Source organism: Lissotriton vulgaris, chromosome 3_1 (assembly GCF_964263255.1).
Source record: "Lissotriton vulgaris chromosome 3_1, aLisVul1.2, whole genome shotgun sequence".
In the NCBI taxonomy this organism is placed as follows: domain Eukaryota; kingdom Metazoa; phylum Chordata; class Amphibia; order Caudata; family Salamandridae; genus Lissotriton; species Lissotriton vulgaris.
Genome location: NC_141689.1, coordinates 1,710,799,977 through 1,710,944,155, shown reverse-complemented (window position 1 = coordinate 1,710,944,155; position 144,179 = coordinate 1,710,799,977).

Here is a 144,179-nt window from a genome sequence, read left to right as displayed (position 1 = left end):
GGCGACTGTCAGGTTTCCTGCACACAGCTCACCTCTCTTGACTATCACAATATACCTCCATGATTCATATCATTCCTTCCACACTTAAGAATGAACAAAAGTTTTGTACCCTGACCGTTGACCATATTCCATGCTGTTGGCAATAGCTAGCTGCAGCTAGTATTCACCAGTTTATTTAAAACGCTTAATTGCTTTTACAAATGTTTTACCACGCATATGCAAGGTTAGGTTTTAGGCACCACGGTAACATGCAGAAAATCCACCAGAATAAGCATCAAGAAACTGGCATAGATAACCTCAACTTGAACCTTCCGGAAGACAGCTCTAATTAAATGAATACCCTGCACCTGTTCCTTGCTATAAGCAATTAGAATGCAAAATTGGTGAACATTCTAAAACAGCTTGTAGAAGACAGCCTCATCAAATTGATCATTTGCACCAGATCCTTGCTATAAGCAATTAGAACACAAACTTTGTGATATTCTAAACCACCTTCTAGAAGACAGCATCATTTGATGAATCATCTGCACCTGTTCCTTGTCATAAGCTATTAGAATGTGACCTTTGTAAAAATTCTTAAGCACCTTCTATAAGGCAACCTCATCAAGTTAATTATCTGCATCTGATCCTTGTTACAAACAATTAAAATGTGACCTTATGAATATTCTAAAGCAGTCTTATGTAAAGACAGTCCACATTCCTCCCCTTCACTTGAACTCTCCACCTGCCACTACCCGGCTTCCAGGGCTCCATCCTGCCAGCTCCCTCTTCAACCTCACCGCAAAGAGCATCTCGCATTAGTCTCGCAAATGATTGGAAAACAAAGAACAAGTAGAAAAGAAGAGATGCCTTAACACACTTGATTTTACCATGCACTGAGCTAATTCACAACATTGTGCTGCAAACAAAAGTAACCAGTATTTTTGCTCAACTTAAACATACTGTTGGCAGAGCTCCACAAGAGAGAACCTGGGTGAAGCTAACCCGTCAAACTTTGCTTGTGAATTTGAAGCTGAAATCATACTCACTACCTGTCGCAATTTGGACATGCCCAAGTGCAGAGACCGCCCCGGGATCAATGAGCATATATACGCTAGTGTTTTGATTGTTCGTGACCCGGATGTTCTAGATTTGCAGGACTCGGGACCAGGGTCACGTTCAGGCAGTGAAAGAGGACTGATGGCTGTGGGGAAGGAGAAACCGGGTTGTGAGAGGTTGGATGCGCTGGAGGTCAGACAGACAGAGAAACAGCGGCAGATGCGGTGTCGGAAATCAAAGACCTGACAATGTGGGACCAAAGCTCGGACAGAGGAGGAGCGGAAAGTGGAAGAAATGCGAAGGCTGATGGGCATCAGCAAGAACACCTAAGGATTGGCATGCTGGATGAGGCTGCTCTGACTCCACTTTGGGGTCACGGCTTCAGGGAAGTGCACTGCCTTTGTGGGAGTAGGTGCTTTCGCTGGGACAGAACGCTATTTGAGCAACAAAATAAAGACACTGTTGTTCTGGAAACAGCATGCCGTGTGTCACTTTCACCCACCTAATTGAGAAAACGTGCATGTTGTTTTGTTCTGGGCTCTAAGTGGTTGGACCAAGTGTCTCCTGTTAACAGCTTCGATGGTGATGACGGAGCGGTTCCGTCATGAGCATCGGTTGGGCTGTGCTTATGACAGAACCACTCCGTCATGAGCACAGCCCCTGGGTGAAGCACTGGCGCTCCACCCCTGGGGCATCGATCTTGACCCCACAGAGGGGGATGGCAGCGGAAGAGTTTCTGCTGACACCCAGACCCCCCCACCCTTTCCAATGACGTCAGCACGCACATCGCTGGGAGGCCTGGAAGCCATTGGATTACAGGTGTCCGGAGGAGCAAGGTGAGTTTTCACTGCTCCGGTGGGGCAGGGTGGGGGGAATTTGGGGATGCATTGAGGCATCGGGGGAGAGGAAAGAGTATTTCCTCTCCCCTGATGTCTCAATGCAGGGCATTCCTGCTTCACGATCGCGCACAGTGTTGCGTTCGTGCAGCAGAATGCCCGACTAGACACTAGGGATGTCCTTTTTTGTTCCTATGAGGACTAATTATTACAAATACTTTTCTGCCCACCCTGGGGACAGATCAGATGTATTTTGGGCCGTTTCTAGACCCAGGGGGGGCACAAAAGCCCACTGGACCCAGGGATTATTTAAAAATCTAAATGGAAGTGACCCCTTGGGCAAGGGTCGCTTCCAGGGGGCCAATCTGTTTAGTTTGAGCACCCTTTTTTTTAGGCCTTTCTGAGAAACCCCCACTAGACACCAGGGAACTATTTTAAATTGTACTGGAAGTGACCCCTTGGGTGAGGGTCACTTCCAGGGGGCCATTTTTTTGTAATGGGAATTGTGCACCAGCCCGATTTTTTGGCCTTTCTGCCCCCCTGGGGCAGAAACCCCCACTAGACTCCAGGAAATTAGTTTAAATAAAAATGGAAGCGACCCCTTGGGCAAGGGTCGCTTTCAGGGGGCAATTTTTTTGTAATGGGAATTCTGCCCCCCCCGGGGGCAGATCGGCCCTATTTTTGGCCTTTCAGAAACCACCACTAGACACCAGGGAATTCGTTTAAAATTAAATGGAAGTGACCCCTTGGCAGAGGGTCGCTTCTTGGGGGCCTATTGTGTTTGTATGCATATTCTGCCCCCCCTGGGGGCAGATTAGCCTGGTCTCTTTGCCTTTCTGCCCCGGGGGACAGAAAACCCGACTAGACACCAGGGACTTCTTTTAAATTAAAATGGAAGCATTTTTCATGCCCTTTCTGCCCCTGGGGGGCAGAAACCCCCACTAGGCACCAGGGATTTTGTTTTGTGAGTAATGGAAGCGACAGGGTTGCTTCCTGGGGACAGATCTGCCCTTTTTTAGCCTTTTCTGCCCTACACAGGAGGGGGGAGCCAGAAACCCCTACTAGGCACTAGGGATTTATTACATTTGCAAGGGGGAAAATTTCTGTCTGTTGTTTTCTGCACCATCTGGGGCACAGATTGGCCGGGCAGACAACCTCACCCGATCCCTTGGGCAAGATCACCCTCTATTTTTCTCAGCCCTATTTGAAGGCCCATCTGGCCAATTGACAATTTGGGTATTAACATGGCGTCTTATAATGTTACTTGTTTTATTTTTTATGAATTGCAATTGTAATGCATTTATTTTTTTGTTGTAATAATGGCTAGCTACAGGATTACTGCTCAGCAGGGTGTTGGTATGCTTTTTGAGTCTTCCTCTGACCATGGTTCAGAGACTGTCTTTGCATCGGAGGCAGAGGAGGCAGGAGAAGATTCAGGCAGTGAGTTTTCTCTTGACGTGGAATCATCAGATGATGAAGCTACTATCAGTGCGGATGAAGCTACTCTTAGTGCGGATGAAGTGCCTGTGTTAGAGGAGGACATTTTTATGCCTATAGTGTGGCAAGAGCAGGCCCGGACTGGCCTTTGAGGGCACCGGGCAATCCCCCCGTGGGCCGCATGGTTGGGGGCCGGTTTTGGGCCCCTGGGGCCGTTTTTGTTACAGGGCCGTTATGCTGCAAAAACGGCCCTGTAACAAAAACGGCCGAAAACCGGCCCTGTCACAGTGCGCGGTCGCACCTCTCCCCCCTCCCCTCTCCTCCCTGAGGGGAGAGGGGGGCCGGCCGAGCACTTTGCCAGGGCCGGTTCTGGTTCCGAGTCCGGCCCTGGGCAAGAGGCACCTGGGCTGCAGCCTTGGGCTGCAAGGCTTCCCATCAGTGTAGTGTGACAAGAAGCATCTGGGCTGCAGCCTGGTGCTGCAAGGTTTCCCGTTGAAAGTGCTGACCTCGGGTGGCACCAGGCATGGTGTAGCCGGCATTGCCAGACTTTACTGGTGTTCCAGGTTGTAGAGTGAATACTGAAAATTTGATCTTTGAGCAAACTAATTTGTATGCCAAGCAGTTTTTGAGGGACAACAGTGCCAGCCTTAAGCCCCACTCTAGAGTTACCCAGTGGACTCCCACAAATCTGGAATAGATGAAGAAGTTCTTGGGTTTAACTTTTTGGATGGGCTTGCTAAGGAAGCCATCAATGTCTTTATATTGGTCTACTAGACCCTTAATGGCAACTGTATTATTTCCGGCAGTTATGAGTCGAGATAGGTATTTGTTACTGCTTTGGATGATACATTTTGTCGATAATGGTTTAGTGTTGCCACGAGATCACCCTGATTGTGATCGTCTTTTTAAGATTCGGCCTGTCATTGATCCCTTTGTTGATCTATTTTTGGAGGGAAGGGAAAGAAATTGTAGTGGATGAGTCTTTGGTGTTGTTCAAGGGCAGCTTGGTTTTTAGGCAACACATTCCTAGTAAGAGGGCCCGCTATGTAATTCCATATGCTGTGTGACAGTAGGACTGGATAAGTCTCTAATTTCAGGGTGTACACCGGTAAGAAATCTAGGATTAACCCCCCTGGTTGTCCGTCCACTTTTGGGGTGAATGTGAAAATTGTGTGGGAACTTGGTAGAGGATTTTTTAACAAAGACCACCATTTATATATAGATAACTTCTACACCGGTGTGCGGTTGTTCAGGGAATTGGCCAAAGTGGTCACTGTTGCTTGTGGCACAATCTGCTCTAACCGTAAAGGATTCCCAAAAGAACGTGTTTGTCAAAAGCTTGTGCAGGGACAGTGCAGTATGTTGTGTTGCACGGAGCTTCTAGCTGTGAAGTTTTCAGACAGGAGAGAAGTTTACATGCTGCCTGCCATCCACGATGAAAGCACTGCACATGTGACTGTTTGGGTTCAGGTTGCTGAAGCGTGCAAACCTGTGTGCATGTTAGACTATAATAGCCACATGTGTGGTGTTGAAAGAGTAGATCAGAGGTTGGAACCCTACGCTGCTCTTTGTAAGGCTTACATTTGGTATAAGAAGTTGGCTATCCATCTTTTCCACTTGGCAACCTTTAATGCTTTTGTTGTGTTCCAGGATTCTTGTCCTGAGTCAAAGATGACTTTTGGTAAGTTTCAGGAGTCTGTAATGGGCAGCCTTGTTTTACTGGAACAGGCAAGTGTTCCTAGAGTTGGAGTGGTGGAGGATGTTGCTAGATTGAAAGATCGCCACTTTCCTGATCACATTCCTCCCACACCCTCAAAAGACTTTCCCAGTAGGAGATGTAGAGTCTGTTGGCAAAGAGGTATCCAGAAGGAGACTCATATGTACTGCCCGAGTGTCCTTCTAACCCTGGGCTGTGTGTGCCTGCTAGAATGTACCACAGGCACAAGAATGTTTGGGGACATCCATGATTGGTAAAGTGAAGAGCCTGGCCTCCAATCACATCACCATCTACCCGTGCGAAGCACTCCTTCAATGGAGAACAGAGAGAAACCCTGCATGTAGCAACTTGCATATCCCAGACCGTCAATATACCCACTGCAGTTTTTGCAACTACTCTATGCCTGTAAAAAAGTCCACTAACTATGCCACGAACTGCCTACGCCTACGCATGGCCCTATTGAACTGTAGGTCATTGCCGAAACATTCCCTAGAGATCAACCTTTTGATTCAGGACCATAAACTTGATTTACTGTTCCTAACGGAGGCGTGGCTGTCCTCAAACTCTGAGCCGGATATAGTTTGTGCTCTACCCCAAGGATATCTTATCCAGCTCCAAAATAGGCCCAACGGCAAAGGGGGTGAAATCGCCATAATGTATAAAACACATCTTTCCTGCAGGATGGCCGACAGCGGCATCTTAGACTGTGAGAACTCTTATTTCACTATCCAAATTTCCTCTACAAGAACTATGTCAGGTCTTCTGGTGTATCGCCCTCCGGGCAGTCTGGGGCACTTTAGTAGCTCGCTATTGGACAGTTATCTCCTTAGCCACTACCTCGACCAACTTCCTTGTACTTGGAGATCTAAATCTTCACCTTGATGAACCCCTAGATAAAGTGGCAAGTGAATTAATACTTGACCTAAAATCCTACCACCTATGGCTCAAAAGCACATATGCTACACATACTAAAGGGCATCTTCTTGATCCCATATTCTCCAATATTCCACTCTTGGAATCTAGTCATCCGTCACCTATCCCCTGGTCCGATCACTTCCTTATCCTGTTCAACTGGCAAATCCCCACGGACATACGTCAAGTCCCGGTGATACGAAGCCAAGTAAGACCTTGGTCCAAGCTCTCACCTGAGAACTGGACAAGTGTATTGGAACAGTCTGCCCCGTCACACGACCTAGATCTGCTGGTAGCAGACAAAAACTTCACAATCTGGCTCGACAGCTCGCTTGACTGCGTCCTACCTAGGAAAAGAGTGGAGAAGAAAAGCAGATCGTTTAAATCTCCTTGGTACACGTCAGAACTTAGGGAGCAGAGAAAAGGATGCAAAAAATGAGAACGGGCATGGAGGAAAGACTGGGCTAACAACATGAAATCTGCTTATAGATCAGCCATTAGGTCCTACAAAACCTCACTCAAAGCCGCCCAGGCTGCTTTTTTCGAGGAGAAAATTCGAGCCTCCTCAAATTCTTCCAGAGAAAACTTCTGGATACTGAAGAAACTCTTGAAAGTCCCTGATCCTCCTCCCGCTCCCGATACTTCAGGGTCTAGATGTAATCTACTTGCGGAATTTTTTGACAGCAAAATCCAAAACATTTTAAAAACCCTACCCTGTAGTGACTACCCACCTGAACTCAGCAGTCCCAGCGACCCAATGCTGGGTCCACATCTGGATTCCTTTGCTCCAGTTGCTAGGGAAGAATACCAAAAAATGCTTGCATCAATAAAAAGTGGGTCATCTAGCGACCCTGCCCCAATGCACATCATGAAATTAGTGACACCAACTATTACCCCATTGGCCACTGATTTAATCAATTCTTCCTTCTCCCAAGGTATTGTTCCGCCCATCTATAGTAAAGGCCGTATTAAAGAAACCACAGCTGGATCCCTCCGAGTTGGTCAACTATCGGCCTATCTCATTACTGCCAGGGATTAGTACGATCGCAGAGAAAATAGCCAACCAGCAACTGTCCTCCTTTTTGGAAACACGTAAGCTGCTGCGCAGCTCCCAGACAGGCTTCCACCCTGGCCAGGGTACAGATACCGCCCTCATAGTATTGGTTGAAGAGGCGAGGTGGATCTTGGATTCAGGAGGATCAGCAGCAGTGATCCTCCTGGACCTAAGTGCAGCCTTCGATAGGGTCGATCAACGTATCCTCATCCAGCGCCTCGGCAGTGTGGGAGTCTCGGGCTCAGCCCTGTCGTGGCTAAAATCCTTCTTAAATAATCGAACTTTTCAAGTCTGGCAGGGTAACGCTCTCTCAAAATTGATCCCTCTCCAGTGTGATGTACCACAGGGCTCATCGTTGAGCCCAATACTTTTCAATGTATATATGTCCCCATTGGAGGATATATTGACACTCCCTTCGGGATCAAATTAGTTACCTGCGCTGATGACACACAATTGGTCATCACGCTTACACAATCAGACCACTGCTCGGAAACCCTCTGATCCTGTCTGTCAGAAATTCACGGCTGAATGAGTGAATCCCTGCTTAAATTAAATGGAGCTAAAACTGAGCTTATGCTCTTAGGACATAAGACAACATTCATAGCCTACTCCATGTGGCCTTCATGTTTGGGAGCAATCCCCACCACAAAAAGAGAAATTAAAAGTCTCGGAGTATGTCTAGACCAAGATCTGTCGCTCAGAACCCAAGCTAAGAAAACGGCTGGCATATGCTTTGGCCTACTTCGCACTGCACGAAAAGTCCTCTCTCTCCTACCTCCCCATTCCAGGAAGCTAGTTATTCAGGGCTTAATCCTCTCCAGGTTGGATTACAGCAATGCCCTGTATCTAGGTGCCCCAGAAGCCACCATAAACAAATTACAACTGATCCAAAACTCAGCAGCGAGACTGCTAACCGGATCGTCAGCCAAGCTCTCAGCCAAACCTGCCCTTAGAACTCTCCACTGGCTGCTAATATGCAAGAGAATTACATTTATATCTCTGTGCATTATGCATAAATCTTTACAGGGCAAGGCCCCCCATCTTGAGGAGTGTGGTGAGCCCCTATAAAGCCAACTGGGCACTCCGAGCTGACCATCTGTACCTTGCTAATGTACCCAGAATAAAGGAGGCACAAACAGGAGGATGTCGTTTCTCCCTCAATGCTGCGACACTGTGGAATTCCCTTCCACCTGAGTTCCGAACTGAGCCCAGTCTTCAGAAGTTTCTTAAAACGTTTCTCTTCCCTAAGGTTCCATAAAATATTGCTTTCCCTACAGTAATCTCTACTCTTTAGCGCTGGGACGCCTACGGGTAACCATGCCCTTTATAAATCCTCTTCCATTCCATTCCATTCCTGGTCTTTATTGTTTAATATTTTTTGTTCAGTTTCAAGGTTGGTATTTGTGTAGTATATTTAGTTTCAGATTTTGTGTTAGTAGATTTGTATCTATTTGCAATTTGTTGTGTTTTCCTATTTATATAAAAAAAATCCTAAATATGATGGCGGTGTGGGTGGACTGGTGCTTGGCTCGCAGTGTGTTTGGACTGGTGCTTGGCTGGTGGTGTGCGTGGACTGGTGCTTGGCTGGCGGTGTATGAGTAGTGACTAGCTGCTTGTCCCTACACACACTGCTAGCCAAACACCACTCAACGCAATCCATGAGCAGGTGTGGTTGCTGTGTCAGGAATGTGGCGTGTGAAAGTGATGGGCCCTTGAATGGTGCTGTCTGCTGGTGTGAGTTTTGTAATGTGCTGGGCACGCGGCTGGCATTGTGAATGGTTTTGTATGTGTCACACGTATGAAAGATGTATGAATGGCCCGTAAAGAGGTCGGCACCTTGTCGTGGATTTTACAGCTCACGAGCTGTGAATCAATGGCTCAGTTTCTCATCCTTTCAATTAACAGTGCATTTAATTTTTGTGAAATCTCTTTTTAATACAACTGTATATACTGAACCATCACTCACCTCGTGCCAAATCCAACCATTATGTTTGTGAATAGGTGGTTGTGCATAAAAATGTTTCTTTTTTGCTTTTGTCAAGCATGATGAACCTTGTCCTTTTCTGTGAATGTCACAATGTGTTGGTTTTGTGCCTAGTAGTGTGAATGGTTTAGTGTGTATCATGTATGTAAGGTGTGTGAATGGCCTGTAAAGCGGTTGGTGCCTAGAAGTAGCTTTACAGCTCACGATCTGCGGGTCACTGGTTCAGTTTTTTGTCCTTTCAATTATTGACAATGCATTTCATTTTTGTGCAATCTCTTAATAAAATGTTATATACCGAACCATCACTCTCCCTTGTGCCAAAATCCAACCAGTATGTGTGTGTGCTTGAGGAATAGATGGCTCTGCAGTAATTTCTTTCTGTTTTGTCTCTCCGCCAAGTTGTACATTTCTTCCAAGAATAATGTAACAACTGTAGTTTTTGTCGTGAACTAAACACCCATGGGAGTGCATGTTGATGTCTCTTTTGTGGATCCTAACATGTTATCTTACCCACAATTTCCTGAAAACCTCAAAATGTGACTGTGACATTTTCTTGCATTATTGTGCCCGGATTTTCACATCTTTTGTGTTTTGCTGTTCACCCTATGTGGGAATGGTATGCTCAGACGTGGGTCCCTTGCTCACTAGGCCACTGGAGACAAGCTATCCTGGCTGAAGATGGCTGATAGCAAAAACAACAAGTGATGGACTGAATGTGGATCAATGTCACACACTCCCCCAGTCAAAAGATCTGGGCCCAAATCCATCGTTTTTTTGCACTCCACACCACCCTGGGTTAGACAATGGCGATATGCAAATTAGCTCTGACCCTGTTGCCCCATGGGAACAGTCCAGTCCGAACTACAAAAGCCATGTCCTTCCCAGAACTGAATCAAGCATCCGAGGACCGGACCGGTTTTGAGGTAACACCTCTCATCAGCCCGGCTAGCTTGACTCCAAGTGGTGTGGAGTGCCTGGGACCCACGTCTGGGCATCCCCAGCGCACCTAGGGCGGCAATTGCAAAAACAACAAGTGATGGACTGAATGTGGATCAATGTCACACACTCCCCCAGTCAAAAGATCTGGGCCCAAATCCATCGTTTTTTTGCACTCCACACCACCCTGGGTTAGACAATGGCGATATGCAAATCAGCTCTGACCCTGTGCCCCATGGGAACAGTCCAGTCCGAACTACAAAAGCCATGTCCTTCCCAGAACGGAATAAAGCATCCGAGGACCGGACCGGTTTCGAGGTAACACCTCTAATCAACCCGGCTAGCTTGACTCCAGTGGTGTGGAGTGCCTGGGACCCACGTCTGAGCATCCCCAGCGCACTTATGGCGGCAATTGCAAACAAAACAGGTGATGGACAGAATGTGGATCAATGTCACACATTCACCCCAGTCCAAAGATCTGGGCCCAATTCCATCATTTTTTTGCACTCCACACCACCCTGGGTTAGACAATGGCGATATGCAAATCAGCTCTGACCCTGTGCCCCATGGGAACAGTCCAGTCCGAACTACAAAAGCCCTGTCCTTCCCAGAACGGAATCAAGCATCCGAAGACCGGACCGGTTTCGAGGTAAAACCTCTCATCAGCCCGGCTAGCTTGACTCCAGTGGTGTGGAGTGCCTGGGATCCGCATTCCGTGAATCCGTCCGAATCGTCGCGATCCATATGTATTTCAAGGCTGAGACTGTGAACCGTACAACTCGTACACACGTCGTATGACCCGACGAGTACGATCCGGACCGGGGAATCAGGACGCGATTCATATGGTCCACGTCAGGTAAGGGCGATTCGTATGGAAAAGCGCACGATTACATACAGCGCGTACCCCCCATGATTGCAGGGGTACGGCACGTACCCCTGCGATCATGGGGTGTACGAGCCGTACCCCCATTGTACGATCGGTGTACAATCGGTGTACGAGCCGTACCCCCATTGTACGATCGGTGTACGAGCCGTACCCCATGTACGATCGGTGTACAAGCCGTACCCCATGTACAATCGGTGAACGAGCCGTACCCCATCATACATGGGGTACGGCTCGTACACCGATCGTACAATGGAGGTACGGCTCGTACACCGATCGTACAATGGGGGTACGGCTCGTACACTCCATGATCGCAGGGGTACGGTGCGTACCCCTGCGATCATGGGGGGTACGCACCGTACCCGGGGGGCCGTTCCATACCTGTTTCGGCACGAACTCTGCTTTTACGGCTGTTTTCAGCTCCCGTAGAAAAAGGGTCGTACGGTGCGTACCCGACACGTATCGTTTTTGCTGGGTCGTAAAAACCAGCCGCGAACGGTACAGATGTCGCGTACAGCAGGTTCCGAGGGAGAATCGTACGGAGATTAGAGTCGTATGGTGTCTTGAACGACTCGTACGGAGTACGGCTCCTGGTACGAATCGTACTTCGTCATACGTACGGTGGACGTTGCAGGGTACGATTCGTACGGGAAAAACGCTCCGAACGGCTATTCAGAGCGGTTTTTCCCGAATCGGAATCGACCCCCTTATGTGGTCAAAATGTATTGTGGCATACTTGTATTGTGGCATACTTGTATAGCGCGACCTGTCACCACCAAGGGCATCCTGGCGCTTTGACCCGTACTCCAATGAAAACAGTAGCTCAGCCTATCCTGGGAAAAAGATGAGTTTTCAAAGCCTTTCTAAAAGCTAAGAGATCTTCAAGGCTTCTCAAGGATATAGGCAGAGAGTTCCAGAGTTTGGCTGACGCTACTCTGAACGAGCGGCCACCCATCCTCACTCTCTGGAATCGCGGGACTACCAGTAGCCTGGATGACGAGGAGCGTAAAGCTCTAGATGGACGATACCAGGCAAACATTCGCCGCAAAGGGATGGGGCCCAGGCCATGAATAGCCCTAAACACAATACACGCTGCTTTGTAGCGCACCCGCAGATGGACTGGCAGCCAATGAAGTTCTCGCAGTGCTGCCGTAGAAGAGCTATGGTAGGGGCGAGAAAGGGCGAGTTTGGCAGCAATATTTTGCACCCTTTGCAACTTGCCCAGAAGTGTTACCGGGGCCTCCAGAAGTAGTGCGTTACAATAGTCAAGTCGACTTAGGATGGTACAACGCACTACTTCTGGTCTGGCTTGCTCAGGGAGGAGAGGAAGGACCTTGCGCAGCATACGAATCAGCATCATACATGTAGAGGTGGTCTTGTTTACATGTAGATCCAACTGCAGATTAGGCCCAAAAGTAACGCCTAAATTGCGCGCTGATTGTGCCGCAGACACCGTCTCTGAGAAGGACGGAGGCCAGAAGTCGACTGGGAGATCTCGAGGAACTCGATCGGTGGAACAGTGTAAAACCTCTGTCTTTGTTCCGTTGAACTGTAACGAGTTCAGACGGAGCCAATCCGCTGTCGCCTGCATGCACCGGTGAAAAGTCTCCAGTGTGACTGCATCCTGTCCCTCCAGAGAGAAGACCAGCTGGGTATCATCCGCATAATTAAATGCGGAGATACCAAATTATTTAATGAGCTGGACTAGGGGGCGGAGGTAGACATTAAAGAGTATAGGGCTGATGGCTGAGCCCTGAGGTACTCCTTGTCCCACTCTCCGCTCTTCTGAACTGAAGGGGGGTAGCGAAACCCGTTGCTGACGGCAGTCCAAGTAGGAGATTAACCTGTTACAGGGGTCTGAGCGCGCACTACCCCAAATAGCCAAAAAAACGGCATAGCACGGGGGGACGGGAGGCCTATCAGCGAAGGGTTAAACCCTCTACAGAAGAGGTTTTCTTGACAGTCACAAACTGATCATTCCTTCCGCAAAGGTGCTAATTTGGTAAAGGATATTTATAGACAGAGAGTCTACTTATTGAAGGCAATGTATTTATGTTTCCTTGAGGGTGCTGACACCAAGAGAAGGATTGGGTGGGAGTGGACGGATAAAAAGACACTAAGACCTGCAAGGAGTGACTGTCTATTCTTGTTACTTTATTAGCGATTGACTGTGGTTGAGTTAGAGAACAAAAATTCAAGTAACCCAGCAAACTGAGTGGGTGCTACAGCTCTTGTCTTGTAAAAGTGGGTCGGAAGTGGGATTTTGGACCCTGGACAGGACAAGACTTAAGTAACTATGGATGATATGGATGATATGATCAGACAACTGGCCAAAGGGCAGCGTCATTTACAATTTGTGGTTGAGGGATAAGGGCCCACAATCCACACTCTAAGCATCTTGAAGGGTCTCTGTATGTGAAATGGCAGTTTGAGAAGTGAGATTTTTCTAAAATGGTGGATAAGATGCAGTTTTGAAAAAAGAACATCAATTATTGGCTGTTTGAGATCATTCCCGTCTGAAAAGTAGGTTGCATGTTTTTGTTTTTTAAAAGCATGTTTCTGATTTGGCTAAGAAAAAGTATTTGAAAGGAACATTACATAGGATAAGCTGATATTTTGAAAAGTCAAGCGCACTCTCTTTTTTTTATTAGCAACATTGTGTGCTGAACTTGTGACCTATGAGTTTAGTTGAGTGTTCTATGAACTGTTTCTATGGTAACAGACAGTGAGCAGATTGGGGGTAGGGTTCACATTTATGTCATTTGGAAAGGGTGGAAATGTGTAACAAATATAAATGTGTGTTAGCTTTTGAATTAATGTGGGAAGCAATGTGATTTGATATTTACATATGTGTGCAGAATGAGAGGGAAAGCTTGCGATTTTTATTGGTTTTGCTAAGAGCTGCACAGTGCAGAGATTCCGTATAAGAACATCTGGTGTGTGACTGACATGCTTATTAATCTACAAATCAATTTAAAATGTAACTTATTCTTTTGTGAGAGGTTGTATGTGGTGTGTTTGTTTTTAATAAGATTAATGTGTTTCTCTTGGTAAAGTCCAGGGAGTAGACTAGATTCACTTTGTGTGCAGTCATATCATCTGTTCCAGGCTATTAAATATGTTTTACTATAGTGCAAGGGATACTGTTATTTGTCTAGAATCACACTGTGAGTCAGTGTGCATTTGGGAAATTTGTGAGAGAAGCATTTGGTTGCTTGATGTGTTTGCAGACACATAATTGCTTAAAAACTTTCTTGTTGTTAAGTTTTGGTAGTATTAGAAAATAGTCATTGCTTATGTATTTGCAAAATGAGTTAGGCTTTAACACTGAAATGCAATAATGAAATATGTGGAATGTGTGCTGTCACCTTAGTTTTTGTAGATCAGTCAATGTGTTTTGATAAAGTCCAAGGGATAGTCTTGCTTGTCTAGAATCACAGTGTGAGTCTGTGTACATTTGGGACTGTTGTGAGAGAAGCATGTGGGTATTTCATGTGCTTGCATACATATTGCTGTTTAAAAACCTATCCTTTTGGTATAATTTGAAAGAAGTCATTGCATATGTATTTTCGAAATGAGTAAGGCTTCCACAGTACAGTGCATTTCTAAAATATGTGGAATGTGTGCAGTCATGTCACCTGTTCTAGGCTACTAAATATGTTTTGCTAAAGTGCAAGGGATGCTGTTATTTGTCTAGAATGACACTGTGAGTCAGTGTGCATTTGGGAAAAATGTGAGAGAAGCATTTGGTTGCTTGATGTGTTTGCAGACACTCAACCAATTATAAGTTCACCCAGTGTCTCTCCTTGTAGTACTCTAATCATTCAGTCAGTATCCATGTACTCATGCAGCGACCCAGGCCTTTAGGACATGGACTGTTTTAAACTCCTATGCACTATGCATGTAGTGGTCTAACCACCTTTTCACTTGTGTTTCAGGCCTACAATTCCCCAGTTAGAATCCATACACTCCAGCAAACGCCCTGTGAGTGTTCTTGCAATCCCACAGTGACTTTTTCAGTACCATGTACTAATCCATTCACTAAAGAAAAACTAAATCAATTAGGAATTCACCCATTGTCTCTCCTTATAGTACTATAATCCTTCAGTCAGTATGCATGTACTCATTCAGTGAGCCAGACTTTAGCACACGGAGTGCTTCAAACTCCTATGCACTATGCATGTAGTAGTTTAACCACCTTCACACATGTATTTAAGGTGTACATTTCATCAGTCAGTATCTATATAGAATGTGTTTGTATAGTAATAGAAAAGTATAATTTATCAAGTATTGATAAATATTTAATAATGTTTATTTTTTTTCAGATATTGTTGATCATCATAGAAAATGAGAGCTAAAGGACAGTTACTTGAATTAAAGTCAACAACAAGTATTGTATGACTAAAAAGTGAAATGTTCTGGTAAGACCACTAAGGGATTTATTAAAAATCTTACTAGATCCAGAAAGAATATTCAGAATGTTGAAACCCCTGAAAATGTTCCAAACACAAAAAAAGTCAAAAAATAGGAAAGGGAAAAAAACAATGTACACTCAAAGGATCCAACATATGGTAAAAGAAGAGAAAATCAGTATAAAAAGAAATACGAAAAAAAATATTTAATAATAGAATAGTACATAATTTGCTGAAAGATATGAAGAAATATAAAAAGAGAGCACTGTGTTAGAAAAAGAAGAAGCATATTGAATCTATTTTTGAAAAGGCTTTTGAAGTGAAAAGGAAAATATTTATTTTAGTTTTGAACAGAATTTGATCACTAGAAAAAACATTCCATTTTAAGAAGACCAAAAGTAAGAGGACAAGAGTAATTAATAGAACTAATTTTTGTGATGGTATTGTGGGGGAATGGAAACACAGTTTAAGTTCGGAGCCTGTCTTTAATGAAGAGAGTTCTTTTCAGACCAATGATTTGTTGCATGCAGTTGACACCAGTGGCCGAGCTTATGAGGTTAGAAATGGTTGTCCAATTGAGAAAGAGAAAATGGTTCCCATAAATGAAGAAAAAGTGATAGCTGATGAAGTTCTAGGCAGACGTCCTAAAGCCCCAGTGTACACTTGGGATTGCATTAGTATTTGCAGTGTACTACAAGAATCTATTGATATTTTACGCAATTTCTTACGAGCATATACTTAAAAAAAAGTTAAACAAAAGATTAGGATGTTGCAAGGACTAGACCCTTGCAGAGTAAGTTTGCAAGGTCATTCTCTGGCTTGTCTTTCTAGGAAAGTATGTCACCATTTTAGGATGTTGGCAGTACATCATACTCAAATGCGGAAGTTAGTCAGAAGATTGTATTATGCAAAAAGTCCAGAACTAAAGTTAAATGAGTTGAATAATGCTCTTTTGCGTGGATCACTATCAGATGTGAAGAAGATTTGTGATGAAATTGAGTTTTGTTACTTTGGTCCTGAACAATTGAGTGCAGAAACTGAGACATTAATAGAAGAAAATGTTGAAGACAATGTGGAACGTACTATTGCAAAACATTTTGAAGATCAAATTACAAAGTTTAAGGGAATTTCAGGTGAAAGGCCACATTTTTCTTGTATTTGTTGTTGGCGAACTCACAATAAAAATCAGACTAGGAGTGTTGTGTTGGTCTGTATTTAAAAAGTGAAAGAGAAAATAATGATATGTAGAAGGAATTTGCAACTTATTTGTTGGTAGAAATTTGTTTTGATTTGGGTTCTGATCAGTGTATTTGTAAATATTGTTGTAACAAATTAGATGAGAATAAAATGTCCGCTAGAGCTGTCCATAATAATTTAGAGTTGGTTGCTATTCCTCCAGAACTGATACCTATGAGTCTATTTTCATTCAACGTGTGCACCCGTTTCAGGCTATTGTTCGTATGAAGCCTAAAACAGGTAAATTGCCTCCTTCAGATTTACAAAGAGGATTAAAAGGCAGAGTTGTGTATTTACCATTATTTATAAAGAAAAATATTGAAACTATTGATTTAGAGAGTGTAGAAAGTGAACCTTTAGTTATTCTAGTTAATGGTGTGCCTACTAAGAGTAAGAAAATCTGGCAGGAGGAAGTGGATGTTAGAAAGCTGCAGAAGGCAACTGTGTATTTGATAAAAAACAATAAGTACTATAAAAATGTTTATATGAGAGAAGATTAAATACTTTTAGCAGAAGATACTGAAACGTCAAGTGGACAAATTGAAAATGTGGACATGTCAAGATGTGAAGAATTCTATGAGCATTAGAGTGTACATCCACTTTATTTAAAAGAAGTGATGGGGAACACTATTGAGTTGTTTCAAATGAAAACGGCAAAGGGAAGTCCCATGAGTGTATGGAAAGAGAGCTTGGAAGCTCGTTGCTTTCTGCAGTTGTTTCCAACCGGAAAAGGTAGACGATATGATGAACGTCCTGTGCAGATTCCTGCATCTGAATATCAGACATCAAGATTATATGCAGAAGATCCAAGATTTCAACAATGTATCCCTTATATATTTCATCTTTTGTTTGGAAGTGTCTTGTCAGGACTTTCATATGCAGTTAAGCACAATTTGAAAATAGGAGTACATCTGCAAAATGTATCAGCTAAGGATTTTATGGATAAAGTGCATCAGAGAGATGATCATTTAGAATCTCAGCTGATTAATCTGATGGCATGTCAGCTTGGCACTAATGAATATTGGTACCGTCATCATGGAGAACTTAAATGTATGTTACAGAATTTAGGAATTCCTACATGGTTTCTTACCCTAAGATGTGCTGAGAATGCTTGGGATGATTTACTTGAATGTCTTCGAGAAGCAAATTCCAATATAAAAAATATTGAATACAAGACACCTGGAAAATTGTGCTCTTTGGGTCCTGTTAATGTATGCAGATATTACTCAAATGCGGAAGTTAGTCAGAAGATTGTATTATGCAAAAAGTCCAGAACTAAAGTTAAATGAGTTGAATAATGCTCTTTTGCGTGGATCACTATCAGATGTGAAGAAGATTTGTGATGAAATTGAGTTTTGTTACTTTGGTCCTGAACAATTGAGTGCAGAAACTGAGACATTAATAGAAGAAAATGTTGAAGACAATGTGGAACATACTATTACAAAACATTTTGAAGATCAAATTACAAAGTTTAAGGGAATTTCAGGTGAAAGGCCACATTTTTCTTGTATTTGTTGTCGGGGAACTCACAATAAAAATCAGACTAGGAGTGTTGTGTTGGTCTGTATTTAAAAAGTGAAAGAGAAAATAATGATATGTAGAAGGAATTTGCAACTTATTTGTTGGTAGAAATTTGTTTTGATTTGGGTTCTGATCAGTGTATTTGTAAATATTGTTGTAACAAATTAGATGAGAATAAAATGTCCGCTAGAGCTGTCCATAATAATTTAGAGTTGGTTGCTATTCCTCCAGAGCTGATACCTATGAGTCTATTTTCATTCAACGTGTGCACCCGTTTCAGGCTATTGTTCGTATGAAGCCTAAAACAGGTAAATTGCCTCCTTCAGATTTACAAAGAGGATTAAAAGGCAGAGTTGTGTATTTACCATTATTTTTAAAGAAAAATATTGAAACTATTGATTTAGAGAGTGTAGAAAGTGAACCTTTAGTTATTCTAGTTAATGGTGTGCCTACTAAGAGTAAGAAAATCTGGCAGGAGGAAGTGGATGTTAGAAAACTGCAGAAGGCAACTGTGTATTTGATAAAAAACAATAAGTACTATAAAAATGTTTATATGAGAGAAGATTAAATACTTTTAGCAGAAGATACTGAAACGTCAAGTGGACAAATTGAAAATGTGGACATGTCAAGATGTGAAGAATTCTATGAGCATTACAGTGTACATCCACTTTATTTAAAAGAAGTGATGGGGAACACTATTGAGTTGTTTCAAATGAAAACGGCAAAGGGAAGTCCCATGAGTGTATGGAAAGAGAGCTTGGAAGCTCGTTGCTTTCTGCAGTTGTTTCCAACCGGAAAAGGTAGACAATATGATGAATGTCCTGTGCAGATTCCTGCATCTGAATATCAGACATCAAGATTATATGCAGAAGATCCAAGATTTCAACAATGTATCCCTTATATATTTCATCTTTTGTTTGGAAGTGTCTTGTCAGGACTTTCATATGCAGTTAAGCACAATTTGAAAATAGGAGTACATCTGCAAAATGTATCAGCTAAGGATTTTATGGATAAAGTGCATCAGAGAGATGATCATTTAGAATCTCAGCTGATTATTCTGATGGCATGTCAGTGTGGCACTAATGAATATTGGTACCGTCATCATGGAGAACTTAAATGTATGTTACAGAATTTAGGAATTCCTACATGGTTTCTTACCCTAAGATGTGCTGAGAATGCTTGGGATGATTTACTTGAATGTCTTCGAGAAGCAAATTCCAATATAAAAAATATTGAATACAAGACACCTGGAAAATTGTGCTCTTTGGGTCCTGTTAATGTATGCAGATATTTCAATCATAGATTTGAAGCTATGATGTTCTGTATCTGCAATAAAACAACTCCCACTGTTGGAGAAGTTGTGGATTTCTTTTGGAGGAAGCTGAGTTGCGACACTACTGATAATAGGGAATTTTACTATATCTCTTTTGCAACTGTTCAAACCGTGGCGTTCAGAATATGAATCACTTGGAGAATTCCAGAGCTTTGAAGATTCTTTCAATGCTTGTAAAGATACCATAGAATGCACTGTTTTGCAAATTATGTGAAAATATTGCATGATGAAATTGATCAAGAAGCTACAATTGCAGATGAGATTGCTAGAGACATTTCTCAAGACAGTCAAGATTAGGGGTGAGCGGAAGTCACGTAATGGACTTTTGCGGGGAGGTACAGTAAGTGAACCCATTTCCGTGCCTCTCCGCAAATTTCCATTACGCGGCACCCGCCCCAGCCGCCCGCCTCCCGCCTTGCTCTTGCCGCCTCCCGCCCGCAATATTAAAAAGATTAAAGCCAGGAATGCACATGCGCAGGCTCCCGCGCATGCGCAGTTTCAAGAAGAAGGCGCGATAGACCCAGAAGAGATGTCCCCGCTATAAGGTAAGGGTCTTTAATCTTATTTAAGGCTTTAATCTTTTTAATATTGCGGGCAGGCGGCAGACGGGCGGCCAACTTCCGTTCCGCCCCCGAGTTTGCAGAAATTTGACCCCTTTTCCGCCTTCTTTGCGGAAGGCGGAAAGAGCAAATTACTGCGCATTCCGTGGGCGGATCAGAAATGTCTGCCCACCCCTAGTCAATATCCACTAGGACAACCAATTGTTGTAATGAAGCAGCAATCTCCATGAATGAGGTGGAAACAACAATGCATCAAGCTCAAGAGGATGCAACAGACTTAGCAAACTTGGAAGAACAAATAAATGTTCAACAGAAATTAATATATCAGCAAGTGAGACAACATACTGACCATGGATTTCTTCATGAAAAGAAAGAATGCACATGCACATCATTTCAACCTATATGAATGTATGTGAGTGGACAAGCTGGAACAGGAAAAAAATTCTTAATTAAAGTCAGCACCCGTTATCTACAGAAACAACTGAGTCACATTTGTCTAGTGTTGTAACTGCTCCAACTGGGCTGGCAGCACACAACATTAAAGAAAATACATTACATATTTTACTGATGCTACCTGTGGAGCATGAAAACAAATTAGAATATCACAAACTATCTGGAGAAGCTTGTGAAGTTTCAAGAGTGCTGAATAAAATTAAACTTCTGATTATTCATGAGGTATGTATGGCCTCAAACTTAAAGCTTGCTTTTGTGCATTTAAGAATGCAGTAAATTTTTAAAACAGAGTATGACATGTTATCTGTAGGAAACATGTCATAGTTTTCTGAAATCTGTTGCAACTTATTCCCGTAAAAGGACAACCAGTATTTAAAACACTTGTGCATTAAGACACCAGAGAGTCTCTGGGTAGAGTTGGAAATGGTATCATTTGGTCATATTTTGAATACAAAGAACTCATTACAAATATGCGACAGGCAAATGATGTTCATTATGGAACTATTCTTCAAGATATAGGAATTGGAGTACTGACAGACCATGGCAAACAAGCTTTGCAGAGTCAGTAACTTTCCAATTTCTTTCCAAATAAAAATATAGTTCCTGAGAAAATATACATGAAAATTGCAGAAAACAAATCTGTAATCTTCTTGCCAACACTGCGTGAGTATTCTATATTCAACTAACAACTTTTGAAGCTGGAAAATGAAAAAATAATAAAAATGGAAGCCATTGATTAAATAGAGCATGAAGGAATCACTATTATTTTGATAGAAAAATTGAAGACAAAATTGGATTCTTTAGGAAAATCGATATCTAAAACTGCTGGTTTTGAAAAGAATCTGTACGCATGTAGAAACTGTTGGGTAATTTAAAGGGATCATTTCGATGTAGAAAAAGGTTTAGTTAATGGAGCAATGGGCAAAGTTGGGGAGTTTGTTAATTATTCCAATAAAGATGGTATTACATTTTTAAAATTTTTATTTGATCAGATTGAAGAAGTGAAACAAATTGGTTGTTGTTCAGTGCGTTTTTTGCTTATTAAAGATTTATATGTCCGTAGAAAACAGTTTCCAGTTTCTCTGGCATATGCAGTGACTATTCATAAATCTCAAGGTTTAAGTGTAGACATTGCATTGGTGAACATTGGAAGTACTGTGTTGAAAGAGGGTATGGCATATGTTGCTTTGTCACAAGTCAGAACTTTATCTGGTTTGTTTTTGATTGATTTTGATGACACAAAGGTTACTGCAGATGCAAACTGTGTAAAGAGTATAATACGTTAAGACGAATGTATGCTCCCAATTTAGGTCAATATCCTGTATTTGAAAAGCGTATAGTAGGTCGAAAAAGAAGGTATGAGAATATCTGTAGTGAAGGTATAGAGAAGGAAAAAAAAACAAGATAATGTTGTCATTGCAAGCAAAAAGAAAGAGGACACTGTTGAAGAGATTGTTGAATATCAATTTGAAAATAGTTCAGGTGTTACCTGGTATGCTAATGTAGTGGTCAATGCTGTTTTTTTTCTCGAAGGTTTGCAACAGCAAATTATGGAGAATCTGGAAAAAATATTTTGTTCCTCGTTGCATTCCATTCATGAAAAATTGAGAACTGATACAAGTAAAATACAAGGCGTTTGTGATGTTCGTAATCTTTTGGATATATGTTCTGGTTCAACACAATTTATGCAGAGTATCCAACAAGATGCTCAGGAATTTCTAATGTATATGCTTACCGTATTGGAAAATGAAGGCGTAGAAATTGAAAATCTTTTTGACATTTGTTATAAATGGGAACATCATTGTGAAAATTGTATGTATACATGTAGCACTAACATAGACACTGAAAGATTTCTATATTTGAAATTACCGGACTGTAAATCAGAGTCTTTCAATAAACTAGTTAAAGCAGCAAATCAAAACATTGAGTATAGCCAATGCAAATCAGAAATGTTATCAACATTATTTATACAAAGATATGGACAGTATATAATTTTAATGATGCAACGTTGTACAACTGATGAGAGAAAATTGGACACTTTAATAAAACATTTTGTAGCCACTCAACTATCAATATCAGGAAGGCTTTTTGTGCAGTAGCAATAATTTTCCATGATGGTCCTTCCACAACATCTGGTCAATACACTGCCTATCTAAAATGGGAAAAAGGCTGGACACTTTGTAATGATGCTCAGTTGGTTTTCAAACTACGTTTGCCTAGCGAATTACCAAATTCCTATCTAATATTTTGAAAGCCAAAGTTTTAGGAAGATAATTCAGCCTCTGAGGAATTTATTATTATGATTTAATAGGATTACTATTAGACCATTTAAATAAAAAGGATTGCAATAATACCATTTTGCCTCAAGGAAAGGTATATGTTTGAATTAAGGACTTTTTCTTGCACATTGTGTCGGCATATAGTTTTAAGCGACAACATTTACAGTGTTTATAAATTTAAGTTATAACATTTTCTTAGCAGTAAGCATTGTATATATGTGTGATTTGTATCATATTATATGGTATTTTATTGAAGATTGATTCTTGTTTTTTTTTTAAACAATCGTATTGATTGTTTTTTTTTGCCCGCTGTTATGTGATGAGTGCGATTGAAATCACTGTTTCTAGTGAAATTCAATATATTTAGAAAACAGCAAAAAAGGCAAAGAAAATAGTTTGTAAAATGTTAAAATTATGCTGTGCTGTTAAAAATATATTATAACTATATTAAAATCATGTTGTGCTGTTATAAATATATCATAACTATTTTTTCTTTTCTTTCACATATCCTAATTCTAAAATATGCAATTTACCACAATTTAGATTATAAAAAACAACGGAATAAAATGTGTAGCGTTGTTATGTGTATTACTGTTGAGGTAATTTTAAGTAAGTATTAAAATGCACAATGGCCTGTGTTTGCACACAGTTGAAAAAAGGGGAGATGGATGGAGTAGATATGTGCCAGAGAATTCCATTGCAGACAGGTATCAAATAGGACACAGCTTCAGAGCACCTGTCTGCAACACACATGGTATGGTATTCAATAGGGAAATATGGTGGACTAGTAGGGGCCAGGGAATTTCAGGACTAAAGGAGATAACATTCCTTAACTTAAAACACATCACTGAGTGTGTTTGCACATGTCACATCAGGCCCCATCCCTTTCCTTCAGTAATCTATAAACATGTCCTATAAGTTTGCTTAAACGTAAGTACTTATAAATGTTCTCTGTTTGCAGTACTGACATTTTTCTACTTATTACTCATATATTAAGAATTGGCCTAGCCATTAACCCTAGTACAAATTAATGTCCTAATATATTATGCATGTACATCATATTTATACCATAAGACACTGTTTCATATTTACAAAGAGAGGAAAAGGCAGTCTGTGTACCTTTTCTTCTCCATGTAAATGCAACCTTATTATTCATCCTGTCCCTGCTAAGGTGATGGGCAATTTGGCCCCTCTACTGATCAGCCCACTCCTTTCTATTTGGAACTCTTCGTTATGCACTGGCCAATTCCCGACTGCATGGAAACAGGCAATGCTCGTCCCAAATTTGAAGAAAGCAGATGCTGATACCACGCAATTGTGTAATTATCAACCAATTTCTCTCCTTCCTAAGCCGGCTAAAATCCTGGAAAAGGCTGTCCAGAAACAATTGGCGGACTATCTAGAAGCCAACCAATTGTTACATGACTCGCAGTCTGGATTTAGAACTGGTTTTAGTACCGAGACTGCTCTCTTAGAGGTGTCAGAGACGATTCGTGAGTGTGTGGATAGGGGCGAGGAGGCCATGTTGGTCCTCCTCGACCTATCCGCCGCTTTCGACACAGTTTCTCACGAGATACTGTTGGATCGGCTAGGCCAGACTGGAATTGGAGGCTCTGTATTGACTTGGATTAGATCCTTCCTCAAAGGTCGGACCCAGAAGGTCTTTCTTTGACCTTTTGAATCAGAGGGTAAACCTCTACTTTGCGGAGTGCCTCAGGGCTCTGCTTTGAGCCCTTTGTTTTTCAATGTTTATCTCGCATCTTTGGCGAAGGTGGTGGAATCTTGAGGGGTCAGAGTGATCTCATATGCTGATGATACTCAGCCTGTGTTTTCATTTAGAGATCACTCTGACATCAATTTTACCAATTTTCGCCACTGTCTCAGCAATATCTGCTCCTTTATAACCTCTAATCATCTTAGACTTAATACCGATAAGACGGAGGTTTTATTTTTTAATCAGAAAACTGCGCTGCCTGCCATTCAGTGGTGGCCGACTGTACTTAATCCTCCTCCTGTCCCAGTCCAGACAGCACGAAATCTGGGCTTTCAATTTGATAACGCACTATCTTGCAAATCACAAATTAACAAGGTCACAGCAGCTTGCTTTGGCAAACTGCGCATGATCAGGAAGATCTATCCGTACCTCCCACTTGAGTCTCGCAGAACTATCATTCATGCCCTGATTACATCGCACCTAGATTACGCCAACAGTCTTTATGCTGGCGCCCCCTTGTACCAAATTGAACGCCTACAAATAGTACAAAATGCGGCGGCTAGATTGATTGGCAATATTCCCTTCCCCCACTCGGTCGCATCATATCGGAGGAAGCTGTATTGGCTTCCCATTGCCCGTCGCATTCAGTTTAAGGCTCTGACTTTTGCTTTTCGTGCCCTCAATGGGTGGGCCCGGGATATCTGATAAAAAGAGGCTCAAACTGTCCCAGTCTGTTAGATCTCTGAGGTCGAATAACCTGCGCCTCCTGGTTGTTCCCCGTTTTCGTCGTTCTAGAAGTGGCGGCAGAGCGTTCAGCGTAATAACCGCTAAACTCTGGAACAGCCTCCCACTGGATCTTAGGTTTATCTCCTCTGAAACACTGTTCCGGAGCAAACTGAAAACCTGGTTGTTCACTATCTCTTAAGTAGTATTCTGTTTTCCAGCTTGTAGTCTACTGCGCCGGGACACCCCCGTTGGGGGTAGCCGTGCGCTTTATAAGCTTCATAATAAAATAAATACCACTTTGCGTTGAAAGGGCGTTCTATGGGTGTTGCTGTGCATGTTTGCACAGAACACTCATAGAACAAGACACATCTCCAGATTTATCATAAATCATAAATCTGGACCTGTGTTTGAATGCTGCAGCATCCTCCAATTGGTGTAGCACGGCACAACAAGGAGAATTATTTTCATTTCTCCTCATTTTTTCTCTTTGAATGTATGCTATAATGTACAGTATACATTCAAGGAGAAAAGTGCTGTCACAAATTGTTTTTGTGCAGGAAGGTTTCTCTTTTTGCAGAAAAACAAACTCCACACAACACAGATATCCCTGCACCATGGTGCAAGGATGCCTGCGTCACCACATGGCTGCAGTTTAAGCAGCAGTGCAGAGGGAAGCACAGACTTGCAACATATTTATGTACATATGTTACATCCCTGTGCTTCGGAAGTACCACAGCACGCTGTAGCTAAAAACTTTACAGTGTCATGCTGCAGCAATTCCTTATAGTTCTGCACTTATACATTCACCATGCACCACAAATGCATTCTTTCAGTCAATTATCCACTAGACATACATTCATGTAAACTTTCACACACTAGCATACAAAAGTAGCTCTTTTTTTAACCAGAGTATTAAGTTCTGTAGTTATATATATATATATATATGTTTTTTGTGATTTTTTATTTTTTGGGGGTTTTTTTAACAGGAAGAAAAAGTCAACAGGACGAACAAAGCCAAAAACTTTGAGGAAAAAAAAAACTAGCATTGATGGTTATTGATGGCTTGACAAACAAGGTCCACTGATTGCTCCCCGCAACAAATTAAACAATTGCATTTCACGCAATGCATTTTCACTTTCCCAAATTGGGAACATATGTCTGGTGCCGATTTTGATGGTGATGCCCCGGAGGTACTAGATATTGCCCATGGTGGAGGACCATTTTGACGCAGTCTTCTGCATTCGTCTTGTGCATAGTTTACAGGGTGCAGGGATTGCAGGTGTTTCCGCATGCTAGCAGTGCCACAGGACTATTTGTTGTTTGGATCTCCTCTGGAGAGACTGCCTGGCAAATCTTGCACGTCACCTTGGTGGCATTTACTTTTTTTTGCCCCTCCGGGAAAGTAAAAAATTTCCATAGAATGGATGTATATCTTTCAGGAGGGGGAGGTTCTGGTAGAAATTCTTCAGCCCCAGAATGATCAGACCCAGAAGATTCTACCACTGGTGTAGTAATTTTCTGCCTCCAAGAACCAAATTGAGGTCTTCAATGAACAAAATGTGATGTTCTTCTCAGGACAGGTCTAAGAAGAATGATTAAAATGGGTGGAGTTCTTCAATAGTTAGAATAGGAAGTGTTATGAACCAATCAAATCTCTTTTTTTCTGGTCACATGAGGTCCGCCTCCGCCGTAGGGTGTGCGCACGCAACTCGCACCCAGTGCGACTTCGCGAAATTGCATTTAAAAGTAAGGTAGCTTTATTAAAAGTAAAAAAAAAATATTTTTTTGATTAGCTCAGATAATGTCTTGCCTTAATATTTATATTAAATATATATATATATATATGTTTTGGGCCATTAAAATTGTTTTGCGGGAGTCGTGCACACACTGCGTCCAACACGCATATGACATCACTCTCAACTGTACAACCGTCGCGTAGCGTAATACGTACATGTAGCATATGCGCCACAAGTGGCGTACCAGTCGCATAGCAATCGTGTCGGAAAATTTGTACGTGTCGCACACCCTACGCAGATCCTACACAACAATCCTAAAATGGGTTCCGCGCAGTGATATATAAAGATGCACTTTGGGTGCGCGACTACGAAAAAAACTTTTACAAAAACCAATAAAGAACATATTATAAAAAATTTCAAAAGATTATAAAATATTCAACAAAAATAGATATATTTTTATTTTTTAAAAATATATATTTTTATTAAATATGTGTAATGTAATTTAAAAAATAAGGTATCTAAAAATAAATAGATTAAAAAAATGTAGTAAAAGAATATGAAAAAAAATATAACAATAAATACATCAGCCATCAGTATTGTCACTGACCATGTCATGAATGATGGAATATGTGACATCATCAGCAGTGGATTGCGGGTGCGCGAGTTATAGTTAGTACAACTAACTATAACAGAGGAATTTCAATGGATTTGTACGAGTGAAATGTCCAGCTAACTATAACACCCCTAAAACCTATGGTTTTTTCAGTGAATTTCAAAGGTTTTTTTAAATGCTAATCCCTAACTATAACATGTCTGAAACCTATGCTTTTTTCATCTCGCTAGTGGATAGTAGAGTATTCTGTGGTGATGCTGGTTAGGCATCCCCATGCAATACTCTAACAAAATCCCAAAGATGGTCCTTGGATTCACAATAATAAATCCTTAGCTCAGTTCCAGTAGAGTGGTAAAGAGCAGTCAGGATTTATTTGAGGAACATGTGTTAAGCATTTCAGAGTATCAACATGGATGATAAGTAATTGACACGATTCCAAAGAAATCTGACACCAATTTCTAAAACTAAAGCAGATTTTTATATAAACTGAGGCACCAAAACAAAGTAAATCAGATAAGCATAACCAGAGGTATGGATTTTAGAAGCAAAATTAAATCAGTAAAAAAGAATACTGCAAAACGTTATAATTGTCATCAAGGATTAAAAGCATTAATGACAATCTGTCACTTGCAGGATGAACTGCATGGAGTTTAAGGAGGGTAAAGTTGATACGAGTCTGAGGATCAAGTCACAATAGTCAGTTTTTTTTTACCTGGATAAAAAATGCCTGGGTGCAGAGTTGTCCTGACTGTACTTGGTGCTGAAGCAGGAGCCGTGGGAGGGCTGGTTTCGCCACTTACATAGTGCTGATTGGGAACAGTGTGCAAAAAGTCAGCAACAAAGTCACTGCTGATGTTGGATGAAGAGTTTACCAGATCCTTGGGGTGCTGCGTCGAGCAAAGGGGGGGATTGCAGGAATGGTGACCAACAAGTCTCAGCAGTGATAAGCACAGCCATATTTCAAAGTTCCAAGGTCTGGAAGAACACAATAGCTGCCTGAATCCTTTGTGGAGGTCAGGACTACATTTCCCACAATGCACTAGACCATTCACTTAAGGCTGATCTCTCAGAGGGTGTTGTGATTCTTTGGTTCTGTTACTTTTTTTTTACCTGTGATTGCAGGAGACTGGGGCCACCAGCCCAGGGGTTTATGTTGATGCCTTTGGCTCTCAAATGAGCCCATCTGTCTTCGGGTACTGAGCTTTGGTCCAGGACATGCTGTGATCATGCAGTTCCTTGAAGGTTGTCACAGGTGCAGAGTATCACACCTTTGGTATGTGCAGCTCCTATTGTCACAGACACAGGTCCCTTCTTTTGCCCTTCTTGCAAGTGAGATTATAACTCATGTTTTGGGTTCAGGCATAGCCCTTATTACTAGATTTTGGGGATTTAGGAATGTGGTGCAAGGGGCCAATGGGTTGCTATCCCCGGCGGCTAATCTGCCCTGAAGTGACCACATTCGGGGGTGTAGGTGAGCATTTCTGCCCGGAACCCTCTATTCCACCATAATAAAAAATGGCAGAAGCCTTCATCAGCTGTACAGACCAGTCAGCTCACCCAAGTGTAGCAAGCCATCTGGGCCGTGTAGCCTTTAAAACTCGCCACCTTCATGTGACAATTGATTAGCCACCCTGTGAAAGAGGGGGGTGTGATCTTCTTTCCGTCACTGCCTTTTCTCTAAGGTAGCCACCTGGGTGCATGCCACATCAAGTCACAGCGAATGAGCAATGTTGTTTCATACCAAACACAACATATTTGGGCAGTACCAAAGTGGAGTTGCCATCCTCAAGTTTGCTTGGGGGCCAGCCATGTTATCCCATGGACTGTCTATCAATAATAATTGCCTTTAATGGTAAAAGCCACTACAGGGACATTTAAGCTTGAACTCTCATGCCCACACCTTTAATAAGATGCACTCTGCCTTCAGGCTTATAGGGCCTTCCTTAGGGGTGACTGGCATTTGTTAAAAATAGTGCATGGACTTTGCCACACATGATGAGAGCAAAGTGATGTTTGAGTAGTTTGCACTGCTCCTTCAGTCTGCAATTACAGGTCTGCTGTCAGTAGTTTACTTGGTGCACGCAGGGTAGGAAAAACAGTGCTACAGACCCTGTGATCCCTTTAAAATCCACGCTCTGTGTACCACTGATACCATATACTAGAGACTCATAAGGGGTTTAAAGTCCCTGTCAATTGGGGTTACCAATTCAGACATATCAGGTTCAGGGAGAGAGAGCAGTGGCCCTGAGGCCTGGGTCGCAGGCTCCAGTGCCATTTCAGAGTCATAACCATCAGCTTTGGAAACAAAATGTGAGAGGGTGACCATACAAAAGGACACTTTCCTACAGATAATCACATATCAATTATATATTGGCATGAAGGGGTAAACTATTAAAATGGGATATCTTTTGGAAGGAGGGTAAGCAGCTAGAGGGAGAGTATGAGAGCACCACATTTTCGTAAATTTTGGAAGCATAAAATATGAGGCAAGAGTATTGTGTAGAGGATACATATGTAGCAAAGTTTGTTCAGTTGGGAAACTTCGGAAAGTACTCATGATAAGAGGAGAATCAGATATGATTTTACATTGTCTCTAAACTAATAATCACAACAGGTTTATTCTGCTGGCATACAGTCTGCTAGGGCATCATTAAAGCGACCTTAGCCGACCTCATACGATTCCAGCTTCAAATTCAGAAAAAAACACAGAGGTTCATCATTTTAAGAAAATGTGTCTACAGCCTGTGAAGAACATTTATTTGCCCACCACTGAAGAAAATTGAATCTGTCCTGTGCAAGGGATCAAATCTGAAATGGTCTTAAAGAAAAATGCAAAAAAAGAAAATAAACCATGGCTGCCAATTTCTGTGGAATAATGTGCTTAATTTATATCCTAGCATTTGAGTAGCTGCTAAATCCCGAAGCTACAGCGGTTGCCAGCATTTGCACTCTGGTTCATTACTGCATAATGAAACTGCTCAACTTTACAACAGGTTAGTTTATTGATTTTTGGGGCAAGAGGTCTGAAAGAGTTTTTTTTCCGATGCTATAATGTTCATGCTTTTTAATAGAAATCTGCTGTTGCAACTGGTGAATTTAATATGCTGATATTATGACCATCGTCTTGAAGACGGACGCTTGTACAATACCAGGAGAGGTGCATAGATACATCATACAAAGTAACTCTTATGAAATTCAATTGGTACATATAAAACAGTTTTAATCAAGACGCAATTGACATATTTTGAATGTTATTATTTGCTACACCGTTTTTAATAAAGAGAATTTTGAAGCAGTCTTTGTATTCCTAGAGGTGTGATTTGCTGGTTATTTTATGTGTTTTGGTGGCTGCTGTGCAGCCTAATTATTGTGTAATGTAATTTGCCTCATTTGCTTCTCTATTTAGAAGTTGTGATGTGCAGGAAATAAATATGACAAATATCGAAATGATTTTCAGAAATATAAAGCATATAATTTGACATCTGCTGATTCATTTTAACTACTGCTGTGTTCCTTAGCAAATACTCCATTTTGAGAGTTCAAAAAAAGTTGTGAAACCCTATTTTTGCAAAATTTGTTGCCATATTTACCAGTGAAAGTTTCTGTGTCAGAAATGCACGTTGTCAGCCTTGTATCAGAAACTGGCGAAGGGCTAGCAGTTGATCGTAAAGGAGGAAAAAACCTAAGGGGGCATATTATCAAGACCTGCGATAAAATTATAAAATTATCGCTGCTTTAGCGCCAGGAAGCTGCTGCTAAATTGGCGATAATGGGCTTGATAATTTGCCCTTGTAAATTCCCATAGCAGCCCAGGTTAACACCAGAACCTGAGCTGCTATGGGAATTCACAAGGACATATGATCAAGCCCATTATCGCCGTTTTACCGGCAGTTTCCTGGCGCTAAAGTGGCGATAATTTTATTGCAGGTCTTGATAATATGCCCCAAAGTTTCCCTAAATATTTTTATAGTGTATAAAGAGATTTTTTTTATAACAAATGTCATTCCTCAAGTTAATAATATAATTTCTACCATGGCAGTGAAACTTTAGAGAGAGTTGATTAACACATACTCACACGATTATTACTGTGAGGCAAAGGGCAAATTAATGTTTATTACCACCGTTAAGTAAATTTGCTTTGGAAATACATGCATGTTTTACTGCCACATACATTACTTTACACATGGGAAAAACTTTATTAAAACTCATAGGAACACTTCACTGTGATTTTATCTTAGAATGCAACTGTAACCCCTTGCATCCTGACATTTGTGCAATCCTTTTCCTTAACAAAAGTACAGAAAATAAATGCCATCATGTAAATCATAATTGCAGAGGAGCAGAATATAATAGCTATTTATATCTATGTATATGTACTGGTTCTTGTTGAGCACATTTATCACCTTAGGGTCTCATAGCGCTTTGCTGAGACTCAGGAACAGACAAGAAAGATGGCTAGAAAAGAGGAACGTTTTAAATAGACAGGTCCTAAGGGACCTATGAAACTTGTTATGCTCTATCTCGATTCACAGGTGCAATGGCAAGGAGTTCCTGAGAGTAGGGGCTAGTTTTGAAAATGATCTGCTGCCATACTTAACTGTTCGAACCTTCTGGATTGTTAATAGATGTTTATTAGCAGAGCGGAGAGTCCTTTTTGGCTGATACTTTTTTAGTTTATTTGCCAATTATTGGGGATACAGTCCATTTAGAGTTTTATGAACAGGACAGCAGATTTTGAAGTTTATCCGCTTCTTGATTGGCAGCCAATGGAGTGTCCTTAGGCTAGGTGAAGAAGGAGATCAAGCGGGAAGGTTTAAAGCCAATCTAGCTGCTGTATTCTGCAGAACCTGGAGCTTATTTAGGAGTGCTTCATTTACGGATGCCAATAGAGCATTCCCATAATCCAGGCGACTGATAATTAGACCCTGAATCAAAGGCAGACGGGAAGGCAGTGGCACCCATTTAAAGATTTTATGGAGGGCATGCATTAGCCTATAACAGGTACGTGTTACTTGATTGACATGGTCACACATGATAATGAGATTGTTGATCATTACTCCAAGGTTACGGGGTGTTACATTCGGAAGGGGACAGGTACCTAAGGTAGGAGGCCACTAATCATTTGTCCACAATGTCTGTGCATTGCCAAAGAGAACAACTTCCATTTTATTTGCGTTTAGTTGGTGGTTGTTGGTTAACATCCAGTTGTTTATATCCAGCATGCATTGCCCAAATCTATGTTTAGTATTGGCAACATCTGGTCCAAGAGTAATTAACAACTGAGTATCATCGGCATACATTAGTGTGTTGCAGCTGTGATCCTTGATAACTTTAGCCAGGGGGGATACATATAAATTAAGGAGCGTAGGGCTCAAAATAGATCCCTGGGGGATGCCCCTGTTGATGGGTTGACTCTTGGAAGTGAAAGCACTAATTTGAACTCTAGAAGTTCGGTCACTCAGGTAACACCTGAACCGAGCCAGTGCGGGGCCTCTGACACCCGCCTCTCTCAGGAGCTCCACGAGGATGGAATGGGAGATGGAAAAAAAAAACGAGACATAAAGCAATCTATAACAGCGAAGGTATTAGGTTCGGGTGATGGGTGGGTCAAACATTTAATAAGTGTCCAACTTAGTCTAAATAATTTGCCAAGAAATTCTCTAAAAGGTTTTAGCCCGTACTAACTATTGTTTGGAACTAGAAGCATGTTCAGGACCTCGATAGTCAGGTATCAATGGTAAAAGATAAGAATAAAGACTTTGACATCAACGATTGTTTGGCTGTTTTACAGGACTTGAATGAAATAAGAAAATCCTTAAGCAACATAAAAATAAAGCAACAGCCAACTACCACTGAAGAGGCTCCACCAGCCCCAGCAAGACCTGTCTGGATTCCAAAGGTTGGGGATCTAGTCAGAGAGAAAATAGCGGTAAAGAAGGAATTTGGGCCTTCTTACAGAAAAGCAGTACCTGTCTTAGCAATCAACGGAACAAGATCAGTAGTACTACCGCCCCTTGCTGGTAAAAAAGGAGAACAGAGTTGTATCAATCGACCTGGTAAAACCACAACCATGTGGCCTATAATCAACAGTAGGCCCAGTGGACTCCCGAGAAACAACAGAATACCCAGATTTGCAACAATCAAAGAGGTTCAAACTGAAAGACTAATCACATTTGATAAACCTACAGTGCACAGCGAGGGACTATGCAATAATGCCATGGAACTCGTGCCTCTTGAAACACAGATTGAAACAGTTCGTCATGAAACACCAGTCTACAATGATGTGGCATCAGAATGTGCTACCGAAAGACAAATTGAGAAAACAATTCCAACAATTGACAGAACTGCCTCTGGCTACTTCATCAACTTTGATACCTTTTCTGAAGATCAAAACGACCCTGAAGTGACGCCAGAAACAAAGACTTTTAAAGAAAAAGCAACTGAACTCTTTCATCAAATCCAAGAAGTATATCTGGATGCACCATTGAATGAGCATTGGATTATCTCAGGGGTACTTATACTCCTACTATGCGTAATTTTAGTTTTAATTTTAGGAAAGTTTATTACAGTTCAATGGACACAGCAAGTCAGAACATCAACTTAGTCCTGAAACCACACAGATCATCTCACGTAAAGAAAAGAGGACTATCATCAGTAAATGTCACAGCCATTCCAATACCCGGCGGGGTAGTTTGGGACAAAACTGACTATGAAGTATATGGCCCGGTCGAGATCTTGAAATATCCTCACCAGTTCAAGGTTTCCTTAAGTGACTTTGTAAAACTTAGTACGTTTTCTGATGATTGGGATTTTGAAAGTATAAATAATATGATGTCTGATTTAGTGTTGTCAGCAAGATTTACAAAACATGATTATTTACAAGGTTCGTCTAATTATGAACAAATGTACTGCTTCTCACATTATGGAGACCATTACTTACATAAATCTGCACAACCTAGAAATGTTTTTAAATATAACCAATGGGAACATTGTGTTACTCCACCTAAAAGTAGTTCTAAAACATTCTATGAGAAATTCCAGTACTTCTCAGGGTTTAACACAAGTGATGCAGAAACGTTTTATTATAAACTATTGGATAAAACAGGGACGAAAACCATGTTGACAAATACTAAATTGATATATTCAGAAGCAATTTATGAAAAAATTATGGCACTTGGTTTTGTTTTTTTTCGAAGAATAACATTGAAACAAAAACCAACTGGGGTACAAAAGATTGGCAGGTACAAGGCCTAGAAGCATTATTTCGAGCCTGCATGATCCCAGAACAAATAATGTTCTTAAATGACACAATTCACCAAACAACCTGTCTTGGCCTAGCTAAGATTAAAGAACTTAACAAACCGTCTATTCCGAAACCAATACCTGATAATGCAACAACAGATATTCAAATAGACGTATCTAAAATTTTACATCTAAACAGAACACTTCCTGATTGGAAAAAGTGGTTAATCTGGCCTACTGGCACGAATAACTGTCAAGATAGATTCCTGAATAAAACACAGGGGTTAACAATGACCAGACCAGACCCTAGATACTCCCAGAGACAACATCCAGGGATAGTAACAACATACAGTGTAGGGAAGCTGTGCCTTGAATGGCTAGAAACATCCACACTGGCAGAAATTAAGCAACACTTATCTTTACTTAAAGATGGTGCTGATTTGCGCGATTTCATTTTGGGACCACGCAAACAGCGTCAAAAACGTTTCATAGCGACCAGTATATATGCGGCTTACAACGAGGCTTGGAAAGTAACTTAAATTGAAACAGCTGAAAAATTACGACAAAAATCGATCGTATCAATTTGGAAAAATCACTTTCTGTTGTGGACAATGGGTTAATGACTCTGTCCTCCAGAATATATTCACTGGACAGTATTGTATCATCTGCCATAGATATAATAGACAAAGACTTGCTAATGTTACAGCATGGCCAGTCACAATTGCGTTCTATTGTACAGTTAGGCTGGACGCTGCAAAATCTTCGTTCACGCTATGTGCCATGGCGTTTAATCAACACAACGTCATTGTTTTCCATTTTTAACCTTACTGATAAACAAATCAGCTTGGCACAGAAAGGAGCAGACTATACAATCCTGAGCATCGAAAAACTTGATAGATTACCATTGACAATGTCAGAAAGTCCTGTCATTGAATGGATAATACACGGGATTATCACAATTCCGATAACAACTTTCCGATTTAAAATTTGCCTTTAATATATACTGACTGGCCAGTATGAACGAATGGGTAAAGGGTACATTAAGTCAGCATGGAAATTACCATATACACACACATGCTATAGTGACAGCAACAAAAATGTATTTCTTAGTGGTGAAAACTGCAAACATTCACTAAGCGGTATACTTTTGTGCAAGGGTATTAATTTACACGGGGCCTGTGAAGGAAATTCAAACAACCTTTCATGCCACCAACATGTCACACCTGCAACGCAGATAGAGCCTTTCTTTAAGCAGCTCTCTAACGGGAGTTACATTCTAATAACGGATCACAGCTGTTGTGGCCTTTTGCTAGGGAAAGCATATCTCATAAGCGTAACTTCCATGGTCACTTGCTGTATGCAAGCATTGTTTCCAAACGGCCCTGGAGACTCCGAGACTCCCATTTGGCCTCGTTTGAATGTCTCTTCTATGCAAATTGATACTTTAAGCAGAATGAAGTCTGTGCTTTTACAGACAACAGTGCCCATCACGTCATCAAAAGAGACATATGATCTCCAAGTTGCAAGGACGGCTTCGGAGTTACATGACCTTTTATCAACAAATTGCCCCGTGCATTTCACAGAAATGCTTAGCCAAATTCTAAACATGTCAGATGTCGTAGGTATCTCAGGCGTATTTAAGACGATTTTTACGGGACTATTAACACCATTCAAAGCAATTCTGGGCATCATTCCCAATTTTGTCCATTCAGTCTTTGGCGGCATACCCCTGATTTTGGGACTTGTAGCAGGCATTTTATTTTTGACCCTCCTGCTCCGATATGGCAAGCCAAAACACAGACATGACTCCGGCATGGATGGAAGAAACAATCCTAGCAGTACGGTACCGGGACCGCATAACTAGAGTCCTTGGATTGGCCAGGCTGAGAGATCTGAACATGACCTGGTTTCTTTCATTTAGACCTATATGGCAGACCTGCATCTTACCTGTGCTTCGATGTATGCTATGCGGAGATGAATGCGTGTTTGACACCTGTCTTGCACGTCCATCAGCAGTACCAATGGATATCGATACTTTGCTAAGTCCTGTACCGGCTCACGCATTGTGTTGTCCCCAGCGGCTACCAATCCTGATGACGGCATTCGTTGAGACTCCTGTGCTACGACTAGGTAGTGACAGTGGAGCAAGAAATAAAAGCAACATCACCCAGGTACGACCTTCTGTGAGCATTGCTGATCCAGACTTTGATGATAGCAATCATTCTCACACCTGCCAAGTTACAGCATTTTCGAACTTGGTGAACTGTCACCTGATTTTGTAGACCAATTCTTTGAGAGCCTGTCTGATATGATGTTCTCCCCTGAACAGAAACAATAATTTTTGGAAAGCATTCCGACACACAGCGTTCGCATGAACTCTGAATTCGGCCTTCAGTTTTGATCAACAAAAAATCTGAAAAGCGTTGGAACTCTATTTCCCCGTTCACCATGAAAAGTTTTTTTTTGGGATTGAACATTTTTTCAAAATATTTACCTTTTCTCTGGCACGAAAACCTTTGCTTAAAGTAGAACTATTCATATAGAACAGAACTTCTATTTTTAGTAAATCTAGAGACAAAATAACTTTACCTCAGCCTCTAGCACATTTTACAGCAAATGCATTTATATGTGATGAAATTATCTCGCCCTTCTTTTCTGTATAAAGAGATATTTTGTGTGTAATTTTTTTCGCAAAATCGTTCAACTGATTACATGTGCTATACTTTTTGAATGATTTCTATGCTTAATAACGTACAGTAACTATACTTTCATGTATTTCAAATACGCCATTTCAAATGCAATATGTATTTTGGGGTGGGTAATGTTACAAGCGCATCTTATTGCTTTAGTTTTTAGTAATTTGATGGACATAAATTCGTGGAGTGGGTGTCGTGTTCTATCTAGGACCCCGATCAATATTGTGACCTTATGCCCCTATACGGCTATAAACCATTCATACCCCTATAATGGCATAAATGATCAGAGCCATATTTCAGCCATATTTCAGAAACTCACCTCTGCAGCTCATTACAGTACATGACACAGCAGAAGCCACTATCTTAGATTCCTAGATTACACTCCGAGTTCTTCAACAAGATAAAACCCCCAGCAAACTGGGAAAGCCCCGCTTGCTATGTTTTGATTAGTAATAGAACTCTAATGAGCACTGTAAGAACGACCGGTTCTTGTGACATCTTTATTGACGTCTTATGTCCAAAAACTTACGTCAAACAAGGCACCTTTCAGGTATAAATATTACCAACGTTGCCTTAAGCAAGAGCGATGGTGTGGTGAATACAGGAGCCGAACAGCTGTCCCTTGCAGAGCCCAGCAGATGCTAGAAGCCAACGGACGCTGCCCCTCCTCCTCCTTGACGCGCTGAGAGAGACGCTGTCTTTTCTCCTGCCGAGAAAATCCAGCTCTGGCGTTTCCAGCCTACCCTTGCGGGTAAACTGGGATATCGAGTCCTGGAAGGAGATACAAGACCTCCGACATTCTATTCCAGAGGTATGGTGTTGACTAAACCCTTAGAGAGAATTCTTGAAGCAAATCCTTGGCAAAACCAACTTAACTTAAACTGCTACTTACTCCCTCCCAAGTATTAGGCTTAGGTCAGGTACACTGGGGTAGGCGTAGTTAGAAGCACCAGTTGAGGACGTTAGCTAAATGTATATATGAATGTATATATTTTACTCATTTTAACTATTGTATGGCTAAGAAACCATATCAATGCTTTTACAGTATTATTTCGCAATACTCCTTTTACTGTACGCACTTTTTATAATAACAAGTATTTCAATTGTGGCAATTCATTTCTCTTGCATGAGAAGAAAGACTGTTCAATAAATAATACCTTTTATTGAAAACGCCCGTCTCTCTATTCTCTGCATAATGGTGAAAGTAATCTGCACAACTGACTGAGTGAAATAGCTGTCTATTGTTTCACACGACTCTAGAGATTGACTCTTATTCTAAGGAGCAAAGTTGTCATGTTTATGCGGTTGTTGGAAAACTGAATCCCTTCTTGTCTGTGCCTGGGAAGCTGATCACTTCCTATTCAGTCAAGAAAGTTTCCAGTGACCTCTGAGCTAGTTGGTACAAACCCAATTGAGTCTAACATAGTCAGTAGAGACCTGGAAGACCGCACTTCTATGTCTACACTGCTGTTTATGTTATTCCAATGGGCAGGGCCTATAGGGAAAATAGGAACTACACTACACTCCGGGACTGTAGATGGCTCCTATCAATATTTGTTTTAAATAAAATATTGTAATAGCCTATAGAGCCATGCACTACGTCAGTAAAACGGAATTGGCAGTTTTTCCCTTACCAGGGCTTATAAAACTTATTTTATAATGTCTCTGCTTATAGTTACCAGGCACCCTACCCGTCAGGCACCGAGGGTGACCTTAGGGGTGACTTATATGTAAGAATAAGGTAGATTAATACTTTGAAAGAACCTTTAAATCCAAAGTCAAATTTGCATATATTTTAAAATTCAAATCAGCCTGCAAGGTAGGGCTCGCTTTTAAAATGACAGCAGGCACCACTGTAGCGCACACTCCAATGCAGTGAATCTACTGGGTCTCTAACCCTCCTTGCCCTAATATATACAAGTGACATATAGGTAGTTTGAATCCCCCTTGCCTTATTATATACTAGTGACATTTAGGGATCTCTCATTGCCAATTGTAATTGTACCAAATTGCCATGTCATTTTTGCACAGAGCAGAGGCCCAGGGTCTGGTTCGCAAAGCCCAGGGCACAATCAGAATCAGAAAACTAGCATCTAGTGGTCAAAATGGGGTCAAAAAGTAGGGGACACTGCAAAATATGTCCTGAAATCTCACAGCTCCTGTTTTACATCTATTACCATTTTTAGAGTGCTACTTACCAAAATGTATGTGTTATAGAGACAATGTATATTAGAAGTATGTGAATCAATCAGTAGAAAATGTTACATAAGAGACCGAGGGCTAAAACGTTGGCGTCACATATCAGGTATTCTGGTCAGCATTATATGTTAAGATTTGATAGTCTGGAGAACTAGCAACCCAAGATTTGAAAATAACTGTGGCTGTGTGAGTATAAAGTAGTAAGAGTTTAACACTGCTGACAAAACCTTTCCTAGTACCTTTAGAATCACGCAATATTGTCAAATTAGGGAGCAGAAGGTGATACATTTATGGCTTGAATTTTGCATCAGAAATATTGTAATTTATGGACTACAAGTAAATGAAAGAAAATATCTTTGAAACAAAAACAGTACTATGCCTCTTCTCCTTTTATAGATTAAGAAAAGTTAACTCACCTAACTCACTCGTAATTTCTAATTCATCCATCTGAAGGCATATAGATGAACTCAGCAGACCCATAGAGGTTTGAGAGTCTAAAGAGCACATTATTAAAAGACACTATAAATTAAAATTGTTTATCAGCCAGCCTGTATATTCAGCATCAAGGCAGATGTTTATGTTCCTCTCATGTGTTCAAGCAAAGCCAAATGCGCCAAAACCCACCTCCAACGTGCTCAAAACACCCTTCACATAGTCAATGAAAACTAGGCTGTGCTTAGACCCACCAAAAAAGTGAAAATCAGGTTCAGACACGTGACCAAAAAAACTACCCTCCAGCATAGTTCTATACATGAAAACACTATGCAACATGGAATGTAGCTACAAGGCCTTAACCCAGATAACACTACATTCACTATACTGCCTCTCATCACAAAAAACATGCAAAGTCGAGCCTCAACAGAGGCCTGAAAAATACCTAAAAGTGCTTGTTTTGCACAGTCCTTTACAAAACTCTTCATATGAAATAAACACAACATATCAGTCATAAGTATGTGTTTCTCATGTCTACAACTGTACAAATAGAGTGAACAAGCAGTAACAGACTGCAATTTCACTCCAAAATTATACATAGTGCAAACAGCAACAGTAGGGCTTAATTGAGTTGAGGCATGGTTAGGCACATTAAACCACACCAAATTCAAGTAAAAAGCACACCTGCAAATAGATCAATTAAATGCCTCTGAATTCTAATTCAGTTTAAGATGTGAAGCACAGTAGCAACTAGGAAAGATGGTAGTATACACAGTAATCATTCAATGATAAAAAAACTGGTGAACTCCTCAATGTAATGGTGAAGCTGCTCATTTTTTACACTGTCCTCTTTTTCACAGTAACATTTCTGCTGTGATTTTTTGTGCATATTCGCATGAGTGACAATATTTGATTAGTTTCTCTGGAACTACTTCTATTTACACATCTGACAGCAAGTACAAGGCCTTTATGCACACAAGTACAAATGCTGTTCTATCTTCATATCCATTACATTGCTAATCTGTACGTACATTGCAAGGATGCTTTTTATTATAAATAATCAGCATCTCATGGGATTTTCAAAGGAGGCACTTCAGCTGATAACGAGGGACACTTTATGTTGTGCCTTCACCACGCAGTGGTCTGACATCTCTGCAAGCGATGTCCAGTTCATGACCAAGAAGGAGCCCTACATTCTCTCACACCAGGTAATAGGGTTGGATCGTTCCTTGGGGGGATTCTTGGCTTCAGACCTACACACTCTAGGTACACACAAAGTAGGGTTTACATAGTAGGAGTGCGCCTGATTATGCTAGAGCGCGCAGTTTCCCCCGGTCACCCGAGTTACCAATTCTTTTACACGCACTGGGCCCTTGGCGTGAAAAAACTTTTTTTCATCATACTAATTTTGTTTGGGTGAACTGGGTGAGGATTTCTCCTCCTGCACGCTGCTAAGAGTAATCAAGTTTGGATTTACCTCTGCTTACCATGTACCCGACTTACCACCGGCCCAATTCTTCGACGGACCTGGAGCTATTAGGGAAAATAGTAGACAGGCCTAACATCAAATAAACTTTATAATCAGCAAAATACTTTCCACAATTCTGTAAAATGACCACAGACACCTGATGAAGTTTTAAAACTTTATATCAGAATTTCAAAAAGAAGAAGCCAAGATAATAAGCGATACACAGAATAGTATATCAAACATTAAAATCAACACCAATAGGTAACTTTGCATCAAAAATAAGACCATTAGGATATATGGGAAACTAAAGGTAGAAGTTTTTAGAACAAAACCTAGTCACTGCAAACTTTATACTAGAACATAGGAATGGGATGAGACCTAGAACATGTACTTAACCTAAGTGATTAAGCTATTCTTGCTAATTTCACTGCAATCCACTAAAGGAAAGGGAAAAACGGGAACATGCTATGGTTCTGTAAAATCAATGAATTTCTAAAGGAAGGGGGGGGGAGAAGGAACCAACTAAAATTCAGGCACATATAATTGCAATGGCAATAAAGCAATAACACAGGTAAGAATGCTTTAACAGATCAGACGTGAGAGAGAGAGAGAGAGATACGCAAACCCACAATCAATAATTACCTAGTTCAGATTGAAGACCAACCCTGGCCACGGGTCAGTTGGGAAGACGGGGACAGGGACCCTCAGAAAAGGTATGCCAGAATGCGAGCAGGTACAGCTCACGGACAGTAAGGACAGGATACCCCTCAGGTTCAGGTCAAGGACTGGGCCTCCCAGGGTACGACCAACACCTACAGCTTCGGACAGCAACGCCTGCGTTGCCCCCTCCTGCAAGTAATCCGCCAGAAACCCCGATTGGATTTTTCGGATTCCCCAGCAAAGTGCTTCGCCAGCACTTAGGAATTTCCACCCCTTAGGGGATTGTGGAAAGTATGGACAAAGTGCTCCGCAGCACTTTCAGAATGAGCACCTATTGAGATCGTAGGGTCAGTGACAGGTCTGCTACTCGGACAAGTCGGACAATTTTCCTAAGCTAAACTAGGGCAATTATACTGTTTCGGGGGCCCTTAGACCACCTACTAATGTTGCAAGTGACAGTTTCCCATATTGTGATTGGTCAGGAGAGGTGGTGCGGTCATTACCACCTCCTAGAATTCAACGTTCCCATCATAATTATTCAATTTTGCACACCCGCCCCCCTGGTTTACGTTCCCAGGCATAGGAATACAGAAGACAATGCAAGAGTCCATCACATGGCAACAGTGTATGAAAATTCAAGGTGCAATCTGCTTCTTCGGGATGGGTTCCCAGGCGCATCGGGCTCCAGGAGCCAGCTGGCTAGTTTTAGCTTCTGCGCAGTTAGGACTCTCCCTGGTCAGCTGACAGGGTTCAGAGGAGCCTCAGCATGGCGTTGCTCATGTTTGCCCCAGCCCACAAAGACGCGGTACATGAAAAGTAAGCGAAAACAAATTAAAATCATACATAAAAATGAGCGCACTGTATACCATGATAAAATCTAACCAACCCTTACTTAATAATGACTATAGCATTATGGATTAGTGCGAAAAGACAGATAGGCTAAAGCAGCTGCAGTAAGCAGAGAGCGTGGTGAGAGACAAGCGGCCATTTTTAGCATCAATGCGCATGAGCACAGAATCCCTCCAGAATGCGAGTGCGTCACATCACATGGGTATGACCGACGCATGCGCAGACTGAATTACAGCGAAGCAGCCATTTTCAGTGCAAGCTTCGTTTTAGTACGGAAAAGACAAACAAGCAAGCATCCGGGGGACACCCGCGTGTTGGGAAAATGCTTTATAAATGACGAATAATGAGGTTAATATTATTATGCAGTTTAGACAAGGGTTTTGCATACGAGCAAGGCGCTTTACGGGCAAATCCTTGCTCCATCAATCCCCTCTTTGATGATATTTACTATCATCACTACATGAAGGAAACAGATGCCAACTTTTTTTCATTCATCCACATCACTCATCTGAATTTCAACAAATTTGTCGTTGAGTTTTCTCGCAGCTTCTCTATGAGAGTGGTCATTTTTCGCCTTTTTGTAAATTGCACTCTTCAACTCTTCTAATTCTAAATCATCAATATTTCTTTTCACCCCCCTCGGATTTACTGTATATTTCTTTTTGCACTTTTGACATTTGCAGCAGATAAAAATGATCAATACAATCACACCTATTATAACTATTGGCATCAGTATTTTCCACAAAATATTCCTACCTAAGTTAGTAAACCAACTACCTATAGAGGAGAGACCTCCAGTCAGTCTCGTCCAGGCACTGTCAACCTCCAATGGTTTGAGTTCCCTTTCCAAATTAGTTATGTTCTTCACATATTGTTTTAATTCGATACTTTTATCAGGAATGTAGGTGCAACAATGTTGCGCTTTCAGCATTCTACAGACTCCGCCCTCTTTTGCTAATAGGGTGTCAAGGGCAAGACGGTTTTGTAAAACCATTGATCTGATCGCAACCATTTCAGTATTGACCAGCAGGAAACCAGCAGCAGTGTCCGTTGATAACCGGTCCACTACTGTAGACAATTTGCAGATTCTATGGGTGTTCAGAACTACCCCCATTCCAGGTATCAGTGCACTAAAAATATCACCTACAATTTCACCTACACTTTCGCGTCTACTACGCACTAAGCCATTAGTTTCATCATCGCTTCCAGCTGCATTATTCACATGGTATATTTTCGGGAAAACAATGCCAAAGTAGCAGCTTCCATACCAGTGATCCGGCAATTTGAAATAAGCCTTGTTCCCACATATATAATATATTCCGGGAAACACAGGTTCTGACCCATTTTTGAAACCCCAACCTCCAATTACCTTATAATTATGTTCACACTCGCTGGAACCGATGAATACATTGTTATAGTACTCTGTCTTTTCCCTATGGATACAAAGTTTCCCCTTTCTTTCAAAATCCAGCAACAAGGCAGGACTGGCTTCGCCTTCTGAGGTGTTATCCATGTGCTCAGCCCACCTAGGGATTCTATCCTTCTCGTCATTTGCCTTCTTCTGAAACTTTTCTCTCCTTCTGTCTGCCATCTTTATAAACATCTTTTCCTGCTCTTGCAGTGAACAGGTCAGATTGTCTTCTCTTGCTTGATCTAAGTCTATGTTACCTATAGTCAGGAAATATTCTCCCATATAGCGGGTCACGTCACTTGTAGTATGTACACGGTTCAAGTGTCCTCTAACAGGAAGTTCGGAAAATACTACGTCATCATTTGAATAATAGTACTGCAAGGTGCTTCTATAGAACAAACTAGCTAATATACTACAGGAGATTCCGTAGGTCAAAGGTAGATGGTGGTATGTCACGCCTTCAGCCACTGAGGTTGGTAGCTTCATGCAGACATAACAGTCCTCTATTTCCATAGCTTCTACATAATGCACTAACAAGTTAGCAAAAACATTTAAATGCGTCCTGTTTTTCATTTTGTGAAAATGTAGTCCATCCTCATCTGGTGCTTCTAAATTAGGTCGTGTGTGTGTCAGTCCTATTCTTTTGTCGCGTCTTTCTAGTCTTCGTGGTGTTTCTGCAGTCTGTACAACCCCTACATCTACTGCTTCGGGTTCAGTAGGGGACAAGTTTGGATCTCTACTTATCATAAAGGGTAGAAAAACGGTTAGTCCTATCCACATTACTATTAGCATAGCTACACTACACAAGCATATCTTACAACAGGTTTTGAGACACCCACACCGGGATCTCCCAGAGACACTCGGATCAGACATTTTTAGCTTACAGGTGGCTTTTGCTACCCCTCTTCGTTTCTTTGCACCAAAGGCTCACTTCGGGGGCTCTCTCACGGAGGGTCTTCGTCTGAACTCCGATCAGCAATGGACTCGTTGTCACTGTTGCCACTGTGGTGTGGCTCGTCAATTTCTTCCAACACAAAGTACGTCCACTCAGGGCTCCGATACAGTCGGTTCTGTTTCTTTATTCTGTCGCTCTTTCTCAGCGATTTGCCTTGGGCTGCACTTCTTTCACTTTGAGCCCTTTTTCGGTCTTTATCGTTTTCTTCGACTGTCTTTAGTCTGAGCCTTAGTCTCTTGACGTATCGGGGTGCACTTCTTCCTCCGTGCCTCCCAGTGGTTGAGGAGACTTCACCTTCCCCGTGCACTCTTTTCACTTTTTGTTGTGGCACTTCTGTTTCCCTGCCTGTCTGACTAGTTCCAGGTCTTTCGTCTATTTCTTCTGCCTGGTCGCTAATCTGTCCCTGCTCAGATTCAAATCGCACTTTCTTTTTATTTCTGGTTACTGTTGTTTCCGTTGTCTGAGCACTTTGATCTAGTTCTATCTGTTCCTGTTCATGCTCTTCGATCTCTTCACTTTCTTCTGCATGAACGTCAGCTCTAATTTCTAACTGTCCCTTTCTCGGCTCCGGAGTTTCAGGAGGAGTCTCGAGGTCTTGATCTGACCCTACTTGGCCTATTTCCTGATCAGGTTCGTTGTGGCTTTCGTTGACCTGACCTTCTTCTTCTATTTCTGACTCACCTGGACTATCCCACTCACTGTCTAAATAGGAATATTTCCGGGTTCGGATTGGATCATGAACTGGTTCGTCGGCGGGATACCATTCAACGTCTCGACTTGTGCTCGGCAGTTCGATGTCAGCTAGCTCCGGACTCTCTTCCTCGGAAGCCTCTTCAGCTGCGCTGCCTTCAGCTCCAGTCGCGTTTTCTCCAGATACCCGCTTTGTGTGGCTGGCGTGGATCCACTTCGGTACACCAGCACACTTCACAGCAGTGGTAGTGACGAGGATCACTTGTCGTGGCTTTCCCCACCTTGGCTTCAGGCAACTGCTCCGGGTGTGTTTCTTTAACACCACCCAGTCTCCTGGTTGCAGATTGTGTGCTGGAGTCTTTGGCCACTCGTCTTCTGTCTCTCCAATCTGCTGAGAGAGAGAACGCACTTGGTCACCCAGCTGCTTGCAGTATTCTAGCACCATATCATCAGAAATGCTTAGCAGTTTGTTTCCGGGTACCCATGCCTGGCGCATCACTCTTCCCATCAACACTTCATGGGGACTTAGGCCAGTCTTTCGATTCGGGATACTTCTCAAACTCATCAGCACCAGGGGTAAAGCCTCTATCCAGTTCATTTTTGTGGAATCACACATTTTTCCCAATCTGGACTTCAGTGTGCCATTTATTTGTTCCACTACCCCAGAAGCCTCTGGACGGTAGGCGCAGTGCAATCTTTGCTTCATTTTGAATGCTTTACTGAGTTCCAATAGGACATCGTTGGCAAAATGCCCACCTTGGTCCGTTTCGATCGTCTCTGGGATCCCATACCTAGGTATCAACTCCCTGAGCAATAGTTTGGCTGTGGTGAGAGCGTCATTTTTCTTAGCTGGATATGCTTCCACCCACCTGGAGAATAGACAAACTATGACTAAAACATATCTATATCCTTTGCATCTGGGCATGGTTATGAAGTCTGCCTGCATTCTAACGAAGGGCCCTACTGCCTTCCCAATAGTGCTCTGCTTCACTACGGTCTTCTTTCCTGCATTGAATTGCTGACACACTAGGCACCTCTGGCAAAGCCTTTCCGCCTGGTTCTTGAACTTTGAATTACAGAACACCTGTTCAAACACCCGACACATCGCGTCTCTTCCCATATGTGTTGACTCATGTATCATTCTGACCATGGGGTCGATCAAACTATCAGGCAGTACAGGCATCCCAGTCGGATTTACCACCACACCGTCTTCTCTCAACTCGCATCCATTTGCAGCCCACCTGCCCTTTTCTTGCCTGTCTGTGGCTTGTTGCAACTCTTTTAATTCGTCCCACGTTGACACATTCTCAAACAACATAAGTTGGCAGCTGGTTCCATCCCACAGGGCAATTTGTAGGGACAGGTGGTGTCGGGCACAAAACTGTGCAATTTGGTCAGCGTACCTATTACCGGCAGTCACATCATCATTTCCAGATCTGTGAGCCGCACACTTGACCACAGCCAATTCTTTGGGTAATTGGATAGCTTCCAGTAAGTCATGCACCACCTTCCCATTTCGGATAGGTGTGCCTGAGGAAGTCATGAATTCTCTTTGCAACCACAATTGGCCGAAGTCATGAACAACCCCGAAACAGTACTGACTGTCTGTGTCAACAGTAATTCTTTTGTTTTTTCCCCTCTTACATGCTCGAGTTAACGCGATGAGCTCCACCACTTGTGCAGATTTCACCTCGCGCATGTAAGATGCCTCGATGGTTCCTGTCAGTGTAACCACAGCATAGGCAGCACTTAGACTTCCACTCTCATGTCTCAAACACGAGCCATCCACGAACATTGTTTTATCCCCGTCAAGTAGCGCTATTTCACGGATGTCTGGGCGGGGTTTTGTGCTATATTCAGTTAGATCGATGCAATTATGTTCCCCGTCCTCATCAGATTCTACATCCAGAGGGATAGGTAACAGTGTCGCAGGGTTTAGGACATTGCACCGAGAAATAGTTACATTTTCAGCACCAATCAAAATTCTCTCATACCTAGTCAGCCGACTAGGTGTGAGGTACTGGGTCTTAGTTCTAGTCAGTAGGATGACAACAGAATGGGGAACATAGACAGTGACGGGATGTCCCATGACAATGTTCTCACTCTGTTCCAGACTGACGCAAGTAGCAGCAACGGCTTTTAAGCAGCCAGGCAGTCCAGCAGCCACTGGATCTAGGGTGGCCGAAAAGTAGGCTACCGGTCTTCTGACTAATCCGTGCTCCTGGGTCAGGACCGAAAGAGCACAATTCTCTCTCGTGTCACAGAACAGCTCAAAGGGCTTAGTGTACTCAGGCATACCCAATGCAGGTGCGGTACATAGACAGTTTCTCAGAGTTACCCAAGCATTCATGCTTTCACTGTCCCAGTGGACGGGGTCTTCCACTCCTTTCTTTGTCATATTTATCAGGGGTCTGGCTAGAGCCGCAAATCCTACAATCCATTGCCTGCAGTAACCTACAACTCCCAAGAACATTCTCACCTCTTTCTGCGTTCTGGGCAGTTCCATTGCTTTAATTATTTTGATCCTTTCGGTAGTGACCTTCCTGATTCCTTTTTCTATCTGGTGCCCCAGATATTTTACTGAGTTTTTACAGAATTGTAATTTGTCAGGCGACACTTTATGTCCTCCTTTTCCTAGATGATTCAGCAAGGCAATTGTGTCAGTGACACAATCAGTCTGGGTTTTAGATGCCACTAACAGGTCATCTATGTACTGTACCAAAACAGACTCTCTTGGCAGCACTAGGGATTCAAGGCACTTTTTCAGTATCTGGTTGAAAATCGATGGACTTTCAGTGTACCCCTGGGGGACACGATTCCAGACATAGATATGACTGTCAAATTCAAAACTGAAAAGGAATTTGCTTTCTGGATGCAATGGGATGGAAAAGAATGCGTGGCACAGATCGATGACAGTGAACCATTCTGCGTTCCAGGGAATCTGGTATAGTATCACTGCAGGGTTGGGTACAATAGGACAGCAAGGCACAACAATTTGGTTTACCTTGCGCAAATCTTGCACCACCCGGTACTTCCCACTAGGCTTTTTGATCCCAATGATAGGCGAATTACAGGGGCTGCTCAACACTTCTTCTATTATTTCTGCTTCTAGCAGCCTCGTAATTTCAGTCGCTACTCCTGCCTTTACTTCTGCACTCATTTTGTACTGTCTGGTTTTGGGGTATACAGCATTTGTTTTTATTGCTATTTTAACTGGGTCCACATTTGCCATCAGGCCTACATCTTTTCCTGTGAAATCCCACACTTCTGGTACTACTCTTAGCTGGAGTTCCTCAGGTAAATCCTCAATTGTCAAAGGCTTGATATCAGCATCTTGTCTGACTAACATCAGTTTGTACAGGCCATCTTCATCGGGGGTCTGAATTTCGACGCCATTTGGTGTGCAGAAAATGGTACAACGCATCTTGCACAACAAATCACGTCCTAGCAGGTTTACAGGACTGGAATCACAAACCACAAATCGGTGCATTTCTTTGAAATTTCCTATAGAAATTTCCATTGGTTCAGTTACAGGGGTACTTATTATCTGATTTGAGACTCCCACTACTTGGATTGCTTCTCCCGAGAGGGGTAGGTTAGGAACATCCACTGTTCTTACAGTAGATCGGGTAGCACCAGTGTCCAACAGAAAGGTGACGTCTTTTCCTTCAACCTTTCCTTCAATGTATGGTCCAGTCTGGTCTACCGGTAAGGAGGCGCCAAGTACGCACTCCTCATCCTCCCCTCTCAGGCCCCGTCAATCTTGATCTTCACAAAGGAAGGTATCATTTAGCAAGTACTGTGGAATGACTGCATTTCTTTCACTCTCAACCTCCCATACTTCCGCCCTCTCATTCTGCTGACCCTGACTCTTAAAATTCTGTCTAGGAGCGCGAGGTACTGGAGGTAATTTTACCTGTTGCTGGGTTTTTCTTGTCCCCTCTTTCGGCACCTGTGGATTTAAACCATTTACAGGGGCATTACCGGCCTGCAGGTGTGGACACTGGTCTCTCCAATGCCCCATCTGGCCGCACCCATGGCACGGAAACTTTTTCATGGCCTCTTCACGACTCATTTTAGGTCTGGGCTTTCCTCCCCCCCCAGAATTGGTATTCGGAACATTATTATCAGAAGTCATTTTACTTAACTGTTTTTCTTGCTGTTCAGCTAATTTCACCTGTGCCCACATCACTTTCTCCTTGAGGGCTTTCTTTTTATTTTCGATTTCATCTTCGCAGTATTTTGCATATTTCAGGACATCATCTATGGGTTTTCCCTGCCAACTGATTTTGTTATCTCGAATCCATTGTGATATTTCAGGCCTCAAACCTAGCACAAATCTGTAACTGAAATGGGTCATGTCTTTCATGTCTACATTATCAATACCACTGTAAGTTTTGAATACCTGCAGTAACCTTTCGTAAAATGAATGCACCGTCTCATCACGTTCTTGGGTGGTTCTATCTATTCTGGTCCAATCTGTTTCTTTTGCTGGCACCTTTTTCTTAAGGTACTGTATGACCTGGTCATATTTCCTCATTACATCCGGTGAAGGGGCTCCCGTTTTCTCATCTCTGGGATATTCATCATTAGGCCAATCAATTTCTATCTTACATTCGGTCCACAAATCTACAGGGACCACAATGTCGAAAAACCCATCCAGGTCTTTCAGCAGACATTTCTGAACTTTTATGAAACGTTCTACCTGTCTGTACCAGTCAACTGGTTTCTCACGTAATTTCGGGAAGTCGTTTGTAAATGACACAATGTCTTGTCTGGACCAAGGGACATGGACATATTTTCCTCCCGGGACCTCTCTCATGGGGCACAATTTTTCTGTTGGGGTTACTTCCTTTAATACGAATTCTGAAGATACTGACCCAGCCCTGCTGCCTTCCTTTTTCTTTGCCCACCGGGTTCTCCATTTCCCCACTTCGCCCCATTTCTGCAGGATTTTCAACAATTCTCTTACTTGGATCTGTTTTCCCATCACATTCAGGCTTTCTAAATCCTTGTCTGAGAAGTCCACTCTGTAGGGTTTCTGAAGAATTTTGGAGCGACTAACATCAACTCCCATTTCTGTGGCGGCATCCATTATCTTTTCATGGAGCACCCTAGCACTCCGGGTAAGATTTTTACTGATGAATAGTAACTCTTCTTCATTATACGAGCTTAGGCGCTCAACTCCCACGTTCCCAGCCATCATTTCTTCTATTTCTATTCTTAATTTATATATTTCCAATGCTTTAGGTTGGGGAGTGGTCTCCTTCTCTATCTCCTTTGTCCATCTGTCTAATTCTTCAGGGGAAACTAAAGAGGCATTCCTAATTCCAGTTGCACTTTCAATCACCACTTCCTTTTGTCTGGGCTGACTTCTTGTCCCTACTACACTGGCCCTTGACTCCCTTATGGGCAGATCCATCAAACTTCCAGATTCACACTCACTTTCCTGATCCTCATCTATGAATACTTCTTTCCTCGGGGTCTGGAAGCTAGGAGTAGGCAGTATTGGGGTGATAACAGGGGGAAGGGGACTAGTCAGGTCATTTTTATACATTGGGATGGCAGGACCAATAGTTACCGGAATGGTCAAGGAATCAGGATGGGGATGCATCTGGGCAATGGTTCTGACTAATTCCTCTCGCTGTTTAGTCAGGGCTTCTCTCTCTTTTTCCTGCAACCCCCTTTCAGCAGAGTTGCCATGCAATACCTGAGGTACTAAGGACGGATAAATACTCGGGGCAGTCGGGGCAACCAATCGAGGGGGACTTTCCCCGAATGGCTGATAATTCGGGACTGTGGACTTAGGTCTGCAAAACTCATCCCTTCCACTATGTTTACTGCTTGTAGCTGTCCCGTCTGTATCACTTTCCCTCCTACTTCGGGGGTAATTTGTAAAGGGATTTTGAGAATGCACCGGTTCTGATTCTGCTACATAGGGAGGTGGATTCTTCATTAACAAGTCTTCCAGGTGTTCATCTTCTATGTCCCCCATAGGTGCTAGGTGATGGGTCTTTTCTTTACTTTTTCCTCTTTTCTCCTCTAATACCCCCATCATGGGGAACAGCCCTTCAGTTAACATAGACTGCCTCCACTGTTTCATTTTCTGCTCTTTTGTTGGCGTTGGAAGTCTGGGATACCACTTACTCACTCCCTTATCCATTCGGGGTTTATCTCGCTCTGCAGCCTCAATCTCCCATTCCTCCAAAGCTTCGTACTGGGTTAACCTAGGTCTGGGGTGTAATTCGTTCATGCGGGTCCTTAAGTTAAACAGGATCCGACCATTAAATGTACCTTCAACAGGGAATGCTAGGACTCCGTCATCTACAGTATACTTTGCCCAATTTTCTAGCCAGACACAAGTGTGATACCCTTTATCAAACAACATGAAAGAGGCAGGGGTATTTGGCGGGGGAATGAGTACGCCTTCCCTTGTTCTAATGGGCTTGTCAGTTTTGAAAAAATTCTTTACTTTATCGGAAAATGACAGTTTTCTCTTTATTCCATACATCATGTGTGGTCTACCTCGTACAATCTGCTCCTTATGAAATCCTAGGTACTTGGGATTTGGTATGAAGTCTGGATACCACATACAACTCTCCAGACTCGCTTCTAGCTCGGCTGGATTAATTTTGTTTACCTTTGTGCTTCCAATGCTAGCGCGACTTTTATTTCGCACCACCCAATCAGGTCAGAGAATACAACTACGGTTAACCAATGGGTGCGCGGCCTTTTCGCAAGACAGAGTCTCACGCTTCGGCACTCACCCCTCCTTTACAAATTCAGCTCCACTATCCACCCGCTGTTTTGACCAATACCAGCGCGGCACGGAGTGACGTCAGAGCAGCTCTCCGACTGACTCCCTCCTTCACAAGGTAACGGAAACTTTTTACTCTCTCTAAAGTGCGAGTGCAAGTTTTAGTCAACAACACACAACGTTTGCCACTATGTCTGAGTGTTCTAAAGAGAGAAAAGACTTTTCTTTCGCTACTAGTAAACCACTTCTGTCTACTTTTCATTCACTCTGGATAGACTTCTTTGCCTGTCCCTTCACACTAGTAACATAGAACCCGTTATTCTTCTGACTCATCCACCTTAGTCGGGGATATGTACTGAGCCAGGATTTCACCAGCGAACTATTTTACTTACCAGACAAGCCTCGGAGACCCTACTACTCCTTCCGTATGCGACCCTTACTAGGTGATATCGCAATGAAAGTTTTATAACGGACTCGTAGCTATCATTCACTCCAGAAACAAAGGTCCTAATTAGTGCTTCCAGTTATCCTTAACCCTGCACTAATACCTCAAATTTAGTGACTTCAACAGCTAACCGGATTCTATTCACCGTTAGCTAAAATACTTCCCCGGGGATTCAGACTACACTGAACACTTACAAACAATTCTGGGTTAATTCAACATTCAGTATTTATAGCAGCAATGCAAAATCATGAACATTTACATATAAAAACACATTTCATAATTTTTTTTGTAAAAATACAGTAGCAATCAGCAGCACGTTTTTATATTCAAGGTTTGTTTATGACTATCCTGTCTACCTAATCTAACTAGTCCAAACCATCCTCTGGCTGCCAGAAATTACTGCTAGAGCGCGCAGTTTCCCCCGGTCACCCGAGTTACCAATTCTTTTACACGCACTGGGCCCTTGGCGTGAAAAAACTTTTTTTCATCATACTAATTTTGTTTGGGTGAACTGGGTGAGGATTTCTCCTCCTGCACGCTGCTAAGAGTAATCAAGTTTGGATTTACCTCTGCTTACCATGTACCCGACTTACCACCGGCCCAATTCTTCGACGGACCTGGAGCTATTAGGGAAAATAGTAGACAGGCCTAACATCAAATAAACTTTATAATCAGCAAAATACTTTCCACAATTCTGTAAAATGACCACAGACACCTGATGAAGTTTTAAAACTTTATATCAGAATTTCAAAAAGAAGAAGCCAAGATAATAAGCGATACACAGAATAGTATATCAAACATTAAAATCAACACCAATAGGTAACTTTGCATCAAAAATAAGACCATTAGGATATATGGGAAACTAAAGGTAGAAGTTTTTAGAACAAAACCTAGTCACTGCAAACTTTATACTAGAACATAGGAATGGGATGAGACCTAGAACATGTACTTAACCTAAGTGATTAAGCTATTCTTGCTAATTTCACTGCAATCCACTAAAGGAAAGGGAAAAACAGGAACATGCTATGGTTCTGTAAAATCAATGAATTTCTAAAGGAAGGGGGGGGAGAAGGAACCAACTAAAATTCAGGCACATATAATTGCAATGGCAATAAAGCAATAACACAGGTAAGAATGCTTTAACAGATCAGACGTGAGAGAGAGAGAGAGAGATACGCAAACCCACAATCAATAATTACCTAGTTCAGATTGAAGACCAACCCTGGCCACGGGTCAGTTGGGAAGACGGGGACAGGGACCCTCAGAAAAGGTATGCCAGAATGCGAGCAGGTACAGCTCACGGACAGTAAGGACAGGATACCCCTCAGGTTCAGGTCAAGGACTGGGCCTCCCAGGGTACGACCAACACCTACAGCTTCGGACAGCAACGCCTGCGTTGCCCCCTCCTGCAAGTAATCCGCCAGAAACCCCGATTGGATTTTTCGGATTCCCCAGCAAAGTGCTTCGCCAGCACTTAGGAATTTCCACCCCTTAGGGGATTGTGGAAAGTATGGACAAAGTGCTCCGCAGCACTTTCAGAATGAGCACCTATTGAGATCGTAGGGTCAGTGACAGGTCTGCTACTCGGACAAGTCGGACAATTTTCCTAAGCTAAACTAGGGCAATTATACTGTTTCGGGGGCCCTTAGACCACCTACTAATGTTGCAAGTGACAGTTTCCCATATTGTGATTGGTCAGGAGAGGTGGTGCGGTCATTACCACCTCCTAGAATTCAACGTTCCCATCATAATTATTCAATTTTGCACACCCGCCCCCCTGGTTTACGTTCCCAGGCATAGGAATACAGAAGACAATGCAAGAGTCCATCACATGGCAACAGTGTATGAAAATTCAAGGTGCAATCTGCTTCTTCGGGATGGGTTCCCAGGCGCATCGGGCTCCAGGAGCCAGCTGGCTAGTTTTAGCTTCTGCGCAGTTAGGACTCTCCCTGGTCAGCTGACAGGGTTCAGAGGAGCCTCAGCATGGCGTTGCTCATGTTTGCCCCAGCCCACAAAGACGCGGTACATGAAAAGTAAGCGAAAACAAATTAAAATCATACATAAAAATGAGCGCACTGTATACCATGATAAAATCTAACCAACCCTTACTTAATAATGACTATAGCATTATGGATTAGTGCGAAAAGACAGATAGGCTAAAGCAGCTGCAGTAAGCAGAGAGCGTGGTGAGAGACAAGCGGCCATTTTTAGCATCAATGCGCATGAGCACAGAATCCCTCCAGAATGCGAGTGCGTCACATCACATGGGTATGACCGACGCATGCGCAGACTGAATTACAGCGAAGCAGCCATTTTCAGTGCAAGCTTCGTTTTAGTACGGAAAAGACAAACAAGCAAGCATCCGGGGGACACCCGCGTGTTGGGAAAATGCTTTATAAATGACGAATAATGAGGTTAATATTATTATGCAGTTTAGACAAGGGTTTTGCATACGAGCAAGGCGCTTTACGGGCAAATCCTTGCTCCATCAATTACTATCTCGTACTATATGACTGCATAGATACATTGATTTAGCACCATGGTTGAACTATATCTACTGTTTTTTGGTGCTTGTAATCACTTTCATCTGCTTCTGTCTACTGATTATTGCAGCACATGTGTTTTATACAGGAATAACATTGGTTTAATAAATATATTGAAAATGGCCCAGTGTGTATTCTTTGTTTATTTCTCGAGAACACGTAAGCAAGAGTGAATGTGCGGAAAGGGTCTGATCTGTTACCACGATCCCTGAGTGGTCAGGTTTGTCATGGTCATTTGTTGCCTGAAGATATTCACTCCCTGTTTGGGTTAGGGGGGCTTATGTTGGCACTGTGAGCTAGGTGGTCACTAGGCCAACATATCCTGCGGGGGTGCTCAGAATCAGTCTAGGCACCTCACCCAAAGTTTATGTTGTCCAACAAACTTGCAGATCCAATGGATTAATGAGAACTACACGAAAACATCACTTTGGAAGCAGTATTTATTTAATAATTTAAGGATGTGATTAGGGATGTTCTCCATCTTTTTTTATAAAATGTAATAGTTATCAAACACTATTCACATATTTCATACCATTTATTATATTCTCTCATCCATTTTGCTGCAGGTCCACAAGTTCTTCAAGACACTATACCTGCAAATCAAAATAAAGCAATAAAGAATTCCATCATTGTTGTAAAGGAACTATTGCATGCATAATAGACAAATATTTAGATAAAAGTTTAGATTAACAATATGTCTTGGTAAGAGAAATCGAACATTTATAACAAATGTAGTGTATAAATGAAAACTAAGAAATTAAGTTGATGGTGAGAAACAAATGAAAACAAAATTAGAAACATATTGAAATAAATAGATTTGAGACATCTAAGAATGTATCTAAAGGTGTAATTAGGAAGACATTCAGAGAGCTTCACAATGATGAAATCAATGGAACACACAAAGAGAAGAATTGCTGGATGTAAACAGAACCTTGTTGAACATCTTGTAAAATGTGATTTGCTTTGAAGAGGAAGCTGTTCATTCTCATTATAAACAGAAGAAAGTCTTTAGGTAGGCTAGTTGCTCATTATGATGAAAATGCAGACCAATGCCAAATATAAACAAGTCCAGATTTTGTGCGATGACCAGGGAAGACTGAAAACATATTTCCAGCAGAGAATGGGACTGAAGAAAGTTACAATCCCAAACGAGAAACTAGTGCCATGAAAAAAAGAAGAAATATTTATAGATCAGGTTTTTGAAGACATCAGCTCCTGTCTATATTGGATATTCAAAACAATTTGGCCAACATGTGTTTTATGTCTAAGAAATTAATTGGAAGTTGTTGCTTCTTTAGGACCACGTCATGATTAAGTTCATCTTGACTAAGTCTGATTAATTTTGGGGGGAGGACCTGTGTATCATAATTTCAAAACACCTATTGTAAACTTCAAAACTCCTTAATCAAGTCTTTCCAAAGAATACAATATCTCAGTATATATTAAACATTACAATTGAGCTGAAAAGAAGCATGATAACTTATAACAATCCAGCTTCAGCTCCACAGCTATAGAAACATTTGAAAAAAATCATTTGAATTCTTTTCAATTGAAACCTTTTGACCTCAACAGCCAGACCATCTAAATTAAAATATACAGTGTCAAAGGGTAAGCACTGTTTCCTTGAGGCACCCTCAGGATCAAATATAGTCATTTTCCTAATTATTTACATGTTTATTCATTAAGATACAGTACAATGTGTGCAGCAGTACTTTCCAACATGTCTTAAAGCTTAAAGTATGATGCACAACCTAGTGAGGCGAGTGTACTATGAGAAAATCTCACTCTTCTTCAAGGAGAAGTTAATAGTGCACTTTTATCTTTGAAATGATTCCTGATGTAACAAAAATGCCATGCAATATTCAAATGAAACAATTTGGACTAGAGAGAGAGTGGATACTGTAGTTAAAATACAGGTGTTCAATGAAACAATAATTTCAAAGAATGAATTAGAATGTTTTAGAAAAGAAATAGCTGAACCCACAACTACCTCTTCAGAAATTCCTAAAAAGGTATGTGATTTTTACTGTGTATGAACTATGAGGCACAGACTAAAAAGGTAGACATCAACCTAAAAACTGAAGGCAGAGATCTGTACTTAATAGATAAGAAACATTTTGATGTATTTCAAAATAAAGTTATCTGCAAATTCTCTCTTATGAAATCGAATGATAATAACATTCCTGTTTGAGGTATTTTTAACTATTTAGAGATCGCCCTAATTGCTGATGAACTCCAGCAGGTGAATGTGTATGATAATATTGTCATCCAATTTGTTTGTCCTTTACATGCTATACTTCTTCCTCAGCCAAAAAGTTCAAAGTTACCTCTGAGTGAGTTATTGAAAGACCTGAAAGGAAAAGATATTTATTCTCCTCTAGATTGAAAGGAGAATATTCAAACTCTTGTAGTAGATTAAAAAAGTGAAGAACCACTATTGGTTTAAGTGGATGGTCTTCCAACAAATCACGTCAGGTTGGATAAGATAAAACAAATCCCTACAATAATTTAAAGCAGAGAATAACTATTATAAGAAAATGTTCTGTAAACATTGGGTTGTTGGTTGAAGTGGAGGTGAACACTTTTTCAGCAACAGCCACAATCCCTGTCAGGGTCAACCACAAAAGTCACTACATTAACCAGTCCTTAATTGTGGATGCTTGGCACAAAAAGAAGTCAGGCCTAACCTAGAGTCAATGGTTACATTATTTATGCAGCACACAAACAGTAATACATTGAAAGTACACAACAAACATCCCACACCAGTTTAGAAAAAATAAGTCATTTTGAATAAATTATCGGACACCAAAACATCAAACATCCAGTCAGTAGAATTGGAGTTATGAATTGTTTTACTTTAAGGAAAAAACTAGTGCCTAAAAAATCAAAATATCAACAGCGGATTTCTAGCCACAGGAGACTTGGTCAAAGTCAAAAAACAATGTCAAAAAAACTATGGCTGACTGCAATGGAGCATGTGTCGAATACAGGAAGCAGGTTGGACCCGATCTGCACTTAATTTTGGACCGAATTTTTGAAGAACATTTTCTGAGATGGTATTTTGTAGTAGTGAAGATTTCTATGTTCACACAAAAATATCTTTTTTGGAAGTTGAAAACCTTCAGTGGAAAAAGATGTAGGCTGTATCTGACAAGAGCTCCATGAGGCTGACCGATGAGGGACCAATCAGCAGGATTTCCTGCTGCAGAGAAGCATGTAGTGGGAGCAAAATGCGAAGTCAGACTGACCGGCGATGAATATGGGCAGATCGATGAGCAGGTTGATCCTTGTCTTCCTTCAGTTCTCAGAGCAGTTTTTAGTCTGTGTACCTTTAAAACTTCAACCAACCATCCAGGACTGGAGGGGCACCATTTGGGGGTTCCAGACGCACTCAGGGTGGATCCAGGTATGTCCCTGAGTCTCTGATCAGGAGGACAGCAGATTAGCTATGAGAGTCATTTTATTTCATTTTCATCTTTATTTCGATACAATAGCATCATAAAAGATACACAAACATAACACGTTCCCATTTTTAACAATAATAAAAAAGAAAACACTCCTATCATAATGGAACAACTTGGTAGAATATAATCTTACAATAAAAACACGGAGGGGCGATAACATCCCAATCGTTAAAATACATAAATATTTAAAATATTTAAAAAGGCACGTTAAAATAGTTAAAACAAATTGAGAAATAATCAATTTCCAAGCCGTTTAGCAATTCATAATTATACAATCAACTGCCTCCTAACATCTAATAAACCTAGTCAGGTTACCTTCCAGTTCATTCATTGTATAAAATGGGGGAACCGGAATATGCTCTAAAACTTTTCTCCTGCCTTTGTCCTAATAAAATACACTGCTAACAAGAATCTAGTTATAGCAGAAACATACACTTGCCTTGTATCAGTTTTTAATATCCTTTCTGCCTGTCTATATGATCTTACACCTAGTTTCTACACATTGGTCTAATTCATGTTCCCCTAGTGTTCACATATGCCAGGCAAACAAATAGAACATGTGCAATGTCTTCCCTTACTCCCCCTATGCACAAGGTGCATAATTCATTTCTGTCTTTTGACCATCCTACCATACTAGATTTTAACATTAATACACCGTATCTATATTTCAGGTAGAGTGTTTTTGCCAATGGGGGATTTACCTCATTTAAAAGAGGTTCAAAGCTTGGACTAGCTTTGAACAAGAGAAATTCACAAGTCAATGATCCGCTTACTCTATCATTCGGTCTATTTGAGTCCACGTAGCCCCAAAAGGTAGATTTTAAAATCTTCCTAGAGCTTGAGGTCAAAGCAGATGGGTTGCTCCAAAAATGTGATAGACCGATCTTCTTCAACCATGCGTTGACGTGATTAAACCATGTAATACGGTTGTGGGTGTCCAGGTCTTTTATTTCAATTAGAGCTGCCCTATAATCCAACAATTCTGGTGTTATCCATAATCTGACCCAAAGCATCAAGGGCCTAATATTCCCATGATAATCAGTGCACCTGACGTTAAGGTCATCATCAAAGGTGTTAACGGGGTGCGAATGGGTATCTTTAGCAATGCCCTGAAAAACTTGTTTTCATTCACCTCAAACACCCTATTACATGATGAGCCCCACAATTCTGCCCCATAGGTGGCAGCAGGTTGCGCTTTAAAACGAAATACCTCATGCGCAGGGAAAACCGCTTTATTCTGCCTATTACCATGCTTTTTAAAAATTGGTAATGTATTTTGTGTTAGCAAGAGCTTGCTCTTTTCAATTTAGGTTTTCCACATCATTTTTGAGTCAAATGAGACACCCAAGTATGTAAAATTCTGGACATACTCTATTCTTTGTCCGTTTAGGATCATATTTTATTTAAAAGACCTATGGGGGTTTATTGCCATATACTTGGTCTTGTTGGTGTTAATCTCAAGGCTTTTATTTCTGCAGTAAACTTGGAAATTGCTTAGTAAATTCTGCAGACCCTTTGGTGTTTGTGATACAAGAATAGTATTGTCCGCAAATAGCAGAACCGGTATATGCTCACCCCCCAATTTAGGTGCATTATTGCTACAATCTTTTAGAAAGCAGGGACTGTCATTTACGAAAAGGGAAAACAAAGTAGGAGCTAAAACACATCCTTGACAGACTCCCCTGTTTATGGGTATCGGGCTAGTCTGTTCGCCATCGGGTCCCCACCTCACTTTTGCATAAGTATTTTTATGTAATCTGATTAATTGCTCAAGGAGGTTGGCCGGTAGTCCCAATTTTTTTATTGAATCCCACAGCAAGTGTCTTGGAATAAGATCGAAAACTGCTCTTAAGTCAATAAATGCCACATATAAGTGTCCCTTCCTTATGTTAACATACTTCCAACACATACAAGAGAATCTGAACACCTGGTCTATAGTACTAGTTTTACACAGAAAACCTGCCTGGAATTTGGTTAAAATTTCCTCATCGTCAATCCAATGGGTAATACGATTTAAAATGTGCCTTGCATAGATTTTTTGTAATAGATCTATTAAACTTATCGGGCGATAATTTGCTGGATTATTTCTTTCGCCCTTCTAAAAAATACAAATGATTTCTGCACCCCTCCAAGTATCTGGTACATCCGCACCGGCAGCTACTGAATTACATAAATAGTTGATGTAGGGACCCCAGACGCTTATATCATGTTTGTATAGATCACCCGGAATCTTATCAAGTCCAGGGGCCTTAGCAGCTTTAACTGACTTAATAGCCATAATAGTTTCTTCTAGGCTAAAATGTAAGTTAAATTCCGGTGGACCTACAGGAATTGTGTCCATTTCATAGCTCCCTAAATCAGGAGCGGAGTACAATCTGGTAAAATGGTCTATCCAATTTGCTTCATCCAAATAGATTTCCCTGGAACCCTTTTCTTTTCTATTTCCTTTAGCAACAATGTTCCAGAAAGTCCTATGGTCCCCAAGTTTCTCAGCTTCTAGTATCCCTGACCATAGCTCTTCATCTCAAGTAGATTTGGCTAAATCTAATCACTTCTTGTATTTCGACCTGGCTTCCCTGACTGTCAATCCGTCTTTGTGCTTAATTGCATGTATCAAATCCGTTTTAGCACAACGACAGTCTTTACTATACCATGGTTTTCCCATCGATTTTTTGGGGCCACCTTCTTTCCCTTTTTTAGCTTCCCGGGATACTATTGGGACAATTGCCTCAAAATTACTTTTATGTAGCTCTAAAAATGTGCCACTGTCCTCCTGGTTAGCAATATAAGGACCAAATGCATCCACCAGAGAGTTATAAATGTGTGACAACTTCTCGCCATGCGCCAACGTGTAAGCCCATTTAACCGCAGGGCGATTATTGCTCACTATAACATTATCAATTTGGTATTGCGGCATACTTTTGTTATCTAATGAACTAGGCATCGTCCCACCATCTAAAACAAGTACCAACGGTCGGTGGTCACTCTCCTCCCTTGGTTTAATTGAAAAATCGAGAGCATATTGCCATAAGTCATGTGAGAGTATTATGTAGTCTATTTTACTTGGAGTAGACCCTCTGCAAAAGGTCGAATGTTTTCCCACATCAGAAGGTAGACGACCATGATATGCCCTTAGGCCGTGTGTTACTGTTAATCTCAATATTTGCCGGGCTAGAGCAGCACATGGAACCCGAGTGGCACTTGTTAACACAGGGATTTTGTTAGCCAAATCCTCTTCTTCTAAAATGTTAGCAAGGCCATTAATCGGTTCGTAGTTACAATTAAAATCTCCACAAACTGTTTTCCCTGCACCCAAATCTACCTGATTTAAGTTAGAATCCAACTGCTCAATAATTTTTTACTCCTTAGACCCTGCCCCAGGTCGATTATAAACACTGTAAAGGTATATAACCCTGCTGTCCTTTGTCACAATTTTAATACCTAGGATATCTGGTGAGTCAATAACTAATTATGTTACACTAATATTGAGACTAACCCTTACCCAAATCACTAGGCCATCAGAGGTTCTTCCTCTTATTGACGGTACTGCAGGTATGTAAAAACGTTTGCAATTGTAACCCATCCTATGTGTGCTTTTAATTAACCAAGTTTCCTGTAATGCACAGATGTCCCCCGCATTGAAGAAGCTGTTCCACTCAGGGTCCCTAGTGTTCATTTTCAATCCCGCAATGTTCCACAAGATGATTTCCAAATCTTCTCGTTCTTAAATAAATGGGCACTAGTAGAGTCTTCATTATTAATTTGCTCAATGCCATTAACAAACACGGAATCTTGGCCGGTTCCGCAACTAATAACATCCCCTACTTTCGCCACAAATCCGATCCCACACAATTCTTTTTTTGCGTTTACACTATCCCCAGCATTATTTTTGAGTACACCTGGTCCTTCCAGTCAATCTACCTCTTCAAGCTGGATTAGTTCGTGGAATCTGTTGGTAGTATCTGGGATCATCATTTATTTACTGGGTAATTTACTTCCTTTAGTAAGGGTTTGTGAAAGTGTCCTAAAAGTAAGGCATGTATTTTTGTTTTCCAAGATGAAGTTTCTTCGTGAGCCCTTAAAAGAAAATGAACCACATGAGGATGTCTAAAATTGACAATAATACATTCTCCCTCTATATCTTTCTGTGAGCTTCCCACCCACCCTACCCTACGTACCATCAGAATTTCATTAGCTTTATTTGGATTACATTTTTTTATTTTTTGTTAGTCAATCTACTGCTTTGTTCCTTAAATTTTGCCAGGTCTCTTTTTGGTCCCTCCTTAGTACCAGCACACCGGTTAGAACAATGACGTATGGGCAAGAGGCCGGAGGTAGGTTTAGGGTGTATAAATTAGGGATCGGGTCTGTCTCTTTTGGACTATATAGTAACTCCCTGTTGGTGTTAAGTTCTGGGACGCATGGAGTTGTAACGTAGTTAACAGGAGCCCCCTTTCTATTTTCACTTACACCTGCATGATCTTCTATTTGTAATCTGGCTATGGATCTTTTACCTTCCAATTGTTTGTGAACCCCGCTATCTATTAAGTGGGATTTCAGTTCAACAATTAGTTTTTCCCCTTCTGCAAGTATTCTATTACCGTCTGATATGTTCTTGCTTAGGAGGTGAACTGTGTCATTCAGTCGTACTATCTCTGTATCCATGGCCCTTAACTTATCATCCACACAAACATTTATTTGGGTCTGGATTGAGGCCAGGGTGGTTTGCAAAATATCAGCCACAGTTTGTTCCATATCAACTATCACCTCATGGTCCCTTTTAAAACAATTTCGTTTGATACTCTCGGTTTGTACCCCAACTGTTCTTGTGTTAACAACTTTATTCCTTGAATCCAATGAATGCCCAGTATGCAAACTACCATTCGTTCCCGCCTTTCCTTTTTTAGTCTGATTTTTCTTCCCCCTCTGTGCCTTTTCACTCTTTTCCTCACATAGTGGGTCCACTGCCCCTGCCGTTTTTTGCGCTCTTAATTTTGATGCGATCCCTGGGCTCGGTAACACATTGTCCCCAGACTGGCCCAACCTGTCTGTATTTAATTGTTATCATGTGTAGTCGAATTTCCCTCTTCTTCCTGTCTTACCACAGTTAATTTTAAGTTTTGTGTAGTCACTGGTGAATGACCTCCGTCTTGCTTGGGCCTTGGACGGCCGGAGACGGCCCCACCCTTGTCCCGGGCTTCTTCCGGCGCCCGCCCACGCATGTCCCGTTAAGCGGGTTCCGCCAGGTCTTTTATCAGGCTGTTGGCGCAATTCAAATCAGGTGAGGGCAGCCCGAAAGCTCCTGGGAGTTGTAGTCCTTAGGGAGCGGTAACCAGTTCAGCAGCACACCAGGTGAAGCGGGACCTGCGCAGCGTGTTCCGCAAGGTCTTTAATTAGGCTGTTGGTGCAATTCAAATCAGGTGAGGGCGGCACTAAAGCTCCTGGGCGTTGTAGTCCTTAGGGAGCAGCAACCAGTTCAGCAGCACACAAGGCGAAGAGGGATCCACGCAGCAAGTTCCGCGAGGTCTTTTATCAGGCTGTTGGCGCAATTCAAATCAGGTGAGGGCAGTGCTAAAGCTCCTGGACGTTGTAGTCCTTAGGGAGCGGCAATCAGTTCAGCAGCACACCAGGCAAAGCGGGACCCGCGTAGCGTATTCCGCGAGGTCTTTTATCAGGCTGTTGGCGCAGTTCAAATCAGGTGAGGGTGGCCCTAAAGCTCCTTGGCATTGTAGTCCTTAGGGAGCCGCAACCAGTTCAGCAGCACACCAGGCGAAGCAGGACCCGCACAGCGGGTTCCGCGAGGTCTTTTATCAGGCTGTTGGCGCAATTCAAATCAGGTGAGGGCAGCCGTAAAGCTCCTGGGCGTTGTAGTCCTTAGGGAGCGGCAACCAGTTCAGCAGCACACCTGGTGAAACGGGACCTGTGCAGCAGGTTCCGCGAGGTTTTTTATAGGCTGTTGGCGCAATTCAAATCAGGTGAGGGCTGCGCTAAAGCTCCTGGGCATTGTAGTCCTTAGGGAGGGCAACCAGTTCAGCAGCACACCAGGCGAAGCGGGACCCGTGCAGCGGGTTCTGCCAGGTCTTTTATCAGGCTGTTGGCGCAATTCAAATCAGGTGAGGGCAGCGCTAAAGCTCCTGGGCGTTGTAGTCCTTAGGGAGCGGCAACCAGTTCAGCAGCACACCAGGCCCTTGGAGTCACTTTGGTAGTCCTGGGTTCAAGTGATGAAGCAGGGCTCAAGCGGAACAGCAGCCCTCTAAGAGTTCAAAACAGATTCCAGGCAGCAAAGCAGTCCATCCAGGTGTGCCAAAATAGTCTTGTGAAGTACACAGCAGGCCACAGCAGAAGGAAGTCCTGCAAGAGTTATTTCACTGGTCCAGAAAGGGATCTGAAGAGTGGGTCTGAGGGTCCTATTTAAATACTTGGTAACTTATTTGATGAAGGAGAAGTTTCTAGAAGTTTTCCTTCAAGCGCTTAGAATTTCCTGACTCCCCTGTCCTGCCTCCAAGATGGTTGTGGGGACAATCCACTGGTCATTTGTGTGAAGACAGAGCACAGCATTTTCAGTTGCAATTGGGGCTGTGACTAGTTATGCCCAAAAATCCTGAATTAGTTTGCCCATTCAGGCACAGTAAAGGACAGAAAATTAGCAACTTTCTAAAAGTTGAATTTTCAAAATTGTAATTTAGAATCTATTGTTACTATTGAAAAGGATTTTTAACTACAATTTTTTAAATTCCAAACATGAAATGCTTATTTGTTCCCAATCTTAATAAATGTAATATGTCAACCCTACACTGTCCCATGGGACAGGTAGGCCTCAAAGTAGTAAAAAACTGATTTGGGAGTTTTTCACATCCAGAACATGTAAAATGTAAATGTACATGTCCAACCTTTTAACTACAATGCATCCTGGCATATTGGCTACTTAGGGTTTATCTTAGGGGGGCCTAAATGCAATAAAAAGGTGAGTTTAAGGCTTGGAGGGGGGTTATATTGTTAAGTCCAATTAGCAGTTCAAAACCGCATTCAGGTTACAATGGCAGATGGGACATGTTTTGAGAGGCTATTTTAGTGGATGGAACCATATGTGCTGCAGGCTCTCAAGTATTTAATTTACTGGCCCTGGATACATGGTATCCCACTTTACTAGGGACTTAACAGTAAATGAAATATTTAAATTAGATGTAAGGCAATTATATTCCTATGACTTTGGCAGAACCCTTTTGTTTTCCTAGGAGAGAAGTAAGAGCCCACCAGGAGCCGTGCACACCCACCCCACCCCTGAAATGTTTACTGCTAAATGCAAGGTCATTGGTTAAACATGGCCTGGAGTGCAGTCTACTGCTGGAGGATCATCAAATAAGGATGGCGTTCATTACGGAGACATGGACAGATAACACCTCAGGTCCTGACATTATGAAGGTCCTGCCAGCCAATTTATTTTGCTATACGCTGGACCGTCCTTTGGGAAGGGGGAGGGCTGGCTGTTATTTACCATCATAGCCTTAAGCTCTCTTTTTCCATTGCCTCTACTGACACATGTGAAGCACTGTCCATTAGTGCACGACTTTCTCCCCATAACACCTTTAAAGGCATTCTAATCTATTGGCCCCCAAGGCCCAGAGGCTTGTTTCTGGATTCATTGGGCACTTTGCTGAGACAGGGTTATGCGCGAACACCTTTACGATCATGGGATATTTTAATTTTCACCCCGAGAATGCCCATGACACAGATACTGAAAGACTGATTGGTCTTTTGGGGGACGGTAGACTCGACCAAAGGGTAGTGGGTCGCACGAACTCAGCCGGGCACACGTTAGACGGCATTTTCTCTAACAATGCCAGTTTGGACTTGCTGGAAGTGTTACCTCTCTCATGGGCCGATAATGCAGCCATTCTCTTTTCTCTCCACCAAGGATCCTGGAATCCAGCTGCAGTTAAACCAAGGGAAAAGATTGCTGTCAGGGTCTGGAAAAATATAAATGTGGAGGAAATTGGGAATTTCTTGACATTAAATGCTCCTAGCTTTTCTGCAAATGTTGATAGGGGAGAGGAATTGTATACAAGGTGGATTGAGAGCACCTGTGATAAGTTTGCGCAGACAAAACGTTTACACCCAAGCAGAGCGCAGCCATCGGCATCTTGGTATTCCGACCTTCTGCAAAAACACACAACAGAGTGTAAGAGGCTTGAGAAAGTCTGGAGAAGGGGTTATTGTCCTACCAATAAAGAAAAGTACAAAGAAAGTCTTATTCTTCATAAGCAATTGATTGTGCATGCGAAAAAGGCCTTTTTTGATGAGCAAATTGAGAGGGCAAATTCCTCTTCTAGAGAAATTTCTAGGACCATCACCAGACTGACGATCCCAACAAAGCCCAGCACTCATAGTAGTCTGGTTTTGTGTGAGTCCCTAGCCGCGTCCTTTAGGAATAAGGTTGAAGGTATTTTCTCCTCCTTTTCGAAAACCAAGGAGAGGCGGTGGTAGTAACAATCAGTACTGATCTAAAATCTAGGAAGCCGCAGGACATTATTAGATCGGTTTAATCCTTTACAATACACGGAGGTCTTAAACCTACTGCGTACGGTTCGGTCTGAATCTCCCAATGGTCCATGGCTACCTGCAGTTCTCAAAATCTGCCCTGAGGTCATTGCTTCCGCTCTCACACCCGTGTTCAACATGTTCATGGATATGGGTGAGTTCCCCAGAAAGTGGAAATCTGCTTCGATACTCCCCCTTATAAAAAAAACAGTTTGGATGCAAAGGATCCCAATAGTAACAGACCAATATCTTGTCTTCCATTTCCGGCTAAGATACTAAAGAAGGCCATTAATCAACAACTTAGCACATTCTTTCAGAAGACCAATGCCCTAGACCTTACGCAATTTGGGTTTCGTGCAGGTCACAGTACGGAACTAGCCCTTATCAAGGCCACGGAAGAGGTCAGAGCGGCTGTGGACCAGGGAGGGGCTGATGTGCTGCTGTGCTGATTCTGTTGGATCTGTTGGCAGCCTTCTACACGGTCCACCATGGAGTCTCCTTAAGTCCTTCTTGACTGACAGAATACAGACAGTAAACCTGGGGGTGGATAAATGAAAGCCTTTTGCCCTTCCCTGTGGGGTGCCGCAAGGGTCCTCCCTGAGCCCTACGCTCTTTAATATTTATGTCAGCCCTCTGGCGGCCTTGATAAGATCCTGTGGCCTGCAACTTACATTGTACGCAGACGATACAAATTGTGTTATCGTTACAACAAGGGTCTCAGGTGGATATGGCAGCGAGATGCCACGACTGTCTAATGAACGTGGCAGAATGGATGGCATCCAACTGTCTCAAATTAAATGCCAGGAAGACTGAGGTTATTATGTTAAGAAACAATCCTAACATTTGGACTCCTGATATGTGGCCGGAGGCATTAGGAAGTCCACCTATCCCTACTGGGAAGGCCAGAAATCTGGGTGTGATTGTTGACCAGAATTTTGACTTCGGAGACCAGGTTAGCGGAGTAGTGTTGTCTTGCTTTCATATCCTCAGGATATTAAGGAAAATAAAATGCTTCCTTCCAGCTGAGGGATTCAGGACGGCTGTCACTGCCCTCACACTGTCGCGCTTGGACTACTGTAATAGCCTGTACCTGAATTTGAGAAAGAAGCATGAATACAGATTTCAGTTGGTTCAAAACGTGGTAGCAAGACTTTTGCTAGGGATCCCCAGATATGTTTCAGTACGTGAGGGTCTTAGGCAACTACACTGGTTGCCGGTATCAAGATCTGTGCACAGTCTTTAAAGCGCTGAAGGGCATTGGCCCAGAGTTTTTGGGCAGTGGTATAAAATGGTATGTGCCGGGCAGAGCGCTTCGATCAGCGGAAGGCAGATTGGTTGCGGTCCCACGAGTAAAAAAGGCCAGATGGGGAGGAAACAGCTTCTCCTTCTGTGCTGCAAAAGCCTGGAACATCCTGCCGGGGCATCTCAGAAATGCCTCAGAGCTACTTTCATTTTGAAAGGGGCTTAAGACCTGGTTATTTATGGAATAGTTCCCCGTCTATGTCTAGAGTCAGTAGGCAGCGCCAGGACGCCTTTGGGCATAAGTGCGCTCTATAAGCTCATAAATAAATTAAATAAATAAATGATGTCTTAGCGAGTGAGAAAAACCACGTTAGCACTGGTTAGCAGTGGTAAAGTACACAGTCATAAGGTCAACAAAAACAAATTAAAAAAAATAAGAGGAGTGAAGGGAAACGGTTTATGGGTGACACTGCACAGAGGGCCAAGTCTATTGTGACCCACTCCAGCCAAAAGCCTTGAGAGGCTAATCAGTAGATGGTTGGGCATCCCTACTTAGGCAATAGAACACGGACAATGGCAGTCTACGGCAGAGGCCCTTGTCGGTTTTAGGCCCCTCTGAATTTGGTTGGATCCCTCTGTCTACACTCACTTGAAACACTGAACTGACCCATGGGGAACCCATGTCCTGACACCTGTGCAGCACCTAAACCTAACTTGCTCTAATGGAGGCAGATTGTACCTTATGGCTAACAAAGTGATGTGGCCCATTCCACCCCTTGGATCAGACCTCTGTACCTAACACAAGTTACAATCCTCAAATGAGCATGGGGGGAGGGAGCACGCTGCCTCTCATCCCAGCACAGTTCACCCCATTGCATCTTGTTAAATACAGTACGCTTACTTTCAAAGTTGCTGTAGTCTTTCACCAAAGTTGGTGCAGGTTTTGCAGTTATCTCTAGACACATGTTTCTGGGTTTAGCCAATCATCAGTAGATAGCAAAAAGTAGTAAGAAGTAGAGAAAAGTAATCAGGGGTTGCTGAAAGGGTGCCCACATATTCACAGGTCACACTACCTCTCCACAGGCACACAGGTGCATCCCAGGAGAGCTTGTCAGCTCGTTGGTTCAAGGGAGCCTTTTGAACACAGGGGGGGAGGGAGCACACTGCCTCTCATCCCAGCACAGTTCACCCCATTGCATCCTGGCAAATGCAGTATGCTTACTTTAAAAGTTGCTGTAGTCCTTCACCAAAGTTGGTGCAGGTAGTGCAGTTATATCTAGACACGTGTTTCTGAGTTCAGCCCATCATCAGTAGAGAGCAAAAAGTAGTAAGGAGCAGAGAAAAGTCATCAGGGCTTGCTCAAATGAGGACAGTAACCCACAGAGGTCACTCACAGCCAGCAGTGTCAAGATCCAGACCCCATACAATCCAGGCATCTCTGAGGTTTCTCAGAGTGGGGGGGGCAACAGCACTATGTATTAGGAACCCTTTGTATAATCTCCCTGCCACCAGTCGAGGGGGGGTAAGTTGAGACTGGTCATTCGACCCAGTGAGAACACAATAATTCTGATCTTTTAGTGTACCTTGGGTAGTTGCCACTCCAGTGGCAGCTGCCTCAGAACGGGGGTGGAGGGCGGAGGGTAATGGATAAAAAAAATTAAATAAACTTCCCTTCCCTGCAGCCACCACCACCACATGCCTCCCCTCCATCCTCTTTCTCTGCGGTGGCAGCACCAGAAGCAGACTCTCCCAGCAATTATGATGCTAAATGAGCAGCATCATGATTGGTCTGAGTGGCCTATTTGGCTGCTCAGGCAGCGCCTAGGAGCCTGGGCATGTTCTCCATTGCTCTGTGCAACACAGCCATGTGGAAAACATGTTAAGTGTGCATGACTGTTTGGCCGGCCAAATAGGGCTGGCCAAATAGTCATGCGTTCTTAGGATGTACAAACCACTCCTCACTCTGCTCTGGCGAGCTCAGCCTTGCCCCACCCTGACCTTACTCCAGTCTCGCACAGAAAAATGAAATGATAATCATTTCTTGTTATTATCATTTTATTTTTATTTTTGCTCTGCTCAAATAGCAGTGGGACGACACTTCTCTGCCTTAGCACAGGAGCCACCACTGTGGTACTCCTATCTCTCCTGACTCGGCTGACAATTCATTTCCCAGAATGGAGTCAATGAACATCTGGTTCATACCAATAATAAAAGGGACATGGGGTTAAAATGGTTCTGCACCTCTGCCTGAGTTACCCTACACATCTGGGCGGTTTACTACCACTCTAGGGAAGCCAGCCTTTCCAAAACCATGGTGTGGCTGGCAGTGACAGGGATGCCATTCACTTTAACCTGGTGGAAGGGGCAACATTCTCGCTCAAAGATCTCAAAGAACCCCTCCCAATACCTAAACCATGAAAAGGTGCTTGGCTAAACTCAACTCTGTGATGTGGAGGAATATCTTAACAGATACAGCTATATCTGATACTCAGACTCCGGCAACAGTGGAGGAAGCATACTCCAGATGGGAAACCTGGATTACTCAATCATTGGATAAAGTAGCCCCTAAGGTTACCTCCAAACCAAAAGCTAGACCCAGGACAGATGGATGGTTCAATCCCTAACTGTTGTCGTTAAAGGGAAATTGCAGAAAAATCTAAAGGGACTGAAGAAAAAATTATGTAATATGAATTAGAATTCAAAACCATGTATAAATCAGCCATCAGAAATTACCAAAACAGTATCAAAATAACTCAGGCAACGTTCTTTGAGAAGAAAATTAGTCTGGCCCAGAACTCCTCAGGGGAACTGTTTGCGATAGTCAAGGCTTTGACTACTTCAGACCTGGACACACTTCCATCAAATACATCAGAAGAGAGGATGTAATGAATTAACCATCCACTTTCATCAAAAGAAACAGATATATACAGCTCCTTTGAGTAAATGGGGACCTAACTTAACAGTGGGAAAAGGGTCAGGAAAAAGCTCTACCACTAAACACCATCACCAATCTGCCGCCAATGGAAGCAGAAGATGTAGAAGCTCTGATGGACAAGGTGAAGTCTGGCTCCCCTCTAGATCCAGCCCCACCGCATGTTCCAAAAAACAGGTATACCTGTCATAAATCCTTCCCTAACTAAGGTCATGAACCAGTCTCTGGAGATGGGAATTGTCCCAGCCTCATGGAAACATGCCATTGTAAAACCTCTGCTAAAAAAGGCTAACACATATCCATTGCAACTGGGTAATTACCGCTCAATCTCCCTGTTGCCTTTTGTGAAAAAACTACTGGAAAAGCATGTTAATAGATCACTGTTGGAATTCCTAGAAACTAATCAATGCCACTACCCTACCCAGATGGGTTTCCCGTCACGGCAGAGAACGGAGTCTGCTCTGTTGGCTGTTTAAGCTATGTCTTTAAGGTCCATTCAACTAACTGTGTGTCTCTCAGTGCTAGGAAGGCCCAGGTTAGCCATGCGCTCTATAAAACCCAAATAATAATAATAATATATACCCTCTGAGCCCGCTTCCCATCCAAGAGAGATTAGGGCATGACCCTGGGGACTATTGACCCCTAAGGCCATATTGGCCACCCCATATATGTCCAACGAGTAGGTGCTGTCTTAGGACAGACAGGGTTCGCTGTGTGTGTCTTAACTGGGAGCAAAGAAAGCATTGAAGTTGGGAATGAGGTGCCTTGTGACACCACCCAACAGAACTTTCTCCCTGGTTTTCAGAACGGGCCTAGGGATCTTTTCCCCACAGTACTCTGGGACTTGTCTAGTCTCCCTTGACCCCTCACTCTACTGGGGAGAACCTAAGCCACCTTTCTTATGGTCAATCCCAGGTACCTTCTTAGACTCTGTGGCGCTATTCAAAAGGTATGCCTCCTTAGCAATGGTCCCTGGGGTCAGTGAGATTACTATCCACTAGGTGCTGGTGCAGCTCTGTTAGCTAAGTATTGAGCATGTGATCTCTCAAAATCAAGTTGTTCAGCCTAACATTATCTTCAGCTTTGCTGCTTCTCATCCAGCCATTCAGTGCCTTGCTAGAGTAATTCAAGAAATCCATAAAAGACTTGTTTGGGAGTTTGGGGCTGTCCCTGAACCATTGACTGCATTTTTCAGAGGCCATCCCAAATTTAGCAACAAGTATGGCTAACATGAGGGCAAACTTTGTCCGGTCAGTTTCTTCAAGTGTGAAACGTTTGTCCCTCCCCAATGCAGGCATGATTTTTCATAAGCTACCCCCCAGTAATACCCTGGAGTCTTGTGTACGCTTAGAGTTACCTCATATTCAGAAAACCACTTGTCCATGTCATCTCCCACCAGATAATTTGGCAACAGGCCTTGTGGTATTTGGATCCTCACTTCACAAGTGGACACTGCTGGTGTGCTCCCACCAATGTTGCTGGAATCCGGGGTCTGTCTGGGTTTCCGTTCCAACCCCTTCAGATCCAATTCAAGTGTCAGCAAATGTTTCCTATCTGTCAAGGCCCTCTTTGCCACAGCATTGTCTCAGGCCAAGGCTGTTTCTGCCTCAGGACTCATTTCCTCTGCTTTCAGCTTCAACTTGGCCAGCTGAAGTTTGAGCTCCCTCTCTACTTTCATGTCCTCTAGCTCCTCTGAGAGCATCCCCTGGGTACCCACTGATCTCTGCCCCAGTACTGGGCATCCTGGTTATCTACTGTGATGGCGTTGGGCTCTCCTTGTAGCTTAGGACCCTGGTATGGGTCCTCCTTCTCTTCATCATCCTCCAAGTGTGCTCCCCCTCCTTATCTTCCCCTCTGGGGTGCACTTCTACCTCTATACCTCCTCAAAGGCTCTGCAGGATACATGGAGATCCAGCTTTGTAGAGTTCCTGTCTGCCCTTGGCCTCGTCTCTTTGCAGAGTTTCAGCAGCTCATCCCTGGTGAGAGTGTCAAGGCTGATCAGATCCATCTCCATGGAAGAAAAAGAAGGTAGGTCACTTAAAAAATTATAAAAAGTAGAAAAGTGTCAAAAGACAACTAAGAAGAATCTAAAAAGAGAACTCTGCTGTCAAATTATGTATGTGGGCTCTTTGAGTTACATGAACCAGTTTAAGGTGCAGAACTAATACAAGTACTGGACCCCACAACAGAACACCAATGTGAGAAATTGGGTTCTCGGTTGAAAGGGAAGTGACTCCTGTTCAAGCATTAGTGACAATATCTGTCAGGATGAACCTCACAAGTCACTAAATAAAGCTGTGCTTAACTTTTTGTTGCTTGGCACAAAAAGCTGTCAGGCTAAACTTAGCAGCAGTATGTAAAGTATTTATATAGCACACAAACACTAATAATGTGAAAACAGAATGCAAGAAAAATCCCTCACAAATTTAGAAAACTAGAGAAAGTTCTAATAAATTATTTGACATCAAAATGACAAAATGTAATCCAATGACAAACATTTAATTCTTAAAACCAAAGTTATGAATTTAAAAAATGTAAGATAAAAACTAACACCTACAAGCTTAAAGCGCCAATTGCAGACTTGTGGTTGTGCAAGATAAGGTCAAAATAAAAGATTATGGCAGAATGCAATGGAGCATAGTTTGCTTATGAGAAATTGATTACACTTGGTCGGCACTTACCTTCGGACTTAGAAGACATTGTGAAGAAAATGTTCTGAGTTAGTAAAGTTCAGCAGAGAAAAGCTGCAGGAGGTGACCAAGAAGAGAGCATTGAACTAAACAAAGAAGTGATTTATATTTTCTGGAAGATGAAAATGTTTAGCTGGGCGAAGCTGGAGGCTGTGTTCGCCGAGAGGTCCATAAGGTCCAATACCCCTTCACCGAAGGACTGCTTAACAGGATTTGCTGCTGCAGAGAAGAACATTGGAGATACAATGAATTCGATTCAACAAGTGATGCACCATGGGCTGATCAACAAGCTGGGCGGTTCCCGGTCTTCCTTTGATTGTCAGTGGAGTTTTTATCTCAAATACATTAAAGTCCAAAGTTTTTGATTTTGGCTATCTTGGCTCCTTAAACGCCCAGGATTGGAGGTGCACCACTTGTGGAGCATACAGAAGGCAGTCCTCTGAGGGTCTAGCAGGCAGAGAAAAAGGGGGTCCCATTATGGATTTTCCCCATGGAACTGCCATTGGGATATTGATAATGCCTACAGCCTGGACCGCTGAACAGATTACACCAAATTTGGCAGAAAGCTAGCTTTTAGTCCAAAACCATATCCTTTAGTAATATGGAGTAAATCCATTCATTTTTTTAAGTTATTAACGAAAGAAGATATCTAGTGTCACAAATCCTTCATGAATTGTACAGATCTCATGGTGAGATCTGACTGGCTGCCAACACTTGAAACTAGGAAGTGTTGTCAGCCATCTTGGTACGTGGAACTTAGCCAGAGTCCACAAAAAAGTAACCATGAAGCAGGCAGGATAACACATACAAACACATACAGAAATTGCTCCCACTCACCAGAAAAGAGCAAGGGGGTGCCCTGTATGGGCTCTAGGGCACCCACTATTTACTGGCCACGTCTTGGGGGATGAGGTCCATGGGGAGGGGGACTGCATGCCCCCTTCCATTCAGACAACGGCCAGAACCTGGGAGATGGGGTCCCCGGGGACAGAAATCAGACATGAAATGGGGGCTGCCTGCCCCCTTCTACATTCACAATAAGACTGGGTCCCTGGGGCCAAAATATGACACAGGGAGGGGGGCCAAATGCCCCTTTCATATAAGGCTATGCCTTACGAGGTGGGGTCCAATGACCAGAAACCAACCTGGGAAGGGGGGATGCATGCCCCCTCCCCATTTACAATATGGCCGGTACCCAGGAGATGGAGTCCTTGGGGTCAAATTATGGCCCTGGATCAGGGACTACGGACCCCCTCCCTAAAATAAATGTGAGGACCTCGTACAATGGGGTCCCCCAAGCTGAAATCGTCACAGGGAGAAGGGCTGTGTGCCCTCCTCACAGCGTGGCTGCCTTTGGGGGATTGGCCACAGGGACAGGCCACAGGCCTGGTGGGGCTGGCTCAATGCAGGTAGTTGGCCTTTGGCAAACCCCTGCTACATTAAAAAAATAGAAATGTACTGAAATAAACAAAGGTTACAGGGACATTATCGTTAGGTACAGACTTTACACACACACAACCATAGAATTCAGCAGTTATAGTTAGAGGTATCTCAAGAAAATCTAACTCATGTAATAACAGTGCTGCAACATTTGTAGTAAAATTATTGATGAGAAACTATGCTTTTGTTTAAGAATAAAACCTTCTGAATTCAATTAAAAAAACAAAAGTTAAAATAACGTTATCGTATGATGAATGCTGTCAATGACAACAGTAATGTTTTAAACTAAACAAAGACACAGAAATTCACCACTTATAGTTTGTAAAGCTAACTGTACCTTCCACACCACCTCTACCATGCATTGCTCATGACCTCACATATGACATCACTCATGACATCTTCAATGACATCATTTATGACATCACTGATCGCATCTCAAATTACATACATTTTTTTTTCTCTTTTTTTTTTATTTTTTATTTATTTTTTTTTAACCGTTTTTATTGATATTTTCTCCCAACTGAACAGTGCAGTCATCTCCAACACATAGTGTATCATGCATTTCCCCCATCTCCGCCGCCCCTTCCCTGCCGCTATCCATAGGAAGGCATGTAATTCACATACAAAAATAGGCTCCAAATAGGTTTTCCACAACATCATCAGTGTTACCATTAGTAGAAAGTCTCTTTGCCCTCCGAGTTGGACCTCTCGTAATGAACCCTCACAGTCCAGCATCTAGTCCGTGGTAGTTTCGCCATTTTACCCACACTTTTCTGAACTTCTTGGGACACCCCCTTGCCTTATATGTAACCCTCTCAGCCGCCATGTACATGTTCAGGCCACCCCTCCATTCCTCCAGACGTGGTAGATCCGGCGCCCCCCAGTATTTTGCAATGTCCCTCTTTGCCACAACTAATGCAAGTACTAGGAAGGACAACTGAGGATGCGGGAGGTCCACATCGATTGACATGCCCAGTAAGGCCAGCTTGGGGTCGATCTGTAATGGGGTCTCCAGTACTGCAGACAGTTCCGTAAAAACATCCGACCAATACCCCTGTATCCTAGGGCACGACCACAGGACATGAAAGAAGTCCCCCCTGGGGTCTTGACATCGCAGGCATTTGGCATCATCTATCTTCCCCATCCTCTGAAGTCTTACCCTGTCGAAGTAGGTTCTGTGTAGCACATTAAATTGGATAAGGCGGAGGCGGGATTTAACTGCCACCTCTCTAGGGTGTGTTAAGACCAATTCCCAGTCAATGTCTTCCATGCCTCCCACGTCCGCCTCCCATTGCTGTCTTAGTCTGGCCAGGTCTCCCAGCATGTTGTTTGTGAAGGTCTTATAGGTCAGAGATACCGCCTTCTGCTGAATATGTTCCTGTAGAAGCCTGCCCTCAAGCGGGGCAAATTCTGCCAGACCTGTGGTGTCAATATTCTGGGCCTTCCATGCGTGTTGTAGTCTAGTGTATTTGTACCTCTGTGTGGGGTGTAAGCCGAATTCCGTGGTCAGTGCCGTGAATGGTTTCAATTGCCCTTTGGCCAGGATGTCTCCCAGCGTGGAAATCCCTATGTCATCCCATCTATTGTAACCCGTCAGTTTGTGGAGCTCCGTCAGCCACGTGCAGTGCCAGATTGGTGTTTGTTTCGTTGGCTTCCCGTCCCACCCCATTCGTTTCGTGGATGCGCTCCAGGCCTGGATGGTGATTGTAGTTGCCGGTAGTAGACGTTTCCTACCATGTCCCCCATACAAATAAGAAAGGATGTGTCTGGGTGCCAATTTGTGGCGCTCTAGTGCGTATGAAGGGTGGTCTGCCTGCGCATGTAACCATTCATTTATCGGGGCCAGATGTTCTGCCCAATAATATGCTTCCAGATTCGGGAGCGAGATTCCCCCACTATACTGGTGCCTCTGTAGGGTGGTCAGAACCACCCTGGGTTGTTTGCCCAGCCATAGGAAGGCACGAAGGTCGGCATGTATCTTAGGGAAGACTTTTGGGGGGGGGGGTAGTACTCGTTCTGGAGGGCATATAGGTACTTGGGGAGGACGACCATCTTGTACATGGCCGCTCGGCCCAGGAGGGTGAGCGGGAGCTGTCTCCAGCGGTCCATGTCCGCGACGGAGTTAACCATGATACGCTCAATGTTGCGGGTATATGAGATATGTCTGTCCAAGGTGAGGTAGACCCCCAGATATTGAAATCCCCCAGTCGTAGTGAGCAGCCGTCTTGGGAGGTCCCACCAGTCCTCTCTCCCTGCGGGGTCATATAGGACAGACTTATGCCAGTTTATTCTGTATCCGGCATATTCACCATATAGTTCCAGTTCATGGAACAGCTGCGGGATCGACGTCTCCGGCGAGGTTACATATAGGAGGACGTCGTCTGCATAGAGCGAGATCTTTTCCTCGGTAACATCCCCGTCGGTCCGCTGAAATCCCCTGATGGTCGGGTTCTGTCGAATTTTAGCCGCCAAGACCTCTATTGTTAGAGCAAATAAGAGTGGGGAGAGGGGGCACCCCTGCCTGGTCCCTCGTCGTATTTTAAATTCCAGAGAGAGGACCCCGTTCACTCTCACCCTGACCCTTGGTTCAGTGTACAGCAGCTGCACCCATTTCTGGAAGTTTGGCCCGAAGCCAAATTTCTGTAAGACCCCCTCCAAAAAAGGCCAGTGCACCGCATCAAAGGCTTTTTCCGCATCTAGCGATAGGAACCAGTGCGGGTCCTCCCTGGCCCAAACCTCCTGTAACCAATTGTGAGTGCGCCTAAGATTCAGTCTGGTCGCCCTGTCTGGTATAAACCCAGTCTGATCAAGGTGGATCAGCTGCGATATCACCCGTCTCACTCTCATGGCTAGTAGTTTCGTTTCTGAATTTAATAATGAAATTGGACGGTAGGACTCACAGAGCTCCCTCGGTTTGCCATCCTTGTGGATAGGGACAATAGTAGCCATACAGATAACAGAGAGGGAAGGTAGAGTACAAAGATAGGATTCCTACTCCACGGGCACTGATAAATAAACAAGAAGAATCCCACTTCCAGCGTGCACCACAAGGATGGGGAACACTCAGTGTTGTGTAAAATACCCCTCACACACCAACAGGCCCCTTGGTGTCATGCTTCATCATCGGGGTCTTCGCATCCCGCTAAGGGGATGCGACACGCTACGACCTGCAACTACGCGGGAGCGTTGACAAGGTTGACTATGTGTGGTGTGTGTTGAGTGCAAATGAAGGGATTAATGTGAGTGAAGGGTGTGGTGAAAGGTTAAAAAGTACCTGGCTAGTGGGTGATGCGAAAAAACTTTATTCCGTACCCCTAGCTGGTGCTATTAAAAAGGTGTGCAAAAAACGAGGTTGGTTGTCTTAATTAGGGACAGAACCTCTGGTGTGCGTCGACATGTTTCGGTACAGGTGTACCTTCTTCAGGACGGGGCACAACTCCCAACCCAACTCACGTTTTTCTATATAAAAAATGTTATCTTAATTATCTAGAAAGTGATAACAATCTTAGGAAGGCTACAATGTGCCTACAGCGGTTCTTTCGGATCATGCAATTGCATGCCCTGAAAAAAAGGAAAAATCCATTAGGTTTGGTTACCATATAGGATTGGCTCAGACAGGTGCAGTCACCTGGAGCCCCAAACAGTTGAATAAACCTGTAAAAAAGAGACACACAAGACACACAACATGTAAGACACACTTAAGGCTTTTGTTTATATTCATTCTTTTTGGACATACTCATGGTCATTGTAGTCTATTGCCTCATGAGCAAATCCTGGACATCAAGGTAGGTAGGTGGATCCACAATCTATGAGGGTAAAGAAGTGGTTTCAGTGTTGTTGTTCCTTTTACTCACTGTTTAACTCCACACTACATCTGGATAACTGGGAGTTGCGTTTGTTGCAATATACTCACGAAATCCGCCTAAATTGGCCTTCTTCTACCACCCTGTGCTGCTCCGCTGTGAATGCATAGGCAAGCGGCTTGGCGGTATATAATGAGGATTTAGGTGTTGTCTCATTCGTTAATTGGCGGAAATGGAAGGTGACCTTATAAGGCACATCCGTGTCGCCGCCTATCGTATACATGTGTACTGACCACATGTTACATGTATCCCTTTCTCATACGTTAATTACCGGGTTTCAGGTTGTCCATATAAGGACTTTCCGCTCCCCAGCCACTCATGAGCTCGGGCCCCGATTCCTGTTGCCACTGGTCCTTTCCGCGCATGCTCGGATCGTGTGTTTCTGTAAAAAAGGGAACGCGCATGCGCACAAGCATTTTTTCTGCGCCTTGGTTAACTAGTTTTTTGGCGCATGCGCGGTCGTATCAATGTATGGCACTGATCACTAATGCTGTATAGTACCTCGAGCTATTAGAGGTTTTGCCCTGAAGAACTGTTTTATTGTTTAGTCGCTACTCAGAGTATGCCAAAGGGGTGAATTAATAATCCGTTTTTCTTATGGACAGAGGCATGAATGGAAATGTTAAATACATTCTCCTCATCCATTTGTGTACGTGTTTCTTCTATAAGAAGTTCCATTCATTTCACTTAAATCGCCGTTTTGGGAAAAAAACCATCAGGATGTTATCAGTTTTATGGCCTCTTTCTTTGCTGCAACATACAAAGGGGGATTTGAGACCTGTGACATGGGTTCCCAAGCGGAACACCCATCGTTGTTCTTTCTGGAACAGGCAGGTTTCAGAGGGTAGACGTTCGATAACTGTCCAGCGTAAATCATTAATGCAGTGCTGGCGTTCCAAAAAATGTGATGCCATCTTAGTCGTCATTTTTTTGCAGCGTATGTTGCTTTTGTGTTCCACTTTGACGGGTCGGGTGGTCATACCTATATATTCCAGACCACATGGGCATGTTATCATGTAGACCACGTTTTTTGTGTTACAATTGGAAAATTGGCGTTGTTCCCATGATGTGCATGAGGAGCAAACAAAAGACCTATCTGTGTGACAACATATACTTCCATATCAAACCAGGTATCGAAAGTCATTAACAAACACTGGGGAATATTGAACTGTGGAGACTTAGATTTTGAGAAACCAATGCATGCACATCGGAGGGGCAAAAACATTAAGGACATTGTGGTACACACTAGACCACGAGAAAACCCCACTGGCAGACAGAATGTGACGGGGGTCCAAGGACACTTCCCCTGTGGGGACTGCAGCTGCTGTCACCAAACTCAGAAAAGCAAATCCCTAACCTTTAGAAATGGCACATCATGGGAACAACGCCAATTTTCCAATTGTAACACAAAAAACGTGGTCTACATGATAACATGCCTGTGTGGTCTGGAATATATAGGTATGACCACCCGACCCGTCAAAGTGAGGATAGGGGAACACAAAAGCAACATACGCTGCAAAAAAACGACGACTAAGATGGCATCACATTTTTTGGAACGCCAGCACTGCATTAATGATTTACGCTGGACAGTTATCGAACGTCTACCCTCTGAAACAGGCCTGTTCCAGAAAGAACAACGATGGGTGTTCCGCTTGGGAACCCATGTCACAGGTCTCAATGACGATATCCCATGGAGCCAAATCACCTGACCACAATTGGGATACTAGAACGTCATTAAAATCCCCCTTTGTATGTTGCAGCAAAGAAAGAGGCCATAAAACTGATAACATCCTGATGGTTTTTTTCCCAAAACGGCAATTTAAGTGAAATGAATGGAACTTCTTATAGAAGAAACACGTACACAAATGGATGAGGAGAATGTATTTAACATTTCCATTCATGCCTCTGTCTGTAAGAAAAACGGATTATTAATTCACCCCTTTGGCATACTCTGAGTAGCGACTAAACAATAAAACAGTTCTTCAGGGCAAAACCTCTAATAGCTCGAGGTACTATACAGCATTAGTGATCAGTGCCATACATAGATATGACCGCGCATGCGCCAAAAAACAAGTTAACCAAGGCGCAGAAAAACCGCTTGTGCGCATGCGCGTTCCCTTTTTCAGAGAAACACACGATCCGAGCATGCGCGGAAAGGACCAGTGGCAACAGGAATCGGGGCCCGAGCTCATGAGTGGCTGGGGAGCGGAAAGTCCTTATATGGACAACCTGAAACCCGGTAATTAACGTATGAGAAAGGGATACATGTAACATGTGGTCAGTACACATGTATACGATAGGCGGCGACACGGATGTGCCTTATAAGGTCACCTTCCATTTCCGCCAATTAACGAATGAGACAACACCTAAATCCTCATTATATACCGCCAAGCCGCTTGCCTATGCATTCACAGCGGAGCAGCACAGGGTGGTAGAAGGAGGCCAATTTAGGCGGATTTCGTGAGTATATTGCAACAAACGCAACTCCCAGTTATCCAGATGTAGTGTGGAGTTAAACAGTGAGTAAAAGGAACAACAACACTGAAACCACTTCTTTACCCTCATAGATTGTGGATCCACCTACCTACCTTGATGTCCAGGATTTGCTCATGAGGCAATAGACTACAATGACCATGAGTATGTCCAAAAAGAATGAATATAAAACAAAAGCCTTAAGTGTGTCTTACATGTTGTGTGTCTTGTGTGTCTCTTTTTTACAGGTTTATTCAACTGTTTGGGGCTCCAGGTGACTGCACCTGTCTGAGCCAATCCTATATGGTAACCAAACCTAATGGATTTTTCCTTTTTTTCAGGGCATGCAATTGCATGATCGGAAAGAACCGCTGTAGGCACATTGTAGCCTTCCTAAGATTGTTATCACTTTCTAGATAATTAAGATAACATTTTTTATATAGAAAAACGTGAGTAGGGTTGGGAAGTTGTGCCCCGTCCTGAAGAAGGTACACCTGTACCGAAACATGTCGACGCACACCAGAGGTTCTGTCCCTAATTAAGACAACCAACCTCGTTTTTTGCACACCTTTTTAATAGCACCAGCTAGGGGTACGGAATAAAGTTTTTTCGCATCACCCACAAGCCAGGTACTTTTTAACATTTCACCACACCCTTCACTCACATTAATCCCTTCATTTGCACTCAACACACACCACACATAGTCAACCTTGTCAACGCTCCCGCGTAGTCGCAGGTCGTAGCGTGCCGCATCCCCTTAGCAGGATGCGAAGACCCCGATGATGAAGCATGACACCAAGGGGCCTGTTGGTGTGTGAGGGGTATTTTGCACAACACTGAGTGTTCCCCATCCTTGTGGTGCACACTGGAAGTGGGATTCTTCTTGTTTATTTATTCAATATTAGCCATAGTCAGATCTGGGGGAAGCCTTCCGTCTCGGAGGGCATCCTCGAATAATCCCTTCAAGTGTTTCACTAGTAGATCAGCCGTTCTTTTAAAGAATTCGGCTGGCAAGCCATTGGGGCCCGGTGCTTTCCCCGGTCTAAGTTTGGCCAGTGCATCAGATATGTCGTCGAGTGCAATTTCGGAGTCCATCGCTTTTGCGTCCTCAATGGACAAGGTCGGGAGGTCAGTTTTCAAATGACATAATTGATGACATCACTGATGACACAATCCAATGAGCGTGCTAGTTTGAATAAAATCTATTCTCCCACAATGCAGTGAAATTTAGGTCTTTATTCACAAAGGTAACTTATACTTCTGAGTATACTTATTACTTTTGACAATTCCCAAAGGGCCTGATTTACAAATGTAACTTACACTGTGATTCACAATTTTGAGTATGTTTATTATGTTTTGCTTGTTTACAAAATTTGAACATGAAAAATAAGTCATCCACCATACATGACTACATCATCCCATAGAATAAATAGAGGTAGTGAATTACTGTGGAGTCTCCCTACAATGTAGGATAGTAAAAAGTTTTAAAAAATATATCTCGAAAAACATTTTTTTATATTCAGTATTGAAATTCATGTATATCATGTATATATGCAATTTAAACATAGAACAAAACGAAATGGCGCAGCACTGTTACCCTAGTTTTGCAATAAATCTTACATTATTGGGTAAAGCATTAAATTACATTTTAATTTCTTTCTTAAGTTTGAGTTAAAAAAATTCCTAAGGATAACTGTTACAAGTGATGTACATAATGAATTAACAATGATTTAATTATATTCAAGTGACAATTGTTACATTATTTTTGGAATCCACAATAGTGTATTAAAATATGTTACCATTAAATGTGTGCACTATTTCTATACATTTTTGTAACATTAACTTATTTATATTTTTTACTATTTTAAATAATTTAATTGAATGTAACCTTATTTCCTATTGTGTTTTATTTTAGTTATCTACCTCTTCTATTTTTGACAGGACAGTGTTGCAGTATCAGTGGTTGGCCATGCGTAGGTGCACTCTGATTTTGTGAATAAGGCCCATTGTTAGCATGCACCACATTTACCTTAAGGCATCTTGGAGAAAGGTGTGCTGGTCTGTCAACCACTGGGCCTCATTCCTGTCCTCTAGCGGAAGATGTTGCTTCTGACCTCATGTAATTTAAGGGACAAGCACACGTGGCAAGATGCTGTAATCTCATGCATAAACTGTGCTATTCTTTATACTTTATAAAGTGAAGTATTTGTCCTTTGCTATGAGGCGGTTTAGGGGAGCTTCGTCACGTTACTGGATTAATTGGTTGTATTTTTATTTATTGCTCATTTAAGGATCTTGGCATGGTGCAATGTATTATTTTAATAAATTAAATACTGCTATGACTGCTCCACTTTGATCAATTTTTGGGTGGGAGTCTGTTACCTCATGGTCAGTTGTTGTCTAGCTTTGATTGCATTGGATTTATTAATCTTGTAAAAACGATTTTCCCCTTCTATTTCTGTCATTGTCCATCACTAATGTAATTCATCAAGTCACGTTCCTTGCTGTAACAAAATAGTTATTTTACGAATTCAATTAATACAGCTGTTGGAGTTAAAACATCATAAGTAAAATCATCAAGAAACAATATAATTAAAGTCATTAAGAAAACAACTGTTTTGTAGTGATTGATGATACTTCAGTATAATCATGTTCTATTATTACATTTTGCTAGATGTATGGCATGGAACTCACAGCAGTTTGTGCTGTGTGACAGACAACTGGATTTTTTGGATTGCCTATGGGAATATAAAATGTTTTGCTAATTTAATTGAGGAAAGAAGTACACATATTTTTCATGTAATACATAGTAATCTTGAATGCTTTAAATGTTGTGCTGAAAATGTTAAATGGTAATAATAATGTGCATCATTCAAACTCAGTTAACATATTTCACACCATTTTTGAAGAAATGTTGACTTAGAAGGTCGTTTGGTATCTGCTGTTATAATGAATTTGAAACATTTTATATAAAAATAATGATATAATTAATAATATGATTAAGACTTTTCTGGCAATACCACTCTGACGAATGCCAAAACCATAAGGTGCAGTATTTTCTTGGTGTCCTACTACTGCAGCGTTACAATATGTGCACTAGGGAATGTCAGACTGCCATTTAATTCAGTGTTTCCACACCAAATTTCGCGTTTAGTTCCCACACTCATGGTTGAGTCAAGTAATACTTCATGCTGTGATAACACATATGTCGGAATAATATTATGGGTGAAAACTCCGTTCCCATCTATATAAGTAATTTGATGCTACCTACAAGTGGGCCTTATTGAAACAATAAGGGCCAAATATCAGTCAGGTGGGGTGGTACATTGGTAGGGCATATCACCTTTCCCGATTCGAAGGTGACCAAGTGCATTCTCACACTCGGTTAACTTGATTTCTTTGTATGCTCAGAATTGTCTTCTTCTGAAAGCAGTCGGAGTAATTGCTGTGCAGAAGCAGGTTTGAATCACTAGAAAACGTGTGAGACAGAAGCCAATAATTCTGCTATCCCATGATAGCCAATATTCTGGACTAAAAACTTTTAATTTCACAACGAGGTGGTGAAAATACTGTCAGGAAAAGGTATTCTCCAACCCCCTGCATCATGTAACGGGTATTTATGCCCTTTCTCTAGAATTATAAAACATTTTCAGAAGTCGATTTCTACGCTGCAAGGCAAATTTGAATTCGAGCAAAATTAAAAATATGTCCTTGTCTTTTACATCCTATACTTGGAGTGTTCCTTGGGTGAAAGTATTTATGCATAAGGTATTTCTAGAGGGTGGACCTATTCAAAAGACAGCAGAGCGCTTTACAGTGTCAAGGATAGAGCAGACATGTAGAGTGTACGTGCCACTGGAGCTCCAAAGAAGTGACAAGGGCAAGCTCATCTGTGATCATTCATGCCTGGACCGTCCCATTCCCACAAACCCTGGCCTGATTGACCCTCCCCAGTGATAACTCGCAGCCCTCCTTTGATCGCATGATCCAGGGCTAATCTCCTTCTGCTGCTGCCCTGTTACACCACACACCAACATTGGAGGCTTCACCTTCTCCCGCTGCTCGGTTCACCTGCAGCAGCCTAGCCACACACCCAACACAGGCACCAGCAATGCCATCAACACCTCCTCCTAACACCACACGCTACAGCCAACCCGCACCCCAATACTAACTAGCATGCAGGCTTCTCAACATACGATCTCTCAGCAAACATGTGACTGATATCTGGGGATTGCCGAGCAGCGATGCACTGAAACTCCTCTTCCTGACGTAACCTGGATCAACTCCACATCAGCACCCAACATCGATATGCCAATCCCAACTGGGTACAAGTTTACATGACATGACCACCTTCGCAAGCCAGAAGGAGGATTTGCAGCCATCTACAAAGCCTCACAATATCCACCAACAGTTACCCTGCGTTCATGGAATTTCTGCACTTCAAGCTGTAAATCCCGGAAAATTTCACTCTGAATGGAACCCTCTCCTACTGACCACCCGGACCATGAGCTATCTTCACCAGCCTCTTCACAGACTTCCTCACCTATCTATTCATTGATTCCAAAGCCCTCATACTCCTCAGCAAACTCAACTTCCACTTAGAAGACAGCACTGGCCCCTGCTAAAGCTTGAACAATAATGGACTAACCCAGCTCCTTACAGAACCAATACACATCACAGGAAACACACTGGACCCCATCTTCAAACCCAGCGACAGCATGAAGTACAAGTTGACTTCTTCGCTCACATGGACTGACTACTCCATCATCCACTTCCAAATCAATACACCATGAGTAAACCCACCTACCAACATCGGCCTACCCAGCCCCAGCTGGGGCAAAATCTCTGAACCAGAGTGGCTCAACACCCTCAGCACGGATCAACCTAACCCCACATGCAACCTCAACAAGAACATAACCAACTTCAACAACTGGACCAAGAACTGTGTGGACATCGTTGCACCCATCAACACCAACTAGTGAAGAAGAACCAACAAACAGGCTACTGATACTCAGAGGCCCTTCTAGACGCCAAATGACACTGCGAGCAGCTACAAAGAAAAAATTAATTACCAGCCACTAAACCAATGATAGAATCGCCTACAAAGGTTGCACTCAGACGTACCACCAGCTACTAAGGAACACTAAGACAAGAGTGCTTGCTGAATGCATTGGAGGGAACTCTAACAGATGCAATGAGATCTTCTCGATTGTCAAGGACTTTGCCACTTCCTGGCCTCTGCCAAGTACATCACCTCCTAAGAACTCTGTGATGACCTGCCAAAATCAGCAAAACTGCTAACATCTACAGCAACTTCACTCACCAACCAGACCCCAGTGATTTCATCGCAAAGCTGCTAACCACAAACCAAGATGGCCACCTGACTGAATTGAAAACTATCACCAGCAAAGATACAGTGACCATCAGGCAGACCAACCACTCAAGAGCCTCAATCGACCCATCCCCCACCACGTCCACAACCTTGGAGTATTATCCTTCAGCATTGCCCTCCCCCACAAGATCAACACCTCCGTCACATCTGCCATATTCCTGGAAAACTGGAAGCATGCAGCAGTCAATATCCTTCTCAAGAAGTTGTCAGGTGACCTAAGCTAAGGGAGCAACTTATATCCTACTTCCTTGCTCTGCTACATAGCCGAAGTGATAGAGAAGGCGATCATCAAGCAACCCACAACCCACCTAGAAAACATCTCCAACTACACAACACTCAATCTGGATTTAGAAATAATCACAGCACCAAAACAGCACTCATTGTAGCCACCAACAACATCTGGACTATCCTGGACTGAAGGGAAACAGTGACCTTTCTGCGGCATTTGACAGGGTCTGCCAAAAATACAGTCATCAGAAGACTCTAAAAGGTTGGCACCCAAGTGCCAGCACTCAACTGGATCAGCTCCTTTCTCATGTGAAGAATCCAAAAAATCAGACTGCCACCCTTCACATCGTATATCAATAGCTTGATTTGAAGAGTTTCCCAGGAACGGTCTCACAGCCCTACGCTGTGCAACATCTACAAGACTCTATTCACCAATATCATTCAATCTCAAGGCATCACGCTCATAGTTTACACTGATGACACCCAACTCATCCTCTCCCTGATGGGCAAGACAACCACCACCAGAATATTCTTCACCAATTTCATGACCACTGTAGTAGAATGTGTGAGAACCAATTATTTCACTCTCAACTCCAACAGGATGGAAGTACTGGTCTTTGGAAATAGAAGCTCCCTGTGGTACACCACCTGATGGCTGACAGAGCTAAAATGAACTCATACAAACACTAAATATGTCATAAATCTGGGCTCATCATAGATGACAAGTTCAACATGATCAGTATGAAATAATAGGGTAGTCGAGTATAGTGTAGAACCCTGGGTTAAGTACTTTAAGAGAACAGTGGTTCTGCCACTCTTTAACTTAGAATAAAAAGTATTTATCCAATTATATGTCTCTCTACAATAATGAGAGCAATCAATAAATAAATGGAAGAATTCATTCCATTCCACCCTGTCATATGTTGTGTCAAGGCTACTCCCTCTCATGCGCAGATTGGTGACCTGACTCAGATATCTGTCCTCTGGTCACCCGAAAATATAATTAATCATGTAAAAAAAATCCTCCGGCATCTGGCGCACAGCGTTCCATGAAAGCATCCTTTAAGGAAGCAGGAGGTGACTTCTAGGGGCCTTCCGTCTCCACAATTGCACCTCACAGCGGTATCCAAGGCTAAATATACACCTTTGGATATTTCTGGGGTATTACTATACTCCTCCTGACAAGATAACCGGGAGGCTCTCGTTTCTCGTTGCAGCTCACTTCCAAGGTGAATAGTTCATGGAACCCCGGTGCAACAAACATCGGAGGAATTCTTTTACATGATTAATCATTTTTTCGGAGGACCAGAGGACAGATATCTGTGTCAGGTCACCAATCTGCGCAGAAGTAGGAGTAGTTGTGAGGTAACATATGACAGGGTGGTACCCCTACAAAGGCCACACACAGATCATTTAGTTAGTCCCGAAGATGACCCCACCCAGATGAATACAATATTGCATAATATCTATGGGGTCAAAACGTTGACGCTTTTTAGCAGGTGTTCAAGATCACCCCGATTAACAGAGAAATAATAAGATTAAATACCGACTGGGTTGATACATTTTGATTTCAAGAATTTCACACTGTGTCTATATATAATTTCTCTTGGTAGTATATGTTCTTGTATCTTATGTATAATGTATAGTGATATGTAAGTATATATATTGTTTGGGTTCACTTTAAGTCACAACCATAATGTCATTGTAGAAGAGTCATTCTGTGTGTGTGGATATATTTGTATCTAATTGTTTGCACTAATCTTTCTAAAACATTTAATATAAAGAGACATATCATAAAAGAGAATACATGAGTTTTTTTCCGTTTTTGGTTTGGATACAAGTTAATGTAATATAAGTTAAGATCCATTCTTTCATTTATTCATTGATTGTTCTCATCTTTGTAGAGAGACATATAATTGGATAAATACTCTTTGTTCCAAGTTGAAGAGTGGCAGAACCACTGTTCTCTTAAAGATCAACATGACGGCACTAGTCAATGTGGTGAGTGCTCCCTGATTCCAAATCTTACTAATGCTAGGTAGAACTTCAAATTTATGCCACAGAAAACCAGACGCACCATCATACAAGCACTATCCACAAGCAGACTCGACCATGGCAACACACTTTTTTAAGCCGCCTTCTCCAGGCAGCTCCTACACAGACCTCGGACCATCCAGAATGCTGCCCCAAGCCTCATGCTCAACCTACCACAAAACACCCACATCTCATCCCATCCCAGGGAGTTCCACTGGCTCGCCATGTATAAAAAACCCATTTCAAACTTCTCAGATATAGACACTTTGGACCCAATTAGAATGCCGTGTGGATTGCCACCTCCATGCGGGCGGTGGCGTTCCGCCCGACATCCTTCCCTGCCTGCCACCCATTTCCCCCGCCATATTATTATGGCGGGGGACCGTGGTGGATGGAAAGACCGTCTGCCTATTTGCCGCCTGGTCAACGAGTTGACCGGACGGAAAAGGGTTTCATATGGTGGCGGTGTCTGTTAGGCACCCCCATCCCTATTAGGATGTGGGTGGGAACATGCTTTTCCGTGGTGGCAACGGGAATGTATTGTGGGGGGCCCGTTGCGGGCCCCCAGGGACTTGGGGGGTGCACATGGGGGGTACCTATGATACCCCCCACTTCACTGTACAACGTGACAGGCACCGCACAGTGCCTGTCACATTGTGAATTGAAGTGAGCAATGTGCATTTTTAGCATTGCGGCGGGCGGTGCTTTCAGCACCGCCTGCCGAAATGTTAAAAATGCGGGATTCCCCAGCCAATGTGGTGGGCGCATCCTAATGGCCCAATTCAAAAGAAACTTGAAGCACACCCTTTCGTTTATCTCGAAATATTAGTTACTCATATCAACCAGTTTGGCGTGCATACAATCTTTCACGCCAAACAGGATGAGATGAGTAACTAATAATTTGAGATAAAAGAAAGGGTGTGCTTCAAGTTTCTTTTGAATTGAAACATTATAAACCGTTCCTACCCTGTTAGCACCCCATCGACAAAGCAAGTGGAATATGAAGAGCGTTGGGTGTCACGTCTCAGACCCTCCGAATCAACATCAATGGAAAATATGGGTTGAAACACACTGTTTTGGACATTCTTCGAATGACTGTTATATTTATTTAGCATTGTTTATTTATATGGTGTTTCACATAAATTGTGTTTCGTTGGTTTTTTGCGAACTGTCACCAGGGCAATGTGGGATATTGAGTATTTTGGTTGTGTGGTAAATGAGGGCGGTACATCATCACTACTAAAACTCTTGAGGGGTGGAGTATGGGATTCATGCATCAATAATTGAATACAGGTGGGGTAGGTGGAGTTCAAGTTTGATAGGAACACGCAGGCAGACTGCGTAGAGCATGGGGTTTGAGTTCAGGGGCAAGTAAATCATTCATGAAGCTGCAAGTGACCGTCAGGTAAATAAGGGAGGATTGAATCATTCTACCATGAGTGAGAGGGAATATTAGGGAAGTAGTTAGTGGGGGGGTTGAGCGCCTGGCATACAGGCAGTACAACTAACAAGGGTGGAAGTTTAGTTTATCTGTTTTGGGGGGTTTTGAGGTTTTCTGTACATGAAGCACAGGGTGTGGGTCTGATTGTTACGGGGAAGAGCGAGGGCACGAGGGAGTTGTGTGGGCAGTCATTTGTGGATATAAACTCTGTGGAATATGCATGTTGTTTAGATTTAAAAGAGGTTTCAAAAAAAAATTTACAATAAGTTTCACCTTTATAGTATGTAAATTACGGTGGTTTGATGTATATTTTTTAATTATTGTAGATACCCCTGAAGAAGGTCTTTGAGAGACCGAAATGCATTGGGTGATTTTAATATTATGGAGCAATGAAGTTTGTTTATGTGCCCATGAATAGGCCCAGATGGGCAATTCCTGAGCAAGTGAAGATGCGTGAAATTATGTAACTTTGTGTCTTTGACGTGATGCATTAAGACAAAATAAAACTGCCAATAAACTGGATGAATTTGGACAAGCAATCGAGTATGTGAAAATGTTTATCACAAATGTGGATCAGGCTGTCCTACCCTATTGTGTGTTTGATCTTTTGCCCTAAGTGGCAAGTGAATGACCTGAAGTGGGACTTGTTCTCACTGTGCCACTGGATCCAAGGTATACCCAACTAAGGAGTCCTAATCAGGGCAAAACCTGGCTTGAATTGCTCGAGTCCCAGAGTTCCTGCAGGTAGCTTAAAACATCACCATTCTGGGCCGCTTAATGCTTGTCATTTGTGTAGGCTCTGTTCCTAAGCACTGGGAGGCCTTCAGGTAGCCATGCGCTCTACAAATGCCAATTCATTCATTCATTCATCCAGTCATTCATTTATAGAGAGCCTAGCCTGGCATTTTGGGATGGACTGTTCCTATTGGAGCAGGGTCAAGACTGATTTGCATTTGGCTGCGTCCAAACTGAAACGGCATGGTGAGCAAAAGAATGATTGGTTGAGAAACCACCCCAGAGATTGGTTAGAAAAATTACAGGCATTCCTTCAATCATCTTTTTTAAGTGACATGGGTATGCTTAAACATGGATCCCGTGCTCACTGTTCCACTTGAAGCAAGCTACACCCAACTCTTGAGCCCTAACCAGTGCACAGCTGGTCTTGGGTTGTTTGTATTACTGTTCAGGGAGGGTCTGGTCTGGCAGTTTGGGAACAACTGTCCCTATTGGAGCAAGGTAACAAGTGATTGCATATGCTTGGGTCCAAACTTAAATGGTGTGATGAGCAAAAAAAATATGTTTTGGTATACTACCAGAGTGACTGCCAGTGTTTAGACAAATGTACAAGAATTCCTCCCAACACCTTTTGTAAGTTTGATGTGCACCCTAAATGGCAAGGATGTGCTCAGACATGGACCTGAGCTCCCTGTGCTATTGTAAGCATGCAATACTTGACTTGTGAGCCCAAATCGGAGTGAAACTGGTAGTGCTTAATATGTAAAACCTAAGTGCCAGGGCCCTCATCAGGAGGCCACTGCAGCCTACACCACCCATTGCCCCTGACATTGCTGCCAATGACAGTACCAAACCAACTATTATCTATCACACTCCTACAAGTGAGACAATTCAGACTATTCGAGGCCCCCAAATCTATAATATTAGCATGGGCAGCAGGTAATAGTCATGTTTAACATATATTGATATAGTAAACAACTGTTGTTGTTCTCACTAAAATCAGACAATTTGGCAGACTGCCATAAGCGCCAGTGCTGCTTATTAAGTGCAGGTAGCCATTGGAGCACATTCAGTTGAAGTGCTCTTGAATGTTAAATTAATGAACGGAGATTGATTGGGTCAATTATTTTGATCAATAGGTCTAGGACCACTGTTTATTTATATCGTATTAGATGCAGGTGATGAGCACGGAAACCACTGGCTCAAATTAAGCTCTGGAGACAGGGCTTGGGTTGTTTGTGTTCTAGTTCATAAATTATCTGGGTGGCCTGGCAGTGCAGGCTTGCATATTTCTGGGGCAGAGTCAAGACAGACTTGCATAAGGGTGGGTTAAAATTGAAATGGCATTGTGAGCAAAAGATGAGTGGTGATGCTACCTGAGTGATTGCTAGAGTTAGACAAATTGCAAGCATTCCTCCAATCACCTTCTGTGTGTTTTTGAGTAAACCAACCTATGTGCTAGACAACCATAATTGGCTGGGGCCTGAGGGTTAGTCCTTAAAAGTGATTTGCGTTACACAGATGACTTGAATCTAGCATCCCTTTGCAGAGGTTTTACAATTGCTCTCCCATGAGAGGTTTAGCTACTATCAATGGATAGTCACATTTCTGCTTGCTGATTATCAGAATGTCCATCCAAATAAACTATCATTCTCTCAATACTCCCTTTCCAAATGGCATTTGAAACTCCTGCTTAATCGTTTGCAGTCTGTGTACCTACTTACTAGGAACACTGCAAGGCTGGATCATTTCTGTCTGGTATGATTGACAGTTAAAATGAACTAAATAACACCAACAAGCTTGACAGGCACTGTGAACTTGAGCAATGTGGGGGGCTGTCACATAAATGCACACAGTTTCCAAAGTGTTGCGTGTTGCTGTCATTGTTTTTAGCACAGTATGTACAAGGAAGGGAAAGCTAGTAGAACAGGCAACATTAACCCCTTAAGTGCTGCTGTCGGCCCTTGGACGTCGCAAGCACTACCTTCGTAGTGCTGCGCACGTTCAACGGCCGACGCGGCCCCGCCCGTTTTAGAGGAAGTGCAGCACTGCTGCAAAATGGCGGCCACGGCCAAACAAGTTAATCGACTCCTGGTGACTCTAATATGTTTTCATAGTATGCATGTGTTTTAGACAATGTCCCTGTTGTCATTTGGGGCCCGATGTAGGTAAATCTCATTTACCGACTCTAAAATACCGAATTTTACTGATTCGGTATTCTAGATTCGGTAAATGAGATGTAGGAAATAATTCGGTAATTTTTACCGAATCGGTATGATTCGGTAATTACCGAATTGGTATTTACCGATTCGGTAATTGCCATTGATTCCTATGGGTCTTGAGGCCCATAGGAATCAATGTCAATTACCAAATCTGTAAATACCGATTCGGTAAAATTACTGAATTGTTAAGGGGGACAGGGTGTCACTTTGATACCCTGTAGCACCCCTGATTCTGGCTTGTGTACATTGTGGCACACATACCGTTACCAACCGGTATTTGGCCACCTACATCTGGCCCTTGGTCTTTATTTGAGGAGCTAAACACAATAGGCCTCATTCTTAATGGAACAAATCATAAACCGACGCTTGCCATTTGATTTTATTGTAGCAAAAATAAGGAGTAAACATAAATGAATGAATTCGAGCTATGTCCCCTTCCATTTCCCCTGCACTTTTTTTGTTGTTTTTGTTCTCATGTCATCACCGATTGGCACCAATCAACTTGCCGTTCGTGAGTGCTCGGAATCGGATCTTAATCACTCAGATGTGCTGGGTTATATCTACGCTCAACAGCTCTGCTAGTTTCTATGAATTTAGAGGGTGTAATCATTAGACAGAAAGGTCATCCAATCTTTAGCAAGTCCTAGAACCTACTTCTATCCAGCTCCTTAACACAACCCACAAATCTCTTCCCTCCCTGCCATGAAGGGGCCACTGCCGGATTCCAAACTTTACAGATTTCTCTCCTTGCTAGTAGTGTAAAAAAAAGATCAAATGGTGGCAGTTTTCCTGCAGATCATGTATGTCTTTTACCAACTGAGATTTCCCAAACATAATGAAATCAGTGCTTACCTCTATGTTCACTCCCATAAGGTCAGGGATAGTCTTATCCACTGTGCTGACCAAAATTCTTCTAACTTTTGGCAAGTGGCAAACATATGTACATCATCTGCCTCTCAGCTGCAACACTGTTTACACTTTAGGTCAACACTTACCCTTATGTTTTCCAGCTTTTTGGGGGGTCCAGTAGTTGCTATGCGTGGTGAAAACATTTTATTTTTTAATTCAGCAGGTTTAACCACCAAATAAAGTATAGCACAAGATACATGCCATAACTCTGCCAGCTTTGCTTACGGCAAGTATCCATCCCATGCGCTATATGGTGTTTTCATCTCGGCCAACTCTGCTGCCCTGTAGATATTGATACCAGTGTGCCACTTCTCTTTTCTTTGCCGCTATATCTTGAAGTTCTAGCTCCATTTGTCGAGAATCTACATCCAACCAGTTTTGGCCCTTAAGCCATGCAGTAACCTGATAAATCTTAAAGCTAGCATAGCCCCATTTGTCTTATTGTACCAGAAGCTCCATGTTAGCTTTTGTCCATCATCCACTAACTGTCCTCACCACCTAACATCTCACTTTTTCAAAGGTTTTGCCAAACTATCAGTTAAAACATTCTGGAGTACCTGGAGATTCCCATATAGGGGACAACCTGCTATAGTAAGGTATACCCAGAATTGATCTCATCTCATACCAAGTTCTAGCCGCTGTCTGGATACATTTCAGTCTGACCTTTTTGAAAAATGTTGGAGCCCCATATTTGTAAGAGAATCCTTCCTCAGGTAGGTCTGCCAACATGGTTTTGAGCATAACTCCTATTAGGGACTCATAAGGACGTTGAAGAAGCATTCTATTGTTTTTAAGTTGGAACGCCCAACAGTGAAGCTGCAGGTCTGGGAGACTCAAACCTCCCAATCCCGCTTTCCTTCTCAACTTTTTCCATGGGAGACATATTCCTCTGCTAGCCCAGATAAAGTATGTTATCTTCCCTTGCAATCTCAGGAGTGTTTTTTTTTTCAAAGTGTAAGAGGTTGTTATCAAAAAGAAAGGTACGTTTGGGCAGGATAGACCTTTTCACCAGATTCATCTGGCCATAAATCGGGAGTGGAAGGTTCTGCCATCTTGTTATTAACCTATCTATCTCTTTTTCTACTCTCTCAAGATTAAAGGTGTTGATCTTCCCAAGGTCTCTAGTTATTTTTATCCCCAAGTATCTCAATTCCTCAATGCAGTTTATCCTTCCACCATCTTGGTTCCAGATCATTATCTCAGTTTTTTCTTTGTTTGTTGAATATCCTGTCAGTGCAACGAATTCCCACACCTCCACAATGAGGTGTGGAAGCGCAGATAACACATCCCAGGTGTAAGTCATTAAGCCATCAGCACATAGGGAAGTCTTCCTTGTGTATGCTCCAATTTTGAAAGATTTAATCCCTCCATTCAATCTCAAACTTTGAGCGAAAGGTTCTATATAAAGATCAAATAAAATGGGGGAGAGAGGGCATCCTTGTCTTGTCCCTCTCACTATTGTTACTGGAGAAGACAGGCTATCATACATCAAGAATTTTGCTGTTGGAGCACTGTAGATTATAAACATTGTATCTATCATGTTTTTACTTAGACCAACATGTTCTACTGTAGTCTTAAAATACCTCCAATTAACACAGTTGAATGCTTTTGCTGCATCCAACGTAACAATCGTAAGGGGAGCCTCCACCGCTGTAGCTGGGTCTGTAGAGCCTATCAAGGGGTGGTGAAGCTCTTCCATGTTCCTCCCTGGAAGAAAATCCTTTTGATCTTGATGTATCAGCTGACCCACCCCCTTATTCAGATGGGCAACAAGGACGCTTTTGAAGATCTTATAACCACAATTAAGTAAGGAGATTGGGCGAAATGATTGACAATATACCGGGTTCTTGCCTTGCTTTAGGATTAGGGAAATAACTGCCTCATTCCATGATAAGGGAATTGACCCACCTCCTATCAAAAGAGAGTTAAACAGCTTAACTCAAATGGGAATGATCCCTTCTCGTAACACAAAGTACAATTTGCACACATCGTGAGGGAATCGGATGGCTGTTTGAACTCAGAGGGCTACATACTCTGCCCGCAATCAATGGACGTTATTACTGGGTGTCATCTATCTACCCAGATAGGAGCCAACTAGGAGGGATATTCCCTGCATATACACAATGGTGACAACGCCGGACACTTATACGTTTAGCAAAGAATTTGGTTGTTTTGTCACCATTGAATCCTATTTCACGGACGTCTGGAAAACCTCTTGTTTTAATGCTGTGTCGACACATTGTGAAGGATACGGATTACGACAACTGTGCTACCAATACATGACCTCATCATTGCTGTTGCTTTTTATATGTGTTATTAACCTCCGTCAAAAGACACAAATTCTGACTAAGCCCTGAAGAAGTCCCATGAGGGATGAAATGCATTGGCGGCAGGCAATTCTGTAATGTTTTAAAGGAATAAAGTGCCTTCGAATAAAAAAAAAAAATTGACTACAATCAAGTATTGTGATTGTTTATCTTGCTCATCTGGGAAGCTGTTTATTGATATATTGTGTTTTTTTGCTGAGATCTGATGTACAAGGACAGCTATACATACTATAGACTTTTTTGCTCGGGTACGGGGTCCATTTATTTTTTCCGTAACACAGAGTACAAATCACTGGGGATCCCATCTGGGTCTGCAGCTTTCCCTTTTTTTTGCTTATTCTGTATATCAGTATGTAGATCTCACTGCTGTTAATTTCTTGTCCTAGATATAGTGTTTGGGTTCCTGTAAGTTTGGGGAGGTGTTTTTCTAGGAGCCAATCTTGTATTTCTTGCTTTGTAACCTCTAAATCTTCTAAATATAGCTCCTGAAAAAAAGTTGGTAAATGCGGCTCTGATTTTGTTGCTCTTCTCCAACATCAACCCTAACTTCCACTCTATGATCTTCCCTACATAATTTTGGTTCCTATCCAGCCTTAATTTCCCAGCCAAAAGTTTCACACAACATTCCCCTTGTAAAATGTCTCTAGCTCTACTAACCTCCCATTGCTGTATCACTTTCTCTTCCATTTGTGTTCTAAACTTCAATTGCAGGTCTTCCAGCTTATCTGCCACCTCCTTTCATTCTCCTTCCTGTCCCATATTGCCTTTTAATAAACTCTCCGCATTACATATCTCCTCCTCTAGACTGGTGAGGTATTTTTTCTCTTCTCTTACCCAATTGACTGTCAGTTTTTTAATATTTTCCCTTAACCAGGCCTTATATGCATCCCAAACCGAATGCAGAGGGGTATACTCCAAATTCCAGGAAAGAAATTGCTCTCTATTACGGCGTATTTGTGCCATTATCTCGGTCTGCAGCATTATCCTTCCATTACCCTCCACCTCCCAATGCTATAGGTGTCCCTCCTTTCGATTCTTAGAAGTAATGCTGCATGGTCTCACAGATGTATAGGCAGTTGGTCTATCCCCACTACCTGCTCTACTTCTTTCCTATCCATTAACAGGTAGTTTATTCTAGAAAAGTACACATTCTTCTTACTATGGAAGGTATCATTTCTACAATTTCTGTTCACACTACAGAAAACATCACGGACGTTAAAGTTCCCCACTCTATCTTGTAGGTATGTCCTCATCCTGAAGGAGAAGATATGGGTCCTGACTGAGGATCTATCAAGATCATTATTCAATTAAACAATAAAATCCCCACCAAGAATAGTGGGGGATTGAAAGTCTACGATGTTAGAAAAGAGCTGAGTCAGAGGAGTTACACCATCTTTATTTGGACCATAGTAGCTGGCTAATGTTTATGTTGTAGGATATATTTTAATTTTGGTGATTATCCAATGACCAACCTCATCTGCTCTGTACCTAGATAGCTCAATCCCTGCCTTTGCTTTTAGTAGTGTAGCTTTTCCTTTGGTTCAGTGCATTTGGTCTGTAGAGACCCAATTTCCTATCCATCTCTGTTTTGAGAAGAATTCCTTATATTCTTGTCTCAGGAGATATATCTCCTGATGCATAATAATTTGGGCATTAAATATTGTACTATTACTCTCTGCCCTATTTGTACCAGTAGCCCTTTCACATTCCAACATAGAATCATCAATCCTTTCTTATTCATACTCCTTCATCTTCCTCTTTCGGGACCCCATTAATTTGACCTTCTTATTTGGTGAATTCTGTTTAGCTTTTACTTCTTTGACCTGAGGACAAGATATTTATTGTCCCCCCTGCTCCCCACCACTAGTGCACCCTCCCGTGGAAACCCTCCCAGAAAATGTATTAGGCATCACTACTGCCTAATGAGCTCATGTCGGGGAGTGCCTATATTGCCTTCCCTGCTCTGTTTGTCACCTATCTGTTGCTCGGAGTCCCTATCATTGCCTCCACAATAAATGTATCCACCTCAACAGGGTCCTCCAAGTTATGCATCTTGTTCTGCCACATCACCTTTAAAAATGCAGGTAATCTCATTGGTGCAGATGCTCCCAGTTTTTCAAGGGCTCATCCATTCTGTTTCCCAATTCCCACCGTTTGCCTGGCGGACTTGGAATGCATACTCAGAATGGTGGAGGTGCCTAGCAGGCACCATCTGCCATATTAGGAAGCTTTATCTCAGCCAGCGGTGGATGGCGGTTCAATCGCCATTCGCAGGCTGGCAAAGATTGACTACAGGGGCCCGTTGGGGCCCCCCATTTATTGGGGGGGTGTGGGTGCACTGGTACCCCCTTCATTTCCTTGTACCATGTGACAGGCACCGCATGGTGCCTGCATCGTAGTGCAGCAAAATGCAAGCCCATCATGTTTACCATTGCAGCGGGTGCTGAAATGGTAAACATGCCCCATGCGACGGCCACAGTGGAGGTCACATTGTAATTCCATGGTCGGGCATAGGCACATGGTGTCGAGAAACGTTTTTCTCTAATGGGCTGGGTTCCTGGGTTACATCATTCATCTGGAAGAATTGAGAATCTTTTGAGTTACTTTTAGGTTATTTTTGACAGGTACCATGGGTGGTTACCTGATTTGTTTGGGCATTGCTAATTTTAACAAACAATTGGTTGTTGGAAGGTCTTGTGCTGTGCCCTAGTTGGCAATGGTATTCACCTTTGTTCAAATAGGGACCCTTACTTCTACGTCAAGATAAGGGGATTACACTCCTTAATAACCCCTGATCATCCCATTGGTAGCTTGGCACGAGCAGACAGACTTATCTCAGAGGCAGTTTGTTAAGCATTTGTGAATATACACAGTAATACAGTGAAAACACTACAGATGGACACAACAAAGGTTTTATAAAAATAAGTATTCTTTATATAGCCTTAACACAAGACCACAAACAAAACAAATCTACAATACTACACTTAAGATTGCTGTCAAGATGATAAAAGTTACTTAGTTCAAGTTGATGATAAATGCGACAAAGTTCTCAACGAAGTTCCTGGATGCGTAACGCAAAGTAAACAAAAGGCTCACAAAAGGGGAGATGCGTTGGTTCTGTGATCCTGCGGAGATGATGCATTGTTCCTCAATGTTTGCGCAGAGTAGGGGATGTGTCGTAATCCTTACCGGTGCGGAGGTGATGCATAGATTCTCGGCCTGCGGGCAGGTTGCGGTGCGCAAGATGGCGCCTTAATGCAATGCGATAATCCAGTTACGATGCAATAAGTTGGCTCCCTTGATGTGACGATGCGATGATGTTGCGATGATGATGCGTAGTCGCTCTTTCAGCCTTGCGACGACTCTGTACTTTGGAGCCGCGACAGGCCATGCGACACCCATCTCCTGGGATGCGATGGCGACTCTCTTGATGACGTCACGCTTCTCCAGTGATGCAACAGCAGGCAGCTTCGATGAACACATGCTTGCAGGGAGATGCGGTAAAGGTTCGCTTCTCCGGCAATGCGACGATGTCAGCTGCGGTGGTGACACGCTTCCTCTCGATGCGTCGCGCTTCCAATCTTGTATGAAGGTCTGAAGATTGCTCCAAGCAAAGTCTCTAGTTCAAATTAAGTTGGTAACTAACAATATATATATATATATATATATATATATATATATATATATCCAAAACACAGGAACCCCCAATGAAGAACCACCATAGGAAACTTAGTTTGCTCACAATTGTAATGACAGCTTGCAGACAGGAAACTTTCAAAGAGCACTCATTAGTATTCTTACGCCATACGCGTTTCAGGAATAAAATCCCTTCCTCAGTGGCGTGTGTAAAGGTAAGATGAAAGCGCATGTGCGTGCGCACAGTTCAATTCATAGCACCTGGCTCAGAAGGGCGTCACCACCCCCATTGCCTTCTGGATGTTGTAGTGCGCACATCGTGACCCCCAGTGGGTGCGCTGTCACAGTCCATTAAAACAGTGTTCATCCTTGCAGAAATAGAGATTCTCGATGAGGCACCTGTCCCGCTTTTCAACTGTCACTGCTGAGCCTCGAGATGGCATCACCCTGCATATGTGCCAGCCCGAATTTCCTCCCGATTCAAACATCAGCGGATGGTGTTGTCACGGACCCCCACACAGGGATGGGCAGTTCTTTCCGGCCGGGTTAAGCCGTAATACATCCAAAACACAGGAACCCCCAATGAAGAACCACCCCAATTGTGAGCAAACTAAGTTTCCTGTGGTGGTTCTTCATTGGGGGTTCCTGTGTTTTGGATGTATTACGGCTTAACCCGGCCGGAAAGAACTGCCCATCCCTGTGTGGGGGTCCGTGACAACACCATCCGGTGATGTTTGAATCGGGAGGAAATTCGGGCTGGCACATATGCAGGGTGATGCCATCTCGAGGCTCAGCAGTGACAGTTGAAAAGCGGGACAGGTGCCTCATCGAGAATCTCTATTTCTGCAAGGATGAACACTGTTTTAATGGACTGTGACAGCGCACCCACTGGGGGTCACGATGTGCGCACTACAACATCCAGAAGGCAATGGGGGTGGTGACGCCCTTCTGAGCCAGGTGCTATGAATTGAACTGTGCGCACGCACATGCGCTTTCATCTTACCTTTACACACGCCACTGAGGAAGGGATTTTATTCCTGAAACGCGTATGGCGTAAGAATACTAATGAGTGCTCTTTGAAAGTTTCCTGTCTGCAAGCTGTCATTACAATTGTGAGCAAACTAAGTTTCCTGTGGTGGTTCTTCATTGGGGGTTCCTGTGTTTTGGATATATATATATATATATATATATATATATATATATATATATATATATATATATATATATATATATATATATATATATATATATTCTCACTTACATTCCAAGCCTTTAGATAAGAAAATTGGTACTTGGTTTTAGTCACCAAGTAAAACTATAAAAAATGGATTTGAATTAGTTCTGTAGTCTCAAAAACGAATGAAGGAATAATAGGCTCAAAATGTGCAAAGAACTCCCACTATAAACACCAGGATTCCCACTGGAAAATGCGGCCAGCAATGGAAACTATGTAACCAACAGTAAGTCTTTATCTGGTGTCTTCAAGCTCCGGAAGCTTCAAAAAATAATAAGGCAAATACCTGGTAAGTGTCGGTAACTCTATAGGCAAGGAAACCTGGAGTGGGAATAGTAATTTTTACCCGTTCGCTATCCAACGTTTTCCCTACTGTTGCAATATGTGGAGTATATTAATTTATATGTAGATGTTTTAGTATTTTTAAACGTATATGTATTAGTTATCATTTTTTTAATATGTTTTAATGTTTATATCTATAATTATTTTAATTCTATGTATTTTTTATTGATTTTTACAATAATATTAAAACATTTTAAAAACGATATTTTTAACTTCAATATTTTTGATGATATGTTTTTTAAAAATATTTTTGTACTTACCTTTATGTAAATAGGACTTCATTATTTTTGATGTAGATATTTCTGTGTCGATATGTTTGTAGGTCGATTTTCTGTCTGTCGATATTCTGTCAGACATTCAAAAGTCTGCTCCAACTCGTATTGTGCTATCCACGCTCAAACTAACACAATATCGATCTCATAAAAATATATAAAGAAAAGAGCCTTTTTCTAGACATGACCCAGTCACCGCAATACCATTCCCAACATGATCCAGAAGCTGCCACATGGCGGCGGCCATTCTGATAGGTTAGCAGCCCATGCACCACTAACATGAGGCAATTGAACCTGAGCAGACCAGTCTTTAAAAACAGATGGCCAAGCCACTTACTCTCACCCACGAAGCCATGCGTAGGCAGAGTATGCTGAGTGAGGGAGTAGCTTTGAAGCAGTAAGTACGGCATAGCCGCTCCCATGGTAACTGGAAAACTGGTTGACCCCTGAATACTGAACCTAACCTGGTTTTTACATTTCGATTCTGTAGTACGTTGGTCCATACATACATGAAAAGATGTAGCCGAGGCAGATGTAGATGAGTTATGAAGTAGGTTTATTCAGCCATAGTAAGGATAACAGGAAGTATAACTCTGGAACAAGCAGCCCCACCAGGAGCAGCCTCCTAGCTACTCAGCCCATACTCCAACTGCCAACCCTCATACCAGTCACACAAGCATTTCATCCATGTCAATCACACTCACATTCTAACCTGGAACACTCACACTGGCTGAGTAGCTAGAAGCAGAGAAGTGCAGTAACATAAATACTAAACCCAGAATACTACACATCCTCTCCCTCTCGAATTGGAAAACAAAAGAGAACGTGTTTGTGTGTACGGTGTTGCCAAGGTGACGAGTGTTGGATTTGAGTCTTTGAGAAGCCCGACAGCAGCGAAGAGCGGACAGCGTTGCTTTCGTTGTTGTGGTAGCAGCGTTGCCAAACAAAGGAAAAATTCTCGAAATGGCCGTCCGCTAGGTAGGATTGCGCTGTTACAGTACCTGCCGCTCCGGATTCTCCGCTCATCATGACTTCGGTTGTGTTGATCTGTTTTTATAGACTTTGACACTATACTTTACTCCCAGTTTCTTTGCTGAGTTCTCTCCAATATCATTCGTTATTTTGTCTACATCTCACATGCTGCAAAGTTCTTGGGAAGTACGTTAGCAAAGTTTTTCTTCAGGATTGTCATCGAAACATTAACATTTTCAAAGGCCAGTCTTTCATCCCAGTGACAGGCACACCTATGTCTGTGGTTAATCTACAAGCATGTTTTTAACTTTCACATTAACCTACAAGCATGTTTTTCTCACAGTTTATTCTTAAAGAAATGTGTGTGTAATTTGTCTGACATGCTTTTACGCTTGTGTCACATTTCTTATGTGGTGTTAAGGGTTCTCTCACACTCATTTATGTGTTTAGTTTGACTCATGAGTTCTCTTACTCATGTCTGTGCAAAAGCTTTGCTTAAGGGTTCTCTCACCCTCATTTCTGTGTTTAGTTTCGTTCATGAGTTCTCCTACTCATGTCTGCGCAAAGGTTTGTTTAAGGGTTCTCTCACCCTCATTTGTGCATCATTGTATCCCTGTTTTTGGGACGGGTTTGGGTTGTAGTCCCATTTCCCCTCATGTTTTTTTTACTATTAGTTAACCCTCATGTCTGGGTTATAGGGTCAAAGTCTTTCTAAGGACTTTATACCTTTTCTGCCTGTGTTGGACACTTTGTAGTACATAATTTGCGTGCATGGTCTCGTGTCCAGTGTGTAAGACGCCCTGTGCATCACATTTTCTTTTGTGTGTAGTCATTATTTGGCTCACTTTGTCTTGTGTGTAAGCTGATTGTGCTTCACTTTTTCTATGTGTTTGTTCGACACATTGTGCTGCACCATCTCGTGCTGCGTGTGTGCTTGGGTTTCTGTCCCTTGTTACACCTTCTTTTATTTGGTTATGGGTAACCCCATCCTCGTCGCCAAAAATAATGTAGTATGTTGGTCCATACATACATGTAATGATGTAGCCGAGGCAGATGTAGATGAGTTATGAAGTAGGTTTATTCAGCCATAGTAAGGATAACAGGAAGTATAACTCTGGAACAAGCAGCCCCACCAGGAGCAGCCTCCTAGCTACTCAGCCCATACTCCAACTGCCAACCCTCATACCAGTCACACAAGCATTCCATCCATGTCAATCACACTCACATTCTAATCTGGAACACTTACACTGGCTGAGTAGCTAGAAGCGGAGAAGTGCAGTAACATAAATACTAAACCCAAAATACTACAGATTCCCTTTTCTCTCAGAGTGTGATTACAAGCGTCCCTGTGTTCCCGTGCAGGGCTCATGGGGCAAAGTTAAACTAATTATTAGTACGACCTTTCAGCTAAGCACAACAAATAGATATCTGAATGAAACGGCTAGAGGAATTAGCACCTGAATATGACTGCATTATGGAGAATGTGTTTTCTGTTATGTGGTATGTATTTTATTGTTCCTATAATTTCCTTACACAGGATAAGGACACTTTTTGACACTGTCACACCGATAGAAAAATATATCACAATTTTTCCACCAGATGTTGATGTGGTTTACAATGCTTAACGTGCCGGTAAGTTAACCCATGTTTTGTATACCAAATAGGTAGTATTGAAACAACATACACATTGGGCATTGTATAATACATATTAATAATCCTTGAATAGGCACTAAGGAATACATCAGCCATTATTCAGGAGTGGTATTAAGGGATCAACTCATTTGGTCCTGATGAAAAGCTGCAGGGGAAGGCTTGAAACATGTAGAGCTGCACCAAACACATACATCATATTGTGCACCTCCCACCACCCATTTTTAACCCTACCAGCCACAAGTTTCAATAAAATGTAGGTTCCTAGTGGCCTGGTATTTTTTAAGAATTTTGTTCACTATCTCACTGACCCTTCCACTCCTATTTTAGGTAATATAGCCCACACTTTCCCAAAAGTGTTCTCAGGTCTCCGTAGGTCATAGTACGCCCCATCCGCAGTGGAGCGGGAAGAACCCGATGATGAAGCACGCCACCAAGGGGTCTTTTGGTGGGTGAGGGTTATCTTAATAAAAATAAATCTTTTCCCTCAGGGAATATCAACGCATCTGAAATTATATCTTTTTACTCTCTAGTTGATTTCTTCTGATTTATTTGCATCCATCTGTAGCCAGAAATCTGCATAGTCAAATGGAGCGACATTTCAACAGTGCTAGCAAAGGTGCCTCTCCCACACAATTTACAATTACACTGAACCCAACGCTAGTTTTCCACAGACACTACACAGCGCACTCTTACAAAACACCTGGGATCAGCACATGACCGGAGTGGGTGCCCAGACATCAGCCAGGTCATGCTATGTAAGTACACTCATAACACCATGCAATATGCGCAGACAGGCTTAATCTATCTCAAGCGGTAGCCCACAAATGTGCAAGATGCCTCCTCCAATTGTACCTATGGAGGATTAGGGGCAAGATACAACCCCTCAGTAGAACTCCATTGAGTAATAGTAAACAGAACTTGATACAAGACCAATCCCACAGCACTATACATTTACACTGAGGCTCATGAGATTCAAGCAGAGCTATACAGGATGAACAGGCGGTACATCATAGGGGAGGATACTTTTTAGCCACCAAGACTTTCCCGGAAAGATATTCTTAGAGGTAGCAAAGTCACAGCACCACCCACCAACACATCAACTTCTGCTTTCGTCTGCAGTTCCATAGTGGCGCTAAGTGTAGCTGGTGCAGTCTTCATCAATAAGAAATGGAAACCAGCCATGGAGTTCCTTTATATGGCCATCCGTCCCGATGATACAAAGCGAATGAGTCACTATGGGGAGGGTTAAATTCCAGCATAGATAAACCCTGTCAGGAAATATGGCACACCAAGACAGCTAGATATATGTAGTTAGAGAAGAAGGGGCAGCCCCTAATTGTACTGTATTCCTAGGCAAAGTAATGATTGCACTTGGCATGTATGAGAGATGCGGCGTCAATACTGCAAATACCGGACGTGCACTAGGTAACCTCCACACCTATGGATCTGTACTGACAGTGTGAGGAATTTGCATATGCTCAGCTCATCCCCGGATGGCGTAGCCTTTGCTCTCTCATCACCATACACACCCTAACCCAGGTCATCCCTGGAGAAGAGCTGCCAGAATTGTACCAAGATCTGCTACAGAAGAAAACTACTCTATTTCATCAAGGGTGCAACGGTGCCAAAAGGACACCCTGTTGCACCCCTAAAATTGTAATGTGAACACATGTTGCGCACACACATGCCCCAAGGGCATGTGTGTGTGTGACCAGGAACTTTGAAAAATGCACTTTAGTGCATTTTTCAAAGTTTTTGCAAATTGATGGTAATTTGCAACCCCCACTTGCTAAATCGCTACGTGTGATTTCATCATGCATTGCATTCAGGGAATCGCAATTTGCATTCCCTAATGTCTAATTATTTATTTCTCTGTGAGTCAGTAGGAAAGCCAGTGAGTTAGTTGGTCCTGGGATTATGGGTACTAAGGTGGTATGATGACTCAGTTCCTGTACACCAAGGTCCTATAGTCATGTGCCTAGTTCGTTTTTGGGCAGAATCCCTGCAACAAACTCATGCCCTATAGCTTCTCGTGTAATGTGTTTGTCAATATTTTTTTAACAAAAATCAATTTTTGACTCCTTATTTCTCATATTCTATAAGATGAAGATGATAATAGCAGTCTTAAATATGGTAGGTTTATAAATACATTTGCAGAAATTATTATAAATACTAACCAGGAGTATGTGTGCAGTTTAAATAATGAAGGGCATGAATTTATTGAAGAATACAATGATAGAATGATTAAAATTGTGAGAGAGTGTAGAGGTGAGAAGAAGATAGTAGAGCAAATCAAGGTGGATGAAGAATTTATACTGTCAAATTTGTGTCCAAGAATGAGAATGCAACATGAAAGAATGGGTGAATTTTGTTTGATACATCGTGAACCAGCAGGAATTGGGTCAATTGAATATGTGGGTGAAAGTTAATGCAAAAAGAGTCAAGGTACAAATGGTGATTTTCTGATTGATGAAGAACTGATTCTTAAGGGGATTTATTATGTGTGTTGTAAAACTGCAAATTTCAATCGGCAGCAAACTGGGTTGGATCTTGTTACCTGACTTTAGTGTTTCCTAGAGTTTGATGAATGATGCTGTTGGTTTAACAAAAGTGAAACATGGGTTTGGGCAGATAGTGTTAGAAATAGAAGAGGCCAGTAATCCATCTATAGGTGAGGCAAAGAATCATGTGAAAATGTGATGCTTGTGGACAAGCTTGCTTTCCCATGGCTGAAGTCCTGCACCTTCATACCTTATGACACTAGGGTTATTATTGGATATGTACAATCACTAACATCTCTTGTGGAGTTTAGGATTTTATAAGGGCAAACAGTAGGTTCTTTAGTTAGTGAGATAGAGAAGGGGTTAAGCAAATTGGTGAATTGTGTGGTAGTCTGGTAGGGGAGGTGTTTGGACTAATCATACCCTTGTTATAATTGTAATAAAGTGCGCAATAGTCCAGCTTCTCTTGTTAAAATGGGTGTCTGTTTCAAAATTGCCTGTATCAAGGTAATTCTAAGTTGTTAAATTAAAAAGGAGAACTCAAGGTGGAGGATGTCAAAAATCATGTTTACAACTAGTTAAAATTGTTGTAAGAATTGACTCAAAAGATACAGAAAGTAATACAGACTGTGTTATAATTGTTGATTAGCCTTATTTTATTAATTGTGTTGTGTTGATTATAAAAGAATCAGAGGGGGGATTTGCAGGAAAATCTTGTGAGTTTATATCTTTGTGCATTATTAATAACAGGGGAGAGGATGTTGCCTAACGGCTAGAGCAGTCGACCTCGAAGCTGTGGAACCGGGCTTGAGTCTTGACAGGGACTCTCAACATCCTGTGATGCCCTGTCGTGTCGTTCCTACTTAGCCATAGGATCTGTACATTTGTTGGATAACATAACCTAAGGGCTTTGCATCTAGACTGATACCAGACACCCTTAGGATATGTTAGGTTAGAGATCAGGTAGCTTATAGTGCCACAGTAAGCTCCCCTAACTTTACCAGGGAGCAAATGGTTTCTGGCACCCACTGAACATGACAACCCTGACCCCTCAGGGATCATGGAAGCAGTACAGAACCTTTCGCTCAGTCACTCATGATCACTTATTCTCAGAGAGGTATACAGAGAATACACAGTGGACACCCTTCACAGGAAGTCAGACCGCTGCATGGTGAGGTGTCAGCATGCAAGGACCCTCAGTGTCAGCTGAAGTGCCTCCTCTCCTAATCTATTGGTATGCTCATCTCTTATAATAGAAAGCAGCCTTGCGATGTGCGCCCAGATTAGTGATGTTATGGATATGTAGATAGCCCTGTCACTCCGGACAATGCAAGAAATAAGCTGCTATGCTACATGGGGCTAACCTGGGATTATAACACCCTGTACCTAACAAAATGAATGTGTCTGTCTGTAACACAACTGGTGCTCATGTAAAGTGCTCTGACACCTTCGGGTTGAGTTTGTGCTATATAACCCTCCCCCCAGAAAAAACATGCTTTCTTACACTTGATTACACACATATATACCAATATGATACTATTGCTTTTCAAACAAATGCTCTCTGTTGTGTAGAGATGCTTTTTTCTGCTACGTGTTAACAAAGTTCTGCAGCACACAGGAAAGCTGACATATACTAGTTTATTCTGCAGCACACAGGAAAGCTGACATATACTAGTTTATGACACTGTTATTGCTATGCTGTTCTTGATGAACTTTCTCCAGTTCATTCACAACCCAAAATATTATCAAGTTTCTTCAGTTGGAGAACTGTGCACCTTTCATTCATATTACACGTTACTGTTGATGTATCTAGTTTTGACAATAGCATAGACAGTGCTGAATATGTATTGTGCAGTGGGATAGTGCATAGGCGTTAAGTCTGTATAACGTTTACTTTTCATGTGCTCTGTTTCGCTGATGATATTAAACATTTGCTCACAGCACAGTGATTCTTCAGGTTCCCTAATTTTATATGTGAAAATAATGCATAAACCTTTCAGTTTTGAGGATGAGTCTGAAGACATTCCTATTCTACTAGGGACGCTGTCTGTTCCTCTCCTGATTTTCCTGCTCACTTGGAAGTTAGAATAATGTTGTCCTTCCTTTGAGAGCCTTCATGGCATTGTCTCTGTATGCCTACGTTTGATTTTTTTGTCATAAAATCCTTTAACTTTATATTGACCTAGAACTCAGTTAGTGAGTGGGCCCTTTCACTTAATAATTTGTATTCCCTAATTGATCATTTGTTCATGCATTTGCATTTGCCTTAATACATGGACATATTGCTTCATATAATTGGGGTAGAACACTCTCTCTGATCCAGTGAAATGTGGGCATTCTTATTGAGGTAAATTTTGGGGTGTGTAAAATGTTAGGGTAACCCACTGCCCACAACTCGAAGGAGTAAGGAAGGTGTAGCAGAAAAAAATAGATGAATTCTGCACTAGTATGTATCGGGGAAGGCAGACACATTACTTACCACACCACGGTAAGAAGAAGGGGGAAACATATGGTTAGTCTGCTGCTTGGCATATTTTGAGTGGCAGGCTTGAGCTATAAACATTACACAATGTGCCTCTGACAACATTCCTACACCCTTAGAGCATCCACTATTTACTGGTTTATTTATTTTTCACTCAGCACGTTTTCACCAAAATCGAATACATTATAAGGATTCTAAAGGTGCTTACTAGACTTTTGCAGACAGGTAATTAACCCTACTGCACTTATCTTAATGTACTGACATGATTGCATCTGAACTTCGTGACAGAAGCATTGCTTAACTTGAGCCAGTAATTGCAGATGTTGCCCACAATCACTTATTTTTGAGAATCATCATCTTCTTTTTTTCTTCAGCAGATTTTTACTCAGAGCAAGAGATTGGAAAACAAAAGAGGGTAAGTAGGAGGAAGAGAATGACAGAAAAATAGGACAAAAGGAGAACGTAGGGATGAACAAGAAAGTCCAAGAGTTGAATAAAGTAGCATTGAGTAACTGGTGTTGGATTAGGCATGCTAAAGAATCAACACTACACAGCATTTAAATAAATTACAGGCCCTACCTACATAATTCAGCGGCCAGAGTCCTGCTCAACTCGCCAAAACATCAGTCTGTTACTTCGGCCATTAAGGAACTACAATGACGGACGGTTAGAAATTGCATCAAAAGTAAAACTCTCTGTCTCACTTACAAGGCCTTACATGGTACAAGTCCAGAATTTTTGAGTAACTCGATTTCATGGTACACTCCTAACAGGAACCTTAGGTCCCTGGATACCTTTTCAGCTACACCATCTAGTTTTAAGAAAGCTAGATGGGGTGGTAGTAGCTTCCATGTAAGAGCCACCAGACTTGGGAATACCCTTCCACTCCACATTAGATCTGCACTCTCGCTAGTGGGAGTACCTGCTGGGCGGTGACATGGGGAGGGGCATGGTGAGGGGTAGTAAACTATGGATTATGGAGGTTGACATGTAGGTAAACATAAATATTTTAAACAAATTTTGTTGCGCGCACTTCATCGCATCTGGGGATGCAGTGCACGCAACAAAATTTGTTTTATTTACTTATATGTTTACTTACCTGTAAACCTCCGTAATCCATAGTTTACTACCCCCCACCCTGCCCCTTCCCACGTCTCCTCCCGGCAGGTACTCCTACTACCAACCGCGGTTGAGTTTAGCATAGTTTTTTTGACTGGAAGGGTACCTCTACAGTACAAAATAATAGGCCTAAACCAATTATTAACAATTCCCAAACTAGATGTGTGTCTTGTACCATACACCACGCTTTTTCAAAGTGGGAAGGATTCGGAGAAATAAAAGCACATCTTCTCTTTAACAACTGCTTCAAAGCGGTGTTAGTTTATGGCACGAATGGAAACGGCCTGGACTACCCATTTAACACTCCTCTTATGCTTATTAACAATGGGGAAAGAATTGCACTGGTTTGCATCACATTTGTGACTCAAACACAGAGAAAAATATTTGTAAATCTGGGCCTTATTCTGTAAAACATTAAGCACTGGACAAAAGCTAGGACTCAAGAGAAAATATTACTCAGTAGAGAGTTTAGCATGACTCTTACTTAGTTGGGCTAGTGCATGCAATAAGTGAGCATTTTGTGCCTCCAGGAGCATGGAAGTCAGACAATTTTTCACATGTTTGATTTTCCCCTGACATCAAAGTAGTTGTCAGCAATACCTTATAAATTAAGTGCTGTAGCGGCGAATGAGAGAAGAAGGTAAAGATTGTCTGACTGGAAATAAAAAATTAGGTACATATTAGAATTGCTTCTTGTTTCCGTAATTTGCACAACAGCCAGGCACCAACAAACACCGCTAAGTAAGGGGTACAACTTAAGGGGTAGAGCATTGCTTGGGTTGTTATTTGTGGTTTCAAGAACTAAAGGACGAGCGTGCTTTGACTTTTCAAAACCCTTTCAGTTGATACCTGAAAAAAAGTGATTTAAGGTTTGAAATGTAGTTTAAAAAGGCCTATTAGCATTTGCCAAGCAGCCTACAGGAAAATTGCTTTTTTCCCAAAACAACATATCTGTGTGAAAACTGAAAAGAGTGAAATCAGCTCCAATCGAGGGGATTCTGCGAAGGTTTTCCTTTTACTATATGAAAACAATACCCTATTTCAAAAAGCTGTTAACCTTTCTTGCATTTTATGGTATTTTAATATTTGTGCCGCTTCAACTCAGCTAGACTGCATCCATTCTGAAGAATGCATTATTTTCACATCATCTTTCGACTTTATCATGACATGTATTGCAAAACCCCTCAAGTACCTTCTCCTGCAGATTCAATTCTTAGAAGAAGCTGAACTTTTGCTTTGGGGTTACCCTGCTATGTTTATTTTACATGAAACGTGTCGAAAAAGCAACATCAAATATCCAGTCTAAGAACACTCCTTTCGAGGTTATATTTTCTCTGATATGTTGAAATCATTCAAAAACGTACATTTAGAAACAATGCTCTGTATAGTGTTGAATTCATACTTTTATCCATATTGTGCCATACATTTACAGCTTTAAAATGTAACTTTATTGTTATTCTTATACGTTATTAACGTGGTTTACGTAATTGCATGTTCTTGTATGATGACAATGAACATGTGATGTACCTATACTGATATTAAAATTATATTCGAAGATTGGAATACTGTTCTACCAAAATACTTTGCTGGCGAGGTATAGCTAAAAATATTCATGTCGCATTACAGAAACTTACAGCCTGATTCATCATGCTGTATTGCGCTCGCAAAGGGCCAGAATCTGAGAATCTGGCCCTTTGCGAGTGCGAATTTTGCATTTGGGATTCATCATCATCGATTTCGCTATTTTGCGAGGAATTACATTTAAGGAATCTCTATTTGAGATTCCTTAAATGCAATTCATCATCCATTTTAAACTTGCGAATTCGCAATTTCGGCCCGCTATTTACCGCAAGGTCAAACCTTGTGGTAAATAGCGAAAACTTTTAAAAGCATTTTTCTAAGTTGCATGTTGCACACACACATGTCCTTTGGACATGTGTGTGTGCAACACCTGTTTAAATTTGCATTTAAGGGGAGCTACAGGGTGTCCTTTGGACACCCCTGGCACCCTTTAAATTGCTATCTTATTTGCGATTAGCTAATTGCTAATCGCAAATAAGGAATACTCCCCATTCATTCCTATGGGCCTTTTGGCCCATAGGAATGAATGGGGAGTTATTCCTTATTTGCAATTAGCAATTTGCTAATCGCAAATAAGGAATATGTAGGAATCTCATTTTTTTTCCGATTCCTACATGAATCCCGTTTTGCGAGCCTGTAATAGCGATTCCTTATGAATCGCTATTAAAGACTCGCAAAACGGGTCTTTCATGAATCAGGCTGTTAGTTATTTCAAATTGATTATTGCTTTGCCTATGGACTGATTTACAACATCAAAGGAGCAGCAACATACACAGCCGAGATGGTACCTGTATTGTGGTTTGTGCAAGCCCAAACAAATATACACACCAGTCTACATTCAAGTATGTCGACAATCCTACGTAACTGGCCCCTATGTGCAAGCATCAACCCACCTAAGCACACACACACATATACATTAAGTAATAAACATTTTACAGAGGGCGTTATCTAAGATATATATATATATATATATATATATATATATATATATATATATATATATATATATATATATATATATATATATATATATATATATATATATACCGCCAGTACCTATTTTTCCTAGGAAAAACATTTTTTGACTTGGCCATAATTTGGAGCGTAAACTACAGTTGCATTTGTAATGTTAATTCCCATAGGAACCTTTAGCCACCTCTACAGCCCGAGCGGCTCAACGGACTTACAGCAAATTTAGGAGGGAGGTAGATGTCGGTTCAAGGTAGCACCTTATGATTATTTGTTGTAACTCCGTTCAGTAGTTTTTGAGAAATTAAAGTATAAAATTATAGTGATATCTCTGGCCGCAGATATTTTGTGGTGGTTTCGCGATGAATCGCGGACGCATGTACCAACGGGAATGCTTTGATTCGCTGGACACAACCTGAATAGAAGGTTGCGGCCATTATTTTATCTATCAGGAACAGTTCCCTAGGTTGAAAATCTGTGAGAAATCCCTCATAAGGGGTCACTCTGATCCCATGGTTGAGAAAGCGAGGTGTTAGTGACATAAGTTATGCGTCCAAAATGGATATTTTTTAATCCCTTGTGATATTTTTAATCACGCTGCCACCGCCAGCGCAGCCTTCCATGTTCCATTGCACAGACGTCCGGCTATCAAACTCGTCCTGAATATTGGTGAAAATATAAAAAAAATATATCAATGAATCATCAATATGCATTTTGTAGAGATATTGAGATTCTGATAAATGTTTTTATAGAATTTTTTATATAGTGACTTATCTACTGTGATGGTTAGAATTAATTATATAGCTATAATCTTTGTATGTGGTGGTGGCTTCTCAATTCCCACTTTTGCTTTCTGCTTTCACGACGATACCACAGGGATCACGATTACCAACGTCATCTCGATCTCCGGAGTCACCTCCAAAAGGTAAAATAGGTTTTACAGATGGTTTGTATAGAAACTCTCCATAAAAACATGACTTCAGAGAATACTTTAAGAAACCATTACTGTGTACAATACTGTAATATTTGTGGCTATATGTGTTTTACTCTTTATGGAAAATGTGCGATCATCGCGGTTGTCCATGCGATGTCCCGAATAAACGCGAAAACAGCACATAGGTCTGAACGATGGTGTTTAAAGAAACTTAGTAGAAAAATATGAATTTCAACATGCTCAATCTCTGTTAAAGAGAGTTCAGCCTGCATATCATTTACCTGATTTACCTCAGGTGAGGTAGGCTACAATGCTGGATATCCTGCCAGCCAATGGCCTGGTCAATACTCTGTGTCTGATTAATTAACTCCTCATAGAACCAAGCACATTTTTCCAGGATATTCAGCGGGTGGTGACCATTTTACTATCCCTACCCTTGATGCTGGTATTGTGCACTTTGATTATCAGTCTAATATCTGATGGGCCAGGACTCGCCCTACCCTTTACCCATATTCGTATTGTAGCTTTCTGTGTCTTGTATACCTAGCGGAAACCTGATCTTTTAACCCACAGCCAAAAAGATTCTCTTTCTCCACTAACTGGAGAAAAAACAGCTGCTCATCGAGCCAGTTCTTGTGACATTTTGAAAGCATGTAGCCTTTCAAGTTATAAGGTAGCCTGGCAGAGTGTGAGCCTCCTCAAAGGTGTCTGTATTTTGCTTAACCTTCAAAAGAAGAGAGTTTCCCCAGGTAAACCAGAAAGGACTGGGTTTTTCAAAGTGTTTTTTGCTTATTCGCTGAGTTATACCCCTGACATATGTATCCCATATTATTTGGGGGTAAGCTGGGTCCTGATTGACCTGTAGGAACTCCCTAAGTAAACCTGATAAATAAGTTATATAGGTATAATTTGCATGTAGGTGCTGGGGAATTAAACTTAGTGTGATTACCCAATCTCCAGTTAACCCAAATGAAAACATAATAGGATTATGATCTGAGACAATCCTGGGGCAAACCCTCATCTCCATGCTATCCAGCAGAGACCTCCCAGTAATTACCCAATTGATCCTGGAGTAGTGCCTGTGAGGGCAAGAGTAGAAAGCATTACCATGATCGTCCACGCATAAAATGTGCCATGAATCACATAGCTCATGCAACTAATAAGATTCCTAAGTCAAGCCTGAGTTCTGGGTTTATGCAGGATAGCAGTACGATCGGTAGTATCTATATTATAATTAAATATACAATTAAAATCCCCCATTCCAATCAGTTCCCCAATCTAATAACTCCAATGACAACACATCTAATATTTCTGGGTCATCAATGTTAGGGCCATAGACCACACACAGAACTAATTTCATTGAGTTTGGTAATAATTGAGCAAGAACGTATCTCCCCCGAGAATCAGCAGCGGTTCTCAGAGGTTGGCCACATAAGTTCTTATCCGACAATGGTGCCACCCCACATACTGAAATTGATTGTGATGCGTAGACAACTATATCATATCGTAGTTCCTTATATAGGGACATAGCCTTATATGCTAAGTGGATCTCAGTCAGGGCTACCAATTGGGGTTTATAAAAACGAATCTCCTCCAGAACCAGTTGTCAATTACTGCACATGTTAATTCCAGATGCATTCTAGCATATACATTTAATTTGAGCCATGAAAACGAATGGATTTCAGTAGCTCTACCATGCCCTTGTAATCTTTGTAGCTCTAAATCATTTTTCTTCCACCTTAAAGACTACCCACAGTTATAATTCTCCTCCCACACCCCCATCCCCCTCACCCAGCTCACCATCCTCCCTTGTGCTCTGAAGAAGGATTTAACCCCTACCATCTGGCTGTCAGCTAGAGACAGCCCTATGGAGTACCGCCTTTGAGCACCCCTAAGCCCTGATCATGACGATGTGATTTACATAGTAATGTCCCAGTTAAGAGCACTAATCCCCCTTTGGGGAGCAAAAATCTGCTTTGTAATGTGCGCTCGCTAGTGAAGCATGCTATACAGGTATGGGACATGATTTCCACAGAGAAACCGGATTTATGTTTCCTAACCGAGACGTGGCTTAAGCTTCATTCAGTTCCTGCCATCACATTAGGGATCCCTATGGGATATAAGATAATTAAAATGGATCGCCCTATCAAATTAGGAGGGGGAGTAGCAATTGTATATAAGGAGGAGTTAAACATCACCATTCTGGAGGAAATTAGTACCCCGCGGATGGAATTATTGATTTTTAAACTTACCTCCGCATCTAGGGAAATTAGAAGGGGTGCAGTACTGTATCGACCCCCAGGTTCTAGTGGAAATTTTTCCATTCTCCTCATGGAGGCTCTTGCGCCATTTATAGAAGATAAGCAGAACTTCCTATTAGTAGGAGACTTTAATATGCATAGCGACTCAGAGAAATGCTTAGAAGCTAAAACCCTCTTAATGGATATGGAACATTTAGGTCTTAAAAAGATTAATCAGGGACTCACACATGAGGCTGTCCATACTCTGGACTTAGTATTTCCCCCCCGAACTACGTGTATGCCCCCCACCAAGGTCGAATGGACTGACCATTTTATTTTAACATTTTATACTGACGCGATGGATAAGCCACGCATACAGCTGCCCCTGCCCACTAAAAGAAGACCCTGGCACATACTAGCAACGGATAATTTTCGTGAAGCCTATCAAGCCCCCTTGATCAATGATCATAGAGGAACCATGAACTATGAGCTCGATCGGTTTGAAAAGGCAGTTAGCGAAGCAATTAACCACACTATTCCACTGAAAATTTATAAACCCCGCCAGGCAGTCACACAAAAAATTTGGTATTCTGAGGATCTGAGACTGATGAAACAAAAAACCAGAAAGTTAGAAAAAGTTTGGAGACAGTCTCGGAGACTGGAGGATAAACAACACCATATAACCGCCCTCAGGTCTTATCACAAGGCCATAAGGGCAGCTCGGAAAAACCACATTGCGATGCAGCTCACCAAGGCAGGAAAAGATTCAAAAGTCTTATTTAAGATCTTGCAAACTTTTACTAAGCCTGGGGCATGTGAAACCGTTGAGGTTGCATCTCAAGACCTATGCGACAGGATCTCTCAATTCTTTATGAGGAAGATAGATGTTATCTATGCAAAAATACTGACCTCAAAGAATACTCAGGCGGCCGATCCCAATAGTCTTTTCCATAATAATACACAACACAAGCCACATGCCAGGTACCTAAAGAACTTTCCCCCTATCTCCTTAGAGGAAGTCACTGCAGTAATGACTGAGATTAAGAGTGGCAGCCCCGAGGACCTCATCCCTGCACGCATCATGCCCATGTTGGCGGAGGTTCTGGGCCCAGAAATACAGCACTTAATCAACTTGTCATTAAGTACAGGAGAGGTCCCGAGGGACTGGAAAAGGGCACTTGTGAGACCGCTGAGGAAAAATACCACCATTCCTTGGACGGAACTCACTAACCTGAGACCTATTTCTCTCCTTCCCTTTATGGGTAAAGTGATCGAGAAATTTGTTAATAGACACCTGTCCAATTATGTTGAGGAGACAGATGGACTGGATCCATCCCAGTCAGGTTTCAAGCCGCGACACAGCACCGAGACCACCTTGTTGTCAGTCGCGGACGATCTATACATGTTCCAGGATAAAGGTAACTCTGTTATCCTGGTTCTGTTGGATCTGTCCGCGGCGTTTCACACCGTGCCACAGGACATCTTGACCACCAGGCTTATTAACATCGGCCTGGAAGGTGAGGCCCTAGCGTGGCTGAGGAGTTTCCTGACAGACCGCACCCAAACTGTCACCTATCGGTCAGAGGAGTTGGAGATCTCGAAGGGGGTGCCACAGGGCTCTTGCCTGAGCCCTACCTTGTTTAATATCTACGTGGCCCCCCTAGCGAACATTATGAGGTCCCATGGGTTTATCCCTGTGTCGTATGCAGATGACACCCAACTCCTCTTCCCTTTTACACACTTCACCGATGAGGTCAGGAACTCCTTCTCCCAGGGGATGAAGGCAGTGGCCCACTGGATGGCATCTAACTTCCTGCAATGTAATGTTGCTAAAACGGAAGTGATGCTGTTCGGTGAGGCCAAACTCCTGTGGTCCCCTGACTGGTGGCCACAGGATTTGGGACCAGTCCCTGAGCCTAAACAGGTGGTAAAAAATCTCGATGTGCGTATGGACCAGGAGTTGTCCCTTAAGCAACACAGTAATCAAGTGGTGAGCTCCTGTTTCCATGTCATCGGAATGTTAAGGAAAGTGTTTCCCTTGCTCCCTGACTCTACCAGAAGGACGTTAGTGCAGGCCTTGGTGTTGAGTCGTTTGGACTACTGTAATGGGCTGCTTCTATCAACTAATGAGGGAGTAATTGCCAGATTGCAGTTAGTCCAAAATACTGCGGCCCGCCTTGTGCTAAACCGGCCCCCTCGCACTCCCTCTAAACCCCTCTTGAATACCCTGCATTGGCTTCCTGTCAAGCAAAGGGTGAAGTATAAGACTTGCTGCATAATACACAAGTGTCTTCAGAAGAAAGGCCCTGGGTATTTGATGAATACATTTCTCCCCTATAAACCTTTACGTCCTTTAAGATCCAGTGAACAAGCTCTGTTGCAGGTCCCAAGAGCAAAAAAGACCAGACAGTGTGGCAGAGCCCTCTCAATTGTGGGTCCAACGCTGTGGAACAGCCTCCCAGTTTCTTTAAGACTCTGTAAGGAATTTCTTCCGTTTAGGAAACAATTAAAAACCTTTCTATTTCAAAATTATTAGATAGGACTTGTACTCACTGTATATGTGTAGGAAGGATGCCAAAGGCGCGGAGATACTTCTTCGGGAGGTGATCCTAGCGCGTTATAAACCCGCAAATAAAAATAAATAAATAAATAAATCAGCCACCCAACCATCACATGCCAATGAGAAAAAAGACCACCAGTAACGAAAAAAAAGTAAAACTATCTCACCCTATCTCACCCTGATAGTATATAATATTCAACTCCAAGATATTAGTGTCCAGTTCATGAAGCAATCTTGAAAAAATTATAGACCATCCCATAACACAGAGAAGATGTGTGAGAAAGATATCAGGGTGTAAAAATGAGTAGATAGTGAAAGAAGTTGCTTGTACTACATTAGGAGTCCAGCGCTAAATTAGTGTTGCTGTCCTGCTCCCAGGCGAGCTAGGGCCTGCTTAACTCTTCCACAGAGTAACACATCTGAGTTTGCCTGTCTTTTATAATTTTGAGACAAGCTGGTTCCTGAAGGAAGACTTGGGTACCCACAGCCTTGAGCGGATCTATAAATTGGCGCACCTTCCATCTTTGGTCCATTGTAGATCTGCAAAGATTAGACCAACCCACAATTGACATTACCTTAATTAACCCTGGTTGAAGTTCCGTGAAGTGAAAAAAAAATGGCATTCACAGTGATTTTCATTGGTGGATTCTTGTCCGCACTGTGCAATCATCGCGAACGGCAACATGCACAGTGCATGCGTGCGCTGCTTTCCTTTCTGCTGCTCAAGTAGATTTTTACTCGAGTGGCAGCTTTCTCAACGCAAACGGGCAGTTTCTCAATGTGAGCGGTCGCAAAGATGCGCAACCACTTACAATGAGAAACCTGACCACCCTCACATTGAGTAATTTCTCTGGGAGGTTTATTTCCCACATTCGCCAACTTGATGGTAATGAATTCGAACGGGAAAAAATCTTGCTGTGAGGTGGATTTTCCTTGCTCGTGCTCGCCAACATGATGTGGACAAAAAAGGAGTTTTTTGGGAACTCCGTGAGCTGTGCGTAACACGGAGTGCGAAAAAATCTGAAAACTCTGTAAGCAGAGCAGAGTTCACCACCCAGGCCTAGCCTTAATCCAAACTGGAGATGCTGGACGTTCTTCAAGAGAGATTGCCTGTCTCACATGAAAATTCCAGACATATATTAAAATTGGACATGGCTGTGCCATATTAACATTAGAGGAGCTGAGCGGAAGGCAGTGAGCATGCTGGATATGAAAGTCCCAGTCCCACTACACAAAGTCAGGAAATGCCTACCAGAACAGTTGTACCATATATTGCCGGGGGTCAGGGTCATCCTTTTCCTTTGGGATTCCAAATATCCTTATGTTGTTTCTCCTGGCAATTTTCCATGTCTTTGATTTTTGTTTGGAGATGTTCGACCTGAGAATCATGCCTTGACTGTCGCTGATGTAGCCTCCTCGGAGTGAGTGACTCTCTCCTGCGGCTCAGAAATTTAATTGTGAGAGTAGTGATGTGCCCCAAGACCTCATCCAAGGATTGTTGTACCTTTTCATTATCAGCTCTAGCCTGAGCATAATGCAGCTGAGCCTCTAAACCCTGGGTCTGAATGGCCTGTAAAATTACCCGTAGTGAGGGTTCCTATGTATCATCCTATTTGGAGGGTGGTGAGTGGTCAGGAGTAATGTCCAAGGGTATGCCAGCCTCGCAGCCAGGATTTGTAGTTGAGCATTCGCAGAGTGAATGTCATATGGTAGGCAATTTATCAGCCCCTGGTCCTGGGAGTACTGATGAAAAGTGGGGGAAAATATGTGTTTTTACCTCCCCTTTCGATGTAACCCTCTTTCTGAGTACGCTGCTCCTGCACCATGAATACCGCCCTTACTTGGCTGCTGCTGTCTGGAGGATTTTGAGGGTTTTTACAATTGATGCTCCTGGGCCTGGTCCTGGTCAGCACACTTCTTATTATTATTAAAGTTGTCCTGATTCTGCTGATCATAGTGCCCCCCTGAAGCGGTGTGGGAGTATTCAGTGGGGCCCAATCTACATTGGAGTATGAGATATCAATTGAGCTGGGGATAGTTTTATAATCATCACTGCAACCCACCCTTGAGGGACTATTAGCACTGTTGCAGCACTGTGCCACTGCCCTTTCATCATGAGTTTAGGAATCCACCTCACAGCCTTTGCCCTTTATGGCCTCAATAACAGCAGAAGACCGCCACCCTGGGTCCCTAGAGCATAAAAAATAGTACTCCCATTTATGGAACCAATCTTTTTATTATTAGCATGGGAAGAGTCCAAGGAAAAGAACACAGCTTCATGCCTACATCCAAAGCTTACCTCTTACAAAAAATACACAGCTGTATGCCAACAACCCTGAGACTGGCAGTGTCTTAGCAGGTGGATCAGATCATAACACGGATAGACTTTATAATACGAAAATAAAAATAAGGAAAGAAGACTAACAAGAGAAACCCCCTTCCTCCCACCCCCTATCCGCACCAGTCTAACCACCCTACCCTCCCCAGGTCGCCACAAATAGAAAGTTTACTAGATTGCTTCTTGCAATGACAGCTATACCCCTGCAGGTGGAGCGCTTTGCGGCACCAGGCTAAGAATTTGTAAGTATTTGCGGCATATAATCTTTCATAGCTCCTTAGATAGTCACTGCAGGAAAGGGGCCCATAAATCAGCATATGTCTCTCCCTTGTGGTCCGCCACCAACGACATGCATTCCATGGCTAGCACAGTCCAGAGTCTACGAAGCCAAGCAGTGATTTCAGGACTCGTCGAAATCCCCCAGTGTACTAAAATTGCTTGAAGTGCTGCTAACAATGCCAGCACCATTAGCCTGGCCCTCAAGGAACGAAGGGGGAAAGTTAGGGGCTTTGAGAGCCCTAGTATAGTGTAGGCTGGGAATCTAGGTATAGAAGTGTCAAAAACCTTGTCAATATTATCTAATATCTCATTCCCGTACCTCTGCAGTTTGGCACAGTGCCATAGTAGATGGACTAAGGAACATGTCATCCCACATCCCCTCCAGCATAAGGCAGATTTGCTCGTATCCCATTTTTGTATGCGTGCTTGCGTATAGTGCTAGTACGAGGAGACCTTATAAGCAGACCACGCACCTGCTGTGTTGTGTGCTGTGTGGTGTGCACAATATTTGATATTATCCAATTCTTTATCTGAGAGTGTTCTCTCCCACTCCGCTTCCCATCGGGATTGGGCTTTAGTGTGTCGCCTTGTATGGCTGGAATTGAGCATGGTATACAATTCAGAGATAAGGCGCCTGTCATCTTTCTTGCAAACCAACCATTTTTCGAATGTCGTGAGTGGTCGGGATGCCCCACTATGGTAGAGATGTAACCCAGTGTCGCAGCTGACAATATGCATACTCATCAACCGCTAGGAGATCATAGTCGCATTTCAGCTATTCAAATGAGATCATCCCCTCTGTATCAAATAGATATCCTAGTCTTTAGCAGCACTCCTCTCTCCATCGTTGGAACACTGCTGAATCGCGGCCCCGTGGGAAATCCAAATTGTCCACTATTGGGGTCATCAGAAAAGGAAAAGTGGTCCAGCCATTTTTGCTAGTTACCGTGTCCCACACCTTCATCATGGGGGACGTGACAGGGGAGGAGTATAGACCCAGGCCATGTGCTTACAGGGTATCCATATCTTGTGCCAGATATTTACCCTGGTGACCATCTGGTCCATGAAGTTCCAGTGCTTAGCAGACACAGGTCTGTTCCATTCTATGATGTACCAGAGGGATGACGCCAGATAGATCAAGGGTAGCTCTACTCCTCCAACTTTTTTCGGGAGTGCCATTTTGGGTAACTATATGCGAGGCTTATTTCCCTCCCAGACAAACTTATTGATCAGTGTCTGCAGTTGGTTTATATTTTTGGTGGTGGGGCCATTGGTATTGTTTGGAATAAATAAAGAATGCGGGGGAGCACTGTCATTTTGACAGCCGTAGTTCTTCCCAACCAGGCCAGCCATAGCTGCGTCCAGATATCCAGCCCTTTAGCCATATGTTCAAGCAGGGATGTGTACTTTAAGACCACAGTTTGGGCTATGGTCGGGGAGAGTCGAAGGCCCAGATACAACACTTCTTGCTGTGTCCATTGGAATGTGCGATTTAGCCAAATTGACTTTGAACCCTGCTGCATCCCAAATTTGTGTAATTCAAGGAGTAGGGCAAGTAGGGGGTTAGCAAGTGAAAGGATCACATCGTCAGTATATGAACTGACCTTATGAGTATCTTTTCTAAACCTCAGGGGCCTCATTTATGAAAAGTGACGCATCGCTGCGTGAAAACAGCGATGCGTCACTTTTCAGTGCGCACTCCTTGCGACACCAATGATGCGTCATATTTAATGTATGACGCATCATGTCGCAAGGACTTACAGATACGTCAGTATTTCTGACGCATCTGTAAGCGCAAAAGTGACGCATTGCTGGAGTGTGTCACAAAAGTGACGCATCTCCAGCAATGCGTCCTTTCACATGGGGAGAGCCCCATGAGAAAGGGCTTGCGTCAGTCTTACGCCTGCTGTGAGGCAGGCGCAAGATTTTGACGCAACCGCATCCTAAAAGTGACGCAGTGAAATCTCATAGATTTCACTGCGTCACTATTACGAGGCTTTTTGCGGGGGAACGCCCCCTCTGCATACATTATACCTGACGCAGGTATAGTGTGGCGCAGGGGTTTAAAAAGTGACGCATCTACCTAGATGCGTCACTTTTTAAATATGGCGCAACAAGGCGCATGTTTTACGCCGCAGATGCGTCACAAAAAGTGACGCATCCGCAGCGCAAAACTGACGCAAGGCCTCATAAATGAGGCCCCAGGTCTTCAATTTGAGGGTTGTCCCTCAAGCATTGAGCGAAAGGCTACAAATACAGAGTGAATAAAAGGGGGGACAGAGGGCATCCATGCCTTGTCCCCCCGGAGATCGGAAATGCTGTTGACTTTGTACCATTTACCTGTACAAACGCCCTCAGGCCCCTGTAGATGCAGTTAATCCATGTGATGCAAATCTCTCCAAATCCAAAGTATCGTAGAGTTTCAAACAAATAGGCCCAACTCACTCTTTCAAAGGCCTTCTCGGCGTCGATTAATAAAAATAGTGCCTGCCTGTGTGATCTTTGCACACTAGCCATAAGGTGGATAAGGCGATTTGTATTTTCTCCCCCATGCCTAGTAGGGATAAAACCTGCCTGGTCGTGATCGATTAGGTTTGCCATTAGGGTGTTAAGGCGCACTGCTAAAATATTGGTGAAAATGCTTCCATAAATGTTCAGGAAAGAGTTGGACCTACAGGAACCGCAGTACAACAGATCTTTGGAGGGTTTTAGAATAATGAAGATGGCCGCCTCTGACATGGAATCTGTCACTGCCCCAGACTCTAGCAGTGAGGTAAACAATTTTGTTAAGAAAGGAGCCAACTCCTGACAGAAGGACTTGTACAACATGGCTGAGAAGTCATCCAGATTGCAGAGATTATCTCTCCTATATGTATGTGGTGGTCAAACTGATCCACCGTAGCTTTTGGCAGAAGGGAAATGGTACAATTTTCTTAGTAAGAGAGAGGGTCTAACACCGGTGGGTCCTGGCCTGCGTAAAGGGAATGGTAAAAAGCTCTAAAAGCGTCTACTATCTGTGTGTCTGCACTGACCTTTTCCCCCGCGGTTGCCCTGATCGCCTGAATCATGGATGCCTGCATTTTAGCTAGTATCCGTTGTCCCAGGAGCTTGCCACATTTGTCACTGCTAAGGTAGAAATGATGGCGCAACCTGAGAAGCGTATGCTCCGCCCTATCAAGGTCTAATCATTGCAGCAGTAACCTTTTCTTTTTCAATTCTCTCCATACCCTCGGTACCCCTGTTCGTTTGTGAATGGATTACAAATCTGACCCCACCTATTCCAACTCTTGTCATTTTTCTTTTTGTGCCTTATACCCTGCTGCCGAGGTTGCTATGAATTCTATCCTCAAGACTAACTTTAAGGCTTCCCAAACTGCCAACAAGGACGCAGTCCCCACATCATTGAGCTGCAGATATTCTTCCTTCTTTCTTTTGTTCACTGCCACCGTCTCTGATGAGTGTAGGAGGGCATATTTCAAGCTCCAGCCTGGGCGATGTCTGGCCTAGTTGCGCGTGTTTGGTAAGCACAATTACCGCCTGGTCAGATAGGGACTGTGGTCCGATAGAGGCATCTTTGAGCCAACGGGCCAGTCTGTTGGAAGCAAGAAAGTGGTCTATCCATGCCTGCGTTTTGTGAGCTGCAGAGTAGTAAGTATAATCTTTGACTCCGGGATTTTGCGCATGCCAAACATCCTGCATCCCGGGAACCAAAATGGCGAGCGCTGTGGCTTTTTCAACTGCTGTGCCTTCCACGGGTCCTGGTCGCCTTCCAGGAGAGCTGCCCTCAGCCAGGTAGTATGCAGGACGGATCCCTCGATTCTTTGATCTCGGCACCGCTGTGAGTGCCTGGCTGTCCGCTAAATCAGGTCTCGATGTGCCACCAAGGCCTACCAGCAGCGTGGCCGACTCGATCACTGGTTCTGGCACCCCACTGGCCGGGTTAGCGGGTCGATATTGCCGCATTTTAAAGTGCACTCTGGGTGCCCTTCTGATTCTGCCTAATTCCGAAGTATCCTAATGTGTGCTTTGAGACCGAGTATAGGCCGCAATACAAAGCATCGAAGTGGCGAAGCCGTGGGACACGAATGCACGTCCTATCCAGTCACCATCTTGGCAACACCCCCAGTACTTACATTTAGTAGATCCAATACTTCAGTTTGAAAGGGCCCAGCAGACAATGCTGTGTGTCCTACATCTGTCAGGAGATTATAGCTTTCGCCTTTCAACTGGCCTTCAACACCAAGAGGGGCTGCCACCATTATTATAACTGCCAATGAAGGTCCCTTACCAGAGGTTGCTGGCTCTTTGGCCAAAATCTCTATAAGCACCTTCATAACCCCAGACCGAATTAATTTTAATATGGGACATCCAACGTGCATATTTTCCAGCCCAGGTAATGTAGTGTCTGGCTCCCCCTTGCCCTTTTGAGGCGCCATTGAGGTAACAAGCTTATATCCTTTAGAATGAGCAGTTAGAGTTACGATCAGCCGGGTAAAGAAGAAGGCTATAATGCGGCTGAAAACGTGGCGCCACAGAGCATCAACATCCGGATTAAAGAAACAGCCGTCAGCGGGGGTTGTTATTAGTGAGTGAGTGTGAATAGAGCCGGAGAATCTTTCACTTGGCAGTGGTGATTGAGGCGCGATGGATGGAGGCGATCACGGAGCAACGGGTTGGAGCGGCTCTCCACAGCGGGATCAACCCGCCATTTTCCTTGCCCCGCAACATACCATAATCCTTTTGTCATTATATCAGCATATGCTTTTTATTGGTACGTTTTCTAATGCCATATCCATTTTCATCTCCCTGCCTAGCTTCTCCCACACTTCCAGTCTCAGATTTGTGATTGCCTGAAAATATGCAGTAATGGTTGTCACTCTGTCTTAAGCTAGACTCATCTACATTAAATGACATGCTTTCCTACCTCCTCTGCACTCTCTTCACTGTCTCTACTGCAGCTGTAGCAGGCCTGGAACCACTGTGCCACCTCTGTCCCACACAGGGACTCTCTCTCCAATTGCGCCTAAACGGTGCAGCTGCCCACTAATTGCTGGGCAGCTGGTGACAAAACTGCGACAGGGCCCTCACTGACCCTTAGGGGCAAACTGCGCCCACTGCTGGAGCCACACAGGCTCTGGGCATATCACATGCCCCAAATGTTGGAATCCCCCCTCTGGGGACTTGTGAACAAAAGGAATGCCCTGTCGGAGCACTCAGGCTCCTAAAACACTCATGGGCCTTCTGGACCCCCACTGGGGCCTTTTAACAAAAATAAGGCATGTTGGAGCCTTTGCGGCTCGAGAAGAAATATGCCTCGTCGTTGGAGTCCCTCGGGACTCGGCGCACAAATACAAGAGGCCCTGGAGCCTCGGAGCGGCCCGCTGTCAACTGGGGCCGCTCTGAGCAAAGCAACACTGCACCCGCACTCACAAGTGACAGCGGCGCTCCTCTCGTGCTGCTCCGCTCTGGGTCCTTTCAGCGCTGCGGCGGGGGCAGGCATGGCACTGTGCCTCGCGCCCCTCCTCTCTTTGTCTGCAACACGGAGTCCCCCGAGGCCCGGCTCCACTTGCCAGGTGACTTCTTCTCACGGCACGCCAACCTTCAGCGTGGGCTCTATCACGCAGACTGGGGCTCTCACTCACTCACTGGAGCCCCGGTGATGACGCGTCTCTTCTTCCGGTGGGCAGCCAATGGCAGCGCGGCCCACCGAGACGAGCCCCCTACAGCGGCCCAATCACCTCGCGGCTCAGCGGACGAGCCTCCCGCAGCCCGCCAATGAGAGCGCGGCGCCTTCGGTTCTGCGGCCGCAGCTCCGGCGGAGTTCCTCTGGCGACTTCAAGCCCCGGGCAGCGGCGGTGAATTGGAGGCAAATGCCGGGTGGGCACCGGCTTGGACAATAAAAGCGCTCCCCAAGCGCTATAACAAGAATAAAGCGCTCTTCAGCGCTAAGGCATAAATTACAGCACCTCCAAGCGCTGAGGGACCCAGCAGCAAGGCCCTCCTAGGAGCAGAGGGCAGGAGGGTCAAAAAGGAAGTCCTTCAACCCCCCCCCAAGCAAAGCAGAGGGGTCCATAAAACAAAGTCCATCCAGCATCCAGGGCAAGGCAAAGTCCCCCCCATCAGCCCAGGCATGGCAGAGGGGTCCCCCAGAAGTCCTCTAGGCATCCAGGGGCTGGGCAGGGCTCAGGGAGCCAAGCCTTCCCCTGAGCCCAAGCAGCAGCACGCCCCTGGCAGGATTCAAGTTGAAAACAAGAACATTTTTAGAGTGTCACAGCACCCTTTTTATATCGAAAATCCTTTGTCTAAAGGGTGCAGGCAGTGTGAGAACCAGCTAGAACTGGTTATGGGGAATTCCTTTCACTGGCCAGGCTAGGAACATCAGACGCACCCCAGGGGGTGGAGCCAGCATTGTGTGGGGAAAACCCAGCCTCATTCAGGACCCTCAAACCAGACGGTCAATCCACAAGCAGGCCCAGGCTCACTCCTCCCCTCACATCAGCATGCTAAACACTCCATTCACCACCGGGGCAGACCCTCCCAGACTCTTGGAGCCAGGCTCACCAACCAGCCTCAGCCAATCACACGCCAGACACAAATTACACAAATATGCCAACTTCTAAAAGTGGCACTTCTCCACTAGACACAATCATGCCGCATATACCATTGCGCCGCATTCAATCTCACAAGTTCGCACATACCAAACTCGCCCCTGCACTCCCCACGCACCAGGAATTACCATGGGCATACATATTCCCCATTCATTCCTATGGGAGGGCAGGTCACTCACCACACATACACAGAGAGCTCACACACTTTACACTGTACCACAGTGAAAAAGTGCACAGAGGCCTAAAATCACCACCACCAGGTTCCAGAAACAGGCTAGGAAAAATCAAAAAGTCTCGGGGTGAACCTGCCAAAAGTGCCGGGTCCAACAGGGACCCTCGCCAAGACGTTTTAATTTACTTTACACCTCACACTGCACCCTCAGTAAAATACCAGCTCCACTGTAATCAGGCATCGCACCACACCCGGGACACATTAGGTGTCACTGGGTGGGTCCGATGATGAAGCATGCCACCAACCAGGTTGGTGGGTGAGGGCTTCATGAACTCACCAACGAGGTGCCCATGACAAATCTAATCAGAGTCCTAACAATATTGGTCATATTTAAGCTAGTCTCTTTTGATAACACACATGAGGAGTTAGCTGTCATGGCTTGACGCCTTACTCCACGACTTCTGAAGCGCAAGGCTGCACCAAATTTACAAGAATATGGTGCAGCCTTGCAATTCCCCAAGCTCTGGCGCTAAGTTTAGCAGCTTAGTGCCAATGCAGGCACCCTTGCAACATAGTGCAAGCATGTCTGCGTGCAGGGGAAGATTGTTTATGTGTAGGAAGGTGTCCCTTCCTGCACATTAACAATCTTTAAATGCCGTTTTGTCACTTCTATGTGTGCTTCTAAATATAGCACACAAAGAAGTTACAAATCGTTATTTTTTTTAAAAAGATTGTTCATGTGCAGGAAGAGACACCTTCCTACACATACACTTTTTCCATGTGTGCTGCACAAGGCAGCACCTATGGAGAAAGCAAAAACAAGGAGAAATACAACATTTCTCTACGTTTCACCAAGTTAAGACCCTGGTCTTAATCTTGGCGTTGCTTCCTATTTACGCTGCCCTTCTAAATAGGGGGCAGAATAAAAATCAAAGGGTGTTGCAGTGGAACGCCCACCGCAACATCCACTGCCCACCCCTTTCACGCTAAGCATAGTGTGAAAGGAGGCCTTATTTACAAGGCAGCGTTAAGCCACATTAAGTGGCCTAATGCTGCTTTGTAAATAAGAAGAAGCCTGTATAGCCACAGAAACTTGTACATAAACCCCAATATTTCTGTCAGACGATATTTTGACATGATATTCTGGTACTCGCCGTATTACGGCCACTGTATCATTTTCTAAACATGGCATATCTGGGCAACTTTCACTCGAGGTTTCGACAGAAATGTCATTTTTTAAAGAACTTTGAAGAAGCGTTCTGCCATGATTTAGAGTTTAAAATGTGAACTCTGGGATGACTTAAACCAATGTCACGCACTTTTAAACCTGTGGCAATGTAAGTGACATATTACATTTCAAGCGGCTTAAGTACATACAACTTTCGATAATATGACCGATTAATTGGAATAACACGCTGTAGTGTGCACTGCCTGGAGGCAACCGCGTAACAAGGTTGTTTCAAAAGTATGGATTGTAAATGAAAAAAAGCTGAAGTGAGGGTTACTCGGTGGAGAGCTGGGAAAATGACCTACTTTGCTTAAGTTTTTTTTCCCTTTCATAATATTTCTTGTTACTACTGAAACTCTGCACTGGATCTTTAATTTCCTGAACCCTCGGCCACCGTCTGTCGTAATTTCCTACAGATATTCAAAACGAAATATCAACATTATTGAAATTATACACAGTATATTAAAAAGACGCTCCTCGGCGAATATCACTTGCTGATTTATCTTTCACTGACTGCGCCGCCGTTCATATATCCAGGTTATTCGCATGTTATTAGTGCCCCAACATTGGCAAAGTTAGTGACAGTATGTGTGTAAAGACCTTAAGATTATTTGTCTCCCACTGTGTGCAAACGCACGTCACTTCTCTGCGATAATCTTCGCATTCAAGCCCTTTCGGGTGTTATACCAACGTATTTTGTTAGAAATGTCGTTTGACAAATGTTGATTATAAAACATCTTTTACAATATTTATCCCTTAGGAGCTAATAATATAACATATATAACCTATCTAAAATATTTGTACTCGATATTTAGGACACAGTGTGCATAACTAACTATCTTTCTGACACAGGGGCCCTGATTTGCTAAAGCTTTGCATCGGGTTTGAGTTATTTTTGCAATGCAAACCCAAAGCGAAATTTGACGGTGTGTTTTACGATACTGTGCAAATCTGGATTTAGGTAGGATCGTCGCCCTAACTTACGCAGAATGTCTTTGCCTCAAGGGGGTGTCCGATGGGTTGTACATGGCCATTTCCATGCAAGCACCCACGGATTTTGAAATTTACTCCTTTCTTCAGACATTGGTAGATGGGAATCTGCATTAAAATCCTCCTCGAGGCAGGCATGCCGCATAAGAAGGAGAAATGTTTTCATTGCACCTCGTTTTTCCAACTTTACCTGTGTGCTGCATTGCACAGCACGGAAGGAAAGTGAGAAAAACCTTCAAGCACAGTTTTGTACTAGAAGGAATCCATTCTAGTACAATTCTATGCATCAGCGTATGCACCAATGGCGGCCTGCATAGGTAAGCGTGTTGGGGTGGGGCAGGACGCGACAGGGGGGAAGCCGACAGAAGGAATAGGTATCATTAATTTAATTGATTATACCTATTCTGTTGACTTACCCACCCTCCCATCCCTGCCCCGCTCCCGGCACCCTGCCCCACCGCGCTTACCTCTCTGTCGGCCACCACTGGAATGCGTACAGCCTAGTGCTATGGTGCAAGGGTGTAGGGGTTAGCACATGGCTGCCAAAAGTGCACCAGAGCTGAGGGTGAGAAAAAATACACCATTCAGTAGAGGTGGTACATTTATTTCTCTCTTTTTGATGCAAGGAACAACAGCAACTATTTGGCAGAGTTGCCTGGCGTCAAAAATAGTAAATCTGGGCCTATGTTCTGAAATACTAATTGCTTTCTGTGAATAAATGAGAGGATTGTAGCAGGACCCATCCATCTTAAGTTTGTTTTATAAGAACAGTTATAATAGTTGTGTTATATGACGTACAGAACAGTCTAGAAAATATTCCTATTTTTCTAACTGGCAAGATACAAGTTGTTAATTACATGTGGTGCTGATTTTGGAGGCTCCATTATGCTCACCAATGTAGTCCTTCTGCAAGCATTCCATTGGCACTAGGAAAGCCTGTAAGATAGGTGGCACTGCTTGAATAGCAATATAGAACGATTAAGTTGGATGCCGTGAGTACCTAGTAGCCCTAGGTTTCCGATGACACTGCACTGTGCACCTACTGTCCTGTTCATAGTTATTCCCCTGTAGTACCGAATTCCACCAAAATACAGTCTGCGGAACACATTGCCTGGTTAAACATTCTGCAAATGTTTGTTAGCAGCACTAATGAATGAAGAAAAATTCACTTTGTGGAAATTGTTTTCACATATGCATTCGGTTACACTGGCTCTTGCCCCTGAGTAACTAATAGGACGGATATAGCATGGGCATAGCTATCAGTGGTGTGCATGAGGTGGCCGAACGGAAAATGGAGGAATCCTCTGCAGAATTTCATGAGGCACCCCTGCATATCCAATATCTCACAGATATTCACTGGCTATAGGCTGAAAGAGGACCCCCCGAACATAGAGACTGAATTACACACCTCTGCAGAAGGTGCATTTGGCACAGGTGCCCAGAGGGAACTGCTGGTTCCAGTGGGCTTGGTACTGGCCTGTAGTTTTAGATCAAAGCTCCAGTGTTTTTTCCTTCGGCCTGGCTCTGTTGAACCGTCCAAAGGGTGAGACAGTAAGTCCCTAGTCAAGGAGAGCAGAGGCGTGCCAGGATTAATAGGCGGTGTACTTATCTCTTGCTAGGAGAAAAGAGCTTTATTATGAAAGAAGAGTGGAGAGGGGGTAGAAGACAAAGAAGTGAGATGACAATACAGGTAAAGAAAATGGATGATAGCAAGATAGGAGCAAGGTGAGACAAGAACAAAGAGGTCATCAGATAAAATTAGATAAAGGCAGCTGAGAAGCCGATAGAAAAAAGAAGATGAAGATATAAATAACAGAGAGAAAAAGGTGGTAAATGATAGAGAGAATGAGAAAAAGAAAATGGACCAAATGAATACATAGGGGAAACAATCTGTACAATACAACCATTACATCGCACTACATTTACAACGCAGTCATTACATTGCAACATCCTTTAAAACGCATGTCACTACAACGCATCCATTACATTGCATGTCACTACAACGCATGACACTACATCGCAAGTCACTACAATGCAGGCATTACATCGCCTGGCATAACAACGCATACCATTAAAACGCATAGTACCCCTACACTAGCCAACACTTACCCTACTGTTTTTTTTTTTGTTTGTTTTTTTAAAATATATTTTTATTGCAGGAATTAGTGAAAATTACATATCAGACCAGCAAAATAATCGCAATCAGAAACAATTGAATATTATCCACATTCCCCTGGCCAACGACAAGAGTACACAGCCATTCAGCCCACAACCCGAGGGCCGGGCAGCGAACACCAAAGGGGATCTGGTATAAGGTCGAAGCTGGTCTGGATGATCTAAAGGTCTTCATCTGCTTTTCTAAATCATCCTACAAAAAGTAAAAGAAACCCTCCCCAACAATCTAGTGGTTCTACAGGTACCCCCCCCAACCCCCGCCATCAGTGTGTGTGGTAGTGCATGTATGAAGGCCTATGTGAAGTACCCCGGAGTAGCTAATAGACATCTGAAATAAAGTTATCTATCGGGACTCGGGACGTGTCGCATCCTCACTCTCGGAATCGCTGGAAGCACAATCGTCTCTGAGGGCTTGCACTAACATCTCCCATTCCAGTGCCGATTCTAGCGCTCTCTCGTTTTGCTGTCGCCTAGCCAATTGGTAGCACAGCGTACTCTCACCCACCGCCCATTTCAACAGTTCGCCGTGCCACCTAACCTCTGTTGGACCAGACCGTGCCTTCCAATTCCTGGTTACCTCACGCTTAGCGAGGAGAAGCCCCAGATCAATAAACCTGCTTGAGATTTTATTCTTGGGGGTATGCGGGAACCAGTGTAGGAGTCCCACCGCCGCGTCGACCGACAAGGACCTCCCCGTCACCCTATTCAGGGTGTCTCCCACTCTAAGCCAATAGGAGGACAGCGCCGGGCAAGACCACAGCATATGGAGGAGATCCGCCGCAGACGCCCGGCATCTGGGGCACTCTGCTGAGTCCGCGGCAAAGTACTGTTGGATCTTCGCCGGGGTCAAATAGGCCCTGTGGAGCACGTAGAAGTGGACCAGTTGGAAGCGGGCATGGCGCGTGCCCTTCCAGGCCCGCCTCATGAGTTGTGACCAGGTCGTTTCCGGTATCTCCTTCCCTATGTCTGCCTCCCATCGGGTTCGTAAAGTGGTGAGGGGGGGGCAACCCCTTGCCAATCAATCTGCTATACAGGCATGTGACCGTCTTGACCGTCCCCGCGGACATCATGACGTATTGGCACACCAGGGATGTAGGCGGTTCCACCAGTCTGCTTTTCCAGTGCGTTTGTATCGCCCGGACCAGAGCCGCGTGCAAAAGGAAATCACCCCGAGGAACGTCAAAGCGGTCTATGATCTCTTGGAAGGGCAATAACGCCCCGTCCTCGTAAAGGTCTCCCACCAGCTGCAGTCCTGCGTCCTCCCAGAGCCCCAGGCGCGACCAGTCTCCCCCGTGAGGGAGGGCCGTCAACATACCCAGTGGTATCTCAGGTGCATAGGGCAACCACAGCTGTCCCCGGGCGGGGCTCGATTCCAGCACAAACGAATGGTCTTTTCCTCGAGCGTCAGGTCCTGCAGGGCCAGACGTTGTCGGAGTGTGATGAAGGAGATAACGTGCCTAGGCATCCCCGTACCTCTCCCAGTCTCCGGGCCGCGAAATTCTCTCGCGACCTCCTGGGTGAAGGTCTGGAGTTGCGCCGCCAAATAGTATTTTTCGAAATCCGGCACAGCCAGGCCATCCTCAGTTTTTGGCCTCATCAGGGTCTTGAGAGCCACTCTCCGGCGGCCCGAACCCCAGAGGAATCCCACCACCATGGATCGCAATAAGCGAAAGGTGGCCGGTGGGATCCAAATCGGTAATGCCCGAAAGTAGTAGAGCAGCCGGGGGAGTGCCACCATTTTCAACAGGGCGATCCGCCCTGCCACCGAGAGCGGCAAGGTAGCCCAGAAGTCCATGCTACCGCGCAACGCGCGAGTGCAACGGGCTATGTTCCCATCCAGGAGGTCAATTGGGTCGTGGTATATGTAAACCCCCAGGTACTTGAAACAGTCAGGTTCCCATCTAATCCCCCCATTGACGTCTGGACTGGGCGTTCCCCTGCGAACCGGGAACAGACAAGTTTTGGCCCAGTTGACCCGAAGGCCCGAGACCTCCCCGAAAGCTGTTAGCGCCGACGCGGCCCCCCTCAAGGCAGCAACCGGGTTCTCAAGGAAGAGCAACAGGTCATCGGCATATAGCGAGACATGGTGCGAGCCAGAATGCGTCCGCAAACCGTTGTAATAAACCCCGGACCGGAGCAGCAGCGCCAGGGGCTCCACCGCTAGCGCGAAGAGCAGCGGGGACAGTGAGCACCCCTGTCTCGTGCCTCTCTCCACCGGATATTGCGAGGAGATCAGTGGACCCGCTCTCACCCTGGCCGACGCCGAGGCATACAATACGGTGGTCCACCTGACAAAGCCCTCACCCAGGCCGAATCGCAGCAAGACACTGCGCAGGTAGTCCCACTCCAGGCTATCAAAGGCCTTTTCCAAGTCTACTGAAAGAACCACCGGGCACGGGGCGTCTGCATGCGAATCCCCCAGTAAGCGAAACAGCCTGCGAATGTTCATGGTTGTGTTCCGCTTGGGAATGAAACCAGCCTGGTCCTCGTGCACCAATGAGCGCATGTGCCCTAACAGCCTCGAAGCCAATATGCTGCTCAGGATCTTATAATCGACCGTCAGCATCGATAGAGGTCGATAGGACGCCGGGTCAGCCGATTCTCTCCCATGTTTAAGGAGGGGAACCACTAAAGCCTCACACATCGAGCCGGGGAGGCGACCCAACCGCTTCGCCTCTCTGTATACTACTAGTAGCCGAGGCGCCAGGAGGTCAACGTAAGCGGAGTAAAATTCAATTGGGAGGCCGTCCAGGCCCGGGGTCTTGTTCCTCGCCATCCCTTTAATGGCACTGCGAATTTCACTCAGTTCAATGTCGGAGCCCAGAGCCTTCGCCACGTCCGGCTCCAGCGCCGGTAGCTCTAGGGGTTGCAGGTATTCCTCAATCAGGTTGGGGTCCCTGGTAGAGCCACTGCGGTACAATTGTTTATAGTAGCGCAGGTAGCAGCCCAAAATCTCCGGCTGAGTGTGTACTTCTGCACCCTCCGCCGTGCGCATGGACGTCATCAAAGATGTCTGGCGCGTAGGATTGGCCAGCCACGCCAACAACGCGCTCGACCTATCCCCCTCCGCGAGCGACCTAGTAGTGTAGGCCTTATAGTCAAAGCAGCGCAGCCGTTCGACCGCCACCGCCACCGACTCCCTCGCCGCCGCTGTGCGCTCCTGGAGCTCCGGATGACCGGGGCGGCGGAGTTCCATCTCGCGGAGCTTCCGATCAGCCGTAGCCAGGTCATCAAGGATGACTCGCCGCATGCCCACTTTTTTAGAAATGCAGTAGCCTCTGACCACCACCTTAAAGGCGTCCCACTCCAACGCTCTTGATCCCGCAGTACCCCTGTTGGACGCGAAGTACTCCGAGATCCTGTCCCCCAAGTCCGCCTTGAAAACTATATCCTCTAGGATCTCCGGGCGAATTTTCCAGGTGGGCACAGCCGGGACCCCGGGAAACCAACGAAGGTCCATCAGGAGGGGGTTGTGGTCCGATATGGTCCAGGCTAAATACTCAGAGCGGACCGCAGCAGAAACCACCTCCGCCGATCCCAGAAACCCATCCAGCCGCACGTGCAACTCATGCAAGCTAGAGAAAAAGGAGTAGTCCCTAGTATCCGGGTGCTGTGCCCTCCAAACATCCGTGAGCCCCCAGTGTGACTGCCACTCCTTCCGCCCCTTCGCCACCCGACGGACCGGGGAGTCCGGGATGGGGGGGTGCGAGCGGTCGGTCTCTACGTCCACTACCGAGTTGAAGTCGCCCCCAAGGAGGAGGGTTCCCGAGAGGAAATGGGCCAACGAACCCGATAACCTGGAGAGGAAGGCAAGCTGGTCCACATTAGGCGCATAAATGCAGCAAATGTTCAAGTCCCTGCCCCCCAGAGTGCTCGAGAGAGCTACATAGCGACCCTCCGGGTCCACCAGTGACTTAGTAACCTGAAAGGGAACCCCAGCCCTGATCCAAACCAGTGCCCCTCTTGCGTGTGCTGAGTACGAGGTATAGAAGACCTGCCCCCTCCACCTACGCTGGAGCGCCGCCCCTTCCGTCTTGTTAAGATGAGTCTCCTGGAGCAGCGCTATCTGTACCCCTCTACGCACTAGATAAGCGTGAACCTTGTGTCGTCTAGACATAGTGTGAAGCCCTCGTACATTCCAAGTGATGCATTTCACATTAGCAATATCAACCATTGTCCCATATTGTCCGTTCCGGGTCTCCCCACCCAGGCCCTAACCACAAACTAGCGACAGTCAATGCAACACTGATGGCGGCCATTTTCCCCAATGAAGAAACAACAACCCCCATTCGAAACAAACCCTTACCCACCCACCCCAGAACAGGACCCAAATAATGCCATCTAGTTCCCATCCAAACCATACTCCCAACAATCCCACAATCCCCGACTAGTCCTGCGGTCGCCACCGCAGGAAGGCCTTAAGGGCAAGGTGCGGGCTGGGCGCCGGTAATGGGCCCTCGATTCTCGGACTACCGAGATTATGTTGAACCCAGATCAAAACGCTATAGCCCAGCCGGGGTCCCCCCTCCCCCCTCCACCAGGGCCCGTGATCACTCGCCTTCCCTCACCACCCCCGCCGCATACCCCCACCCAAATGGAAGTAGCTCACCCCGTCACCCCTGTCCATCCAGAATGTTCTCAGCCGAGCCCGGAGTAACCACCGGCAAGTGGACACTATCGGTGTCCGTTCGGGCCCCTTCGTCTCCAAGTCCCGATTCCTCGATAATGGGGCCACTGTACGAACCAGATAGAGTAGACACCATTTCCAGCACTCCCCTCCGCTCCGCCAATGTCTCCACAGTCGAAGGCCTGCCCGGCTTGCCGCGGCGGCTGCGAAGTCTTTTGGAGCGGCGTTGTTGCCCAGGTTCCACTGCCAGTTGGGACGACGAGCCAAAACCATCTTTGCCAGCTCTATAGAGTTCAAGCCAGTTGCAGACGTCCTCCGGGATATCGAAGAACTGGGTTTTGTCGTCAACGATAATGCGGAGCCGTGCAGGAAAGAGGAGCGAGTATTGGATGCCCTCGCTCCGAAGTTCGCGCTTGATCGCCAAAAAGGAAGCCCGTTTGCGCTGGGTCTCATATGTATAGTCCGGGAAAATGTTCACCTGGCTATTCTCCACCTGATAAGGGCCGTTGTGTCTGGCGGCATTGAGGATGAGGTCTCTGTCCCGAAAGTGTAGCAAACGCGCCACCACCGGTCGCGGGGCGCGGCCCTGTTGCGGCGGCCTCGCCGGCACTCTATGCGCCCGTTCCAGGGTGTAGAAGGAGGACAGGCCCTCTGGGGCTATTGTGTCCCGGAGCCAAGCTTCCAAGTAGGCCACCATGTCGCCATCCTCAATCTTTTCCGGCAGGCCCACCACCCGAATATTGTTCCGTCTATTGCGTCCTTCGGCATCCTCTGCCCGTCTCTCCAAGGCCTCAATCCGGGACAGGGCATCCTTCATTGTCGCGGCCAGGGTCCTCTGTGCCGGCTCCAAGACCTTCACTGAGCTCTCCACCTCCTTGACCCTATCCGAGAGCTTACCGTGGTCCGCCCTGAGAAGGCCCAAACTCGTCGCGACCTGGGCGATGTCTTGCTGTAAGGCCGAGCGCGTGGTTGCGATCGCCTCCAGGACCCGGTCAAATTGTTGCTGCAGATGGGGACCACCAGATCTCTCCGGGTCTCCTTGGTCATCCTTATCCGGCGCCTCCGTATCCGAGGCGGCTGGAGTAGTCCCCTTGGCCCCTTTCGGTTTTCCCATGGCGGTGAAGCCCCGTGGAGGAAAGGTCGTCAAAGGTACCACCGAGTGCTGGCGTCGTCCAAGTCGCCCCTGGCACGCAGTTGTCGTGACGAGAGTCGCCGATCTTCGTCTCCAGGGCCCGCTGCTCTTCCGAGACCTCGGGCCGTGCCACCGCTGTGTCGTCGGAGGCCAATGAGGAGGAGGCGGGGACGACTGGCGCCAGGTCGGGCAGGCCCGCCAGGCCAAAGAGGATCCGGAATGAGTGTCACCAATATTGCTTGAGACTCTGCGGCGCCAGGGCACTGTGCCGCCCATCAAGTTCAGCCACTCGGTGGGGGTAGCCGGGAGCGGCTTACGGGGACGTCTTCATGAACTGGGCCGCCGGCCGTTCATGTCCTGGATCCGACCAGAATTCAACCAGGCGTCTGTCTGGGGACGGTCGCCGTGTCCGGACCCTTCCCAGTCGGCCTCCAGATTAACGTTCCACTGGGTGAAAGGATGTAGAGCGGATGCTCCGTGTCCCGCTACTCTCCCACGGGTCCAGGGTCCCGGGCAAGAAATCGGGGAGGCCCGAGCGCCATCTTGGGTCTCACTCCGCGAACCCCTGAACTTCGGTTTTTCGTCGGAACCTCCGGTTTTCAAGTATCACCGGGCGGCCCAGCAGGTCCCCACCGGTCCACCCATCGGTTTACGGGGTTCGGGGTGCCCCGCGGACTCCGATCTGCAGGATCAATGTGGGCTCAGTCCCGGAGCCGAGCTCTCAGGCGACCATCGCCATCGGCGTCCAAGCCACGCCCTGCACTTACCCTACTGTTGTACCCCTGGAGTTAGAATAGTAATTTTACCCCTACATTATCCAACACTTACCCTAATATTACACCCACCTGGAGTTAGAATAGTAAATGAAATTTTATTAAATAAAAATAAAAATTAATTCAAATAAATTATTTAAAACAATTGTAATTAAATTAAAATTAAATTAATATTAATAAAATTATACACTTATCTATACTTAAGTTGTAATGGCATGCGTTGTAATAGCATCTGTGTTGTAATGGCATGCGTTGTAATGGCATGCGTTGTAATGGATCCTGCGTTGTAAAAGTTGCGTTGTGATGGTATGCGTTGTGAATGTATGCGTTGTAACGTCATACATTCATAGTCTGCCTCTTAAACTACATTCTCTCTCAATCACTATGGTGTGCTCCTCACCCTGACCCTATGTGCCCTCTCTACCCCTCTTTTGTTTTGCATTTCTCTTCCTTTCCTTTTTCCCTTACTCTTCCATTTCCCAACCTTCAGCCATTGCACTAACCAACTCAACTTCCATCCCAACACCATCCCTCTTCACTCAACTAACTATGGTAACACTGCCTCTCGCTCTTTCTGGGTGCTAAACACCCCATCCAAATGTTGTATAATATGTTTATATGCACAGCCCTGAGGAAGCCCCAGGCCGGCAGGCCATGTAAGGGGGCGAAACACATGTTGGCTGTTCTTTCACTCACTCTCGAGGAGAGAGTGATTACTCTTTCATAAAGAATTCACACATAAAAGCAGTGCGTGATTGGAATTTTTTCCTGAAAATAATAATATAACCTTCCTTGCCCAGACAATCCTGTTGAACTGGGCTACTGGAATGATGTGAATGCAGCTGCAGCATTTTCTGCTTGATTGTGGATTTGATACATTATCTACCATCTACAGCATAATTCGCAGATTTACTGAAAAAATTGTTTCAAGTGCAAATTATTCAAAAGTTACTTTAAAAAGCATCAGGCATGGTTCTGTGTAGTGGACGTCACTTTGCAAAGATCAGGCAGTCACCATTCAGTTGCTGATGGCTGTATACAAGTGTTAAACTGGCATTAATGTGGTCCAACTTTGCCCATAAGAATGAATAGTTGGTGGGGCCATGGATTCTGCGCCGAGCAAGATGGCAGTGTTCCCTTGAGCACTGGAGATACACAGAGCTTATTTTACTTTTAAAGCCATCAGCTGGACCTTCCAAGGCTTTGGTTGGCTCTGCCTGCACGTAAATATTTGTCCTGTTGCCGTGGGACTTTTTCAGTTAATTCCTGGTGTCATGCACTCGTCAAGACGTGGTTCCTGGTGAGTACTCTGGGAGCTGTCACTTTATGCAGCACGCTGCTCGTGTCTTTCACTTCATGATGGGGCAGTTGTGAATGCCTCAATGAGTCACCTTCTTCTTGCTCTTCCGCCTCTCCTGCCCAGTGCTTAATTTGTAAAATATGAAGTGCAGGTGCTTCATTTTTTATAGGAGGCCACACCCACTTCATGTGGCCCCACCCTCTTAATGCAGTGGCTCCACCCTCTTACTCTAGTTGCTCCACACACATCCTCAACTGGTACTGCTAACTCTCAAGTACTAGAAAACTGGTTGTAAAGGTTAATTTAGTCGACCTTGGACAGTTGCAATATGGGAGCTTCCATGCAAGATGGTGGCTGAATTAAAGCAGCATGACATTAGCAAGTATTGGGTGTTCTACAGACCCTAACCCAAAGGAATGTAAGAGAGCCGATGTTGAAAAGGAGATGTCTTTTTACTTTTATAGGTCAGGATTGCATGCCATCCCCACTTGGAAGATCTATCTCTTGGTTTCACAGAATGTCAGCACTTCATGTAGATCTCCATTGAGCAGTTCGCTGCTCAATAAACACTATGGTTCCCCATGGGTTTGCACCTCAATTTTAGACCATTCTAGTCATCTGGTCTTTTGTCCTATATGATGTGGAAAGTCCAGTATGTTGCAGTTAACTGAATGAAGTGAAGTTTAGTATTGGTGTTCTCAGCTTAGTAGGCAGCATGCAGACAATAATTGCAAACACGAGCAGGGTTCAACAAATCAACAAGCACATCTGAATTCCTTAGAAAATGAAAGAGATGGAAGAACCAACAAATAATTAAATACAGATTTTTAAAGCGTTCGATTGACAAAAAGTGTGCGTCCATGCGTTAGAGACGCATGAGGAAGGAAGTGGAAAGTGATTCAACAAGAACATTAGAAAAAGGAATGAGAGCAGTGCAAATCCAGATTCAAATAATTAAACAAACATATGCCGTTTAGTTTGACTATTAGTGTTATTATCGGTCTATAATATAGCTTTAACCGCATCGCTGCTGCGGTTATTTTTGCGCTGTGCAGCATTTTTCAAAATACTGCGTTACATGACGAGCTCAGCTCGTCATCAGCACACGCCACCCGTGGCTGATGACGAGCTGAGCTCGTCATCAGCATCGAAGGGGTTAAAAAAGAGGTATTTCACTTAGGAACATCGTGATTGGAGGCCCTGAGCTCCCTTTCCTCCCTTCTTGTGTGAGGTACTCCCTTTTCACAGCGCCTTTCAGTCATCATTTTGAAAGACATCCAGGAAAACATTGTGGCGAGGCCTCCGGATTCAAAACAGTGCAAACCACCTTCCAAAGCATATGTGTTGGGGGAGGCAGCCTTAGAGCACATGGTTCGGAGCTTTGCATGTGTTCAATGCATTAAGCTGCTGTACACTGGTCAGCGAGATGCACCTACCTGAGAGCATTTTGCATGTGGGCGAGGGATGAGAATGTGTTTTAGGGACTGAAGCTCAAAGCTTTGACCAGGAACATGCACAGTGCAGGCCTGTGGTGGTTTCACGCTCCTGTTTCATAGTGCAGATATGCTCTGCTTCCTGCAGCTGCCGGCGTGACACACACCTCCTGCAAAGCAGCAAAATAAACTAATTCGGCCCACACGTTTGATGGCGCTGATGCTGTGCCTCTTGGCAGCTCCCCAGGGAGGAACACGTCTCACAGACACAGTAATTCCTAGACACAGCCTCGCCCACTGACCCCCCCACTCCTGGGCACGCAAAAGTGATACGTGATGCAGTTTGCCGCAGTGCTTAATTTGTAAAACAGTAAGTGCTGGTGCACAAAGTTTTGCTCAAATCCTGTAAGTGGCAGTATAAATATAAGGGATGCCGCATAGCAATGTTACGTATTCTTGATTACACATCATGCTTATTTCATCCAGCACCAGTCACCCCTTTCCCTTAACTCATGCACGTTCTTTTTTTGTTACTGCTTTCTACCTGTGTCACTGTTTTTCCATTATTCTCTTCCTCTTTCTTTCCTCTTTTTATATTTTTATCTCTCTGCTTTGGGTGAAAGTCTGATTAATAAAAATAGGTAACAGTCCTAAATAATAGGTGATGGTGGGCCCCACCTGCATCAGCCAGTTCAAATTAAGTGCTGAGAAAGCATATGTAATATACCTTTCCGTCGCGGTCATGGGCACAAACTTCCCAAGCAGATTTAGGCTCCAACACTCCCCAATACTTATATTCATACATACTCAGAGTGTGCCAGCGCTCATAGGGTTATCAAATATAAACTCAGTAACAGTCAGCTTTGGTTAAATGGAGAAGCATGTGAAAAGTCAAACATTGCCATACAGTCGATATGGCAGTAATTGTAGGCACTAAAAAGAGTAGCCGAACTGTCTGAAATTAGAGACGGGA